The sequence below is a fragment of the Lytechinus pictus genome, chromosome 5 (genome assembly GCF_037042905.1).
Source record: "Lytechinus pictus isolate F3 Inbred chromosome 5, Lp3.0, whole genome shotgun sequence".
In the NCBI taxonomy this organism is placed as follows: domain Eukaryota; kingdom Metazoa; phylum Echinodermata; class Echinoidea; order Temnopleuroida; family Toxopneustidae; genus Lytechinus; species Lytechinus pictus.
In genome coordinates this window covers 6451031-6595209 of record NC_087249.1, presented here as the reverse complement: position 1 = coordinate 6595209, position 144179 = coordinate 6451031, and the positions used below count along the sequence as shown (strand labels likewise).

Here is a 144179-nt window from a genome sequence, read left to right as displayed (position 1 = left end):
GACCACCAGCTTTCCATAGCCTAGGTCATAGGTTGATGCCCTTGGTTCTTTTGGCATTGATCAGTCCCCCCTTGCATAAAAGATGCCATTATGACAACTTTTCCAACCAATGCTAACTTGCATGGAATCCTTGATTTTGATTGGCTGTTGATCAGCGTAACCATGGTAGTTAACATTGGATGGCAAAGTCATCATAATGGTAACTTTAATGCAATGGGGCCCTGGGAACTATAACATAAAGCTTGATCAATGGGCTGATTTCTATGATTGATTGCATGGATTTCTGTGTATGATCCATCATACGAAACAGTCCCATTATCAATTGTTTATGTCACAGGGCTCTGGAAGCCCAGAATGTTGGGCTTTTTGAAGTTAAGCTTTTTAAAATGTTCATTGATATGAAAAAAGGTGCAAAACGGTTGCTTTTGTGTGTTAAAATCCCAAATTGTATCCACTCGTATCTGTCAGTAACATTAAGCATTCTTGAAACCTTCCACAAAACCTATAATCCACTACCTCCTTTTAGACTTATCCTATATGCTTTTGACCAGCAATGTTGTTTAGAGGGTTCAAATGTCTATGCTCTTATGAAATTATGAGCCACTTAGCTTCTGCTAAATGTTGTCTTTCCCCTTATTTTCTTTTCAGAGCAACTGTTACACTCAAGAAGGAGTGGATGAATCTTACGAGTTTGGCCGTCTCAAACAGTCGATGGAGATGGTCGGGTTCTCCAAAGAGACCATGAAGAGGTAAGCCATGCTCTGAAAATTATGAAGAGATCTTAATGTTGACTTCTCAATATGTGACATGAAGAATGCAAAGTTGGGTTGTTAAAGAGATGGTGAAGTGTAAGATGGACTCTTAAGAATGTGATGAAGTGTAAGATGGGTTCTGTGAGGTGACGAAGGGATAGATGAAAAGTCTTCTTGAAATGCCTGCATGTAATTCACATACTATTGCTTGATATTGCATATGAAAAAGGAACGAAAATTAATTTAGAGGCATGTTTCATAAAACATCAGGATTTTTTTTCCACATCAGCATGTGTGCAGAATCAATGGTTCCTTTGCAAAATGGAGGCATCAGCATTGCAGCACCTGGCTGACCCTTGGGTTTAAATCTGGGACAGGTCCTGGCCAGATCTACGTAGGCCTTTTGTGATGGTCTGCAGAAGCAACAACCAATCAGCATGCTTTAAGATGTATACATTCTGTGTTCAGGTTGTGAAAACATCCTGCAATTACAGTTGTTCGAGGGTCCTGTTTGACGTTTCACAATTTAAGGGATAGAGCAACGTTGATCTGGCGCTGCTAAGTAGCTGCCACGCCCACATTGGGCAAAATTGATTTTCCGAGGATATCTATTTTTGATTTCCATTTCGAACAATAGATTTATGGATGTAATTCTTTAAATTTAAGTGGATTATTGAAAAATGTACATGTATTATATACCTCTTCTAAGTCAATTTCTTCTTATTTAAAGTTGAATAGATTTCTGTGGTCCCCAAAAATTGACTTCTGCAAAGATATGTTGATCATACTCCCCATATCCTGTTTGTATCCCTGCATTGTATTCGATAGAATATTCTCCGTTCTGTCTGCTGTTCTGCACATCGGCAACATCAACTTCCGCAAGGCCGGTGAGCAGGACTATGTAACGGTGAAGAACATCGCCATGGTCAAGGTGGTTTCGGACCTACTCAAAGTCAAGACAGAGACCCTGATGCTCGCCCTCACCAAGAGGAAATCGGTGGCCAGGGGTGAACAATTCTTTGTGCAATATAGGATGGCTGAGGTACGTGCAGAGAGCAGGGAAAGAAATTACTAGGGGATTTTGAATCAATTTCGCCCATGAAATGCTCAAAAGAGCACTGGAAAATAAGGGCACCAGAAATAAATCCCCATTACTGCTTTAAATATCCAATGTTGCAGATTTAGGCAGTAGATTATGAGAAATAGTCACAGGAAATAAAAATTAATTTTTAGGCTGGTAAAGGTAATTACCAGACAAAAACATCGGCTTCTGTATAAGAATATTTGGGTGTTTTTGCAGAATGAAAGATTTTACAAATACAGTAGATGTGTTTAAATTCTATTATTTTTTCATATGTTTGCCTTTTAAGAATTTGTGCTATTATAAATAGAATTTTCTGGGTTTTGAGAATTTGAAATACATGTCTTTTACATGGTATGAGACTTATGTAAAACTATTTACTTACCTTGCACATGAATACAATTATCATTTACTATTCAGGCCAATAAAAGATATCCGATGTGTTTAATTCGACTGAGTGTGAAAATTAATCTCAGAAATATGTTATATTATATATTTAATGTAAAGAAGTGAATAACTCGCTATTTATGTTTGTTTAACTTCATCTTCATTCTAGCATCAATGAATTGTTTTGATAATTTTCTTTTCTATTTCATTTTCAGGCCATAGCAACACGAAACGCCCTGGCAAAGGGTTTGTACTGTGCATTGTTTGAGTGGATTGTACTTCAGGTCAACTACGCCCTCTTATCTCGCTACGAGGTCAAAGGTGAACACCAGGTATGATTGCAACTCTGACTGGTTCTTAATCTTTGTGTTCCCCTCAGTGTCTATTTTAGATTTAAGCAGTATAAGTTTTATCTTTTCCTTTTTCTTTCTCCTCCTCCAACGACCCTGACAACTCGGCCACTGACAGTTTTGGCGAATCTAACTACTCTTCCGACATTGACTCTGTCTCTTCCTTCTCCTCTAACCTGTTTTATTCCTGCTATACTCTCTTAGTTGAAACACACACTCAATTTTGAATGTCTACTTAATTTTTGGATGCTCATTAGCGCCATTGAAATAAGAATAGTAAGGAATTATCTGCAGTATCAAAATTTCCTTTGTAAGGAGGACACTGAAGTAAACAAGTATTAAATGTTGGCCATTTCTTCTTTTTCAATGATGCTGTTTCATAATGTACCTGTAAGTAACATGCAGTGCAGTTTTGCACTGATACGTGTACATTTTCAATAATTTGGATATTCTATTTTACAAACCTTATAGTAAACATTATTGCAGTTCTGGTGTGGGCCATGAGGATACTTGTCAAATAATGAAGGCAGAAAAGTTTGACAGATGTTTGTTTTATTCATTTTTCTCACCGCCATCTGTACATTTCCATAATCACAGCAATATATTTTTTTTGTAAAATAAAGATTTTATATTTAATATGCTTCATAACTTACATTGATAGTGATGCATCTCTGTATTGATTTAGAAATTTGTGACTTTTGGCTTTCTTAATGACTTATAGTGGTGTGGTTGGTCATAACCATAGCAACACTTTGTTATCTGCATGAGGCCCTGTTTTTTTAATTGTTTTCACTGAAGCTGATCATGTTTATTATGATACCACTTGCAGGGTAACTCCATTGGTGTTCTAGATATCTTTGGCTTTGAGGACTTCCAGAGGAACAGTTTCGAGCAGTTCTGCATCAACTTTGCCAACGAGCATCTCCAGTATTACTTCAATCAGCATGTCTTCAAGTTAGAACAGGTGAGGAACGAATAACACAAACATTTTATGATGGAGTGCACGTACATGTATGATAGAACAATCCTGATTGGTTCGTGGTGACTCTTTTGGACAGAATTGTGTGCCACAATTATCATGATTGGCCTTTGTCATTTAGTGATTGATTGCAAATTTTTGTGTCATGGGGTCCGGTGCAGTGTACATTTTGCGTATGAAATGAATTCCAATGAACTTTAACATGAATAGTGAAAGAAATGAGATGAAACATAAACATTCCATGGAATGGATTATTCTTCTAATGCTGTCACATTTGCATATGAAAAGAAAGTTCTTTCTTTTCATATTGCACATTTTTTTTTAAATTCATTTCATATTTTCTAAAGAAAAGAAAGAAGAAAAATAAAAAAAACCCAGCTGAAATGGGTTTGTCTGACCATCTGTTTATAGCAGTCCCATACATGCATTTCTGTGTACAGTATATTGTGCCTATCATCAAAATTGTGACAATTAATTCTTTGTATTCCAATATCTCATATCAATCACATTATAATGAAATGAAATTTCCAAAATTTCTGTCACAACATTTCCCAAGATTTTAAAGTCATCATTTAACCCCATCTTCCGATTTTTTCTTTGATGTTTTGTTTTTCTTTGCAGGAGGAGTATAAGCGAGAAGGCATTGCATGGAAGGACATTGAGTTTATAGACAACACAGGATGTCTCTTGCTCATTGAGAAGAGACCTACAGGCATCATGCACATATTAGATGACGATTGCAAGTAAGTATCAACAAAAAAAGCTAGAAAGGTTCTTCTAAGAAAACTAACAAACTTATTGCAGTAGTTTTGGCCTTTATGTATCATGCCCATGTTGGATGTTGGCTGGAAGAAAGTGTGAACAAAAAATCTAGAAAAATATCAAGAAACCCAGTGCTATTATTCTAATATATTTTATTTTTGACTTGCAAATTTTTAATCTGAAATACTCGGCTGAGAACCGTGAGGTCTAACAATTGCTAGCTCCGTGGTTTCACGATTCCGTTGAGATTAGCAGAAATTAAGAGTCCACATGGGTTTGAATCTGGTTATTTCATCTGGCGAATTTGTCTGTGATATGAGACGTAAAATTTCTGCAGATGAAATTGCAAATCAATTGCTAGTCACAGTACTGTGCAGCCATCTGTACAATTTTTTTCATTACAAGAGTACATCCATTTAATATCAATCTGCTTTGCTTCTGCTTTTATAATGTTCATTATATCCTACATGACTTAAATCCTGTATGCTGATTGGTTTAAATAGCATGATGTGACCAAACATATTCCCACTATTTTGCGGTGCTGTTGAAAATGGAACGCCCACTGAAGAAAATTAACTATTCCGTGACGTCAGTGATGGAATAGTGCACTATTCCATCACTGACGTCACAGATCATGCAATCTCTCGCCTCTCAGGCGCACCGGTCAGCGCGGTGACTTTACTGGGCAAGTCCTTTGACGTGACGGCGCAGGCACAAATCCGTGTTCCACAGTGAGCGTGTGGCTTCAGGAAAAGTAGGTCAGTCAGTGCGATGCGTTGTCTAATTTTGGTTCAGATTAAAAAAGGATGAACTACGAGCACAAGAATTAGATTATCAAGATCTATTTTTCCACCTTATTAAATGTAGGATATACCAGGCCTTTATTTCGAAAGTATGGAGGGAATTAGTCATCCTCGGTTGTACTGGCAAAATTACTATTTTTCCTGAGAGACAAAGAATTCCCGCTATACTTACTCAAAGCCTGGTACATTTGTATACTATATCCTGGCATATCTTTTTGCCCAGTTTCCCAGCCAAAGACACCGATGGTAGCAACCTACTGAATAAGTTTGTGAAAGAGCATTCCGGCAATGAATACTTCCAACAAGTACCAATCCAGGAGCATGCTTTCATCATTCAACACTATGCTGGCAAGGTCAAATACAACATCAAGGTAGGTGCTGTGGTTCTACCCCATGTATCACAATTAATGGGTTTGGGGTTCATGTCCTAAGAGGTTTGTTATTCTTTATGGGTACACAAATTATTGCATGTAACAAAAATTCTTTAATGGTTTAGTGAAACTTAGTATTTCAAGCCAGGAAGTTCTATAAATGTGGATCTTGCTTTGGGAAGTGTCTTCAAAATATATCAATTGGAATCATTTCAAACAGGAATAGTTTGAAAAGATATAATTTCATTTGCAAACATTTTAAGTATGTGTGACCTATCATGAACAGGTAGTGAACTAATGAAGATATGTATGAATTCTAGAATTTTCCATTAGTATAATTGGATAATCGATGAAAGACCATTTTTTGGACACCGTGTAGGATAGGCAGTTACAATAGCAGGGTGGTATCTTGTAATGTTAGATGAATGTATTGTTAGTTTTATTCTTAATCATTAAAAGCAACTTTTTTTGCCATAGAATGTGCAAATTCTTCATTCTGCTTTTAATTCAATATAATTTCCAAACTGTCATATCCAGCTTAAAACCCTTGATTTCAATCAATATATCTGGTGTTACCTTTGATCTTTGACCTGTATAGGATTTCAGAGAAAAGAACACTGACCTGATGAGGATAGACATTGTGTCTGTGTTGAAGAACAGTAGACTGGCATTCGTTGGAGAACTTGTGGGCAAGAACCCAGTAGCTGTGTTCAGATGGGCCATCTTAAGAGCATTTTTCAGATCAGTGAGTGCGTTCAAGCTCGCAGGATCAAGTCTCAGTAAAGATGCAAGTGAGTCAATAATTATGGATCAGTTTAATAAACAAAATAGATCACATTCTTTCTGTTTATTGTGTATATTTCTGTATTTGATATGCACTTCTTTTGTGATAATCATAGAGTATGATGCGTTCTGCATAGAGAGCTTCAGTAAATATTCTGATCATTATTGTGTTTTGAAGTGTTTTAGACTGATATTCATTTCTTCTTAGCTCAACAGTTAGAAACTAGTGTCTTTATGAACACGTGATTGCATTAATTAACTTTTATTTAAAACTTGACTGTTCATACATGTATTTCCCCCAGAAATAATATAACACGATCAAGTTATCATTTTAGCAGATGTGATTTACTATTGTTTACCAATGCTCTTTAAACGGAATGCATTTACAATAACATGTCCATTGCTGAAGCACTGTAGACTCTTTCCAGGCAACTACTGTTTTTCTCATTTTTACTTGATTGACTTTTCACACCATTTTTGCTTTAATGCATGTTATTTTTTCAGGTTTAAAAGGGAAGAAGCGGCCACCAAACCTCAGTCTTAGCGTTGACGGAAGGGACGAAAACGTTCTCAGGTACTTTTATATGAAATATTAAATGCTTGTAATGAGGCAACATTCCATTATTCCTTTCAGAACCAAATTATGAATAGCAAGTATACTGTCTTTCTGTCTTATATGATTATAATCAATGTGATAGATTGGATTCAACAATAGAAAACCCTTTTGCCCCGGATGATACTGTTTGTATTTCAAAGATGATGTCATTAATACATGATTATGTAGGGGAAGGTCACTCTGCTACAAATTTGCTTTTATGAGAAGAAGGGAGAAGAACTTTGATATGAAATAAAAAAAAGTATAGTTTCTAGTTGTCATCAATAAGAATGAAAATACACTAGTTGAGCACAATTGGATTTCATGATTATAATAATATATTTTCCATAGACCCTAACCAGAGATATTTCTGGCATTGGGTTTAGCGTGTTAAAAAAGAATGTGACATTTTCAAAAGGTCTCCCCTCATATTCGATACCATAACTAGGCAAGACTTGATCACATAGATCAAGCAAATTTCAATGAAATAATATGAATTATGAAACTGCAAAAAAATAAAAAATCTTGTATTCGACCCTTTATGGAAGAATGCTTTTGATTGAGAATCCATTTCAAATTAATGAGAAATTTTAGAGAGGGCCTTACTCATTTTGCTACAGTGTTGATAAATTGATTCATCACAACTTAGTGAGTTTATCTTAATTGGAATTTGCTCATTTTCACCAAATAATTCACTATATTTTTATCTGAGCAATTTTGTTGTCAGAGTGGTCTCCCCCTTTAAGCCCCTATTATAATCTCCCCTTGTCAATTTGGATACATGTAATTTTGTTCATGAGATGTTATTTGAAATTTGTGATTATCCAAATTCCTTCCAAAAATTTATACAGCCCTTGGTTGAATATCAAACTATTATGGTTTCCCTGTTTTTGTCCTTTTGGGCTTGCTATAAACTGTAGATTGGTAGTGGTATATTTGTGATGAAATTATTGGATAAATCCATATTCTGTTAATATTGTTATGAAACTGTTCTTGTGTTCGTACTAATACTCTCGATGATATTGATTCCTGTCGGGTTAAGTGTATAATATGTGTGAATGTTGTTTCGATTCTCGTCTATTTCCTTTCTTTTCTCTCTCAACACGATGTGCTCAAATTAGGTTTTTAGAAATATGCTCCCTACACAATTTTTGAAAATGTCTTTCCTTTCCAATATGATTCGTTGACGTTCAATACCGTTTTTCCTCAAAACAACTCTGCGTAGATGTGAGACCAAATGCTGCCAAAATGTTGTCGTCCAGTCCATGTTGTCATTATTGATTTTTTTTTTTTTTTTAATGACCTCAGTGTCTTCAAAGTGACCTCCTTTATGACCCCCTTTGAAAATAAATTTTGTGAAACTCTTCTTTTTTTTATTATTTGAATCCCTCTGTTGATAGATGTCCGCACCATTGTGCTTCTATGTAAGTACTTCACAGACATCACTCATCGATCACCATGTTAACCGTGCACAACTGGAATCCAAAATGGCTTCATTCAAGATCAGTTGCAACTATCAATTTTCACCTACTTAGTCCCCTTAAAGACTTTTTGCAATCATAAACATATTAATATCAACTAAAAACGTCATTGATAATTGAAATCCTTTTGTATTTTGAATTCAGGTTGCTTAGAATAAAAACATTTGAATTTTTAATGGCGGTCTTTTAATCTATTGGGATTTTTTATGACGTGCCTAACAGCACATGATTATTAGTGATTAATTCTATTCTAAATTCAGAGTAAAATTGCCTATTTATAACCCCAAACATGAATAGTTTTTATGTGGTCAATTCATATAACATTGATAATATGTAATAATAACAGAGCACATGTACGTTTCTAGTCGCTGATAAAAAGAACATTCTTATGATGTTTATTGCTAATAACTGCTCTTAATTTGCTTTAATTTCACATACAAATAACTACACCTATAGATCTTTTTATATAAGGACATTATTGCTCTGATGGTGTGAAGACTACCACACATTGTACAATAGTTCCTACGGAAACAGAGAAAGATTGAACATCGCACGCTTTGAAGGCACTCATCGGTCTGCTTACATGTATATCCCCCCAAATTGATGATTTACATTGTAGACTCTAACCCCCAGTCACTTGTTTCTGTTTCCCAGAAACCTGTACACAGCCTCTAGGTGTTACCGCATAATGGCGCTCATCAAGTGAGTTGAGAAAGAGACTAGGCATGCACTCGATCCTACCCCTCACTCATTCCTTGTACATGTATATATATATCAACTTGTATATTCACAAACACCTCTCAGACATTTACTGCCCGTGTGTTGCTTGACAATGAATGTGCAAATATATCCTCCCTTATTATAAAAAAAACCCAGACAAACTATTAACCAGGATAAAATCTCCTAGATTGAGGAATTATGTAATTTGAAAGTGTAATTTCCAATTTCATGTTGTGAGATTGTTTAATGCCTTTGCCCAACCAGCATCCACTGATTTCTTTAATAATGTGTTTGATTTGCATCAATTTCCAGATTTTCGTTATGCTATGCAAGATATTGAGATTAGTCCCACATACTTGTTTTTGTGTTTTAAAGGAGTTTTATAACCCAATGAAATGAAGCAATTTATTTTGCATGGAAAGAGATCTTATGTATTTTCTAATTATTCCTGCTGCAGTGGATATCAAAAAAGGCATGTTTTATTACAGGAAAATTATGGCATGATTCTAAATATATATATATATATATTTTAAGGGTATTATGGTAAAATACAACTCATTGTAAATATCATATACTGAAAATCGTACCTGAAAATCACACAATCACAGACCATAGATAGGCCTATGCAACCCTGACGTAGTTATTGTATGTTTACAACCCCTTCACTATACACTTGCATAAATCAAATGAGGTCAGTCCCACACACTCATTTCCACGTACATCTGTATGTATCAGTCCTTATCCCTAAAGCATACATACATGTACATGTATACAAACATCGATATACAGCTACAGGTGTATGTACATGTATGTACATGTATATCCTGTGCTTTAACTTTCCTGTTCCTTTCTCTCTTGCATCTTTTCTGTGTATGGTTGTGTGAAAATGCTGATAATTTGTATATGTATCCAAGTATTTTGTAAGTCAATCACCTGATATATCAATGTCAGAAAGTAATTGTTATTCAATATATCGGTACATGTATATCTGTACATGGAAGGCAGGGTGCGTTACCTCTTCAAAATGCATGCTCAGCACAATCGGTTATTTTGTTTTTGTTTCCGACAATAAAATCATACCCGCTTGTCACAGTACATGCCTGAAATGTCTGCCTACAAAACACTGCACAGTTAGATAGCAAAGAAAATGAAATATCAAACGCAGCACCCAGTAAATACCACTGAGCAGCACTGGAATAGGCCGTGTATTTATGTATCATTATCAACGACGCACCCTGGCTTTACGTGTTTGAGTTGCATGACTGGCATGAAATGATATTGTTTCAAAACGTATATTTACCATCTCCCTCCCCCACCCCTCCCCCACCTTCTCTCTGTATCACCAACCCCACCCCCTCCTGCCACCCATTCCCCACCCCACCCCCTACTGGCTGCCTCATCGTCGTCACCATGCCTGCCTGCCATGCCCCCCCCCTCCGTCCCCCTGCGTTACCCCATCCCCACCCTCCTTATCATCTGCCTTGCAGCCTGACATCGCGTGGAGTATCCCCCCTACTAACCAGCCCAATGTTGCTAAGTCCTACATCTCGCCTGAGCCTGGGTTCGAAGCCAAGACTGCTCTACCAGGAGACATATCTAAGGGCCTCCAAAGTGGTCAAGTACGTCCTTCACTTCAGTCATTGGTATCTCTTACAACCCCCCCCCCCCCTGTCTGCTGTTCTGGGGGCAACAGTCTGGTGCACTTGGGGAAAGGTCTGGTACCCTTAAAGGAAAAGTTCTGGTGCACTTAAGGGGAAAGGTCTGGTAAACAAGGAGCGGGGGGGGGGGGGGGGGGTTAGTTCTCTAGGGGGATAGGTTTGGAATATAAGGGGAAAAAGGATTGAACACTAGGGGAAAAGGTTTGGTATACTGAAGGGTGAAGGTCTGCTGGACTAGGGGGAAATACATGTCATTCTTAAATAAACCAGCATGAAATCCTCAAATGAAGCTTAAGTAGGCAAACGCTTACTTCACCAAAGATATTTTTGTTTGTCTTTCAACAAAATATAGTATTGACAAGAATTTTTTTGCTACTCTTGCCAGTCTTATTAATTATAGAGCATGAAAATTAATTTACCTGTAAAAGCATGCCTTCATTCTTTTTCTCAAATAGATGAAATTACATTGGTGGTATTAAGTATAAAGGTTGAGAAAAAATAATCTGGAACTGGGTTATGAGCCTTTCAAAAATTTGTATCTTTACAAATATGGGAAATCTGTTACCAGTTTCGTATTGCATGAGTCAGCAATAGTTACACAAGTCACAGAGGTGTTATGATTTACCAATAAGGTTTACGGAGTAGGCAAATATTTGTTTTTATATCTGTTTCTGAGACAAAAGTCTTTCTACCACATTGAAATAAGCATGGCAATGAAAGAAAATTAAATCTTCCCAGCTTTCTTGTTCTCTCCTCCGACATAACTTGACTGCCCTTCATGTTGTGCATTTACATCAACATTATATCACCTTTACATACTTTTGGCTATAAAAATTTCACACAAAAAAATTGTACATTTGCCCATGGTTGAAACATTCCATTTCCATACTTGTTCAAAATATCCCATTTTCGTATATAATTTCATAATTGTTGAAAATAATGTATAACAAACATAACTTTAAAGGATTTTATTTTAACTTGTTCAAACATTTCAATAATTATCTCAAATGGGTTGTTTCAAAATATATCATTTTTCAGTATCTTTGATATTCAGTCAACTTAATCTTTTCATATACATTGTACATACTGTATACATGTATGTATATATTTTTATGGTTGTTTGATAGAGTCATGTTATGAAGAATTACAATTCTAATCCTTCTCCCTTGTCCAAAACGTGTTTGTAGAATGAAAATTGTTATATATCGTGTGATAGCATGCCAGAATTTTCCCCTCATATGAATACCTTGTTTGAAGAAATCATGAATATATTGAGTGGAATGACCCTGTGCCTGAAGTCCTGGAATGCAATGTACTGTAGTCTTGCAACCTACATTTACATGTACATGTCACACACAAGGTTGTAGATTACTGCATCTTGACTACAACCATAATGCATTTGAATACATGTAGCTGTTCCAAGTCATACAATATCAGTGCCATACCATTGTCCTGGTGGGGGAGTGTTTCACAAAAAGTGTGACTTCAAGTCACTCATACATGTACATTTCAAGTTGTGTTTGGCATTTTACACATCATATCATGGTCAAATCATGTTCACTCCTGTGTATCATTACCATTTAAGTATCACTTTAAGCCATTTAAAACTTTTTGTGAGACACACCCCTGATGTACCTTAGTCTTACCTATGCATTCATTCCCGACATGTAGGTGAAGAATTACACAAAGATTAATTTCAATGTTAGAATCATTAAAGATAAAGTTGAAAATTCGATTTCATTTTGGAGCTTTCACGTTTACATTTCCATGCACTTAGGGTTTAGAATTGAAAGCCATAACAAGCAGAGCTGATGATTCTTGCCACAAAGCCTGCACCTGATAAAGAACTAACTTCTTCTTTGCACCTGCCGCAGAAAATATTCGAATTTTTACCAAAAAGCTTTTTAACTTTATTTGCTGTTGCTCTGCTAATAAAATCTGAATATGATTTGAAATACACACTTTAAATTTTATCTCAATGATGTGTAGAAACTTTATCAGTCATTTGACAAAGTTTCCAATTTTTTAGGGATTCTCAATGTTTTGGGGTTGCTTGTTATTGGCCTTTAGACGATTAACAAGAATTTAAAGCCTAGAATTTTAAATACTGGTACAATATTAATAGTTACATATAAACACATTTTCTGGCTGCAACCTGCAGAAATACATGTGATTATTTTGGCATTACCATTTGGTATCCTTGAAAATTTAAGACAAGGAGAAAAACCCAAACAATTTTTTATTACAAAATATGCATGGGATTGCAAATTGAAAACCATTGCCATTATATGACCTCCAGTGAGTTATCTAAAAAAAAGACTCCCACAGATTTAAAAGTCTTTTTTTTTAAAATAAACTTATAAAGAGATCTGCTAAGGATAGTGGCACAATGATCTGTAATCAATGTGTACATGTATATGAAGACAAATAATTTGTCTGAATTGAAGCAATATTTTGATGAATTACTATGCACAATTTGTACTTGGTTATTCACTCTTTAATTACAATTTTTTTCCCAATGAGCAGAAGAAATCGATCATTCCGTGGAGCTCAAGTACAGCCCTCAAAGGTAAGCTAAATCAATTTAGCAATTAAGAAGGAATAATGATTGAGGGTGGATATTTTCAAAATATTAAGTTCATTTGTAGGATACATGTACCTTTAATATTCAGTTCATTTATATTACAGTTTTAACTAGCCAATAGAATAGATACATGTATGTAGGAATGTTGAATCAATTATTTTTTTTCCTATTCCATGTCCTATATTCTGGAATTCAAAATTCAAGTTTTCATATTTTACGTTCCAAATTCTAGAATTCATATTTGAATTTGGATTGCTTGTGTCTACTTTTGGATTTCTTATTTTCAGTTTCCAATTAAAATAATCTCTAAAAAGCCAAGAAATTTGAAAAAATCTAACATGCTGATAGAACATGGATAATTTCTGCCAGTGGTTTCAGCATTGTGTTTATATCTAGTGATAACTCTTTACTTAGAAATGCCCATCCTTTTTAAGAATCATTGACAATCCTATGAAACGCACTTTTACCAAAGTGCCCACCTCTCCCCAATTTTTGATATAATTCGACATCTCATTAGTAATTGAAAGGGAAATAGTCCAGGGGGTGTTTCATAAAGCTGTTCATAAGTTAAGAGTGACTTCAAGAACAACTGGTGATCCTTTTTGTGGTAAATGATACCATTAAATGTTCATTGGTGATTATTTAGTGCGTAAGAACGGATCACCAGTCGTTCTTAAAGTCATTTTTAACTTAGATGTACGAACAGCTTTAGGAAACCCCCACCAGGTAGAATGATCGTTCAAACATTAGTGTACTTGCTACATGATTCATTTATAAATGTAGTACCTTTGGGATTCATTGTGAATTGTTTAGTTGGATATTCAGATTTCCCTTTATGTCACTGTTCAAGGTCTAAGTCATCACTGTCTTCAAACAAAGACGATACCTATATTCTCAATTTCTTTTATGTGTGTTTCAATGATGGTCTATCACCCTTTATAGTTTAGAAAGGTTTCTTTTGTTGTTGTTTTTCTTCGATGCAGAGTCTAAGAGATCTGAAGTCAGTTAAGAAGATCGCTGGGCGATACTCTCCAAATCGTAGGAAATCCAAGAAACATCCACCGACAGTATGTGCACAGTTCCAGGTAAATTGAATTGATTTTTTTTTTATACAGAAGACTCTGTCAAAGTCAACCTTCCATTGAATTATCGCCTGTAGATGATGTATTTCATCAGACCAGGGCCCCGTCTTACAAAGAGTTGCGATAGATCCGATCAATCACAAGTATGGACGGCCAGTAACGTCAACATGTATTATGCATGTTTGGTCAAAATATTTTCTATCTATGATGCATTAATTGTTTTCTTAAAAATTCACTGTGCTTCTCTTTGTTTACAAAGAACATTGTGCAAATGTCCTGTAGAAAAATTTATGACACTGATGGATTTCCATAGAGATACAATTTATTGGATCAATCATAACTCTTTGTAAGACGGCCCCCTGAATATACAAGCATGTGTTATATACATCTTTAAGTCTAATTTTGCCTCAGTTGAATATAATTGTGTAAGTCCCCCCCTCCACCAAAAAAAAAAGTTTGACCTGGGCAGCTTCACCTTAATAGTCTCCAACCCAGTTGGCTCATTAGTGTAGATGTCTTGAATTCTGATGTTAAATTGTAGATTGTAGATTGAATTAACTAACAACCATAGTCATGGCATGATAATGATGTAACTCTGGTCTTTGAAATCAATATTAATTGTTCAAAATAGAAATTTGATATGGAAACACTTCGAAAATTCATTTTGCCCAGTGAATTTTGGGCCCGGCAGACACTGCGCAGCGCCAGATCGACGTTGCTCCATCCCTTAGATTGTTTAACTCCAAACAGTAGCAGCAACCCCAATAACGTCTTTTGATCTGATGTGGCCAAGGCTTGAAACGGACGCTCTACCAACTGAGCCAACTCACCAGTAATAGTATGTCTTTCACTAATAATTACCCTCCCATGAATATCTTCTCTCTCATCTCAGTCTTCGTTGAGTAAGTTGATGGATACGTTGAACCAAGCCAATCCCTTCTTTGTTCGGTGCATCAAGTCCAACTCCCAGAAAGAGCCATGTCGTCTGGACGAAGAGCTCATCATGAGGCAGCTACGCTACACCGGTATGCTGGAGACGGTCAGGATCAGGCAGTCCGGCTACAACGTCAGACTCAAATTTGAGGTACGTTCACTGTCTTTGAGCCTTCAAGAAAAAAACCCACTTAAGCAGCTATTTTAAAGCAAATAGTAACCAGGAGCCACCTCAAGTCCTCATATCTGGCCAGGTTCCTAACCCATAATGCATCATTCTCAGCAGTGTAGTGTTGGAAAGCAAACCCAATTAAATGGTAACGCAATAATTTAGTTCTCATGACATTCATACCGCAATAATTATGTTACCAAGTAACTCTAAACAAGTTCTTTCCTGTCGAGAAATTTGAGTGTTTCTTTAGAAATGAAATGATAGCCTGATTTATTCTTACAGTTATTAGTAATCATCTGTAATGTACATTTCAAGACTAACTCCCCCTTTTCGGAAAACTGGGCAGCGATGGCCTGTGGTAGTAGAGTAGGTGATGGTACAGATATCTGTGTTGTCGGGAACAAAAATCTATGTCGACATGTCGCTTAAAAATTGATCGCGACATCGACAATGTCGACATGAAAAGGGGACCATAATTTAGCCTAGCCCTAGCTCCTAACAATCATTCGATCGTAGCACATAACACTCTGTCAGTCAAATGTATTCACCTTGACATGAGTGATATCCCCACACTAGATCTAGATCTATACTACAGGCTCAGTTCAGGAAAACATATTTTGACTAAGCTAGAGTGAATTTACTTCCAAAATCACTGATTTAATCCACATTTATTCTGGAGATCCGATCCGGTCTCGAAAGCATTGCGCAATAACACTCGGAGCCTATTTCAGAATCACCAATTGCAACAGTGATCATTGCGTATTATGCGCTGGTACACATATGCTGCAAAGTAACGCAAGCTCCTCAAATTGACAATAAAAAATAATAAAAATCAATCGATAATTTCAGTACCACTTCTGCGGCGATCAATGCAACAATCTCCAAATGAAGGAAGGTAAGTTTTCTGTGACTTTGTGAAATGAAGTAAGCGCTCAATTACGGCGGTCACAACTTTGACAAAAACGTGTTCGCTGCTGCTCACGTCTATGTGAAAAGTTATACATCGAGGAGCAGCGTATTATCAAGCACGGTGAATAGAGATGGGTACGATACGGTGAATTCTACGCTCGCTAGCGCTATACCGCGCTAGAATGCATAGAGGTCTATCAAATGATCGTCGTGCTAGGGCCCCGCACTGACGTATTTCTGCTGCCGCGCAGCTCGCAGGCATTCTTTTTTAATTTAATGCACTGCTAAGCCAAATAAAACTTTTAATTGCGCCAATTAATGTGGATAAATGCTTCTAACTTTTCAGGTAAGCTTTACACTCGTGACTTTAGGCTAGACCCTTTTTATTTCATGTTTACATGTCGATGTGGGTGCGTGCATGTCGACATGTCAGAAACATTGAAAATCCTTTGTACAATGTATGTCGATATGAGGCCTATCGACAACAGCACTAGTTGTCACATTCATGTATTTAAATTTCAATAGGCTTATTATGGCATAAATTGCCTAATACCCATTAGACATCACAGTTATGCTCTCTTTGGCTTGACAGTTCATCTGCTTTGCTTTCATTGTTTTTTTTCTTCTTGTGTGTAGGAATTCTGTCATAAGTACAAAGTGTTGCTACCGAAGCAGATGAAGGCTTCAGCCAGAGAGATAAAGACATTCCTTGTATCGATGGACCTGGATGACACCAACTATCAGATTGGCAAATCAAAGGTTAGTATTCTCATCATCACCTCAGTATGGATGCCTCTAGGACAACATCCCCAGGGACTGGCGGAACTTCCCAGTGTAGACTAGACTTCCCCAAGGACTAGTGACAACTTTCCTGGGTGGACATCTTCCCTGATGCCTGGGGTAACTCCTCTTAGTAAACATCATTCCCAGTGACAGGGAGAACTTCCGGTGGTGGACCTCATTCCCCTTGACTGGGGTGCTCCCCACCCCCCCCCCCCCCCTGATGGACATCATCCCCAGGGACTTGGGGAACTTCCCTTGGTGGACATCATTCCCCTGGACTGGACAACTCCTGTGGGTTGGCATCATCTCTGAGGACTAGGGAATTTCCACTGGATGGACCTCATCCCCAGAGACTGGGGAATTATGACAATGAATATAATTATGATTATAATGGTGATGGTACATGTATGTACATGCAGTTAAATGATTAAATGAATTACAGTCATGTATTTTAACCTTATACAAATTGTGCATTCCTTGTGATACTGTGTAGGAAAGTACAGGACAGTTATTTGAATATGATCTTCTTCCTGGGAATAAGATTTTTATTGTAAAATCATACCTAGGACTTTTAGTCAAGTGAGGTTGTATTCTCAGATTCTGGAAATATGCAAACCTTCATACAGCTATGATCCCTCCCAAGTAATATCAGATTCATTTGTGAAGCCAATATCTAGTTCCTCACACTTTGTTTCATCTCCAGGTTTTCTTGAGAGAGAGTGAGAGAGTGAAGCTCCAGGAAGCGCTCCATGCCCATGTGCTCCAGCGGATATGCAAGATCCAGTGGTGGTACCGAGGGATCCTGGCCAGGAGACGTTACCTAGAGACGAGGGAATCCATTATCAAACTGCAGGTGAGGAGGAAGATAACACCTACCAGGTTTGGGTGTCATCAACTGAAATTGATGTTGAAATCAGTATTAGTTAATGATACACCATCAGGGACTACAGATTACATGTATGTCTCAAAGCTCACTTATTTCAGCAGATGTATAGTAATTAACTTAATTGGATGAGCTTGCGCCTTTGAATGTTTTTAACAGAAATGTGGCTCAATATTAATGGTGTGGATCGTCATCGTCGTCATCATCATCATCATCTTTATCAACATCATCATCATCATCATCATCTCCATTATCATCTCCATTATCAACATCATCATCATCATCATCATCACCATCATCATCATCTTTATCAACATCATCATCATCATCAATTTTATCAACATCATCATCATCATTATCACCATCATCATCAACATCATCACCACACACCGCACAACAAATGGAAAGTAAATCATCATCATTGCAAGCCAAACCTTTGTTTCATATTTAAACAATTTTCCTAAACTTGGTATCTCAGGATGTGCGAGACATGAAATAATAAACCTGTGAAATGATAACGCCACACATGTCGCGTAATTTCTAAAGTGCGTAGCCAGGTTTCAAAAATTTGGTCTCAAAAGTCATGTCAGACTTCAATGGAAGTAAAAAGTCAGCGAACGGTGTGGTAAAAAAAATAAATTTTACACTGCGGATTTATCACAAAAAAGGCCAGGGGGGTGAAAAGGACCCCCCCCCAGGTAAGTTTGGGTTAAAGACTGATTTTCTGGCTTCCTTTGAGCAGTCTTTATATACAAGTTTTGATGTATCTTCTTAATCTTTTAGGCACACTGGCGTGGTTATCTTGATAGAAGGATATACGACGAGCAGAGGAAGGCTGCAATCGTCATCCAAGCTTTCTGGAGGATGGCATTAGAACTGAGGAATTACCAGAAACTAAAGAGGGGCATCCTTCTGCTCCAGTCAAGGACAAGAGGCATGAGGGCAAGAAAGAGGTAAGTCCAAATCGATAGAACAAAGCAGTTTCCAGGAACTATAAAGGGGCACTCTTCTGCTGTGATCAAGGAAAAGGCATCAAGGCAAGAAAGAGGTTAATCCAAAATGATAGAACAGAGAAATTGTCAGAGACTATTAAGGAGGGGTATCCTTCTGCTCCAGTCAAGAACAAGAGACATCGAGGCAAGAAAGAGGCAAGTCCAACTAGCCAATGGATGGGTAAATATAGAGAATGACAAAAGGGGATAAGTCCAACCATGGAGGGGCATACATGTAAGAGGTCATTCTATTGATCGAGACACTGAAAGGGACAAGTCCATCGACGAAGGATGTAAAAAGGGACAAAGTGACAAGACCATCAATGTAGGAGCTAAAAGGGACCTGTCCAGTTTATCATCGAGGAAGCTAAAAACACCAACAAAGGAACTTAAAGGGAAAATTTGGTTGTCTGTAAGGGACAAGTACCCCAAAGAAACAGCAAAAGGGGACAAGTCCATCAATGAAGGAGCTAACAGGCAAAATTCAGTTCTTTAATAGGAGGGTTGAATTAGATAGTTAGATTGATGGAGATGAAAAAACAAAAATATTTCAAATTAGGAAAAAAAATTGCATGGCCCTCCAAGTTAATTTAGCTGAAGTCTTGTAAAGAGTTTGTACTGTATCAGTAAGAGAATCATTGTGGCAAAAAAAAAACAATTATGGTGGAACACACAAAAAACAAACAATGTAGCTCAAATTGTGACTGACTACCAAAGAAAACAAAATATATCAAATCTGAAACCAAGATGACAATAATTGTAGTTCTGAATGAGGTCAGAGAAACCTAGAACATGGAACCAGAGAAAAGGACAAGCAAGATGGATATTTTTTTTTTGCAGGAAGGATAAGTAGAGAATTGATCTGATATTTTACCTCTATTAGTGATCTTTACTGGCTTTAAAATAACTTGGTGGAATGGCCTGTCAAAAGGTGTTCATTTTCTTCTTGTCCATGCATCATAATGATTTTTTTTGTGTCCATTTATTGTAAAGGAAGCGAAAAATAAACCCCAGGAGAATACGACAATGTTCAGATAGGACTTCGTAAGTTTGCACATATGCAAAATTGCATGGGGTTTTGAAATGAAGCAATACAGAATATACAGTGTATATCAATTAAGGCATTGACGTGACAAATATTGAAAACTGTATCAGCGTTTATTTAAACAAATATTGTGTTTTGATTTACAGATTATGTTCTGTTTTTTTTTTTGGCTTTTCTTAAAAAGTGAAACAATTTTCATTTTCAAATATTAAAAAAAAAATCTAGCGTCAGTGCTTGGTTTATCATTTGATGTAGCAATAGAACAACCTTATTTCTTTCTTGAAATATTTGTTTGATGATTTATTATTATTATGATTATTTATTCAGCAATTTCAAAACAATTTAAAAGGAATTTAATACAACAGATAAGCAGTTAAAGCAGACATTAAATGTTAAATTATATTATAGCAACTTCCAGAATTAAAACCCTGGCTGCCTTGGAACAAGAGAGCATACTGATAATCTGAATGATCCTCCTTTCTGACATTATGAATTATTTGAAATTTTCCTGTATCTATTATCTGTCTCTGATGTCTTCAAACTTATTCATTTTTTCGTTGAGTTAATTTTACATATAATCTTAAGAATGGAAGCCATATTTGCTAATTACTGTGGTGTCATTTAAACAAAAAAAGTTAAAAAATTTTCATTCTTTGTTTACCTTTTAACCAATTTTGCTGTTGCAACATCAGGAAGAAATATGTATGGTACAAAAGGTATTACTGGTATAAAGAAATTTCAATTATTCAAAACATTTATCTTGCTGATTTCGAGTTACATGTATTAAAAGCATGATAACATGAGTTATTCAATATTCCTCGCTTCCTGTCTTTGTAAATCAATTTTATACTTCATTGGTTTCATCAGGTTGAACTGTATGGAGATGAGATACGTGCATTCATTTTTCAATCATTTATAATTTCTGCAAATTTGTTCTTAATCACAAATGAATTCTCTTTCGTTTTTTGACATTTGATTTTGATTTATTTTTGCTTCAGGTAATGCTCTCTCCATGTAAACAGAACTTTTAGTCAGAATTTTGCTGTTTTTCTTGAACATTTTTTGCAATAATTTGTGGAAATTAATCATAATTCATTATTAGATATTTTTTCCTTTATTTGTTGACACGTTCATATATGTTTTCACTTGATAAAACTTTCCTACTTACATAAAACTTTTTACATCATTTAGAAATCTTGTGCACGATTTTTCTGGTAATTATGTATATTTGTTTCAAGTATCGGTTAATTCTTTTACCGTTATATGATAAATTTTCATTTTTAGGGTAATTTCTAATAGACTGGTTAAATTGTCAATGATATCATTCTTTGCCTTTATTTGATGAATATTATTTTTCGGTCAGTTCTTTTAACTGATTAATTCCTCTATTAAATCCTTCACATTTTCATGTATTTGTTGAATTATTATTTTTTGGTTACTCACTGAAATTGATTAGGAAAAGATCAATCTCATTTTAGATGTTTCTTGGCCTTTGTTAGTTGACTCATTTGAATTTTTTGTTTTAAACACTTTTTGTCTTGCCTGAACGAAGTTCGGCAGAGACCTAGTACATGTACATGTACATGCACTTTTCCTGTTGTCTCGCCTGAACGAAGTTCGGCCGAGACCTAGTAATCACTTTTCCCGTTAGTCCATTGGTTTGTTCAAAATTTTTTGTTCAACTTGTTTTCATTTCTTTATTTGTGCACCAGTTATGTTCATACTTGGTACATATGATCCTTTGGTAATACCACATGTGACAGCATGAGAATGATGGGGTCAAAAGGTCAAATGATATGAGGTCATGTTCATCCCTTTTAAAAGTTCTTGTTCAACTTGCCCTCATTTATTTATTTCTGCATCAGTTTTTATCACACTTAGTCCAAAATATCCTTGGGCAATAGTGCATGTAGTGTTGTTGAGGATAATGGGGTCAAAGGTCATTTAAGGGTCAAAAGGTCAAGTTTTTGTTCATCTTGCACTCATTTCTTTATTTCTGCATCAATTATGTTCACATTTGGTACAAATGATCCTTGGGTAATATCACATCTGTGTTTATGAGGATGATGTGGTCAAAGGTGGGGGTCAAAAGGTGAAATGATATGAGGTCATGTCCATCCTTTTTCAAGTTTTGTTCAACTTGCTCTCATTACTTTTTATCTGCATTAATTGTTTTTATACTTGGTACAAATAATCATTGGGTAATACCACATGTGTGTTCTTGAGAGGATGATAAGGTCAAAGGTCATCTAGGGGTCAAAAGATCATATTCCATATTTTATTGATCGTGGAGTCAGGGGAGACTCGTGGTTCGTGAACCACCTTTTTTATTACAATTCATACAAGTTTATTTGAAATAACAATTCATTCCCTTTCCTCCTTTGTTTATTTTGTTTATTTATTTTCACTCTAATAAAATAAGTGTTTACCTCAGAGGGCACATTCTCCCATTTACACATCTATATATCACGCGACAAAGTTCTTTAGATTTAACCATATATCTTTTAAATCTTTTGTATTTATGTAATTAGCATGCAAGCAGGATTTCCTTCTAATACTTTTTGGCAAAATTTCCTATTGCTAAAATCTTGCAAATCATTAGGCTTTCTTTGTGGAAGAAATAAACTACATATAGTACATGTATCTTAAAAAATGAATAGCTACATGTACGTGTACATGTACCTGGTAGGATGTAAAATTCAATATTATATGCCTCGCTATTGATACTCTGGAATACTCCCCAAGGAGTGGAGAAAGTGTATTGGTTGAAAGTCGTTGAAAGTAACTCGGCTGCGCTTGTCGATTTCTTTTAATAGAGCACAGCCAACAATTTGAATGATAATAAGGGCAACTTTTCCTTGTTTAATTACAGATGCATATTGCTGAGGAAAGAGCAAAGCGTGAAGCCTGCAGCCGTGAAGGCACGGCTCAGAAGGGACAATGAGGAGTCAACATCGCAGGGGAAGAATCGTATCAGGAGGACGGACGATGTCCACTCCGCCATTAGCGACGAGGGAATCTTGACGACGGATGACATCGAGGATGACCTCTATGAGAGGAACAGGACAACGACGATGGAATCGGAAGAGTAAGGCTTAGCAGCTATGACTTTGATAGTCATTTACAATAAGTATAAACTTCTCTTGATGAAAGCAAACTCCACAATGGAGATGATCTCATGGAGGGGGCATATACATAATAATAATTATGATAATAATAGCATTATATTTACCCAGGGTAGCCACTTCAGTTCCTGTTCTCCTAGCAGGCCCTATTATTATTATTATGTGTCTATTATTAATGTACACAATTCTTGTATTGTAGGCTAGTTCTGATAAACCTTTATACAGAATATTTGAAAATAGAATGTGAAGATTATGGCTATGTGGTACATGTATAAGTGGGAGAAGGTTAGAAGGCATTTTGTCATTTTTGTGGGTATTTTATGTTGCAAAAAAAGTGAAGAGGGTGATTTTTTTTTATGTTAGTGGTTATGTATTTCAAGACAACATGACTAAACTGTTGTGTTCAAGGTAAGAAATCAGAACATGTATGAAAAACAAAGTATGTGTAGCCTGCCAAGTACACACCAATACGGGAATTGGTGGTATTTTGTTTCTATTACGTTGGAAGCTGTAAGAAAGATGAGAGGGATAATAGGAAAATATATAGGAAGTTATAAAAAGACTCTTGAACAAGAATTTTACTTTTGTTGTATGTGAGATGATTTTGAATGAAAAAAAGCATTTCTGTATTTTAGAAATCTGTGAGAAATGTGTTTCATGTACATGTAAGAACTTAATGATTTTTTCCTAGATCCAATTATGTATCATTATACATTGTGTTGCATGACTCTGTCAATAAATATCATTATCTAGTGTTTAGAGTAATTTCCTTTCACTTTTGCACAATCAAAATTGAAATGTAAACATTGGACACTATTCTGGGCACCTGTTCTTTGTGTATATTCCCAGAATTTTAATTTTTTCCGATGGTTATGCGTGGTCTTCATTATAGCAGTAATATCCTCCTGTTACCCTGTTACAGGAGCAGTGGAGTCCACGAGGGTTCGTTAGGATCCGACGAGCTCCTCCTCGATGAGCCTACCACCTCGTCCGGTCCCTCTCACCCCACTACCCTTGGCCTGCCCACCTCTCCTACAATCCCCGTACCCCCTAGTCCCAGTGCACTTCTGTCTCCTTCGTTCAACGACGGTGTCAACGTGGAAGTGGGCCCACCTATAAGCCCAATACCGGATGTTTCCCCTCTCCGGAGATCCCTGGCAAGGTAGACACCCCTTCTCTTTCTAGACTTTATATAATCGGTAGACAGAATTATTTCATCAGAAAGTTTGTTCGTTTCCTGACAGTGTGATTGTGTTTATTCCATAGGTATTTGTTTAGATATTTGCATTAATATTGTTGTAGTCATGTCAACCTCATTTTTAGTGAAGCAGCTATTCATAGATTTGATTTGTAGCTAATGAAATGTGTTAGATTCTTGATATATTGAAGAGAGAAAATAATATTCCACATATTAATATTGAATAGGTGTTTCTGTTGTGTTTAAGATGGTGAGACAGTTAAACATATGTTGATAATGTAAAAGCACAAGTACACCAGTGATACTTGACTGACTATGATACGTAAAAGCTGTGAGCCTCATCTGCAAGTTTTTGGTATGTTTTCATTCATTCTGACAGGCAAGGTAAGGTCAGGGACATGGCCCGTGAATACATGGCAAGGGCAAGCTCGCAGGATCGCTTCGGCTCACGGTCCTCGTCCCAAGATCGTAAGAGCGAGAGGGACTCCTCCACTGAGCGCCCCAGCCAACAAACATTATCCTCGGACTCTTCCGTAGAGAGCAATTCGAGTCAAAATAGAACTCCTAAAACCGTTGAAACCAAAAAGCTTGATTCCATAACACCTGCCCTCAAGAAGCCCATGCTAGGTGGTAGCGTTGTCTCAAGGACTTCCTCGATGCAGTTGACAGATCAGCTGGCTGATCTGCAGACCGTCATCGACTCGCTGGAAGAAACACCCTTTGGGAGAGACGAGGAGGAGGAGGAGCATGTAGCGGAGGAAGAGAATAAGGAGAAAACAGTGAAAGCAGCTGAGGTGAATGGAGAAGAGGTGATTGTCATAGCAACAGATGACATCATCTTAGAAGAAGATGATGCGGAGGAGTTGGAGATTGAGGACAGGGATAAGGTTCTACCCATCAGACCATCGCCACCACTTAGTCCAAAGGGAAAGGTGAGATATTTTCCCATGAATATCATTGCTCTCTAGCCAATTGAGGTGATGTACCTATATCTAGCGAAGTTTTTGGGATGCAACTTTAATTTAAGTAATATCAATAGTCGAGTCAAGCTCAGACTGAAGTAAGACTCACGCCATCCTAGTATAGCTCTATACTTGTTGTAGTTAGCTGTTAGATAGGCCAGAGTTTCTTGCTTTGTGATAATGGATGTCCTGCATTACTGTAATGACATCACATGTTGAACATACATGTATCTGTTGGTAGAAGACTGATGTATAATTGTAGGATTCATTTTATTTTGAAGGTTAAACATCCGAGTTTGAATGAACCTTTCTTTGTATGGTCAAAATGATTTAACCCATGTGTCCTTTCATGTAGGTTGATATTGTTGTTGGGAGGCCTTCATCCATCATCTCTGATTCGTCCACCACTGAAGATGAGGTCCCACCTAGCTCACCCAGATCCCCTCTCCTGTCAGACATGGACAGCAATCCTCGAACTCCAGAATCGCCCAACGCACCCACCAAGAATCTCTTCAAACGCTACAAGCACAACTTCAAGCGACGGTTTAGGCGGTCGCCGTCAGACCAGGCGCTGCTCATCGAGGAGCAGGGTAGCATCAAGAGTACTTCCAGCTCCAAGTCTGCTGCCCTCAACGACAAGACAAACGAGAAGCCGACGCCCGGAGGCGGGCGGACGTCCCCGCAGCAACGGAAACCTCCGACGGGGAGGAAAAACTCTGGAACAGTGAATTCACCCGTTCCGAAAAGAACTCGTACGAATCAGGGGAATATCAACTTTCATGGTATGTCCCAGTGGAGGTATCCTACGGATAAACTCATCAGTGATGCCCAGGCATTGGAACAAATGAATAACTTCATCCAAACAAAGGTGTGGCTCGTGTGCAGTTTATTTTTTTTTTTTTTACAGATGTATATGGATTACTGTAGATATGATTATTTATGTCAGGGACCTACCTTTTATGGCACAATGCAACCAAATGTAGATACTGCGCCCTGCTCCATGCGGTTACAAAATAGACAGGGCTATATACATTGTAAGGGTGAAGGGAGAAATTTCAAAGAAACGAAATGGAAACGATGTTTGAAGCGTGAGGTTTACTCAAGCATTAGACATTCATACCATGCAATATCTGTTTAAACTGTCAGCAATCCCCCAACTGGTCTTAAGTTTCCTCTTGTGTATTTGGTTGGATTCCACAACTTTACACAGGTTAAGAGGTGGATGGATGAATTATTTAAATGATTCAGTTGATTGTTTTAACCATATCTTTCATGAAAAATTTCATTGTAGGTCGACGAGATGGGCCAAACATACAGTCAGGTGGATGTAGTCTTCAAGAAAGCGCTCAAGAAATTCAAGGAAAACCTTATCAGTACATACTCAGTCACATTACATGTGAGTATACATCATTGTATGTACGGGTGGATCTAGCTGAATAAGACAATACCGACAGACCCACTACTGGGTGCAAACAAAGTACCCCATGAAATGGTATTGTATCTAACTCTTCCGGTGGGTGTTTCATAAAGCTGTTAAGAGCGACTTTAAGAATGACTGGTGAACCCTTCTTAGGAGCTCAATCGACATCAATGAAAATTTGGTTTATATCATTTACTACAAGAAACGATCACCAGTTATTCTTAAAGTCACTCTTAACTTCCGAACAGCTTCATGAAACGGCGCCCTGGACCCTGGAGTGCTACTGCATCATTTTCCTCCTTATTATCTTTTAAGTGGCATGCATAATGTAATTAAGAAAAAAATATCAATACCAATGGTACTCATCTCTTTTTCAAAGTTTGAAGGTGATTAGACTTTTCTCTGCATCTCTTGACCTCTTTGGCAAGAGATGATAATCTACATGTACATCAGCATAAACTGATCATCTTGTCAATCAAATCCTACAATTGGCTGGTTTCGAATATTTGTAGTATGTTTCCTATTGAACAAACTTCTTCTCTTTCAACCCCTTCTCTCTGTTCTTATCTTCATCTTCCTTTTTTGCCACCTCCTCCTCGCCCACCATCTTTTCATTTGTCTTCTCCACTTTCTCCTCTTCTGCATATTTCTGCCCCCTTCTCCATTTCCTTTCCCTCCTTTTCTTCTATCTCCTGCTCCTGCCCTCTTTCACCTCTTTTTTTCATCCTCCTCCTCCCTCCCTCTTTGCTCTCTTTTCCTTTATCCTCATCATAAACTTCCTTCTCCTCTTCACCTCCTCTCCTCTTTGTCCTCTTATTTTCATCCTCCTCGTCCTCTTGCTACTCTTCCTTCTCCTCCTGCCCCACTTCCTCCCCTCCTCTCCTCTGTCTTGTAATCTTTTTCTTCTTTCACCTCCTCCCCTCTATATTTATTATTTTCATCCTAAACTTCCTTCTTGTCCTCATCCTCCTCCTCCTCCCATCCCCTGCCTCTTCCACTCCTTGTGCGAATCATCCACCCTGTGTTTTTACTAGCATGTATATTGGGTAAACTAACCATTATCTGTTCTTTGTTTCATCATCTTCTCTACAGGATGGTAATGTCCATCTGCAGTACCGCCACCTGATGTCCAACTTTGAGCAGGTTCTTAGTATAGTAGCCAAGCAGTACGAAGATGCCAACAACACCACATTCCCCCTCACCCTTGGTATCAATGCGTTCCGGGGTTTCCTTGATGAATTCATGCATCAGTATAAACCATCGGATAACCGCAAAAAGGTATATTCACATTCTGATATCAACCCTTCCCCCTCTTAAATGATGATAATTACAATAATGTTAAGGATAATACTGTATCTGCAAAAAAGTAGGAAAGTGTATCATTGCCCCCCTCCTACATGTATATTCAGGGGGCTGTTTAGTAAAGACTTAGAACTATGGTACCTTTGCCATTGTTTTAATTACTATGGAACATTTCAGCGTGATTGGCTACCGAGTCCTTGTTACTATGGTAGTCGCTTTAATGACAAAGTTACCGTAGTTGTAATTCTTTATGAAACAGTCTTCTAATGAAAAAAAATGATGATAATGACGACAACGATGATGATGATGATGATGATGATATTAATAGAAGTAATAATGATGATGAATTATGATGATAATAATGATGGTGATGATGATGATGATGGTGATGATAGTGATCATAATGTTATAATAGTTATAGTAATGACAACATTCATAATCAATACCACCACCTACTTCACCAACAATAATATGATAATGATAATAATAATGCATATAGCATTTATGATGGGCTGATTATCTAGTTGCCTATTCAATGACACGCTATATATTACCCCGGCTGTAGCTCCAGCTGCTAAAGGCAATTGGCGCATTAAAGGAACTAATCCTGCCGGGTACCCATGCTAACGAAATTGGAGAAGTGGCATTGTTCTTGCTTTTGTGTCATTAAATGTTTGAATAAACTTACAATATTTACTATTCATGCTTTCATTATCTCGACAGGTGAAAGAACCAAAGAGAAAGAAGGAGAAGAAAGAAGAGGTCTTTGAACACGCTGGCCACAAGTTTCTTAGCGTTCAGTTGGGAATTCCCACTGCATGTGAAACGTGTACTAACTTCCTGTGGCTCATGGAAAAGGGCTATGTGTGTCAAGGTGAGACAATCAATGTTGTGAAGAATATTCACTCCTAACTGATCATGAACAACTGGCAGGTACATTGTATGTTTTTCCTGTGCCAAAACAAAATATGGCACCGAATTAGGCATCTTAGTGAAAGTCTGACAACCTCTCTGTAGGAATCCCTTAGCTCCTTTTCCTTTTTAATCATCTTATTTCAGCAAAGAGAGAACAATTTGGAATGCAGGATACTTGCTCTTAAAAAGTCACTGAGAGGGATTCCTGTTAAGATATCAGGCACAAGCTTTTCTTGAGGTGTTGTAGTGTGGTGTCCCGACAAAGAAAATACTCATAAGTTAGTTGATTTTCCCAAGGGTCATGGGTGATATTTTTGCGATCTGAAAGCGAATTGTGAGAACTGTTAAAAGATAGGTGCAAATTCATTTCTTTTGGAATTGTCAAGTGTTGGTATCTTGCTCAGGCAAGTGAAATACATGAAAGTATTTTGAGGGTTGAAAAAGTTACCATAAGTTTCATGTATTCTTTGTAGTATGTATGGATGGATGGATGGTTAGAGGAATGAAGGAATGAAAGGTTGGTTGATATGTTGGATGGTTGGATGGATGGATGAATGAATTGATGGATGGTTTGATGGACTCATAACTAGGTGTAGTATAGGTAATTATTTTATTGGTAATAATTGTAAGTTTAAATATTAAGTAATTCTGTAATTCACAAGTCTATTTTCTTTGTTTGTATTATATGTATTTTGTTTCCTTTATTGTAAAGCACATAGAGGAAACTTTCAGTTTATTATGCACTATATTAGAGAAGTGTTATTATTATTGTTATTTAGGGACGGGTGAATTTATGGATTGTTAGATGGCTGGATGGTTGGTTGGATAGATGGATGGATGTAATGAATGAATGGGTGGATGAATGGACGAAGGGGTGGATGGATGAATTGATGGATGGTTGGATGTATGAATGACATACTGAAAAAGTTCTATAGAATGAATGAATTATAGCACCAATATAATGAATGAAAACATGAAAGAATGAATGAACAATTGGATAATAATGAAACATTTCAAAGAAGAATATAATACATGGAAATGCAACCAAATGAAAAGGAGAACAGAAATAATGGAATACATCAAACTTATGTTTCTCTCTCATGTTTTACCCCTTCAGTCTGCAAGTACACCTGTCACAAGAAGTGTTGTTCAAAGTCCATTCAGGTCTGCCGTGGCAAGCCTCACGGGGTGAAAGGGATCGTGATCGGCGGCAGGTTAGAAGACTTAGTCAACGAGGAGATGCGTATCCCTGTCGTCCTTGAGCGCCTCATCACTACGGTGGAGGTCAATGGCCTCTATACAGAGGGTATTTACCGTAAACCTGGTCCTGCTGCAAAGGTCAAGGAACTAAAACACCTCATCAACAGTGAAGAAGGTAACTTTATAAACCAAACCTGGCTTCCATTATCTTGAGCCTATTCATAAAGCATTAATGCTTATGGTAACCTTACCAATTATGGCTACTACCGTGTAACAGGGCCAGGCAGCCAATGTCAATCAAGGTTTCCATTGTAGTTATTATTGTGGCAACTTTACCATGACGATAAATCTTAATAAAACGGGCCTCAGAGTAACAATTCATATAATTGTAATGCTTTTGGGGTTTCATAGTTTTGTAAAAGCAAGACAGAACAAAGAAAGTATGCATGAAAGAAATATAATGCTTATATTGCCAATTAGTGATGAGGGTGATGAGGATTATGATAGTGATGATGATGATGATGTGGAAGAGGTTCATCGTGGTGAAGGATTGAGTAGAAGAAATAACCAGTTGTCTCACGATGTATCAAACAATGATGATAGTGATGTTGGTGATAGTGATGATGATGATAGTGATGATGATGAAAATGATGATAATGATGCCTATTATGATGATGATGGTGAGGGTGATGATGATGATGATGGTGATGATGATGATGATGATGGTGATGATGATGATGATGATGATGATAATGATAATGATGCCTATTTAATATGATGATGATGGTGAGGGTGATGATGATAGTGATGATGATGATGATGGTGCTGCTGCTGCTGCTGCTGATGATGATAGTAATGGTGATGATGATGATGATAGTGATGATGGTGAGGGTGATGATGATGATGGTGATAATGATGATGATGATAGTGATAGTGATGATGATGATGGTGCTGCTGCTGCTGCTGATGATGATAATGATAGTGATGGTGATGATGATGATGATGATATGGTGGAGCGTTGTGGCCCAGTGGATTAGTCTTCGGACTTTGAAACAGAGGGTCGTGGGTTCGAATCCCAGCCATGGCGTAATTTCCTTCAGCAAGAAATTTATCCACACTGTGCTGCACTCAACCCAGGTGAGATGAATGGGTACCCGGTAGGAAGAAATTCCTTCAATGCTTTGAGCGCCTAGGTAGCCCAGCTAAAGCCGGGGTAATAATAATAGCAGGGCCCGCTGGGAGAACAGTTTTCGGAACTGAAGCGGCTTCCCTGGGTAAATATACCTGTATTATTATTATTATTATTATGATGATGAAAATGATAATGATGCCTATTATGATGATTATGATTATGGTGAGGGTGATGATGATGATGATGGTGATGGTGATGAAAATGATGATGGTGAGGATGATGATGGTGATGATGGTGATTATGATGATGATTATGGTGAGGGTGATGATGATGATGATGGTGATGGTGATGATGATGAAAATGATGATAATGATGCCTTTAATGGTGATTATTGTGAGGGTGATGATGATGATGATGATGGTGATGATGATGATGGTGATGATGATGATGACGACGATGATGATGATGATGACGATCACCATGAGAATACCAACCAACATCATTCATATCTTTTCCACATCCACAGAGGTTGATAACATAGACTTCAACAACTACAGTGTATTAGTGATTGCACAGGTCTTGAAGTCTTTCTTCAGGGAAATGCCAGAGCCTCTATTGACATATCAGCTCTATGAGGAGTTCCTGCGAGCCACAGAGATTGTTGATAAACATGAGAAGCTACAGTCATTACAGAGTAGTATAGAGAAACTGCCGCTAGAGAACCATGACGCTCTGGAGAGACTAATATTTCATCTTGCCAGGTGAGACACATATACATGTATTAATACAAGAAAACTGTTTGCCCTGATTAAAAATATAACTGAAGACTAAATTAAGAAAAAAAGTTTATATCACATACCTACCAACCAGTAAGATTTTATCAGATGTAGTATGATTTTTTTTTCACACAAAATGTCAGAATAAAGCAAATGTCAGATTTTTAAAAGTATGTAAACTACCCACTGCATTATTCATATAAGAGTAGGGGGAAACCCAGGTGTAGTGGTTCACCTGCATTCCCCCAATCAACCATATCGGGAGGAGAGACCTGCGGGTCACAGTGATTCATTTCGCTTTTCGCCTCCCAGGCACAGGTGACGCCAAAACAAAATAATAACAACAACAAAAATAATAATACTTCTAGTGTGTAATTGCCCAAAGTAAGATTTCAATTTCTTTCAATAGGACTGTTACATTTTGAAAAGTTGGTACATATAATATATCAAATTGCATATATCAGTAGTTGAGATAATGGATTGGTTAGTATAATAGGCATTCTTGGTTACTCACATTAGTTTATTGACTTTCCATTGTACTTAGTCTGAAAACATTTTATTCAATGATAAGGTCAAGGAGAAAAGCATATCTCTTTGTAGACTTAGTTTGGATGTTGTTGAAGAAAGATTTCACTCATTAAATGAAGAGGATGCTTTGAGTATGTTTACAATTCATGAATATTCACATAGCAACAAACTTGAACATACATGTATTTTTCTACAGAAATGCATCCATTTTATTCCTTCTTAGGGAAACAGGTAAGCATTTCCGAAAGTAATTATTGGAGATGGGAGGGGTACATAATCTAGCAAGTTAATGTCAGTGATTTCATCACAACTTCTTGATTCTTCCTCCTTCAGGATCGCGGAGAACGAGAACTCCAATAAGATGTCAGCCAGTAATCTTGCCATTGTCTTTGCTCCGTGCATCTTGAAGAGTAATAAAGCCAGCAACGCCTGGGAATCGTTGCAAGATGTAGAGAAACAAGCACAGTGAGTATCAATGCAAAGATCAAGTTTCCTCTCGGGCCCTGTTACTATAAAGTCACTTTGGTAACTGCCATGGAATCCTTGATTTTGATTGGCCGTTGAACATTGTTACCATGGTAGTTACCATTGGATGGCAAAACTACCATTTATAGTAAAAACTTTTAAGCAATAGTCCCTTGATGTGATTTTAAATAGTTGAAAAAATTGTTTCAAATTGACGTCCAAAGTTTGTTTATAACCGCACCTAAGAAATGGTTTTTGCTGTTAAGCAATTAAAATCCCCATATTAGTAAAAGATTGGCCAAATTTTTGCTAAGAATCATCTGCACTATACACACAAAATCATCCTAACCATTACAGCTTTTATTTGTAATAATATCATGATTGTGTGTGTATATGAGAGGGGAGAGGGTATTCAAAGATCGATAATAGGTGACAGCTAAACAGTTCAAATAGATTATTCACCAAATCGGTTGTTTTATCTCCAATATCAGAATAAATATATGTATGCCTCTGATTTGCTTTGTAGATGTCTTGAGATAATAATCCATGAGAAAATGTTGAAGATGAAAAGGGCTCTGCATGATATATCAACTCTAGAACGAGCATTCAACTCTGCTTCAATGCATCTAACAGATCTACGCAACTCACTACATGTAAGTATACACCATTCATACACTTTACAGTTACTCTGCCTTAATCCTCATTCACATGTGGTAAAACTATGTTCAGCAAAACATTTCAATGTTAAATATGTCAAGACATATCACCCCCCTTGTGTTAATGAAAAAAAATGCTTATTGTACACTTTTTAGAGGTAAGAATTTATAAATTATAAGTCTAGTGTGGAAAAGGTGGTGATATCACTGTAAATCAATTTCATAGTGTCATAGCATGTTTTATATGATTTCTTGATGAACTCATTAATTACATCATGAGCCACGTTGAATGATGTCATGAGTTTGACTCCACTACTCCGTACAGGCTATTTTCAGCCAACCCTTTTCCAAGAATCTGATTGGTTCCCAGTTTTTACCCCTAAAATGTGTGTTTTTTTACCCCTAAAATCGTGTTTTTAAAATCTCAATGACTTTTGTACATGAAATTGTTGCGGTGGTGTGTTGTTGATATTTTGTGCCTTGGGTGAATGAGACTTGATGATGGCCAAAAGGAAGCAAGTGCCAGTTTGAACACTGCTGTCTTGCCTGATATATCGCCTAGCAGGATGTCCTTCAGTGATATTTTGCAATGTCTGAGTGAGCCTATGCAATGGATAGAAGGAAGAAAGTGCCAGAAATGACTGTCCTTTAAACATGAAATACATCTGTCATTTACACAAACTTCAGTTGAACACCATGGTTTTCACATTTCATCATAGAGAAAACAATAAGCGGGAAAGCAGCTATGAAAAGATGCATAGCGCTTATTGTACGTAGCAGGATGCATTTGACAAGGTACTTATTATTGTCTTGATGACAGGAAATTGATAAATAATGACATCATTGATAACTTTGTTCATATCCCATGATGACACAGTGCTATTCATTTTCTGCATTGTTATGGGATACATACAATGTAATTATGTTGTGGTTAACTCAGAATTCCAAGAAATGCACTTTGATTACTGATTCTGAAACTCCCTCATATTGTAGTAATAGACAAGCACCATCTGATTGTTTTTATTTTGGGGGACCAACATGTGATTTGATGACTAATTTTGAGGTTAGATTTCATTTAATTTTCTGCTCGTACTTGAAACAGTGTTGTAAATATGGTACAATCAACTTTGTTTTCGAACTTTGGGAAAAAAGAAACTAACTTTGTGGTTGTACATGTATATTCGATTGCACCATGAGATCATCATTTTCTAAATTAGTTGATACTCATATCCTGGATTTAGGGTTGAAAATATGAATACCATTGTATTGTATTTCCTTTAAATCTTAACTTCTATTTCCAGAGATACTTTCGTGGCTTAGTAACTGGAATCTGGGAATATTTTGTTTCGAACAAATTGAATAACACTGGCTTTACACTATTTTATCACTAATTGCACCCAGTATGTCTATGAATATTTCATGGGTATTTGTTTGTTGTTATTCGCAAGATAATACATGTTTTACTCCCCATTCCTATTGCAGGAGAGGTTAAAATACTTTTTCTTCCACCAAATTTGTCACTTTCCAGCTCGGAAAATAATTGATAATTGTTTTAAACATTAGCATCCTCTTTTAAATGTAGATCAGGTCTCTGTAACATGGGAGGTTAGCAATCAATTGCTTTATGTACATGACAATAACCAAGATCCATGTTGTTGGCACATTTTGTTCAAAACACTGACTGATCAACAATGGGAAATGTTCTTGCATATTTGTGATCCATCCTCACAAACTTTTATTTTGTGGGGACTTTGGATTGTTGCGTAAAACTTCTTGGGCCCATTTCATTAAGGACTTGCAACTGTTGTAACTTTGCCATAATGGCAACTACCATGGTAACAGGGTTCAGCAGCCAATCACAATCAAGGTTACCATGGTAGTTGCCATAATGGCGAAGTTACAACAGTTGCAAGTCCTTTATGAAACGGGTCCCTTATCTTTCAATTTAGAGATTTGTTTCCAAGCCTTACTGAAATTCTGATATTTGATGTCCTGAGAGTAAATTAATCAATGTTGTTAATTTCCATGTTTGTTTTGAAAGTTAAGCTATCTACATGTAATAGCAAAATGGTCCTGATGGTCTGGGTGAATTAGAAAATTCTGCATTCTTTAGCATTTGAAAGTTTAAATACTTTGATATGATATGATATGGCAAAGTTCAGCAACATTTTCATGGTGTTTATACTGTATGCGGTGAGACAAATCGCACCATTTATTCTAATACATGTTGTATCATACCCTTCAAGTCTAATTTATTTCAATGGAAATTTTCATGACATCATGATAACATTATGGTCTTATGACTCATGTCACATGATGTCATAATGATTTCATTATTACATCATGAGTCATGTTGAATGATACCAGTAGTTACCCCACTCTGGATATAAAATTGTTTTGCATACTTAGTTTTATTTTTCATTATACTTTTTTTTTTAAACTTTGTTGTTCCACATTTTTGGTAGCCTTTGCATCAGGAGAAAAGGTTGTTAACTCTTGCATAATTTTTATTTATGTACTTCAGTCATGTATCTCATTGACTTTGTACACATTTTTAAAATAGCTTTGCTTGTTTTACCATGTCTAAAACAGCCTTAACCCTCACTTACATGTACCTGGGCTATTTTGAAAGCTTGAATTCTGGAGGGGGGGGGGGCATCAAGATCTCAGCTACGGAAGTAGAGAATGGCATAATCTATGCACTTGCATAGGTAAATTACACTAAAATCATATATTTTATTTAATGTGAATTAATTATACTAATTTATTTGTGAAAATAATACTTTTTTGCTCTAATTCAAGGAATAAACTCCTAGAAAGCTGAAGTGATCAAATAACTGTATTTAATGCAAAATCATGGACATTGCCTCTTGTAAAGTTCTTCAACATTTTGCCATTCGTTGATCAATATAGATACAGTAGTTTGGATCTATCAGATAAGAATGTTTTTCTTTCCTTTTCCTGGCTTTGTACTACCCATCCTGCTTGATACCAGCATATACATCTGATTTCTCCTGATAATTACTCAGGGTTTCATTTAGTTTGCAGAGTTGTGCCTATTTTCTGGGGATTATGTCATTAAAAAAATGGTCAATAATTTCCACTCTTAATTGCGATAAGCCCCCATCCCAACAACAACAACAAAAATGCCTAATTGCTCATGAAAGTTTTCATAAGTGATGTCCATGGATACGTGTGCATTCTCAGGCCTTGATTTGGCAATTGACTTTTCAAAAGAACTCAATTTTTTTTATTATTACATTGATTTGATTGAAATAATGTTATAAATGGGGGACATTTTAAAGGTATAAAAGGCAAATGAAAGAGGGAATTGAGGCCATTCAATACATGTTGGGCATCCATGGCCTTGAATATCTTTGGATGGTGGGGGAGTAACAAGGTCAAAATACAAAACATCAAGGTTATAGAGGTCAATTTCATTAAAACAATCCCATTCTCACACTGGTTCCATGACATTTGCTCCTGCAACAATTCGTCCATTGGAAAATCAAACATAAAACTTCACCTCCAAAACTAAATAAACCTTCATATTTATCTTTACATTATTCTGAACCAAAAGCTATGTTGTGTCACCCTCACACAACCTTCAGCAGCCAAAAAATTAATCAATTTACTCTTGGCTCGCATCATATAGGAGTGATGATAATCTAATCTGTTTAGTGTTTTGATTCATTTTGTCTTCAAAACTGTAATCTGAAAAGTTTGAGTAATATATTTTAGATTTGGCAATGGTGGAGGTATGTGTGATGTTAAGAAACTCTCTTTTGCCAGTCATTTCCCCTTTATGCATGCCCATTTATGGCAAGCCAGAGAGTTGCATGGGATACTTTGCATTTTTAAAGACATTACCATAAAAGTATAATTTCCGAACCAGACCTTGTATGTTTTCCGTATTTCTGAGGCCACATGTTTAATGACATTCCCAGGTAGTCAGGACAGCCATACTAGCTTCTACATTGGAATTAGATATGTTTTAGTTTCTGTTGTATACACATTCTATTTCCTTGAAATCAAGTAAATAATATCCCCGATTTCAAGGAACATAATTATGTTTTACCATCAATTCAAATGCGATATTGAATAAGTGCAGATACATAGCATCAAGTTAATTGTTGGTAATTCTAATTTCACATTTTTACTTTCAATACATCTTCTTTAAGAGAGAAAGCAAAAGCTGTTATGATATTTATTTCCTGATATTGCAATTAATTTGGCTGAAGATCTGAGAAGGGTGCATGTATCTATTATAATACTTGGGGGCTATTTCATAACACTGTCCATAAAGTTACATGCATGAATGACTTGAAGGAATGGAATATGAGGTGCCAAAATGGGAGCCCAAATGTTTTTTTTCTCAAGTTTAAGCAAAGTTTGAAAATATTTATGAGAATAATAATAATTCTTAATAGATGCATAACACCTACAGGTCTCTCTTCCTGAGGGAAATGGGAAATATGGTTATTGTAGATTTAATAATTAAACATTTATAAATACATTATAAACATCAAAGAATATCAAATCATAGATTAAAACTAACTTGGTTTATTTTGAAAGAGGTGGGTTTTTATAGCTGGGTAATTATTAGAATGTGATCTAAAATGTGGCAAATAATATACTGAACACAATAGTAATAAAGACGTCTGTGTATTTTTTTTTCTAAGTGCATTCATCAAATGTTAGATAATTTGATTGAAAGTGACCAATGCACCAACATGGCTTGCCATACACCAGCCAGTTGTAAAGTCATGCATAACCTGATGCCAACATCACATACATGTAGTATGGTTGCACAGATTATATTATCTGTGTTTTATAAAATGCTAACTTTGTACAGATACACTCCTTCTGAATATGGAGTTTGATCAACTTTGTATGGATTCATGCATGGGGGAGCATTTCATGAAAAGTCTTGTCCATGATTTACATGGACTTATCTTCTCTTAGCCAATCAGATGCAAAGATTTCAGTAGCTTATAACAATTTTCAGTGAGAATCACCAACAAATCTCTTCACCATGAAATGCTCTCCATGGGGACCATTTTCATGAATATTATCAGTGATTTTCACTTTATATATGAAAATTTGCTGTGAGCCAATCAGATGCAAGGATTTTGTCAGTGAAAATCTGAAAAATATCTGTTCATAAATTGCTTGATCCCACATGTCTAGCATTGGGCAGTGTCTGTCTAAAAAAAAAGAGAAAGCGGCCATTTCCTTGTTAGTACATCAACAATAGAAAGGGGCATAACAGGAAATGGTGGGGAATGTGAGACCAGCGAAAAGAACTCTGCAATGTACGTAATCTTATTATCCAAACTGGGACAGAAAGTATAAATTGAGGAAAACAACGAATAAGAAAAAGTGTTTAAGCTTTCATAAGGAATTTAACGTTAAGTTGTACAAACACTGACTATTTACATTTTAGTTGAATATAAAAGAAGGAGGATTGTGAAGAAGGGGGGAGATATTAGAATAAAAATGGATGTAGGGGGAGGTAGAAGGGTGAGTAGAAAGAGAAAGAAAACAAAAAATATGGAGAGAAAGAGAGAGAGAGGGGGATCAAGGGGTAGGGGGGAGGGAGAAAGAGAGTGGGTAGCAGGTGGGGGGGGGGGGGGTAAAGAGAAAGTGGTTTCAATTTTATTTTGTATTGTAGTTGTTAGTTATGAATAAGAATGATGCATTGTGTGTGTGTGTGTAAGGGTGTTTGTGTGCTGGTGGTGGAGGGGGGAGGAGGGGGGCATGCCATCATCCTTGTAATTTGGTGTACTCCCCAAGAACGCATGAATTCAATCCAGAGGACTACTGTACCTTGTACGTAGGTGTGTTTAATACCGTTACCAGTCGATGCAACGACAACAGGAAGAGGATGTGTGCGCTATCACAATGCGATATAGGCCTGCCTAACCATCATCAGATCTAGAGAAAATGTGCAAATAATAGTCCGGTCATGTGACCTTCACTTTAGGAAGGATGTGTTGTGCCGAAGAGAGGAAATATTATCTGGTAGTACTAGTAGGACAAGGTATTAAGCGAGGCGGCATTTTATATGATTCAGTGTTTCATCGTTGGTGATGGTCTAAGCACTCAGTGGTAGTAATCGAGTGTGGGTGGCTGACTGGCTGATCATCAGTTTAGACCTCTTGTGCATGTCATGTGGGAGAATACTGTATGGAAGGTCGTTGGTTTACTGCTGGAAGACTTCCAAAGAATTACATCTATCATGTAGAGGATTGTGTCACATGCCAGGAGCTTTTGCTTGTTCGACGCAAGCTTATTCTGAATCTATCTGTTTCTATTTGAGCTAGCCTCGTGATGGAGTCATTGTTATAACTCTTTCTATGAGATTGATGATCTTGGAATATCATTATATCCATCAATGCTTATGAAGTTGCATTCTGAGGATAAAGGACATATTTGGAATTCGTACAACTGGTTTTGCCGCTTTCACTTCGCAAAAGATTCTTTATGTAGAGTGTGTAATGGAGTTGGGGAAATAATTAATCAAGACGTTCCCCCAACAATGTGATTTTTTTTATGAGGAAAAATAATCAGAAAAGCATTGTGTAATATCACTGTGTGGTCATTGAGTGCAATATACAGAGAGTGGATTAAACAGTAACCATGGGTTCTTCTGGCAGTAAACACAAAAAACCTAAGAAGTCGAGTTCAAAGGTCAATGGGGAGGTCGGCAATCAGGCCAACGGCAAGGTTGAAGAGACGGCCAACGAGAATGTCAACAACTCCGAGGAGATCTGTCTGACAGACGACGAGAGCACGGACCATAAGGTCCTCAAGAAAGCCCCGAACAAAAGCGGCAATCGGAAATTGAACAAAGGCAATAAGTTGAAACAACGTCAACAGACTAAACATCACGGTTCTACGCATTCTATTCCTCCCCCCTCCCCTGAAATGCAGATCAAAGTTGTTGTGGACCCGTCAGCGGACTCGGGTCACCCGCCCTCGACGGGCTCGGTAGGGGCTGAGAGTATCAACTCGTCGGAAGGAGGCCATGAACTGGAGAACGTGCTCACGGAACAGATGATGACATTACAGAGGGAAAAGTGAGTTCTTTCTTATTTTTGCAGTGCTCTTGCTTTATTTTAGGGGCTATGTGTTGTTCTAAACCTTTGGAATGATGAAACTTGTTCCATCTTTAACAAACCATGATTACTGTCAGCCTACCCTTAGGTGCTCATTGAATAACTTTTACCTAAAAGGCAAAAAGAAGCTGCTGAAAACTGCTTATCTAATAAAAGAGAGCCAATGGAGTAAATTATAAAGTCAAAAAGGGGCCTAAGCTTTCGATCCTAGCAGAATCTTCGTCGGAGGCAAAATGACAAACATATAAAGTGCATTTTTTTACATTCCTGACATTTGACTTGCATGACTGAAAAAAAAAAATCATTGGATGAAATAATGAGTGCTGCTACAGTTTTACACCAGCTTGAAAATAATGTGACTTGAACACTGGACAACACCTTTTTATTCCCCTTTTGCTTTAGTAAGCAAAGTTTAGAAAAGTTTGTAACAAAATAAATTTTCTAAGGTTGACTGTAGTTGTGGTTTATGTCAAAAATTATGTTTTAAAGGTTTCCATTTTTCTACATTTAACCCCCTATTAAACCCATTTGCTATTGCTAACATATTTTGCATGTTGTTTGTTTGAAGGTACATGTATTGTAAAATACACAAAATGAACATTACTTTTTTTGCTTTTAATTATTGATTTGCTAAACATTTCTGTCTGCAATGTTAACATGAATTTAACAACCATGCACTGATCTCATTCACTTAAAGGACAAGTGCACCCCTACAACAAGTTGATTTGAATAAAAAGAGAAAAATCCAACAAGCATAATGCTGAAAATTTCATCAAAATTGGATGTAAAATAAGAAAGTTATGACATTTTAAAATTTTGCTTAATTTCCCAAAACAAATATATGCACATCCCGGTCGGTATGCAAATAAGGGATCTGATGACATCACACACTCAATATTTTCTTTTGTACTGTATTATATGAAATATTCTAATTTTCTCCCCATTGTCATGTGAAACAAAGTTTCATTTCTCCCTGAACATGTGGAATTAGCATTGTTTACATATTATGGTTTAGTAAGTTGCTTCTTATTGTCAAATCTGTAAAAAGTGACATTTTTGTACAATTCAAACAATAAAAAACAAAGGAAATAGTGAGTGAGGGACATTGATTCTCTCAGTTGCATATGATTAAATTGTGCATATCTATTTTGTGAAAAATAAGCGAAACTTTAAGTGTCATAACTTTCTTATTTTACATCCGATTTTTAAGGAAATTTTCAGCATTATGCTTGTCAGATTTTTCTCTGTTGATTCAAATCAACATTTTTCTGAGGTGGACTTGACCTCTAAGTAATTTATTGAACATGTTGTATGTAGGTTGTGATCTGTAAAAATCAACGGTCTGTTCACTTTTGGTGTGACCGCAAATAGGACTGCTACCATATTTAAATTAAAAGCACAGAAATTGTAACTCATATGTTTCGGAGTATAATTTATAGGGTGTTCCCACTTTTGACAGCAATAGTAATGGGCCATCCAAGTCAGCTGTTTTAGTGAGATTACCAAGAGATGTGTTATCTCTCTGGATGGCACCGATAATGAAGAGGATGTTTGTCAAATCTGTGTCATTTGGATCTCCATCTGGAAGTGACCCATAGTGGCTGTACTTTCATAGTGGAAACATTAGGTGGTTTCAAACCGCCTTGATCGCAAGAATCCCCCTTGAATTACGAGAACTTTTTCAGGCTCTCGAAAATACTCAATACTAGTAATTATTTTGCATTCACACCGCCCTGAAACGTACCCTTTGGGGAACGTTCTGAAAGTTCCCATAGGCGCAAGGTTTAAAATTGCAATCTAAGCAGCCACCCGCGGTGCCCGTGTCAAACTACATGCTGGGCTAAGCAAGTTTAAAACCCTTTCACACTGCCAAAATACCTGCAACCTTGGAAATATCCCTGTAAAAGTTCTTGTAATTTTGACTAGTTCCTATTTTCTTGGGGGATATTACGCGTAATTTGCTTTCACACTGCCAAAATTACCTAGTACTTTCTGATCAGGGTGAACTTGATCAGGGCGAAATTCCCTATAAAAAAATACCTGGAACTTATGAACTTCGAGGCGGTCTGTAACCACCTATTATCAAAGTTCAGATAAATACACCTTGATATATAATGGCTACTTTAATGGAATTCTCAACTTCTGTGATTTTCGAAACCCATGCTAAATGATGGGTCCTTTTTATTTTTTGAGCAAAGTTTGAAACAAACAAATTGAGTCAAGGTTTTAGAAATAATAACCCAAAGTTGCAGAAAGTCCTGACACAATCATGATGGATTGCCATTCGAGAATTTCTGTTTTTTAAAGGAGCAAGTCCACAACAAAGCAATTGTAAAAATAGAGAAAAATCAAACAAACATAAGGCTCTAAATTTCATTGACATTTTAATGTGAAATAAGAAAGTTGTGACATTTTCAAAGTTGTGCTCCATTTCTCCAAACATGTATATGCACATCCTTGTTGGTATGCAAATGAGGGAATTCCAACCGATGACATTGCCTACTCACAATTTCTGTTTCTATTTTACTTCATGAAATATCTTAATTACCTGTACTTCCTCTTGAATTGGAGCAAGATTTGATTCCTCTTTGAATAAGCAGGATTTCTGTTGTTGCAACTGACTGTGGTTCAATAAATATAGATCCTTCCTTGTCCAATCTGTACAAATTTTTATAAAATATGTATTTGATATGATAATATGCAAAAGAAATAGTGAGTTTACAACATTTCCATATTACCCAAGGATGTTTTGCATAAAGCTGTTGTGTGAAAATAAGCATAACTTTATTATGGCATAGCTTTCTTAATTTATGTCTGATTTTGGTGAAATATTCACATTACGCTTCTTAAAAAAACACTTTCATATATTTAATAAAATCATTTTTTTGTTGGAGTGTACTTAAAGGGCAGGGCAAGTACATTCATATCTGAATACTCTTAATAAATATCTCCAGTTTCAAACCTGTGCTATTAATAACCAATTAGTCTTATTGTGAAATGTATGCTGGGTTCACAAATAAGATGATTATAATTTTTACCGTGTGTTGTTGTCTTTATATTGACTTAGCTCATTAAGCTGGATGCAACAATGGTAACTTTTTTCACTCTTCCACTGATTTGAAATTTAAAGGGGAAAAAACACATCTATTGCTCAAACGATATGAGTAGTTTTGTCAAGTACATGTTGTGTAGCTGTATTACAAAGTCATATCATATACTTAATGTACAATGCTTGCATGATAAATATGTTCATTCTTTGAGGAAACAAACAAAATTTGTGGTAAAGCATTATATTTCTACTTGGAGTGGTTTACGCTGTGCATGTTTGTTGGGAAAAATAGATTTATAATGAACTTTCACTTTTCTTTTTGTTTATGGCTTTACACTGACCTCATTTGATTTTTTTCCTCAGTCATGTGGGTATTGCATGTACATGTAGATACAAGTTTCAGTCTGTGAAGTATTGGGTAAATACAAAAACATTTCCCATTGGCCGACTTACCGCCTTTTCTGAATTTGTTTGAAAGAAATTGAATTTTAACCAGTCTGAGCTTTTGATTGAATGATTTTCCTACATTTTCAAAAATTACTTTTTACTGCATGCTCCATGTTGAAAAGTTGGGGAAATTTTGCATTGGCATTGTGTACAGGGATAGCCCCCCCCCCCCCCCCATGATTTAGTAAAAACTTACATAAAAAAGAGGAAAGAAGAAGAAGAAAGAAAAGATTTTTTTTTAAAAGGGAGGAAAAAAAAGAAGGAAGAAGAAATTAAAAAAAATTAGCATGAGACATGTTCAGTAGCTCTATAATACAGGAGAGTCCATAAATCGATCAAGAAAAAGAAGTGACATCATTTTTAGATTGTCTTGCTTCCCTTATAAAAAAAAATAGATGGTGCTGTCCCTGATTGTAATACATATACGGTTTGGTGGAGGTATAACTTTTCACACGTTTTTCAGAATAAAGAGAGATTCATTTCAGAGTTTGTGTTATTATTTCATTCAAGAGATTATAAAAGTTGATATCTTAAATAGCTTATTTTAAAAGGGCTTTGGAAGTATAATAATATATGTATATATTATGCAGAAAATGGCATGGATAGAAAACTATATGTATGTCTATGCTGTGGATTATTTTGGATCTTTTCATTGGTATACACTTTATTGGAATTTTCATAAGGGGAGGGATGGGAGTGGGATGGAGTACAAAGATCTTTTTTGATTTCATAAATCCCCATGGAAATTCTCTATTACTGTCGAAGGACTTTGCTATTTCAAATTTTCATCATTTTTGTCAGTATATCCATGCCATTCCATTTCATTTTAAGTGAAAAATATTACATTCCCATGTACATGTGGTATGTTGTATTTCTTCTTTCATTATTACAATGTATCTTAGATCTGAGACCTTTTTCATGAAAACTATTGTAAGTTTGGCATTATTTTAACTTCCATGGAAATATTGATCGTGATTGGCTGTTGAGCTGTGTTACCATAGTTACCATAGCTGTATCTCTTTATGAAACAGGCCCCAGAATGACTTTGCTAGACATTCCAGTTGTTATTCTTGAAGATCTCTGAAAATAATCACTGTTCCTGATTTTGAATTTCTCTTAAATTGCTTTGCTAGATTTCATACTTGTGATATATGATAGTGTGTAAAAGATGTTTCTTTCCATATTCATGTTGAATACATGTTATTATATTTAATCCTGCAAACAATTAGAACCAAGTTGTCTTTAAATCCCTCTACAAAGCTTATGTGAATTCCAGATTTCAGTAATCACAGGTTACAGACCAAAGGTAGGTCAATTGCAAATCAATTGTATAACAGAAAGACAGATCCTTTCCATGCCTGTTTATCATAAATTTCCTTTTTAAAACAAATATCTGTTCTCTCTCTCTCTTCTAGGCGTGATCTGACGGCTGACCTTTCAACTCTGAACGTTGGTCCTATAGCCAGTGAGGATGATAACTTCAGTGCGGACGATCTGGACGCATCCAGCGTTGATGACTTGGACTCCGGCATCCATCATGATCGGGTGTCCTTCGACACGGTTGCCTCCCCTTCCAAGCTGAGTCATCTGAACAAGAACCGTGCACCGAAGCAGAAGAAGCGTCCCCCGGCCCGCTACTCCATGCTCCTGGGACAGGACGAGGTGGAAGCAGCACCCGCTCCCTCCTCCTCCTCTGCGGCATCGGAAAGCAAGGAGAAGCAACCAGAGGCACCGCCTCCCCAGGAGAAGATAAAAAAGAAACGAGGATCCAAGGAAAAGAAACAGAAGAAAAAGGGGAAATACAACAAGAAAACTGACGCCAAACTGGACGATTCGGTGGTTGAAGTTTGAGGGATGGTTTGTGAGGTCTTGATGATTCAAGATACTATGTAAAGAAGCTTCCCCTAGACCTTGCGGATTGATTGATTGAGTGTGTGAACAAATATGTGCGAGGACAGATCTGAGATATTATATGCCCATCGTATTTGACAGTCCTTTCTAATTTCCTGATGATTTGTGTATATCTCATCTTACTGCAACTCATTTATCCTCAAGCCAAATACATGTCTTTGTTTGTCTCCAGATTTGATCCCACATCTCCAGAAGAAAGATTTTTGACTTTTGAAGCGAACCTTTCCCTTCTTCTTCTTCGAGAAGTGACATGTGAAATATACAGTATTCCAACTCAGATGAAAATCATGTATACCCATGCTGTATCAGTATTATTGGAGACACCAACAGATATTCTTATTTTTAAAGAAAGCATAATTTTATGAATGATACTTACTACATGTATGTTGCTAATTAATGCTTACGGTACTTGGTTTACTTAGTTGTTTAAGCTTGAATCATACAACTGTAACCCTTTGGCCCATATTCTGAAGTCGGGTTTAAAGTTGTGGTTTAAGTATGGATAGCCAATTGTTACATAAATCACTAACAGTAGAGATATCATATTTCAGCTCATTTGGCTCTCAAATCATTCATAATTGTCTAGGAAGTATAAATAGATGATTGTCTTCACCATCGATGAATCAGGAAAGAGCACAGTAAACATAAGAAACATACAACTTAATACAAATTTTGATACTTTTGGCTTCCCATAATTTTAGCACAGAGTTAGACCATGGTTAAACCTGACTTCAGAATACAGGCCTTTGAACTTGAATTTCATTTTTTTTTTTATTCATGCTTCATCTAAGATTAATACAATACCAAGGTGATTCAATATTAAGCTTTCTTTCAAGCTTGTATCTTTTATATTGAAAAACTCAAAATTGAATGGGCATGGATAGAAAGTGAATTCACATGGACATGTGTTTTGAAAACAAAGGTCCTTTGTAATCTAACAAAGTGACACATGTATATTTTGATAACATAATAGCCAGATGTATGAAATTGTATGTGGACTAAGCTTCAACATACATTTTTCATAAACATAAAAATCAATTGAACCCCATTTTGAATTTCAATAGAGCATTCCAGTTTGGAGTCATTGAACCTATAGAGTATGATGTCATCAATTTCCTTTTTTTGCATTTCAGCATTATAAATAACATTTTGGTAGAGCATTAAAAAAAATCTCCAAAACTCCAAATTGAGGGGAATTGGTCGATGGGGGCCCAAGATATGACCACACGAAAAGATAATTAGCCCCATTAAAATCAAGTTAGTATTGGTCTTGTTCGAAGTGCTATGAACCAAGCTAATAATACAGGGGGCTAATTGTATTTATGAAGTCGTATGTTGGGCCCCTTTGGACCGATTCCCCCCGAATTTGGGTCATTGTATTTTTTCGTAATGCTTCTCCCTGGTATGGTGTAAAAACTGCTGAAATGCAAAAAAAAAAAAAAAAGATTTTTTGTTGTTGTGATCATCACTTCATTAAGTGTTAAAACCCACTTCAATCATGCACATTTGTGAATTCTATATATATTCTGTTCTCAAACGTTTGCACTGTTATGCCTTTATCATATACAAGGTATAATTTTCTTTACAAAAATCAGTGAGAGAAGGGTGTTCCATTGTTACCAAGAATATGCCTTTAATTTGTGCACGGTATGGATATAGTTTTATCTTAAGAAAACATTTCAGTTGATCTTATTTTAGGTTTTTTTACCCCCTCCTTTTTTTGTTTTTTATTTTCTAAGATTGTCTTTTCCTCATATTCCCCCAAATTAGACCACTGCAAGCAAAATGCTCTTGGAAAAGTATGTAGTGCGCCGATCAAACACACAGGCATATATTCACATTTCTTTTCGTCAACACTTCCCAGAGATTTACATGTACATGTGCTGTATGTTGGCAATAGTAGCCCTCTTTGCATGGGTTTCTTTAAGCAGGTATTATAGATTATATGCAAAATACAAGAACAAATTGTTGTAGACAATGAATTGATGGTCAGATAGCATTGTTGTACTTGTGTACAGATGTGCTGGACGCTCTTCTCATTTTCGTATGATTTCTCTTGCCAAAATGAACTTGTAATTTCTTTACATGTATATTTGTATTATTTATCACATTTTCAAGTGACAATACTCTATCTTTATTGTGGAGAGTGATTGTATGGTAAGGGAGTGGGGGGGGGGGGGGGGCTTCGCTTGATGTACTCGCAGTTTCTAGCAATTTGTGTGTAGGAATATGCAGATGTTTGTTTCGGTTACACAATAATGTCACTCATGCCTGCAAATATTTCAAGTAAAAAGAAGTGTCAAGACTCAGTGCGGATGTTTAAAAAAACATCAGTGGATTGACACTTTATGTTTGGTTTTAGGGAAGTAATCTGTATTGTACTTTGTATTGTATTTATTTAATCATGGTAAAACTTACATTCAGGCATAACAGACTGCTTTTCAGCAAGTCCGTGAACATTAAAAAATAAAGAACATTAAATTATAAAGATGTCCTTCATAATTTTCAGATAAGAAAAAAAATATTTGCAGTGTCATGTAATAGATTTTCTTGGAATGAATTATCCGTTCAGAGGTCAATAGATAAAAGAAAACTTTCTAGTTTTTAATCCAAAGCATCTATTTTTTGATGGAATTTTCTGTCAACCTCCTTAATCCAACTCTGAACAGTTGATAGAAGCAATGGGAACTATTTGAACCCCTCCGTGTGTCTCGTCTTCCTGGAGCTTTGCTCACTAAATGATAACCATTTGCCAAACTAGTGCATTTGAAGTAGAGCTAAAAATCAACTCTTTTATCTTTAAAGGTGGCAGCATGAAATTTTGTGGTTTTTTTTAAGAGGTTCTATGCTGATGGTGTAATAGCATAATGTGTATGGGTTGATAAAACCTTGTATCTTAACAAATTTGAAGGCAGCTTAGAAAAGGCTGTATGTTTAAAATATAGCAATGATGGCAGTCTCATACTGTCTGATACCTGTCAAGGACTCTTTCTAAGGCAAAATAAGGCTGCTACCCATGTTATCATTCTAAAATCAAGCTTATTCTGAACTGTCTTCCAAATATTTTAAGTTTGAGATACAAGGCTCTAACAGAGACAAGGTAACTTCTCAAAAGTCTGTGCCATGTCTTTTAGCAGTAATCCTGTCACAAGGATGCAATGTGTCTTTTCATTGCAGCTTTCCTGAAGTCTCTATCGCTTTGTCTTTGGTGACCATGTCATGATGATTTGTAATTGAAAGCTGCTTGCAAGGATTCCTGCAGGAAAGGTGCGGTCTTGACTTGTGTCAAGTGCCTAACTGAAAGAAAACCCTTCAATAAGTTGTGTTTTTCAATACATGTATAATCTTGTTTACTTTAAAGTAAAGAGGTTTTGTGACTCCGTCTTAGATGCAAACTTATGAAGTGCCAGTTAGAACTGCAGTTATGTTTTGATGCTCACAAATTTATCAACTCTTAAAAAAGGTTCATATGTTATTATTAGGAGCAAGAATTGTATATTTCATATGGACAGCTCAATGGCCAGATGCAAGAAATCAAGATTTTACAATATTTTAATCATCATCATCCTAACTACATGTATTATCATTTGCATAGCCCTTTTCTGGTCCATCATTTTCACCTTTATCATGACCACCACCACCATCATCAATCGGGACTTTTCGTATTTTCTACAGGGAAACTCTAAAACACACCAATTCCTTTGAAAATGCAATTAAAATCACAATGGAGAGCTGAGAGGCTTTTGTCGAAAGTTGGTGGACCAGGACAGCATCGGAATCTCTTGACTCTGGACAACAACATATTTGCAATTGTTTATCCAGTGCCAATCTTTGGATGATCTGCTGTCCCAGTCCACCATCTTTCGACAAAAGCCTCTCAGCTCTCCATTGTGATTTTAATTGCATTTTAAAGGAAGCGATGGGTTGTAGAGTTTTTCCCGTAGTAAATGCAAAAAGTCGATATTATCACCACCACCGTCACCATCATCACCATCATCACCATCATCACCATCATCATAATCAGCATCATCATCATCACCACCACCAAACACCATCATTGTCTAGTAGTTCTCGACCTGATCAAGAAAGAAAGCTGCCCCTATATAAAGGGAATATGTGCAATCTCAATAAAATTACAAATCAACCTAAATTTTTGTAGTACAACTTCTAGTCACAACTCTAATTTTCACCTTACAAATACAGAATACTGTAGTATATAGTATGATATTCTAGAATTATCAATATGAATGTAGTACTGCATTAAGTTCTCTTTACAACAAAATTAATGTATATGGAGTCATCAGAATAGTGTGTTATAACAATAGCAAGAGATTGAGTCAATATTTGTGATCTGATTAGAACTTCTTGTATGGATATCCATGAACATCAGCCCTGTAAAGTTGATTGTTCCTGTTCTGAAACCTGCCCCAGAAAGGTTTACAATTTCCATTTGGGCAGACCTGGGCCCACTTTGCATGAAACTTCATGAACTTTGGCATTTATGATATCTGAATTTTAAATGTTGGTTTGGATTGGTTGTTGGGCATTGTTTAGGTAGTTACATTCCATAAATAAAAATGACAAGTTAGAGTAATTGTATGCAATGGGACCCTATTGGGTCACTTTGTAAAAAAAAAAAATTTGCAATTTCAAAGGCTTTGGTGTAGTACTACACCTTTGAAGGAGATGGGATTCAGAAAGGTGTTGGTTGATGTTTAACACCTGATAATTTTACACACATTTCAATGCTCTGCACACTGCAAACAAATTAAAGTTAAAATTGCTGCTATCATGAGCTGCACTGAAATATAGCAAGAATAACATTTAAGATAAAATGAGATTATGCATGTTATATTGCCCGGACAATGTGAATTGAACGCTGGCCCTGAGTTCTGTATTAAGCGTCTAAAATATGTATGCAAAAGAGAGTAGAAGTGTAATATTTTTTTAATTATAATTATTATCGTTGTACCTATTAGCATTGCAGACACTTAATTGTGTTTTAGAGATGGATACCAAGCTTACATTGGACAAATCTTGTGTTTGTATAGTTTTGGAGAAATCACAGGATAGCCATTTTTTCAGTACTGCATACTGTGTACAAGCATATCATGGCTCGTGAAGAAATATTTGAGTGAATGAAAATATGATATCTTTTATTAATATATATATTTACATGTACATGTATATGATATGTCCTCAATTATTCTTATCCATTTTGATTGGTTTTCCTTCTATCTCTTGTAAAAAAAAAATGAGATGTATATTTATAATAATGAATGGAAACATTGTATGGATATAATAGTATATGTATATAGGAAATGGATAAAAATAATTGACAAACATGAATTGTTTCAACATTTATTAAACTTAATCATGTAGATCACTTGAGGAAATTGAAATGAATGTAAATTGTAACAAACTGTACAGACTGTAAATTCAGTTATATTTTATTGAACGTCCTGCAAATGGATTTTGCATTCATTTTTTTTAATGCATATTAAGCGAAATAATATTTAGTCTTACCAACCGATTACTATAGCCGCAGTGAATTATATTTGAACAAAGAATGACGATGGCTGTTTGAAAAAGGAATTGAGCAATAAAGATGAGAGGGATATACATGTATGTACGGATAGGAAGGTAGAATGTTATGATTATTCATTGCGCTTTCATTGAGCTAAAATATTTGAAGATTACGTGATTATTTACAACTGTACGTTCCTGATTAAAATCCTCAGAACCAGAAGATGAATTAAGATGAATTCATTGCCTTATCATTTCGGCTGCCTACATGTAGTTTACGCCCCCACTTTTTCCCAACCAATGCCTTTGTGTATGCGGTTTGTGCAAAACAAGATATATTACTGAAAATAATTCATACACCCATCATATTATAGTAGTCTTATTTGTGTAACACATGATTATGAAGGAAGAAAGGACATTTTTTTTAATTATTGTCAATATGCTGTGACGGTTCCATGACATTTGCTCCGGCAACATTTTCTCCACTCTAAATTCCACATACTAAATCGAATGACTAACTTCAACCCTATACCCTACCCTAAACCTAACGTAAAACCTAATTGCAACCCTAACCCTACCTGTACATCTTAGACGAAATTAAGTCCGGAGCAATTGTCGCAGGAGCAAATGTCGTGTCACTGCTGTGACTATTGCAGTGCATCACCCGACTCCTTCCAAATTGGATCTCGTTTGTCTTCATACCAAGATCTATGCTCATACGCACTGGGTGAAAAGTGAGGAAGTAGTTCAATCCACAAGATTCGCGACAGGCTGACCGACCACCCAGCCATACACCATCCTACAATCATGTATTCTTAAAACCTCATTCAAACTTTATTTGGTAGGTGTGGTTATGATCATAGATCTACTTCTTGTAGACCCAAGGTATACGCAACAAGTGGTCATATGAGCGATAGGGAAAGCAGGAAAGGACGAGGGTCAGATAGATAGAAAGGATTGGGGAAGGAGAGAGAGAGAGGAGGGGGTGGAGTATTTAAGAAAGAAGTAAAAGCCACCAAGTATTTAATCAATTTCTCTTTTTCTCAGATAATTGCAACATCTGGGGCCCGTTTCATAAAGAGTTACAACTGTTGTAACTTTGCCATTATGGCAACTACCATGGCAACCTTGATTCTGATTGGCTGCTGAGCCTTGTTACCATGGTAGTTGTCATAATGACAATTTTACAACAGTTGCAAGTCCTTTATGAAACGGGCCCCTGGTTTTACTTCCCTTGTCTTTTCTCTTACTCTCTCCTTACATGTACACAGTCTCTCTTGCTCTAAACTCAATCCTACATGTATCTCTACACCCATCTTTCTCTCCTTACATGTACATGCTATCTCACTTTCTTTACTCACACATATACAGTACAATGTCAATGGGTGACTTTTATTTCTTTTTTTTCTGCAGAGTTTGCGATATAATACACTCAAAATTTTGAATTCAATCTACTTGGGTTCCCTTCCTAAAAATTCCTACAAACCCTCTGCAAAGGTGACCAGGGGGGTGTTTCACAAAGATTTCAGTATGACTTCTTAAGTCGCACTTAAATGCCGATGCGTTCATGATATGCAACGCGCAATCTTATTGATCATTGCGCAGTAGTGCACGTCCTCTTGGCATGTTCTGACCAATGCGGTCATGCCTTCTATACCGCACGCAACTAGACATTTAAGTGCGGCTCTATTAAAGTCATACTTCAATCTTTGTGAAACACCCCCAGATGTCCCCGATTTCAAGGGACAGTCCCGTATTTCAGCAATTTTATTCCGTGTCCCCTATGGCCCTACCCGGGACGTTTTGTCCCATTTTTCACTATCTTGAACACTTTTACATGAGAATATTCAAACATTACATTTTTTGTAAAGATGAAATATGATAAGAATTATGATTGTCTAAATAATAAGTCAAATTTGTTTTTTTTAATGCGAAATTATACTTTTATATTTAAAAGGCCAAAATTTGTGCTCGCTCGCTCACAGCTTTTTAGAAATTTCCCCTCTCAACATGTTTGGCTCATTACACCACTGATCTGACATAAAAAAGTCATGAATTTCGACTGTCTAAATCTGGTCACCCTGCCTCTGCATACATGTAATACAATTGGTGTTAAACTGGCCAAAATATAAATGTATAAATCGTGCATTGACTACATTTAACTGGTCTAAAGTGTGATGATAATTCAAGTGTGGCATGGACATGGTTATCTTGGGGGATGTCCTCAGTTGGTGGGTAAAAAGTAAGAAAATGTCCCCAGAAGTAGGTCATTCCTCACACCCACAAGTACCCTACACCCTCACTCCTTCTCCCTTCACACTGGCAGAATTCAAGTTTGATTGGTAAACATTGTCTTCCCTGGCCCCAAAATTCAATTTGAGCTTTATACAATGTAGATCTAAATCCCGGGGGGGGGGGGCACTCACATAATTTATATTGGTGGTACGGGGACGTGCCGCTTTGATGACCCCCTTTTTCAGTTCTCTAGATACTCCGAATGACAAAAAAATCCATTCAGAAGCTGCCCTGCCCCACTCGCAAGACCCCCGTTATGAAACATCTGTTCTCAAGCCCTGCCAAAATTTTCCAGCGCAAGCACCGCATTCGAAAGCTGCACGCACGGCTTCACCACTCCCTCCACTTGTAGCTCTATGCACTGCTAGCGCCAACATATACATGCACAGCGTGCATTGTACCCACTTGTACCACAATCCCGTTCCGTAGACCCAGTTTTTCACAACGCCCGGTATTTAGTTCCTAAGACCCCGTATTTTACCCTTGTGGTCAGTTCCTTAGACCCCAATCCAGGGTTTCGTGAGGCACACCCCCATCAAAATATCATTTGAGTGCTCCCCCCTGGCCCCCGGGATCTATATCACAATATTGATAGCTCTGTACCTTCAGGACCAGTGTTATTTTATTAAATTTTGGAGCTGAGCTGGTGTAAAAATCGATCCATCACCAATACCAAAAGGTCAACACTACTTGAAATCACCAATTTTTTCTTCCTCACTGTGTCCCTCTCACTCACTTTTTCTCTTTCTCCATCAAACGCAATCTCTTTTTTATCCTATTTCTCCCTCAGACAAAATCTCTCTCCTCACTCTATTCATATCCCCTCTACTATCTCTCTGTCTGTTTTATTTTCATTCTCAAACTTTCTTATACCTTTCTCCATTCTATATTCATATCATGGCTGGGCTGATAAAACCTTGTAGCTCAAAATCAAATGAAAAATATATGGCAATGGTGGCAGTCTCATATTCCTGAAAACAGCCTCCTGATTCCTGTGAGGAACTCTTTCGAGGCAAAAGAAGGTTGCTACCCAAGTTACAACTTTATATCTAGCTTCTGAGCTGCCATCAAAATATTTAAATTTTGAGATAACGAGGTATTATCACCCCACCTGCAGCAATATGCAGTTCTGAAGGAGCATACATAAACAATCTGTGCAAATATAAATTTGACTTGTCAGTTTATTATAAAACAATATACAAAGATCTTTTTACATTCTCTTCGGTACAAATTGCATATTAAAACATATGTTCATGTATAAAACAAAAATAACTGCATAGTACTTGTTACAAACAAGACTTTCATGGAATATGTAAACATGTACTCTTATGATACGAATAACCACTTATCATTTATCATTATGAAAGCCCAAAGAAACCCTGTTTCATTGCAATCCTGTATATCTTAAAGACAAACACATAACAATTGGTTTTGGTTGCACAGAAACGTTGCTAGCGGAAACAGAGCACTAACAGTAGGCCCACGTACACCTTCCAGGGATTGCGATGTCAAACATTGATCTAAGATGTAAACAACGCGTAGTAGTGACAGTGCCATATTGGGCATCACTGTGACATTACTACAGTGTAGTTGTGACCGAGGTCTCTGTAAGCCCATTTATAGCGCTAACAATGTTTCTGTGCAGCCGGCACTGCTTGATTTCAGAGTGGCATTATCTGAAGAGTGGAGATAGCAGATTGGTCTTTTTTTCGTAAAGTGTAGAGTATTTCCCTCCATTGGTTATAAATGTACATGTACAGAGAATCTCCTCCAAATCCACATTATTGCCCTTTGATGGCAGACAAAGCTTTAAACCAGGGTTGGCAATTTCCCAAGAAATTTAGGTACATGTACATCTCACCCAGGTTAGAAAAACTTGTAAATGCTGGGAAGCACTTCAGATGCACAGGAGGGGGGGGGGGGGGGATACAGGGAAATGCTAGAATATGCTTGAGAAATACCTGAAAATATTCCACAAGTATATTTTGTAGAACTTCCCTTTTTCCTAAAGAATTATCATGGCAGTATTTAACAGTATTTATCACCAGTATTTTCACACTATGTCCAACCCTGCTTTAAACTAGTGCATGAAAACCGTAAACATGTGACACTGATTCACTACAATATAAACCTACTGTTCTCAAATTGAAATGCTGCCCTCTATTGTCAAACATTGTAAAGGTGATGGAATTGATTATCAGCACAAAGTGGCTAAAATTCAACATGTAGAATTTGTTTGCAGATACAACTAAAACTTCTTTTTTTTAAAACAAATTCCTCCTTCAATTAATGCATATACAGTATAATAAAAATAGAATGAACTTGGATGTCTAAATCATAATAAACCCTATGGCCCGTATTCACAAAAGAAGTTTAAACCCCCTGGGTTTAATCCCCCTCCTGGTTTTTTGAAACCATAGTTTAAACCCCCTGGGGTTTAAGCCCCCTCTCTGATTCACAAACGATGGTTTCTTTAAACCATGGTTTAAACCATGGGTTTTTTCCTACTGAGCATGCTCAGTAGATCAGATGCTGTCTGCTACATCCAAAATGGAGGAGGCTAGGTGTGTTGTAGCTGGAAGGGAGAGAGCAAAGGGAAACTGGCAAAACGCCGAAAGAAACCTCCAACTAATCACAGAGCGAAGGGAAGTTCTTCTATGTAGGAAGACTGATTATCATAGTAATTTGAAAAAAACAGCTGCATGGGATGAGTTGGCAAATAAATTCCACTCAAAATACGGTAATAAATGGAGCACGCATCAAATAAAAGACCAGTGGAAGAGGATGAGGCTCAATGCCAAGAAAGAACATTCAAATTTGTACCTGTATATCAAATTTAACCAGGAAAGGCTGTTCAAACTTTATCTTTTAACCATTTACAGTGATTAATTTTAACCTGATATTTCAAACATGTAAGGTTAAATACTTACAAACATTCTTTGGTTATTCCACCTACTTTTGAATTCAACCAATTGTATCTCTAGTTAAGAGCCATGAAACTGGTAGGATGTACAATGATAACCTTTGTCTTTTCAGATGTTTAGCTCTCTTTTAAGGTGCAAATTCTCAAGCTCTTGAAACTACAGTGAGAACGTTGCTAAAACAGTATGCGCCTCATATCAACATGTCAGATTTTGAAGGGATAGATCTAAGCAAGTTAGACAAAATTGAAGAGTTCTTTAACAACCTGTACAATGTAGGGATGATAACATTACAGAGGGGAATAAGAACGAGTGGGTGGACGGTCAAAATGTAACAGTTGCTGCTAAACTTGTTCGCCGTGGATTAGATAAGTTTCCAAATCCAATGTATGTAATTAATCTGTATGAAAACCATTTCAGTTTCATTTCCGATATTGCCAAAACTATTAATGCCGTACATGTACATGTGACAAGCTATGGAATAAATCACATCATCGACATGAGAAAATATGCACTTCAACAGCCACCTAAGCATATTTTCCCCACAGGAAGGGCTACATTTCATAACCCTTTGACCATATGGGAAGAGCTGGCTGAGGAAGGCATCTCTGTCGAAGAAAGACGCTTCTTTCCATACTTTGCTTCATTTGACATGCAGTCGTACTTAGAAAAGATGGATAATGACAAAGATTCCAATGATACTTCAACTGACAAACTCATGTTTACATCACGCCACATTCCAATGAGCATGAGCATCAATTCAAATGTTCCTGGTCACACAGAACCCTACTGTAAAGTGTCTGATGGAGACTGTCAGAAATTGATTGATGATTCAATATTGTACCTCCTAGAGGTACATGTAAGTAAGCACTCCTTCTCCCTCTCAGAATCCTCTTACGAGGATGTGATAAAAAAAAATTGGATGAAAAAATACAATACGAGAGCTGGCAGAAGGCAAATAACGAGTCGCCTCAAAAAGCGACACATCTTCAAATATTGAAGGAGCGTTTCACGAACCACATCACAGAACTACCTGTGGTTGGCTTCAATTCCGGGAGGTATGATATCAAGACCATTACCTCCCCATCACTTTTACAGCATGATTCTGTTGATTATGTCATCAAGCGGAACCAGAATCACATGGCTCTGAAATCACATCACCTTCAGTTTCTGGATATTTCTAACTTTCTTGACTGCAAGCAAATGAAAGCGTTCTTTCCTCATGAGTGGGTAGATTGCCTTGACAGTTAAATAAGGGTTAACAACACTACCATGTTCGGCGAGCCCAAAGAATCAAATTTCATTTAAGGTAATATTTCACAACCTCTAAATTCTATTTAAGGTTATATTTCATAACCTCAGCAATGGCAGAACTTGAAACATGTTCATTTTCTGGTGGGGTTCACATACTTTTTGAACCACTGTAAATGCTAAACTCCATTTGAAAGAATGTCCTTAATGGAATCCTTTTATGGGAACTGAATGAAGTTGTTTTGCACCATTGATCAAGACAAGAGTATTCCTGATTCATTTGTTTGCTTCTGTTGTCCGAACATGAATCTATAGCATAATTCATTTTTCCTAATCTACAGTGTCTATTATATATGTATTTTATGAATAATTAAATTTAGTTTCTGTAATTAAATTTGTAGAGGCGAAGAATTTGAATCCATCTCAAAATCTTTTTCATTTACACAGCCCACTGCAGACCGAGATCCATTATCTTTGCTGGGAGACGGGCTACCCTTCAGTCGAGAGAGGTCCTGCAGGGTGGTTAACGCATGCTGTGTGCTATACAACCTTGCAAAGAATTTCAGAGAACCTGATGAGGAGATTGAAGTACTGATGGATGATAATGTAGAGCAACAAGAGAGAGCAGTCACCCAAAGATTAGACCTAGCTCCAGTATTGTATAGACTTTGTTTGAAATGATATCTTATCATCTGATTTTACCATATGTGAATAAGGAATGAATTATTAAGTGGTTGTTATAGACTTTGGTTTGTTATATTTTATTGAAGATACATGTATGTGACAGAATATTATTATGTAATACCAATTTATATTTCTTTGAATAATCATATAATTGATTTAGGAATTGTCAGTGTTATATTCTGTCCACGTTATTGATATATTAAATAGTATTATGATGTTTATTCTGTATGAATATAGTTATATTATTGTGTTCACGATTGATAATTTAGATATTACAAAATGTGTTGTTATACATGTATATGTTATTGTTTTTATTTTATTTACCTCTCTGTGCAGGGGCTGTTCTTGATTTTGACATAAATAAATGTTCCTTCAGACCTACAAGTACGATTTCATGTTTCGTCATTTTGAGCCCTCAACAACAACAATACTGATAGCTAGATTTTAATTCGTCATGCGGACGAATTAGGTGGTCTGTCGTAGATAGATAAATAGATAAACATACCAAATTATTTAAAGAAATTAGTAGATATTAGATTGAAAGATAAATAGACAGACAGATAGACATACATATTAAAACATATAGTATAAGAAAGATAGATCAATATAGATATATATATATAAACAGATAAATAGGTATTAGATATAGATAGATAATGATTGATGTCATAAATGACGATGATGATGAGGATGGTGATGATAATGATTGGTGACGAATATGATTGTGATAACGATGAGTATGATATTATAATTTATTTACACATATATTCATTGACAGGTAGATACATACACAGATAGACAGATAGATAAATAGATAGAAAGACAGACAGACGGAAAAAAAATTGATATGTTAATAGAGACAAATAAACAGACTTAATTATTTAAACAGATCAATAGATATTATGTGAAAGATAAAAGATAGACATACAGATAGACCTAGATGTTTAAACAGATAGATATAAGATATATAGATCTATCTATCTATCTACATATGAATATAGAATATCTATCTTCTATTAATCTATCTACCTATCATTTATCTCTCCGTCCATCTATCTATTTTCTATCTTTCTTATGTGTATATGTTTAAATATGTATGTCTATCTGTCTGTCTATTTTTCTTTCAATGTAATATCTATTTATTTGTTTGAAATGAATAATTATGTCTGTTTAATATCTTTTTATCTATCTACGACAGACCACCTAATTCGTTTGATGACGAATTAAAATCTAGTTGTTGTTTTTTAGTTGTTTGAGTTTGTTGATGTTTGTTTTGGGATCGAATTTTTGAGTGCGATGTGTATGTTAGACGATACTTTAATGGGTATCTATGCCCCAAGCGAAGCATGCAGCTATAGCTAGCAGTAGCATACCTTGCTTGGTGAATTGGCAGAACACACTGGTTGCAGGTGAAGTGCGATACACGTGTGTGATTTATCTCGTAATTGCTTTATTCTCCTTGATTTCGAACGTTGGAATTGTGAAAATGGGTTTGCTGAAATTATACTTCAGAAGTTTGAGTTAAGGACGTTCCACAGTTATGTTTGTGCGCATTATGATCTGCGCATAGTTTACACTCTGCGCGCTGACGTCACAATGGATGAACAGGTGATTAATTAGCTGCGGGTATGAGCTGATTTTTCTCATCTTCTGCACTTTAACTGCAGATCCGATGTGTTATTTCATGAAGCTATAAAGTGGAATTATTCCATGGACCATTCAAAAAAACATTCTCTACAATTTCAAAATACTTTACTCTGCAGTGCTGCCAAGAATCACAAATATTACCCCGAGTTTGAATAAATGGTAGAGTGGTTTTGATTTTTTCTTCACATAGATACAAAGCATTCGGCGCATTTTTTGTGTTTTAAAAAGCACATTTGCTCTAATAAAAATGCTGATAGTTTAAAAACAAGCACATGAACCCCTATTTTTTAATGTTTGTACCGCTTAGGTATACCTTATTCTACAACTCTGCAAATTTTGGTGAAAATGACATGGATTTTGAATAAAGTGCAGCATTTATTGTACGTTTGTAGTTTGTAACTGAAATTTCACATTTTTTAGATTGGGATTTTGTTATCTTTTATGCAATTTTTTAGAAATGGCAGTGCTGTTTAACTAAAAATTGCAAACAAATAGCACTATAAATAGATTCTCCATTCTAACGATACAATTATTAACTCTCTTGCGAAATTTGATGACTTTTTCATGTATTTTGACTGAGTAATAGAGGTTTAAACTCATTGTAGTAATCTTGGGTGGTCTAAAAATGCCAAATTCTTTTGAATGCGCAATTTTTAAGAACATCAATTTGGGTGAACTTTGAAGCTCTATAGCAAAAAATCAAGCACATGGACCTATGTTAATTTTTGCATATTTCGAATATTAAGGTTCTAAAGTATCTATGTGCAAAGTTTGGTGAAAATGACATGGATTTAACTTTAACTGTGGAACGTCCTTAAGGAACAAAAGGGACATGGAATTCTGTAGAGGAGGCATGTATGAGCCGACACTTGGCTGTGTGGACACGTACGTTGAAATTGGGGGAGATGTGATGTCGAAGGCGATTAAAGTTGAGGAAAAGCCATTCTTTATGGCTGAATGTAGTATTGCTACACATGAGGGAATCAAAAGTCTTCAACTTCGAGAGAAAGCTAAGGTAGGGCCAGGGGTCTAATGCTTGTTATCTTGTTATTTTAATTTGGTATTTATGGAGAAAATAATATTCTAGGCTATTTTATACCCAGAGCCAGGCCTAGCCGAGATCTAGATATAGATTGTATGTTATGTTTGTTGAGAATGAAATTGAAGCTGGGTTTTAATAGAATTAGATGAAACGTAGACATGGTAGAGTCTATGCTTAGTAAGTTTTATTTCTAATCAGTACTTATTGTGGTTTGGAAAATGTGAAAAATTTATGATAATGGGGTGGAATAAGATAGTTAATTATATCTCTTTGACTTGTAATTATTTGTAATTTGGGTGGTTGTCTAATGTATTAATTTTGATTTAGAAAATATGTGATGTGATTTAATGTAATTGTTGGAATTATATTGAATTTATGTAGGCGTAATATTAGTGAAATGAATTAATTTTTTTTTTTTCTTAAAAGATATTTGTGAAAGGATCAAGGTTTACTATTGATGCGTATACATGTCCTGAGCTTTCTACAATTGAAGAAGTAAAGACCTCTCCTGTCAAAGAAGAGGGTGTCGATAGAAGGCGTGTTGTCATCGGTGAGTTTTCTTTTTTAGGATTGTCCTATTTGAAATAAAATATATAATTGTTTTGTACAGCAACAATGGGTAATAGTAATAAGATGAACCTCTCTGTTCAGGGGATGTTCTTTTTTTTGACAAAAATAAATGTTCCTTCAGACCTACAGCAAGTACGATTTCATGTTTCGTCATTTTGAGCCCTCAACAACAACAACGATGATAATAATTAACACTAGATCTAACAAATAGAAAAAAGAACCTGCCTCTCTTATCCATGCAGCTATGCCTAACATCCTACAAGATGACAGATATCTACATCTTGCAAAGATGTTGCAAAGAGATCCTTGTCAACACAAACATCAACATTTTTACTCAAATATGTGGTGTCATTTTGTAATTTTTCAAAATATGTACATTAATTTGTTTTTAATTTCTGCATTTTCTCTTTACTTCAGCTTGTTACAACCATCATCTGAAGAGCAAGGGCATGGATGGAGAGGAGCTAACGAAGAAGACCAAGAAGCTAAATGCAATCATTTCTGAAAAGATCCAAGATTTCAACAGGTCATAGCAGGCTTCAAGGAAAGTCCATTAAAACAAATACAGTAGTTGAGTTGAATAAAAAAAGGAGAAAAATGAGCATAATGCCCAAATTTCCTAAAATTTGGATGTAAATTAAGAAAGTTACGACATGCTATAGATTTGTTTTATTTCGACCAGATTCCCGTTGGTATGCAAAGGTGGGAACCAACGGCATTACCCATTCACTATTCTTTTGTCAGGTGAACTGACTATAGACTATGGGCAGTTCAAAGGAAATGACTGTCGAACAATGTCTTGCTATGCGCGTCACCACTATGAAGTCTAAAAATCGGTACAGAGAGCAGTACGCACAGATGAAGGATGCATTGAAGCAACCACATGTTCTGGACAAGGCAGAGAAGGCATACATGACAGGGAGTGTACGGTTTAAAGCTCGAAGGGGATGCTGAACTTATAAAGCATACGCCAGTTAAAGGAGGTAGGTGGTCTGACTCCACCGAGAACTGGAACATCAACTTTGAACCATCGCCAACAGGAGGGGAGCTGCACAATGAACTCGAAGTTCCTGTTCCCAACTTCAAGCGGGGTGCAGTGGCTGTATTTGCATGCCTTGACCAAGACTCTTGAAGAACTAGATGACGAAATCACTCAAGGATTGGCTTCGTGTGGATTGGGACATGACGATGATCCCCTCATTTTGAATATCCTGCTTTCTAGTCAGCTGTACTCCCCCAAAGTGTATACACCCTTGAGATCCTTGAAGCATCAGTATCGGATACACAGTACATTCTTGACGATGATGTCAGAGATGGATGATCAATTGGACAGATAATATTGTCTCTAACTACCCAGCAGGTATCCTTCGTTTCACTGCCTCCCCATTGAAAAACACAGTACCTATCTACAATTTGCACAAGTTGAGATATTAACATTTTATGGGTTTTTTATCATTGTTCATTCTCAACAGTATTTATGTGACTGGGAAAGATGATTTATTTGAATTTTCAAATAAGGAATCAATGCAATTGATTTCAAGGTGACTGTAGGATTGAATCCTGCCAGACTGGAAAAAAAAGTTTTTAAGGAAAATATGACATTGGATGACACAGGGTGAAACCTGCAATGTAATTAATGGATTGTTTGATTTTCTTAATTTTTTCAGGAATTAGCGCCGATTGGATTGCATTATGTTAAATTAGCTCTGTCTATGGTTTGTGTACTAGTATTCACATAAGGCCGCTGAAACTCGAAGTTGAGTTTCCCGTCGCCCGCCCGCGTTATGAAATTTGGCCCGCGTTCGAAAATCAAATTCTGAAAATAAGTCATTATTTTACTTTTTTGATATAGATCTAAATTCAAAATTGATATAAAATATTTATATAAGCTTTTCACTCACACAATTACTTGTATATCTTGTAAATACCTGTAAATCTTTTCTTTCTTTTTTTTTCTTGTGAATGGAATGACGCTGCATGCTCAACCATAGTCAAACTCGTAGAATCAACCCAGCCATGGCCATGCAACAATGCGCCCCTGCCGCGCTCCAGCAAGTAAGCACAAAGATTTACATGGTCAGTGTTTTGAACAAATCACGCATGTATTGAGTGTATTGCAGAAAATGTCCAAATTAACAAATAAAAGTGCGTTAAAAGGGTACAAAAGGTCAAACTTTCATCTTCTGGAAAATAATGAATAATGAAATTGGTTCCTCATTATGAGCTGGAAAAAATGGGACGGGAAACTCAACATCGAGTTTCATTGGCCTAATAAGCTGCCAAGATGAAGTCTCTGTTTGCAGGCTATGCATACCGGTATGTTACAGATTGTGAATGAACGATACAAGGTAAATTTCACTCATACACACTACCGGTAAGTGTCATGTTCAGAGGAAACTGAATTTTATAGTTGTTCGAGTTTTGTGTTTGCTAATTTTGCTGTATATGTCTGCATTTTCTTCAATCATTGACAAACTGACTAGTTTGAGTAGTTAGAAGATTGTAGTGGTTACAGATGATATATGTTATTGAGATATTTTTTATTTTGTGTTTTACTTTAAAACTTTTGAATTGATATCTGTCCGTTTTTTTTATTTGCAATACAAGTGGATGATACAAGTGCAACAGGAAAAAATAAGGGCGGTGGGAACATGATCTAATGGCAAAGAAATCAGGCTTCACAATGTTTCTTTACTCCATTCAGGAAAAAAATGTTAAGGGCTAAATTGGCCAGATTTTGTTTCTCAAATTGGCCACAGCAATATATCTACTTTCTGGACTTTATGAAACAGTGTTATCTTTTTTTAAAAGTGGTATTAAAGTAACAGACCGCGGGCTGAGGTGCTTTTTTCTTTCGTTTCATGCCTTAAACTATGTATCTAGCTATAGCAATTATTGATATGTGTAAAAAATCATTTTAAAATCATATGTCGAACAAAACTTGCATGTTTTCTGAAAAAAAAAGAAAAAAAAAAAACCATTCAAAAGTGCCGAGATTTTCTAAATTCATCTGTGAAAACAACCAATCACAATACCGTACTCATAGTGTGATCTGCGGACTGACTAGCTAATAACCAATCATGCTCTTTGTTTCATACGCAAGTACCTCCGGGCCCTGTGCGCCGCTCGCATATAGCTGTTCGCAGGCTAAAATCATGGCAACCTCGTCTGACACTGATTCAAGTGCTCGAGTCCACGGAATCCATTTTTTGTTCCATTCATGTAACAAACATTAGGAGTGAATTGTTATCATTTAGGGATAAAAGTAATCAGAAATGTACAGAGTGTGCGGCTAAGTGGATCAGCCTGGGAGTGAAGAGAGCAAAGTTGCCAAGAAGTTTCTTGACCACTTACACAGAAGTGAAGGCATGGGACAGGTCATCTCTGTCTGTAATGGCATGGTCATCGAGGAAAGTTGGTTTACTAATGGTATGCATGGTGACGTTATACCCCACGCGACACTAGCAACTGTAACAAACTCGGGCAAGCCAGAGCACGATCACAATTTTGTCTTTGCCAGCTCACGTGTATTGTCTATGACGTTTACTTGCTGCGGATAATCAACAATTTATTCTTTGCTCGTATCTTGTTTGTGATGGTGTCAACCTCGAGTTCAAACCAAAGTTAAAGCAAGGCAATGAAGGATTGGAAAATTAAGGGATTAATTGAGTATTGTGGGACAGAGGTGTAAGCACAAGCGGCTAAAACAAGGAGAAACTTGCGACTGCCGTATCCGATTTGGCTTTGACTGTCGATCCAGACCTCTCCCGACACTGGGCGATCACTGCAGGAGAAGCTTGCTTGAGCAGGGTGCTCGTTCTGAGATCAGACCAAGCTCACCAGCTTTACCAGTAACTTAAAAAATATCCAAGACTTTGGTCTATTTGACATCTTCAATTATCTCATCCTCAACCGGACTGACTATGATAGGGAAAAGCTTAAGGGATACAAGTCATTTGATGACTACCATTTTGTATGTGTTTGTAACATTGACCAAATGTTGAGCAGTCGCATGTATTTGACATGTAAAATTATTCATTTCTTGCCTGATTATGCTTACAATTATGAAAAATTAAACGTAGAGAGAGTCAATCTGACAAAGATTCACTTTAAAAGATTTACTTAACATCCAATCCAAATATAGTAATGTGATAAACCTTTTCATTTTCTCTTTATTATTCTCTAGGCTGACCTTAGAATTCTACGACACAATACCGCAGCAAGATGAAACGGCATCATTCCAGTATGATAATCACATGATGTCTAGGCAGGTGGCAACCATTACCGGTGCTTCGGACAAAGTGCTTACGCCATCAGAAATTGCGAAGAGCATGGTTTTGACCGAGGAGGAAGTAAACGATATAGAGGAGCATACGAGAGGACAGGCCGGGAATCAAATGTGGCATGACCTGCGCAAGTGCAGACTGATGGCTTCAAACTTCAAAGCAATAGTGTCATCAGAAATTGCAAAGAGCATGGTTTTGACCAAGGAGGAGGCAGACGATATAGAGGAGCATATGAGAGGACAGGCCGGTAATAAAATGTGGCATGACCTGCGCAAGTGCAGACTGATGGCTTCAACCTTCAAAGCAATAGTGTCATCGAAGAAAGAGGATGGTGGGTCACTCGCCGCCAGGCTTGTGGAGGGAGGTGCCCTGGAGTTTGAGCCGGCAGCTATCGAATGGGGGCGGAAGATCAAAAGAGAAGGTGGCGGTTGAGTACTATTCACGGGTAATGAGACGGTCACATCGACAACACAAGGTGAGGCAGAGTGGTCTGTGTCTGCTTCCTCAGAAAGCGTACATTGGAGCATCACCGGAGGAGTGTCAACATGCAGATTTGCATCGCGTCCGGACAAAAAGCCGGTTGAAGTAAAATGCCCATACAGTGAGCGAGATACTCATCCAAAGGATGCAGCGAGGAAACAGTGGATGCAGTGTTGATCCAGATGGGGAGCTGTCAATGAACTCTTCATGCCAGTACTTTGCCCTGATTGAATAGCAATTTCCATCTGGGTAATTTGATATTCAGTAGGGCTTAGACAATATGGTATTTCTGTGCCGATTACAATGGCGATACAATTTTACCGATTTTTTTTTCAGTAGGAGCCATTGGTTTACCCGACCCACTACATCTGCAGCGCATCATTGAGTGAATCACACCATATTCTATAAGACTATAAAAGTTCTTGACTTTCGTTTGTACTTGCCTGTAGAAAAACTGAGAGTTACTGCATGAGTAGCAAAAATGGGCCGTCAAAACAGTCTTATTTTTAAGGGCTTTACCAATAATCTGATCGGACACGCAATACTTTGTGCATGTGCCAATGTGTTACCAATTCACAGTACAACTTAATTGTTATGTGTAAACTCCTGAAAACATTGGGCAAGAAAGCCCAATCAAAGCAGAATTCCAACAGAATCTAAAATAACAATGTCATACATGTAGTTGCCTTCCTTCTATAAGTTATTCATATATGTCTTGTAAATTTTTCATTGTAGGTGAGAAAGTCTGACAATTATAGAAAATGCATGCATGAAAGTTACAGTGCATGTAGGCTGCCATGTTTTTGAGTTTGGTGGAAAATAAGAGCCTGGAAATGGTGAGTATATTGGTGCCACTTTGAAAATTGTGTTTTTGTGGTGTGTCTACACCAATGCTTTATGATGTCAATGTTGTATTATAATATTTGAAATAATAAGTTTCTGGGAATCAGTGTTTTTGTGGAGTATGTACATCAATGGAAATTGCTTTACGATGTCAATGTTGCACAGAACTTGAGTTTGGTTTCTGGGAAGCGGTGTTTCTGTGGTTTACATACTACACTAATGTAAACTGCTTTACAAAGCTAATGTTGTGAAGAAGAACTTGAAGTTTGGTTTCTGGAAATTATCTCACATATCAATATACAGTCACTGCAGGAAAATATCTCACATTAGAAATTGTTCTACAGTAAAATCATTCATTTTAATTTGAGAATAATTGACACATACATGTATTCTAATAATAGCATCCAAACATGAAAAAGTTCCCTACCACTTTTAGCCATTTAGAAAATACTTCCTCAAAAAAGAAGAAGAAGCAAATCCATTCAAATCTTTGGTCCAACATTGTACCAATGCTTCCTGGCTATCCGAGTAATTATCTCTGTGATCTTTGACCCCCAAATCTTTTCGATCATTGTCACTTCAATATGCATACTTGGGCCATTTTGGAAATTGCTGACTCAAATGTATTTTATGAGAAAAATGATCTGTGACTTTGACCTTGATACCCCCAACTAATGAGACCTTTTTCACTCCATCACTCCAATATCTATATTTTGTAGTTGTTTATATGTATAACATATTTACATCCAAAGGAACTGTTGTTGCGCTAGCGCCATGAGCGTATCTGGACGGTGTGTGCACTCAATAAATAAGATCACTATTATTATTATGCATACTGACCCATATTCTAAGATGTCCTGTCAAATGGTTACTTAAAGCAGGATGACAATGATGACAGAAACAGGGTATATGGATCAAGTGATTGCTGACCCAAGGCACCACCTATAATGGACATGCATTATGAAAGAGATCATCTGTGAAAGACATCTGAAAGGGGCATATTTTGCCCCAGCATAAGGCATTGGAAGGGTTAATATTTCAGCCCTAGTTGGAGACATTGCAAGGAGGCACTGTTTTATTTTTGGATTTTTTTCAGGAAGGAACTCTACTGAAAGATACTCCCATTCTACAGCACACATTATTGTATCATGTTCAAGAGATTAACGACAGATCTCTTTATTTCCATTTTACCCATTTGCACTCTTTGTCCCGCTGGGAGGTTGACAGTAATCATCGTAGCACGCACCCTACTCATCTTCATCAGACACAGTGACATTCTGAAGTTCTTTGCGTAATTTCCTGAGACTCTTGCCTTCATAGCAGTGCTTGTATCCTCTTGGCAGACTTCGACAAGATGTGAGATTGATAGATTCTAAGGCGGTGCACCGTCTCATGATGGATCTAATATAACATTTAAAAAAAAGAAACAAAAATATATATTTTAATATACAGTGGTGCTAAAAACCCACTAGAAAATGAACATCTTTAAAAGTGTTAAAATTTTTCCATCTTTTAGATATTTATTTGCGAAGTTAGTTGATAGAATATTACATTCAATGTATTTTGCTTCTCTGGGCTCGCCGGACGTTGTAGCATTGTTGTCTACGTTCAACACTCAGCATGAAGGAGTGCATTTTCTGGTGGGGTTCACTAACTTTTTAGCACCAATGTATATGCCCGATAATAAGAGTCTTGACAACCCCATCCGATTGCTGGGATTTCAACATGTACTTCCATACAGCTTTTCTGCAATTTATAAACAGAGATGGTGGAGGGGGATGCTGGCTGAATCAGCTGCTACACTTCAGATCATTTTTTAATTTCAACGTGACACATGCACTATTCTTCTAGCTTATGCTTCCATTGACTCCATTTTTGGCAGAGCATTTCTGGCCCCATTTTTGGCACAATAATTTTGTGCTCAAATCAAATAAAACGTCCATCGACTCTTCCTCCCCCTTCCATCCCTCTATCCCCTTGTAATATATTTATATAATATTGACTGGCCTTGAGGGGAACATCAAATATATTGCACGCAATAGAATCATAATGGCCCTGAGTCTTTAATATATATTTTGCATTATTGTTCTTTTAAGGGCAATATATTTGATGTTTCCTGAAAGAAGAGCTAGTCAATACTTTTATCATCATCGAAATCAGACATCTAGAGCAAAATCAAGAAAATCTAAATATTTGAGCCTTTCAGAATATGATTCTATTTTATTCATGTTGAGCAGGCTGTGTCTGTGCTGCGCAGATCAATATGACACATATCTCTTTCTCAGATACCCGGATGTGAGACCAGCGAATAAAGACCAAGGAAAATACAAATAATACACCTATGCCTTCCCGATATCTATAAAATCTAGGGCAATACGATTTTGTAAATTACCAGCTCAGATGTCTGATAGAGTAATAATGGCAAATATTGGATCTCCCACCGAAGAATGTTTACCTGAGGCCACTGATGGTTACGCTGGTTCCACTGAGGTTCAGGGTTGTGAGCTGATGGCAGGACGATACGGCAAGCATGACTTCATCCTGGTCACGTTCTACATAGTTTGTCCAAGACATGTCCAGCTCGATAAGACTATGGTTCCACTGAACAGATCAAACATCACAGAATGATATCACAATCAAATAGTCAATGGTCACTCATTGAGCGAAACAATGCTATATACTGTACTTTAGCTATGTAATTTTACTTTGTAATGAGATTGTAAATTGGCCCTTTCTGCTCTGCTGCTGGCCAATGTTTATGTGTATATAACAACAAATAATAATAGTAGTAGTAATAATAATATTAATAATGGATGTTCTCTTTCAGGTTTCAGAAAAAATTAGCCAGAAAGTTCCTTGTATCTCAAGGTAATTTATATTTTATATTTTGGGATCGATCTTTTAAAGTCTTGCAACAGATTAAAATCAAGTTAAAAATAAATTCAAGTAAAAGTTGATCTTAAAAAATGTAATAAAGAGATATAAATTGAGATCAACTCTAATTTAGAGTTTGAATTGAAACTCTCGCAAGTCTGTGTAAAATAGAGCCCTGGACAGTTAAAAATGGGTCACTCATACCTTTGACGAAAAAAAATTGAATCTGAATTTGCAATATAGTAAAAAAAAATATATAAAAAAAACAATGAAATACAAATAACAAATTATCTAAATATCATCTCATATCTGATGATATGTCTAATGCCCTTTTGTGAGTGTAAATTGGTTTTATATTAGACAAGGACAGGACTATGCAATGTTGATGAAAATAAATGAGAAATAATACAAAATGAAAGCAAGTTAATACATTTTTTATCTGTCCAATGTACATAAATAGAAGCAGCTTACCTTGGGCAAGATCCCAGTACCAAATCCTTCAGAATTCGTCAGGGAACATCGAGATATATACAAGTGCTCAAGGTTTTCAACAATGAGGTTCTGTAATGAAAAAAAAAAACAAGAATAGGAAATGGGGACAAATTCAAAATGGAGGATTGGACTCCCCTCTTGCCTCCTCTCCCAACATACAATACAGAAAAATTCAAAAATCAACCAAGATCCTAGGGGTAAATTGCCAAGTCGTCTACTGCCAATTCGTCCACTCACCACATGGTCTACTTTCACTTAGTCTAATACCATTCCGTCCATCAACATTTCGTCTAACAACCATTTGGTCCAATCATCACTTCGTCTAATCACCATTTTGTCTATGACCATTTCATTTCATAACCAGTTGGTCTAATATCCAATTCATTTTCATTCATTTTGCACAATTTAACACTTAGTCCAATTAGACCAAATGGTATATGGACTTAATGGCTATTGGACCAACTGGTTATTATTAGACGGAATGGCATTAGACTAAATGAAGGTAGACAATGTGGTGAATGGACGAACTGATGGTAGACCAAATGAAAGTAGAAGAGTTGGCATTAGACAAATTGGAAATAAACCGATCCTGAGTACCCATCTGAAAAATTTTGGCCATCAAGTAAAATATTATCTATTCAACATGAAAGCTGGCAACATTATCTCTTTGCCTCCCCATCCCCGCCTAACCCCCAAACCCTGACAAAATATATAGACATTCTACCTGTAATGTTTGAAGTCTGATCAAGGCACAACCTCGGAGGTCGAGTAACTTGAGGTTTGGGGAGTTATTCAGAACTCTACGAAGGAACTCATCCCCTGGACCTAGGTTGGTAGGCAATACCACCTGACATGCTACGTTATCGGCTACTGCTAAACTCAGCTCTCTAAGTTTGATGAATCCTTCTGCTTCTCTCTGTATTAAAAAGAAAACATCATGATTACCTATGGGCCAAAGGAAGAACCAATCACATATAAAGTTATCATGAAGACGTGCATAAAACTGTTTTCACAAAATATTGCTAAACTTTAAAAATTCTATAACTTTGTTATTTCTTATCAGATTTTGATGAAATTTTCAGCATTTTACTCAATGATTTTTACTCTATTTATATTAGTTATAACGATTTTAAGCCCGGAGTACTGCTTTAATTATGGTCATGACAGTGAAAATGAAAGTGAAGTGAGGGCGGTGATGATGATGATGATATCAATGATGCTGATAACATTAAAAGTGCTAATAACAGTGTTGCTACTGATAATGATTATATACCTGTGCTTTAGCCGATGCATTAGCGGGTTGAACTCTCACCCCTGCCAATCTCAAGATCTCCAGGAGTGGACAACCTTTCTGCATCTCTTCAACTGGTAGCGTCAAACACTCAATGGTCACAACACAATTTGATAGGTCCAGCAGACAGAGATTGTGGCAATATGACTAGACAGAGAGGAAAACAGTGATTAATATCATCTTTTTAAATCGAATGTCTTGAATTCAGAAGAAGCACATTGTGTTCACGAGCAATTTTTGTTTACATTCAGTAAATCCAAGAAAAATGCCATAGATTTCGTGATTGATGGTAAATTTGACATTATTGTAAAATTGACATTGACATATTTCAATGGAAACCTTAACTTTGATTGACTGCCATGCTCTCTTACATGTACCATACCTTATGGTTACTGTAATTGGGAATCTTTTAAAAGGTGTTCAGATCACAAATGCAATCTCTGACTATACAGCTCTGATCTTTTATCTATGTCTAGTTCTTGAGGACGAGCTGTGACATAGACCAAGACCCTGTAACATAAAACATACAATTGATTGTAAATTATGAGCAACTGTAAGCATATAGCAAATCATGTTACTGCCGGGCATGATGGCATTCCGAAATCCTGCCAGATTCAATCGCTCTAATGCTGCAGTCACATTTCCCCTATGGCGGCCGGACGGCGATTAAAAAACAGCAGTTTTATTCATTTTCATTCAAATCACCTATATGAAGCTGTTACAAAAAATGTCAAAACAGCTTTTTTCGACTCGCCATATGCCCAGCATGGGAAAATGTGACTGCACCATAAATCTCCAGATCAAAAAGCAAAAATAAATGTCAATTCATAGTTTCGTCTGCTTACCTTAATTGAGGCCATTAATTGTGATGAACTAATGATAGAACAACCAGCTAATTGAAATTCTTCTAATGTGCTTCCTTTCTCCTTTAATAAATCCCTCAGACTAGGAGACGAAGCCAAGGAGCTCTGAAAAAAATGATACCCAATAAATATTGTCTTAATTTCTAGATATCAGTCAGCATCATCAACATTTTTTCATTATTGAAGTCTGCAATGGGTTAATTATAATTCTAGTCTGTAATATTGTTGGATACAATTTTAATAGGACACAATTTCTTTGAAACAGCTGTTTAGGTAGCTTAAAGATGTTGTTGATGATTGAAAAATGAAAATCATCAATAATGACAATTATTTCTGTTAGCCCAAGTAAGAGACAATACCAAGGGAAGTTAAAAAAAATAGAAGGGGGGAGGGGGAATCAGGTTACGGGATATGGCTGCTAAATGGAATAGTCTAGGAAAGTGATTGAGCCTATGTGACATTGATGACACAAAATTGTACACACAATTTGTTTCATTCAAACTCTCTACATTCACATTGCTCTGTGATCACTACCTTGGGCACATTGCATAAAACTTTTGCCATAAAAAACTCTACAATGCAACGAGCCCCTTATTTTGTATTGAAATAATATCATCACATTACTTGTCACATGAAAATGATAAGCCTTACCCCGGTAAAACCAAGATCCAGTTCTTTGAGGTTAGAACAGTGATCCTTGATGGCACATAGTGAACGATTGGTCAGTTTGGCACACCATTGAATGCTGATGTTCTGGACGTCTGAACATGCTTCCATTAAGGCCTATATGTCAAAGGTCAAAATGAAGAACAGACAGCTGTAGTAGATGTTTATGATTCATCAATGTGCTAATAAAAAACATTTTCTTCAATGCAGCTAAACCTTGGTGGTCTGTTCTTAAATTATTCTTAAATTACACAGGACTTGGGTTTAGATGTTCAAGGCCATGCCCTTTGATGACCAATTGATTGGCCTCAATGCCTCTCTCATTTGCCTTGGATATTCTTTAGCACCTTTTGACCCCCCCCCCCCCCCATTTTGGATGTACTGTAAGAATGAAAAGTGGCCTTGCCCTATGAATACTGAAATTTAAGACCTGGGCCCCGTTGAATAAAAGTAACCATTACCATAACTTAGCCATCAAACGGTAATTACTACGGAATCATTGATTCTGATTGGCTGTTGATCAGCGTTACCATGACTTAACAGATAAATAGGCAGCCTGCGCTGTTATGTGCCAAAGTCTGGGTAAAATTAACCCTTAAATATGAACAAAGTCTGACTACATTTCATAAGATTTCAATACTGGTAAATACGTAGGCAACAGGTAGGGGGATTAAATTGTTTAAAAAAAAGAGTTTTGGATTGCCGTTTCTAAGTTTTATACTTTTATAATTCATAAGGAGAGCCTTTCCTCACTTGTATAATAATGTAACAATTGGTAGAGTAATAAAGCCCAGTTAAGTGTTAGATTAGATGGTAAACTTAACATTATCAGCCGAACTTAGAATCTTACCTCAATCATAACCTGTTTTTACCTTATGTCTTCCAAAAAAAAAAGACACAGGAGCAAATGATTGGTTACCATAATTTCTTCATCCAAAAGAAGGACTGAAAGAAAATTTTTGCTCACCACAAAACTCCTGTCTGTTAATTTTGTCCATGAATTGAGGTTGATTGTTTTGAGCTGCAGTGGGATTCTGTTGGCAGTCAACCATTCTAGTGTGGTATCGGTAGCTTTCACCCGCCCGTTGTCAAGGGCAACGTGATGCCACAAACAGGATGCCTGGGATGCTTCTCTCCACAAACGACACACCCTGGATACTCTGAAAGACAAAGGTCAAAGGTAACACGTATGTTAATAATTCTATTTGAGAAAAGGTCAAAGCCCAAATGTCACACTAACGTTGATAATATTTCTTTGATAGCAAGTGCATCCCTTTGTTTTATTAGAAAAGATATAAAATCCTTCTTTTCATAAACAGTACTTACCTCATGGACTTCATGTAACAGATTTAGGGACAGTGATTTTCCGCAATCGCGGAAAATGGACAGAATTCACGGAAATGGCCTTTTGAACAGAAAGTGGCATTTAAAACGGAAAATCACAGAAAACATGTTTTTCCTCAGAATACACAGAACAGCAACAGAAATTACTCCAAAATCTCAACAAAATATGAATATTAAATGGCCACAAAACACGATCTCACTTCACTACAATCATGACAATCCACACATCGTGACTGCTCTTGACTCCATCACACTCGATCGTACCCAAGGGCCGGCGGCGGGGTCGGCCGTATCGAAAACATTCACATGCACACATCGTACAAAACGGTCGTGTTGCTGCCCTCTACGTTTGAAGATGTAACAGCACGATATTCCGGTCTTAAAATCCAAAATGGCGGATAGGCCAAAGCCGTTGACTGCTCAAAACGATGTCCAAAAACCCCCAAAATTATCGATAAAATTTCATTCAACCGTAAAATAATGCTAATAATGTGAAAGATGAGGATGTATTCATGTTAAATGTGTTTTTCAAAATATATTGTGTACCCCCTGCCGCATAGATCCGATTAGAGCGGATTCTACTGAGTTGTTGGTACAGTGGCAGATACAAATTTTGACCAGCGCGAGTGTTGTGATATTGCTACTGAATGGGTAAACGGAATTGTCACTTTTTCATGTACACAAAGTCTATGGGGAAACGGAATTTCTGTTTTCTGACATGCTGAAATGGAATTTAAGATTTTCTGAAACGGAAAGGCAATTTTTTAAACGGATAATCACTTTCCCTACAGATATTTGCACTTGGAGATGAGGCAATTGAAGCAACCAAGTACGCTGGAATCAATAGTATTGCTGATTGCAAGGTTTGACAAGTTCAATTAAATCGGGAGAGTCTTCCATGAAGGTAATCACACATAGGTTGGTATGCCAAGTGCCCCTTCATACTTATATGACATGATAGTTGACTCGATGGGGTTTAGGCATACAAGTGAACATTTATTCTAGGCACCATCAATATACATGTATACAAGCCTGAATTTAAAGGTCAAGTCCAGCCCAGAAAAATGTTGATTTGAATTAAAAGAGAAAAATCAAACCAGCACAATGCTGAAAATTTCATCAAAATAGGATGTAAAATAAGAAAATTATGACATTTTAAAGTTTCGCTATTAAAAAAAACAACAGTGATATGCACAACTCAGTGACATCAAATGAGACAGTCGATGATGTCCCTCACTCACTATTTCTTTTGTGTTTTATTGTTTGAATTATACAATATTTCATTTTTTTACAGATTTGACAATAAGGACCAACTTGACTGATCCATATAGTATTACACAATGCTAATTCCACATGTTCAGGGAGGAATTAATCGTTGTTTCACTTGACAATGAGAAAATTTGAATATTTTATATTTCATATAATAAAATACAAAAGAAATAGTGAGTGGATGACGTCATCAGTCTCATTTGCATACCGACCAGGATAACTGTTTTGTGAAATTAAGCGAAACTTTAAAATGTCATAACTTCCTTAGTTTAAATCCGATTTTGATGAAATTTTCAGTGTTATGCTTGTTGGATTTTCCTCTTTTTATTCAAATCAACTTTTTGTTGGGGTGGACTTGTCCTTTAGTAACAGGATAATTTCTCCAGGTGATATTTATGACACATGGTAAACAAGATCATGGACATACATGTACTTGAACTTATTGGGTGTTGTTGGACATGTGCAAGGGTAGCTGTCAACCTGAATCTAAACATTATCCATCATCTTGAGGTCAGATAATTAAATACAGAAGAGCCAAACAGCAAAACACAATATGTACTGTTTGAGAGTTACTAAGGACTTTACATAACTAGTGACCTATTCTTGGGGTGACACGATATTTTCTCCCGTGATAATTGCTCTGGTCTTAATATCTCAGAGGGCATAGCGTTAGAGTAAGGGATAAAATAAGAGTCTCTGGTTCAGAATAGTGTAAAGGTAAGGATAAAGACATTTAGCTTTGGAGGTAAGGTTTTATGTTTGACTTAACCTGCATAGGAGCAATTGTAACAAGAGCATATGTCATAGAACCAGGTTGGTATGCCAAGTGCCCATTCATACTGGTTGATAATTTACTAACAACTTTACATATAACTGGTGACATGTTCTAGGGTAATAAATCAGATTGTCAATCATTTCAATTCTCATCAACAAGTAGCCCATGAAATAAAAGAAATACCCCCCATTCAGTAATCACCCCCACTGTAAAAAGAACATCCCGACCCTAAATTTGAATAAAAAACAAAAACTAACACTACTTCCTACCCTGCTAGTGCTAGCTACAGAACTTACAAGGTGTTACCCTCAGCATTTACTTACCGGCAAAGAAGTGGAACAACGCCTGTCTCCCGAACAGCAAACAACAGTATCTTCTCCAAAACAATCACAGGAAGTCTCTGACCCCACATGTCATCTCCTTCCCCAATGGTAGTATCCCCAGCGGGTCCCAGATCTGTTCTTCTCTTGACTGTCTTCCCAACACACGTTTCTCTTTCTGATGGTGAACGGGATTTAGCTGTCCTTTTGCTTTTCTTCCTCTTTGTTTTCTCTTTCCCTTTCATAGAATTTCTAGAAGACTTTGCTATCTTTGGTTCCTCTCGCTTTGTTCTCATATTGCCTTTGGGTGTCTTTGATTTTTGCTTACGTTTCCTGGATGATGTCCCTTCTTCCGTTGTGTCACTGCCACTGCCATTGTCAAAAGAGAAGTGGGATAATTAAAATTATAACTTGAATGATTCACAGTTAACAATGGATTACAATCATTGAACTGACATGTCATGGTCCCAACACTATACACCAATCATACTTGTAGATGCTAAAACTGTCTGATAAAATGCTGACAGGATCATGGAATGAAAACCAATCCTTCCGTCAACTGGTAAAACTGAAATCATGATGAAGATCATTTGCTAAATCATTAAAATACTGACAGAGTCAACGTTGTTGAAATTTTCTCTGTTGTGCCTAGATTCCACTTTGCTCTGTCCTGTTCATGTTACCTACGGTTCAATTTACATTTTGAAAGATTACTCTCTCCATTGGTATAAAGCATAACATGAATTACCCTGTAAAATGTAAATTACCATTTATCACTCTAAAAACAACTTTAATTGCCAGGTAAACAAATCAAAGGCACAAGTTTTCATTTCATTTCCATCAAAATTAGATATTCACTATCAAAGATAGAGACAGCGAGAAAATTGAAAGATCTTTATGAAGAGCTGTCTAGTCTTGTCTTTCTGTTAATGCCCACAATCACCATATTGATTGTTATGGCATATGAACGTCAATATTGACTTGACTTGAATCTTGCCGGGGACCGGCAAATGCAATACACCAAGTGAACACCCTACTCTTTGATGAATAGTGTATTGGTTTTAACGTGCATAGGGAAGGTGCATACATGTAGCTGCAATATGGCAATAATAGTATAGATCTAGTGATAATAAAATATCAAAATGGATGTGAGATTATGACATAACAAATTAACATTAAAATTAATTAATGTTGATTTATACAATGTACAATGTCATTTCAGTCCTTTAGTTACGGATGGTTTACCAATTTGGCTTTAAAACCACTGTGTGGCACGTACTATACAAAGTCTAGCAATTAAAGGGACTTACTCAACATTTATTATATAAATCAGGGGCTGCGGAAGGGGGGGGGGGCTGGGTTTGCTTCAGCCCCCCCCCAACTTTTTTCCAAAACCGTGTACAAAAACGTAAAAATTACCATAGGATTGTGACTTTTTGCATGGTCAGTCCCCCACTTTGAAAACCGTTCCGCGGCCCCTGTAAACCATGTGCATTTCACTGTTGGATAAAAATGTGGAGTTTAATAGACTACATAATCACCTATCAGAGCTTCTGGGCATGTCCTCTACCATTGGGATGAGATCTTGTCCTGGCTCGTAGTCCGAGTCATCAGCGTCATCGTCCTCCTCATCAGGCCATTCATCGCCCTTACGAGGGGTGAAGGAAAAGAGCATGTTCCTACTTGGTAGACCCAAGATCCCTTTCGGCATCCGCTTCTTTGGCATCCTGGAAGAGAGTGTTTATTCTACAGGAAGGTGAAAAAAAAAATGAAAGAAAAGAACAGATTGAATGCATGAAACAATTTGTTTTTAGAAATTATCAAATTTAAATGTTAAAGAGAAATTCCAGTTTTGGTAACGATCTAAAAATGACTTTTTACAGAATCTAATATAATGACCACCCAAGTGTCTGTTTGTATGAATAAAAAATATGTGCCAAAGGATTCTGGAAGAAATTGTGTAATTGCTGAGAAATAAGCAAAATAAGCGCGGATTCGGTCACTTCCGTCGGGTCTTTATTTTAGCAATAATAATACACTGTCCCACGTGTGCCTGTCTGTGTTGGTGATCTTCAGTGTGAACATTTTTCAGCGTAGATTTCAAGATTTCACAAAGTTCAGTTTATGTAACTGTACCAGATCGAGATCCTCGATGATATACTGACAATTAAGCCTTGTTTTACAGACTTTCTCATGAAATCAGTGTTTACTGCAAATACTGGAATTTCTCTTTAACTGTTAAAATATAATTCTCCTCAAAGGCTAAAACTCAAGACAAAACATCACATCAGAGAGTTCAGACATCGACAAAACAGACAAGAATTTTTACAATCTGACAATCAGATGTGCAGACATAGGTCTAGATCTATCTAGATTCTACTACTAGGCCTACCCTAGCATGCCTAGATCCACAATATTATTAGATCTGGCCTATCTCGTACTAGACAGATGGCAACCGTCTGTTTCGAGGAGTTTTTTAACATTTTAATTTTTTTTTATTTCTCCACATACACAGACGGCTCGTGATCGTGCAGCCGCCATTAGGGGGTTGACAATGCAAATGTTTTGGTGCATTTCAGGCCAAAACAGAATACGGTAATAATCTTCATTTTGGTAGTTCTTTTTATATATTTTTTAATGAAATAGACAAAAATCAATGAGCCCCGTTGGGGGGACTTTGCATTGTCAACCCCCTAATAATGGTGGCTGCACGATAGCGAGCCGTCTGTGTACGAGGAGAAATATAATAAAATTGAAAAATGTTTTTAAAAACTCCTTGAAATAGACGGCTGCCGGCCCGGCTGTCTACCCTGTACAGATTGAGTTAGAACTTCGGTCTCTGTAAATTGGTGAGAGGAGCCAACGAGTTCAGCAGAACAAATATCAGAGACCAAAGTTTTTGGTCTAATGACTAATCTCGTACAGGCTTGTAATTTTTGTATGTCCCAAAGCACTTCCTGTTTGGACAAATCAAAATGGCAAAAGTAAACCAAAACCAGAGGTCACAAGTTCAAGCTCTTCACAGGACGATCCCGGTTGGAACTTAGGAGCAAATTTTTTAGTCAAAGAGTAATTTCTGACTGGAACAAACTGCCTACAGAAGTAGTGGAAGCAAAATCAGTGGAAATGTTTAAACATCGTTTGGATAAATTTTGGTGGGGGGAAAGATTTAAAACCTCCATTTCTCAACGCACGTAAAGTCTCACAAGTTTAAACTGTCTAGATAATCGTCAATTACTGGAAGTTAAGATCGGAAAACCTACAGGAGAAGTCCTTCATTTCCGTACCTGATGTGATGTGATGTGATGTGATGTACCTTTCTCCTGGCCCAGAGCAGAGGCAGTGCAGTCGGGAGTGCAGTGTTGTTCTCCTCTCGGCTCCCAACAGCCCAAGGGCAAGGCCAAATATCTCTGATTCAGTATTGTCTGATGACTTGCTAAGTTGCTAGTGCTACGACGTCTAACGACTTAACGTAATACTATTACTAGTCTGGATCTGGATCTGGATGTACTATCACTGCTGCTGGACCAATTAATATTTAGACTCAGAGATCTAATTTGAGCTTGGTCTTGATTGAATCCATCCATCAATCTTATTCTTAATCAGAGCTTGCTAGACAATGTCCATTTGCTGTGAGAATCTATGGAGAAAGCGAGTAAATTTACGTTAATAAATGCATAATTGCAGCTTGTGGTGCAATCTCTGTATCCGCCGGCCGCCGATCAGTAGTCCAGTACAGTGACAGTGTAGATATCTAACGTTAGCTTATAGACGGATGCATATGCATGCGCCACGCGGCGTCTACGCTATACCGGTACTAGCCGCGCCAAAAACCATACCACATTCTCATTCGCATGGTCAATTAAGAGTTTTATGGAAAGCAGCGCGTTTCACCTGTATTTATTTGAATTAATATTATTTCATTTTTACTTGGGTATAATGATTTGGAAGAATTATAATTAAAAATATTATTCAAAGTTAAAGGTGTACAATGATTTTGTTTCTTTGTAAGCCTTTTTCAGTATTATTATTAAATTTTACCTCATTATGTTATGATTCCAAAGTAGCGTTCCATAAAGCAAGATCTCCGAATTTAGGGAAATTCCCGAAATTTAATGGATAATAAATCAATTTCAATTGAGGAAAAGTCCAGCTAAATTTTGTAAAAAGAGCAGTTCATGCGCCAGCCTCCAACTCCAGCAGTAACAAATCATATCTAGCTAGTTTGTGGGATTTTGTCTGCAGAACACGTCAACAACAATCCTCAACTTGATCGCTGAGCTGAGCCAAATAAGTGCATTCAATTTCAATACCGGTAATAATAATACTACTAGTGACGTGTCCATAACTTTTGCACAGCCACGGCGCAGCCACAGCTCAGGCGCAGGCCAGCCTGCTGCAGAAGCCAGAAGCTCAATTACTTAGGAATCAGTGTCGGTGTTTATCTTTTATGTCATGTGTCGTCGACAAAGCTCTAGCTCTCCCATATCCTCATGGATGCCATCTCACTGTTGAGAACTTAATTAAAATTCTAAACTAAGTAAGATTAAGAACAAGTGAAAGTCAAAATGGGGGAGATTGATACACAATTACAAACGAGTGTAGTGGAGCTTGTGAAAAGTGATGTTCTTGCAGCAGATTTGAGATGGAGCTTATTTATTGGAGCATTGGACAGCTACCGGCATGACAGTGTTCTGAGGCCATATCCACCGGGCCCTCATCTACTTACACCAGACGGGGAAAAGGATTTCAATGCATTGGTAATATTAAACTTAAAAAAGCCTCAAAATATATACTTATCTGCATCTTTAGACTTTATCTTTGATTCAGCAAAATATTAGGATTGGCACATCATGTGTAATCTTTGAAGTTGGAGAGCACGCTACGCTTGGTCCTGTGGAGTGGCTCAAAGTATTGATTTAAATTTGATTCGCTTTTTAAAGAGTCCAAGGATAATGAATTTACTGTTCTACAATTATGAGGATAATTTTAAAAATGAATATGGATTATACAATGCTCCCCACTAACTTTTTTTTCTTGGTGGCCTGATCAGTCCACAAAAACCATAAAAAAAGCAAATATGGTGGCCCTTGAACAATAGAAAACATTACAATTTATCAAAACTTTCGTAGCCCAACCATGCTACCAAGTGTGGGCTTTTACAGATTTTTTTGTTGTTGCTCCAGACCACCGGGGCCACTGCTAATGTTGAGTCCTGGATAATGCCCTGATTTGTAATTTACTCTTTGCTTGATTGAGTTGTGTACCATGATTGATGCAGAATCTTGTTATTGATGTTCAATCAAATATCATTCCAAAAATTGAGTAATTATATATATATATATATATATATATCACAGTAATAGTACAAAATATCAATGAAATAAACATTCAATTTACTCAAATAAGAGTATATATATATGTAAATCAACTTACTTCTCTATACTTCAAAATCAAACTTTCTTCTGCAGGTACAAGTATCCTTATCCAACAACAAACAGAAGGAATGCCCTTGCTACTGCCAGTGTCATGAGTCACTGGACTCTCTCCCAAGCTAACAATAAAAGTGGAATGGTGCACATCAAATTACAAAAGAATCCCTAAAGGGGGTACATGAATTGGCATTAGTGCTACCCCTAAAAAGGCGGGAAAGAATTAGCTAATTAGCAGAGAGGGAAAGAGCAAAGGCAAAGTTGGTAGATATAATGTGAAACATAGATTCATTATATACATTATATTAAAATGCTACATGTACTGAAATGAAATGTAGTATCCTTTTAACTAGATATTTTTTAAAGAAAAATTATTCAAGAAAAAAAAAAACAATTTACAACATCAGCTGCCGTCCATTTCACCATAAAATAATCTGCAGAATAGTAACTACCAAGAGAAGTTGGCTTAGCAGACAATATCCCAGAAAGTTTTAAAATTTAATAGGCCTATACATTATAATTGATCACTTTGATGTCAACCAAATGAAATTCCCTAATTGGTATAAATTCAAGTTCATTGTTGAGTTTTAAATAGGATCTGGATAACTAAAATTGTTTAAACTATTTTCGTTACTTCTGTTCTGGTATTCTTTCTTAGAAATCTGTTGCTGGGCGGATCCCTAACATGAAGATGATATTAGAGGGAAGAGGATTGAGTGGTATGCAGCAAGAGGAATGGGACCTTCTAAAGTGGGTCCTGGAACCAAATATCTTCTCTGTGAAATCAGTAGATGTAGAGAAAAAGGTGAGGATATCTACTATGTGTACCATTCAAGTTCAAGATCAAGTTTTTATTTTCATTCCTATCAATAACATTACAAATACAAATCAGACATACATCATAATATATATAAACAAATACAAATGAAATATGGTTATAAATGATTACAAATCAACTACAATTTCCAAAATAGCTTTAACAAAATCTTGTATGGAAATGAGGGGATCCACTAAAAAGCATTGCTTGTAGAGCGTGGCTCCCCTAAAATAACATATCAAACAATAGAAAATTGGGGACTCATTCACATGCGTAGGCGTAAGAAAATATCATTATTTTCATAATAAATATTTGAATTAAAAATTATTTGATTTATGCACCAATTAACAAACAGATTAGCTTTGAAAGTATATTCTGTCATTGGCCAGCAACGTTGTTAATCTTTGAATATACAGTATGTTCATTTCATTCACTGTCCAATAGTGCAATTATCTAATTTCATTTTTTTTAGGGGGGGAGGGCAGTTGTATCTTTTGAGCAGTATTTTTTGACGGATTGAATGATTGACTGTGAAGTTGATGAAGTATCAAATAAATGAACAAATTCAGAAATGTAATGGAATATGGTGGTGCCAACATTGAGGCCTGTATTTTCACTTTCTATCTCTTTCTATCATGTAATATCAAGTTGACAGTAAACCTATTCAATCAACTAATTCAAATGATATCTGTTGATATCAAATGATATCTAAACCTATTGTGATTAGGTCATTTATTTCAAACATGAATAGTTTGATAAATACAACTGAAATGCGAGGGTTGGTTTAGTATTGGTTTAATAACTATCATTTAAAATTTTCATTACTTTTTATCATCATCACTACTATTATTAAAACTATAAGTATCATTAGTGTTGTTTTTGTTATTGTTATTATGATTATTATCATTGTTATCATTATTATCATTATTTTTATTATTATTATTATTAATATTCTCATCATCATTATTACTGGTAGTGGTAGTAGTAGAAGTAGTAGTAGTAGTAGTAGTAATAGTAGTAGAAGTAGTAGTAGTAGTACTGGTAGTAATATAGTAATAGTAGTAGTAGGAGTTAGTAGTAATAGTAGTAGTAGTAGTAGTAGTAGTAGTAGTAGTAGTTAGTAGTAGTAGTAGTAGTAGTAATAATAATAGTAGTAGTAGTAGTAGTAGTAGTAGTAGTAGTAGTAATAGTAGTAGTAGTTAGTGATAGTAGTAGTAGTATTACTACTACTACTAGTAGCAATTTAGTAGTGGTAGTGGTGGTGGTGGTAGTAGTAGTAGTAGTAGTAGTAGTAGTAGTAGTAGTAGTAGTAGTAGTAGTACTACTACTACTACTACTACTACTACTACTACTACTACTACTACTACTACTACTACTACTACTACTTCTACTACTACTACTACTACTACTACTACTACAACTACTACAACTAGTACCACTAATACTACTACTACTACTATTAGTACTAGTAGCAATTTAGTAGTGGTAGTGGTAGTAGTAGTAGTAGTAGTACTAGTAGCAATTTAGTAGTGGTTGTAGTAGTAGTAGTAGTAGTAATAGTAGTAGTAATAGAAATAGTAGTACTAGTAGTAGAAATAGTAGTAGTAGTACTACTACTACTAGAAGCATTGCTTCTAGTAGTAGTACTACTACTACTACTATTAGTACTAGAAGCAATTTAGTAGTGGTAGTGGTAGTAGTAGTAGTAGTAGTAGTACTAGTAGCAATTTAGTAGTGGTTGTAGTAGTAGTAGTAGTAATAGTAGTAGTAATAGAAATAGTAGTACTAGTAGTAGAAATAGTAGTAGTAGTACTACTACTACTAGAAGCAATTTAGTAGTGGTAGTGGTAGTAGTAGTAGTAGTAGTAGTAGTAGTAGTAGTAGTAGTAGTAGTAGTAGTACTAGTAGCAATTTAGTAGTGGTAGTGGTGGTAGTACTACTACTATTACTTCTACTACTACTACTTCTACTACTTCTACTACTACTACTACTACTACTACCACTACTACTACTACTATTAGTACTAGTAGCAATTTAGTAGTGGTAGTGGTAGTAGTATTAGTAGTACAGTAGTATAGTACTAGTAGCAATTTAGTAGTGGTAGTAGTAGTAGTAGTAGTAGTAGTAGTAGTAGTAGTAGTAGTAGTAGTAGTAGTAGTAGTAGTAGTAATAGTAGTAGTAGAAATAGTAGTAGTAGTAGTAGTACTACTACTACTACTAGTAGCAATTTAGTAGTGGTAGTGGTGGTAGTAGTAGTAGTAGTAGTAGTAGTAGTAGTAGTAGTAGTAGTAGTAGTAGTAGTAGTAGTAGTAGTAGTAGTAGTAGTAGTAGTAGTACTTCTACTACTACTATTAGTAGTAGCAATTTAGTAGTGGTAGTACATGTAGTAAGAGGAGGATAAATTGATGTTCTTGATGATCTTGGTAGAGGTCTTCAAGTAAAAAAAAAAAGTTTTAATGAGATAATTAAAATAAAGTGTAATAATTCATCTCCGTAAAACATTGCTTCAGTACCGTGCTATTCAAGATTTGACCGGTGCAGCAAGCTACGAGGTGAAACCAAGCTTTATCTTTGAAGTGGAGTACCATTCTGCTGCAGGTGACAGGTTCAAGACCCTGAGTGAAGAGTACGATGTACTCTATGCCTACCATGGCAGTAGATGGGATAACTTTCATTCCATCACAAGCAATGGCCTTCATGCACATATGAGCAAGGTGAGATAGATATGCTCCTGAAAAGCCTTTGTCACTGGCGTAAATACAAGTGGCGAACCTATTGTTTCGGTGGGGGGGGGGGAGATGATCTATTGTTTCATTCCCCCACTTGAAAAGTATGATGTCATGGATTTACGCCAATGGCTTTTGTCAAAGTGTCATTACAGGGGCATAGGTACTAGGGTGGGGGCTTCTGTTTAACACTCCTCATTTTTCATTTTTATTTTTTTCTCCTCTATTTGAAATGTGAAAATGAAGAATGAGGAGTGTCAAACAGACGGGTATTTACCCCTGTTATTTAAATGAGAGAAAAAAGTGCCCCTTTTTTAGTTCATTGCTTTGCCTTATCAAATTACTCTGGCATCGACCTTAATCATATTACACTAATTATTACATTCCATTATAGGTATCTGGTACTTAAATTAATTTATCCCTTATAGTGTTTATTCATGCTGCTTTCTATTAAAAGTAATAGATTCATTGGCCAGGATCTTTCATGAGAATAACATGACTCTTCTCATTTCAGAACACTCTGTATGGTGAGGGCACCTATTTATCCAGTGACCTGGCAGTATCCTTACCGTACAGCCCAGCAGGAAGGGGCTGGTCCCGGAGTCTAATCGGTAGCACTCTTAGCTGTGTTGCTGTATGTGCAATGCTGGATCATCCCGGTGTCAAATGCCAGGTCAAAGGTTAGTGAAATGAGAATTACATCTGATAAATTCTTCATCAAACTCTAGCTGCTTAATTCTAATTTCATAAAATTTTGGCTGTTTATAGCAGGTTGAAAGAGAACAAAAATAAATGTTTCATGTTCTGGAGTTGAAAACTTCCAAATTGGTGTTTCAAACTAGGTTTTAATGTTTAAAGAAAAGTGCAGTGATTAAATCCTTTTTATCATTTGTTGATTAAATTTTCCTTTTTATTAACAGATACCCAGAGCAATCCGTCCCCTTCAAGATCTCACGCTCCAGACAGTTTAGGCGGAGCTGTGCCTGAGAGATATTACGTAGTGACAAATAGTGAAACAGTCCAAATCAAGTACTTACTGATCTTTGCTGACAAAAAGGTGTCTCAAGGGTAAGTTATTTGCTATATAAGCAAAGGCAGCAATGCTTGGGAATTGCTCAGTATCTTCAGAAAGTTATCTCAAACAACTTTAGTATTATTGTATCCCCCGAACATAGTTCGGATCGTCGCGCCGCCGCGTCCGCCGCAGAGATTTCCTTGTGAGCGCTCTATCAGCTGCATTTCTTCTCCGATCATTTTCAAATTTAGCATGAAGGTAGAGTATGGTATAGCAAAGCCGTGTCTTGATTTTGGTGTGGGCGGAGACTTTGTTGCCATGGTAACAAGAGTTTTTGCGGAAATAGCAGAGATGTTTTTGTGAACGCTCTACTAGCTGCATTTCTTTTCCGATCATCTTCAAATTTGTCATGAAGGTCCATTATGGTAAAGCAAAGCCGCCTAATGATTTTGGAGTGGGTGGAGACATGGTTGCCATGGTAACAAGAGTTTTTGTGGAAATAGCAGAGATTTCCTTGTGAGTGCTCTACTGGCTGCATTTCTTCTCCAATTATCTTCAAATTTGTCATGAAGGTCCATTATGGTAAAGCAAAGCCGCCTAATGATTTTGGAGTGGGTGGAGACATGGTTGCCATAGTAACCATATTTTTGTGGAGAATTTGGTAAAACCTGTAACTTCTGCTTTTTTTCAGTTTGTCATAACAGTTGGCACACAGAAGCAATATTAGAAGGTGAAGCGAAGATGCCTATCATTTTTGGTGGGGGGTCTTAGGGTTAGGTTTACCAAATATATCCAGATTACTCTATAATTGTATTCCCCAACAGGTGATACTGGACAATACTTTAGGTTCTGCAGAGTCACGCTGCTGTGTCATATTATTGTCATCAAATTTCGTACCCAAAGGCAAAATGTGGGCAGGGTCATTGTCGCCATGATAATTGTATTAATTTGTCAAATTTCTGTGTGAGCTCTATATATCGCAATGACGGATGACGTTGTGGGTTCGGGGGATACATGTGCTCGGCCGCACGACCCGCCGAGCATCTCTAGTTATTATTTGTCAATAGAGATGACCCAAATTATTCTTTCTTTTTTTAGCAGTGCGATGAATCATCAGTTGTCCTAAATTATGTATTTTGGCAAAGATATTTCTACAAATTATTTTGAATTTTTGGCACAAAAGGTATTTTTGCTGATTTATATATTTACATTTACGGAAAAATCACACGGATTGTATATCTCCTTCATTTTGGTGACCAATCTTGTTTTAATATGAGGTACCTGTACACCATACTTTTACAAAAATTGTTGACATTTTCTAATCCTTTCATTATGTTGGTTAGAATATAAAGCAAATTTTGCCTAACACCTCGTTTATTTGACTTTTATTATTTCATTTTGCTAGTACAATGTATTCTCTAATTTTGGATTTTTTTAAATTTCTTTTTATTTGTTGCTTTGCTAGTACAGAAGTCTTCATTATTGGACAAGGACCTAAAATATCTTTATCTACTTTATCTGCTATGGAATTAATGATTTAGAGAAAATTTCAATTTTGGGGCTCACCTGCTTAACTCACAATTTTCCTTGAAATTTGTGAATCTACATTAAATAGAAGGGCTTTGTGGTTTTGCATTATTTCTTCTTTGATCTTCTTTTTATTTTCACTTACTTAGGTCATCTACAAGAGTGTCGCATCGTCAGAGATGGATACGAGAACACCTTTTCTCTCTACTCCTAGTTGGATACATTATAGTGCTTGTCTTAGTTAGTTTTGTTAACTCCAGATCGTTTCAAAGTATGTGGCGACGATATGTTAATTCTTGATGAAGGCCTATGTGTATAGCTTCGGACAGATTAAAAAAAACCTACATGCACATTGCACATAGAGATAAAGAGAGGTCATAACAAGTGAAAAAAAGAGCTTTTACTGTGGCCCCAGTAGTGACCCTTAGACAAATTGGGTCTTTAGCACCAAAATTGGAGCTGTTATTCTTATGGGCACAAGATTTTTACTGCAGCTGGCCGGGCCTGTGGCAGGAAGAATTGTCCCAAGTCAGTCTCAAATTAAATTGTAACTTGACTATTTTTGAGCGGCACATTAGGGACTCGCGTACAACTTGTGTGGTCGTATTTATACACAACTCCTTTTGTGACAAATCTAATGAGGGTGTTTGAAGATAGGAATTGACTGATAAGTTATCAGGCAAAGACTGAATTGTCCAATATTTACCATAGTAATTGCGGTGGTTGGAAACATGAATGAAGATCAAATTATTGAGTGTGACTTGTATTGTTGAGGTTAAGATGTGTAGAGGCTGCAGAAATTGTAATCTTCCATACTCATTGTTGAAACCCATTTTTTCTTGATATATTTTTTCATGCATAGCATAATAAAGTTGAATGGTATTTTCGTTGTGAAATGCACAGGAAACAGGTGAGATTAGAATATAAAGAAAACATTTTGATTAGTTTGATTGCAATTGAAAAATAAACATTGTCATTTTTATCTAAAATAATTTTAGCCTTGCCTTTGTTTGACCTGTACACTGAAATCCTGAATATGTGCCTTTTATTTTTCCCCTCATTGTTTTATTTTGAATTTGTTCTAATTAGAAGAAAAAGAAGAATCAATGCTATTAAATAAATCATTTCCTGAAGTCATTTTCTTTTCCTTTTTGATCAATTACATGTTAGTGTTTTAGGAAATTATTTTTTATAGCTTAGTCACATTTTTCTTTAAAAAACATTAGTAATTAATACAAATTAGAAATATTCAGCATATACTGAGTGTACAGTTTATAATTTTCAAATTATATATAGGTAACTGATTTAATTTTCTAATTTTCAGATGTTTCTTTGAAATCTATAGTAACTAATCTATGAATTTATTTTTTATTTTTTTCTAGTTTTGATTTTTTCATATAATTAGAATTAGTTATTGTTATTTTTCTTTTGTAAACAAAAGCTATTCCAACCAATGTAGATCTTTATATTTTGTTATTTTTACCTGTTGTCATGTTGAGCAGGATTGCAAATTGCCAAGTAATTTCAAATCACAATATATTGTGCTGTTTTGATATATGATGGGCTTTTTTAATTCTTAAATCACTATCATATTGTAGAATAAAAAAAATGAAAATGGGTAGAAAAAATGTGCGCATTTATGAAAAATAAAGCTTTTATATTTCTATGGTTGGAAAATACAAAAGTGTACGGTCTGAATTTAATGCATGCCAGTATATATTGGGTAACCTATAAAGGGGATTTATTTTCCTTTCTTTTCTTGCATGGCACTTGTTCCAACTCTAAAAATTGATTACCCAAAACAAATCTGAACCCACATCCCCCAAAGATCGAACAATAGAGGGATGTAATTGACCCAATAAAAATCTGAAAAAAGAAGAAATGGTTATTTTAGAAAAGGATGGGGGCCTGTTGCCCCCATTCCCCCTGGATCCACATCAGTACTGTAATTGTCGAAAAGTTATTTGCCAGTCAAACTTGCTTATTTCAAGTCTTCTGGGCATAAAGAAATACATGTAGCTTGGACTGTGCGTGTTCAAAATATAGTGTTGATGTACACAATAGGAAAAAAAGAGTAGATGTTCAACTAGTGGACACTATAGACAACGATTGTATTATCTTGTTAAGGTCAAGTCCACCCAGAAAAAAGTTGATTTAAATAAATAGAGAAAAATCAAACATGAATAGCGCTGAAAACTTCATCAAAATCGGATGTAATATAAGAAAGTTATGACATTTTAAAGTTTCGCTTATTTTTCACAAAACAGATCTATGCTCAACTCAGTGATATGCAAATAAGAGAGTTGATGATGTCACTCACTCACTATTTCTTTTGTGTTTTATTGTTTGAATTATACAATATTTCAATTTTACGAATTTGAAAATTAGGACCCCCTTGCTTGAACCACAAAATGTTAAAATAATGGAATTCCACGTGTTCAGGGAGGAATGAAACTTGTTTCATATGACAATGACAAATATTTCATTTCATATTTCATATAATAAAATACAAAAGAAATAGTGAGTGGGTGATGTCATCGGTCCCCTCATTTGCATACCGAACAGGATGTGCATAACTGTTTTGAGAAATTAGGCAAAACTCAAAATTGTTTATAACTTTCTTATTTTACATCTGATTTTGATGAAATTTTCAGTGTTATGCTTGTTTGATTTTTCTCTTTCTATTAAATTAAGCTCTTTGTTGGGGGTGGACTTGTCCTTTAATTAACAATATTTATTAACATTGAGTGATTGTACATGTAGACCAAATTTATGAAGTTGTATTTTTAAAAAATTATGAAATTTTATGTATTTGAATATTATTTGTCTTCCACTATTTAAAAGAAATACCTGTACTAACAATAAAATGTTTGAAGTTTAATAGTTGTCTTTCATTTGAAGTTTGTGCATCATTAACATGTATCAGAAGATGTGAGAAGGAATCACTGTACTCTCTCTTCCATCCTTTGCCTTCTCTTTCTTTCTCTCCCTTCCTGCCCCTTTCCTCTATCTTCCCTTCTTTACGCCCACCCCAATCTCTCCTTCAGTCAACTATCTCCCTCTCCCCTCATTCACCCCTCTCTTCTCTTCTTCCCCCCTACACCCTTTCTTTTCCCTCCTTTACCCATCTCTGCCCCCTCCAACTCTTTTCTCTCCTTTACCCCCACCCTCTACTCTCATTACCTCTTCCCTGCTCTAATTTCCCCCTCCCCTCTCCCTTGTTTACCTACATGTAACCCCCTACCCTCATTACATCCCCTCTCTCATTCCCCCTTCCCTAACTCGCTCTTCCCTCCTTTACCCCTCTCTGTATGTCCCCATCTTTCACTCCCCCTCCTGTCTGACCCCCTTTTAATAGCTCACACTCTCTTTTCTTCCATATCTTGGAAAACCTCACACTTCCCCTTCATTCTTTCAATTTTGTGTTATAAATCACATTGATCTATTCTGCATTGCTTCAAAGCATTTCATAATCATTTGTACACACCACCATGAGCTTATTAATCATTAAAAAAAATATGAGCAAAAGAAAATTAAAATCTAGAAGATAATGGCAGGTTTCTCACATTTTTATAAATCAAAATTTATTTGAATTATTGCAAAATCATATATAAAAGATGCAACAACAAACTTTCACTCCACATATACACCAATAAATATATTTACAATACATATATTTTTTTAACTTGCAGCACACGTATGTGCACAGATTTAACCCTATTTAGGCCGGGGTATTTTGGGAGTTCATATGGCCGGGGGGGGGGGGGGGGGGCCTCCCAAGCCCCCCTTAAGATCTCGGCCGTCGACTGCGCCGAAAATTGGCACGCGGGTTGTCTGGGACATAATCTACAAAATTGTATAGTAATTTATTTCATGCGAATTGCTATTAAATGATTATGCTAATTTATGCGTATTTAGTATGCGAAATCATACTTTTTCCTCTAACTCCCTGAATAAAGCTCCAAATGTTCTAATATTTTGGTATAGAACTCTTTGTGGTGTTCTTAGCAAGTGTACATGAACAAAATTGCGATATCAAATCATTTTCTTATGTATTATATTGTTTTTTGCAATTTCTTATGTATTTCTTTGTTTTTTACCTTTCGTTTTTCATTGTTTTTTCAATAAAATATGTTGGGGACTCTTCCGAGATAAAAAAAAGCATAAAATAAATACATTTAAACCAGCAAAACTAAAAATAATCATACATTTATGATTTTTGGTTGAAAACACAATTTGCATTGACTTTGTACACAAAATCACGTTTTTGAGCAATTTTGGGTCTGACATGCACTTACATAATTTCGGAACCACGAACCCGGGTGACGCATAATTGGTCTCAAAAGTTGCGCAAGACTTGAAAGTAAAAAGTCAGCAAGCGGCGCGGTCAAAAAAATTCGTGTGGCGAAAATATTGCGCGAATCGTTGAGGGGGGGCCTCCGAGCCCCCCCCCCAGCCTAGATAGGGTTAAGTGGAATGATAATAGTAATATTTTGCTTTTATATGTAAACAATTTTTTGTAACCCACACAAATTTGCCAATCTCTCTTATAAGGTCAGGGGTTTGAATTCCCCCATGGCACTTGCGTCCATTGGAAAGGCCTTTGTTTACCACTCTCCATCGAAGTGTAGTAAATGGCTAACCAATAGGAAGGATATCCTTGAATGCTCAAGCACCTGATCAGGGTAGCCCTGCTAAAGCCAGGGTAACAGTTTACAGTGCTTAGAGACATTGTATTAAGAATTATTCATATGTTGCATATTATTAGGATTTTCTAATTGGTTAATGGGTTCTTTTCTCCCTTCCAAAGCTCTCGTAATTCCACCTTGAGGTGTAGGTCTCTGAGGGCAGCCTTAGCATCGTCTGGGCAGTGCTTCTCCGCATCTCTTAGAAGACTCTCAATTCCTAGCCGTATAAATGGATCCTTGTGCTCTGGTGTCCTGGCGACTAGGTTCCGCACCGCCCTGCAAGCTTGGTTCTGTAGGATGAATTAAAAAAATGTTATAAAATCATGAAGTAATATATCAATACATTGTATTATACAGCGGTGCTCGAAGTTAGTGAACCCCTCCAGAAAATGAACATATTTAAAGTGTTCAAGTGCTGTCATGCTTTAGATATTTAATTGTGAAGTCAGGTGATAAAATATTACATTCAATAAAGTTTGTATCTCTGGGCTCGCCGATCATTGTAGAATTGTAGTCTGTATTCATCAAGCACAATGAAAAAGTGCATATTGTGGTGAGGTTCAGTAACTTTTGAGCACGACTGTACTAATACAGGTAAACTTGCATTAGTAGAACATTGCTCGAATCAAGGGAGCTCTTGTTTTATAATTTAATTAGTTTCTGATACTTCATTTTCATTATTTCACATACAACTATTCATTCATTTTTAGATGCTAAAACACTTCCACCCTGAAGCCTAATCTTCTGACCTTGAAAAGTCAATATCTTGATTTAAAATATGGGCATTTTAAGACTAATCATTATTATATGTTTGGCATCATTTGTGCCTTTTAGGCAAAAAGCGACCTGAATCACTATGACCCACAGGTCTCTCCACCCAATATAACTGATTGGGGGTGCAGCTGGACCGCTACACCGGGGTTTCCCCCTAACTGACTGACTCTTACATTACTCATCATCGGAAAATTAATAACAGGATGTGAAATGTACAGTCCCCTGGGATGTCTAAGGCATGTTATTAAACAATATCATACTTTGGTATAATAGATGGACTCTCCCCTTGATGGTGTCTATTGTTCCAAATTTACACTATTTCAGACAAACATACACACTACAGGTATAAATAACGATCAATCAGGCAAAATGCCCACTTCAGACAGGTACTAGTGATCTGTTAATAACAGGAAGTTAGAGGCCCTTTCTCTAGCTGGGATGGCTGAAACGTGTTAACAATAAAACTTTGGTATAATAGACTATCACAATGATGGTGGTCTATTGGTCCAATTTCACACTCTATCAGACAAAATACCCTCTTAGGACAGGTATTACGGCAACCGCACACCTTACGATTGGTCTGCGACCCGATTTCAGAATAAAATGTAGTAGAATTTGATGCTAATATTGATACATGGAATATCTTTCTGTGTAATGTTCTAAATCATCGTACGAATACCTATGTTCAAATCTGTGACTATGCTATCATCCTTCTTAGAATAAAAGCAAATTTAATATCTAGTCGTAATGACGTCATAGCAGTCGTACGGTTGGCTACGATTTGAAACTAATTTGGCCTTTACTCCAAAATAAAAGCTTGCAATCTTTCAAAATGGTTATATTATTATTCTTTCAATTGATTTTAACCTCAAATAAAATATGTTCCATTCACATTTTCAGAAAATGAGCAAAATGCGATTTGTTCCAAAATCGGATTGCGAACAGTCGTAAGGTGTGCGGTGGCCTTTAGTAATCTGATTAAAAACAGGAAGTTAGAGACCTTTCCACTAGCTGAGATGGCTGAAACAGGATAACAATAAAACTTTGGTATAATAGACAGACTTTTGCCTTCAAGGTGGTCTATTGTTTGAATTTCACACTCTATCAGACTAAAATACCAACTTAGGACAGGTATTAATAATCTGATTAATAGGATGTCAAAGAGACACTTCCTCTCGCTGGGATGGCTGCATAATGTGTCGCTATAGTAGACAGATTATCCCCTTAAAGGTGGTCTATTGTTCACACCCAGAAGAGGAAAATAGTATTCTGATTAATAACAAATGTCTTCTCTTGTTTTATGAGCCAAAACCCACTTCTTGCACATCAAGTCTACATGCACATTAACTCTCACGGAAGTGTACCAGTTGGTAAATATTATATAGTGTACAGCATATGGCCTTCACTCCAGCCTCACAACAAATATATTGACAAGATGCACACTGAATATTCATTCTTTTTTACACAATCACGAAAATTTACCCGTTTCCGTTGGGCTGCATCAGCTACATGGATAGCGCCAGCTACAACAGTTTGGCGACGCTTGTAGGCTAGCAAGCGAAAGCCTAGACAAAAACATGTAAATTTTTGTGATTGTGTAAAAAAAGAACAAATATTCATGTCTACACACCAATCAGATGAACCTCTTCAGTGATGTAAGATGCACACTGTAAAACAATTATTACATTAGGCAATTTTCCTTTCACAGCATCAACAGTGGAAAGGGAATACCCTAAATTGGAATCAGTTCAGTTCTTTAACTATTTTCATGTGTGAATGTTTTGAGATGAAGTTCTTGGCAGCACATAAATCTGTTTAAATTGGGAAAATTGAAACTAAGAAGAGCAAGACTACATGATTTGCACAATCTGGTCTGAAAATTGCTTCCACTAGGCAATGATCAGAAAAAGTAAATACTCAAGTTACAGGGCATAATATAAACAAATCATTAACATTTACAAAATATTATGGATTTCAAAAAGACTGAAAATAATTATGAAACACAATAACAGTTGTAAACATAATATGATTAATTAAATGAGAGAGAAAGAAAAAAGAAAACAAAAACTAGACTACAATCAAGGGTGTTGTACAATATTACCTGTACTGCTGCTTCATCCTTATGTATTGTCAGGATTTGAACCAGAAGTTTAGCACCCTCAGCTTCCATTACCGCCAGGCAGTTGGCTGGTTTACGAAGAACTATGGCTGCTACAGCTGCGCATCCTACTTGACATACCTATTGCACAACCAGCAAAAAATAAAAAAGAAATAGGTCAAGTACATCCAATGAAAGAGAAGTTCATGAAAATGGAATGAAACAAAAAGGAAACCCATATTTTATTGTTAGAAATAGAAACATTCTGAACATTTGTTTTGCCCAATTGATCGTGGGAACGGCAGCTACTGAACAGCGCCAGACCGAGGAGGATCCCTCCCTTAAATGTTGAGCGCGAAACAAAGTAGCAGCAACACTTTTTTACGTCTTTTGATGGAATTTGTCAGTACACTTGGTGCACAATGCATTCACAGCTGTCTGCGAATAATAAATGAAATATTTTTCTTCACCATTAAAATGAATGAAAGAATACAGTGAAAATAAATAAATAAACAATGTAAACAAACTTTTGACATTTTTTGTCTTCCCATAGTCTTTCATAGTCAACCTTTAATTCAAAACATTTGCAAGTATATTTGGATATCTGGATGAGGCTTAACAAGTATTATGAAATGAGAGGCAGGCGTGTTCCTTACTCACCTGAGGAATGCGTATATATCTTGACATGGCACCTAAGATCGTTGGGATACCTCCAGCATTCACTATAGCAATCTTGACCTCATCGTTTCCAGCTATTGCTTTGAGAAGATCAAGGAGTTGTCTTACTACTACCTACGGAAGAAACAGATTGTGAATAGAGATGTCATTATTTAGTTCAATACAATTATTCATGATTTTTCTGCAAACGTGGACAATATAGAGAATTCATGGAAATGCTAGACGTAAAACATACTGTACCAATGCATACATTAAATACCAGGTAAGCAACTTGCCGTTTTGTAGCCATTCTGAAAAACGGCTAGAAAATGGCAAATTGTGTCAACATAAATTTCTCGAGAATCGTTGTTTAACAGGAGATAAAATTTTGTAGATTTTGCAAGCTTAGCTCACTGCAAATTACTCATAAAAATCACACTGCCTACATGTATTTATCCACTTCATGAAGGCATCAGCTTTGATTTGGATTACAGAGCAAAAACAGCATTTTGTATTATTAAGTACTATGGCACAAGTCTAAGCCACTTTTCACAGCAGTTTTTATGCAGGAATGAAGTTCACATTTTTTTTAAAAATTTCCATCAGTTTATAAAGGAGGTGGATAAAGTTGTTTTGAAATTAGAAAAATTTTCCATGACAAGCATAAAATTTCAATATTTTCAGGGAAAGACAAACTTTTTACAGGGCCCGTTTTCATATTACGGCAAATAGAAAAAATCTAGAAAGGAAACAAAATATATCCCAGGCCAATGAGAGGCACTGAGGCCAATCAATAGGATAACCTTGGATTGATTTAAGCCTGGCTAAGGTACCCAATCTTACCCACCTGACTAGCTAGATCATCACCCAACACCTTCAAGACCGACTTCAGACCTCCTAGATTGACGATCTCTTGACAGAACTCGTTCCTGACTGACAGACGGCCTAAGGTTGCACTGAGGTCACCTACAGCGGCCTGATCATGCATGCAACCTGCAAGAAGCAATGTTTAATATTAAGATACATGTTTGCTTGTGCTCTTCATAATAATGATGGATTAATCCATCTTTATTATGAGTCTGAAGAGCCAAAAGCAAGGAAAGTGTCATGTTATAATAAAGGTCATGATAATGGCATTCAGAAAATTCAACTTTTTTTAAAAACACATTTTACTTTATAGGTAAAGGGATCAAGATTTACTAGTTACAGTATGGAGTTTTTTTATAACAGACTTTTTTTATACATACATTAAACAAAGTAAACATTGATAATATAAAAAAAATCACAATTGTTTGCAGAATCATGTCAAAGTGTATTGTATTTTCAACTCCCAATCTGCATAAGTCATTTTTTCATGCTCATTTACAATCAAATCAAGTGGATATGGTGTACAGTACTCACTCTGCATGACTTCAAGAAGAATCTTCAATGCCCCACTTTCAACGATAAGCTTAGCATGGTCATGGGCTTTCCCAAAGGGTACCCTGACATCATCATCGACGACAAGAGCCCGGAAGGTGGCATCGACTTCTCGTACTACCTTCACATCACCCTTCGCATTTCCTAAGACACTGATGAGTGTTTTGATAAGATTCTTCTTCACATATGCTTGCCTGTTCGTCTCATGTTTGATGCAACTAAATCTAATGGCTTTGATGAGGAGGGCAACGCTTGAAGGATGACTATCCCCTTCAGAACTTGCTACAGTCCTCACTGATTCAAGCAGGAAGTCCATGCCAGCTCCTGTCATCAGATCAGGTTGTCCATTTAGCAGAGAGCACAGGCCCTCTAGAGCTCTGCATTGGAATTGTTCATCTGCCTTTGCTAGTCGGCTTTGGGTCAGAAGAAGTAAGGTTGGGAATGCCTCGTTGCTGGCAGCTTGCATGCGATGCGCTAGATCCTTGTCGCACTCTGTCTTGAAAGCTTGAAGATGTGTTATGATATCCTCTGCTCCATCACCCCCAGAAGCTATGGTTTTGATCCCTTCTGTCAAGCCATGCAGAGCAACCACTACAGGATGCTTGGTTGGTTCACCAGATTCACCTCCTGTATCAGATGATCAGTGGACGTAACAAGGGTAAAGGCACATTGAGAATTAGATTAATATTCAGTTACAATGTAAATGTGTCAAAGTATACCCTTCATTCCTGTTGAAATAAAATGTATCCATATCAATAAAATGCTTATTCAAAGACATGTGCATAAATTATACATGAAATAATGCCCACATCTTTTAAATATTACAATGGTGTCTCCATTTTGCAAAATGTCACTTGCATTCTTCTTTAACTAACCTTACATTATCCTGCAACTTCCAAATTTATTAACACTTTGATTTTTGGCATCAGAAGGAACTTAAATTCCTTAAATTATACAAAACGATCAATTACTCCAATATGATAATCTAAGAAATCACTGTCGCTTTATAAATCTACTGCAGTTGCATGACTGGATATGAATAAAAAAATATGAGGATTTACAATTCAGAATTAAATAAAAACTCCTAAAAACTGGCAGATTCTGTCATCTATGGATGACCTACATACCAACATGAGCTTCTTTGATGATGTTAGCAAGGTTAATGCCCTGAGACTCAAACTGTTGAATGGCATCAGCTACAGCCTCTTCTGCACCAAGCTCAAAGTCTTCCATGTTCTCCTTCACCACGGCATCAAAAGTTTCCTGGGTTATCCGTTTGGAAGCCATGACTCAAAATGACAACAACACTGTGTCCAGATACACTGTAGTAGCAAAGTGATAAATGATATAAAGAATTGATAAGAATTAAAGATAAAAGAATCGTTTCTTAATAAAACTCTTGGAATACCCATGGCAGTCTTGTCTGCATCAAACGGCTTTCTATACTTTAATACGACTGAATGTTTGGTGTAGGCCTACAACTCTCATGTACAGAGTAAATTCTGGTCTTCTTTCTTTCAAACCTGCATACAGTTTTACAGAGAAGACAAACATAGGAAATGCTTATTTCTTCTCATGAAAAGCTATGGTTTGTCCATTTTCAATGAGAATTTAAAATCATGAAATACCTCATAGATATGCTAATCTATTCTAGTTCAAGCCTGGACAAGGATATTAAACATTTATTGCCAAATAAATAACATTTTTTTGTCATGTTTGTAGGGGTCCATTGTTTGACTATTTTACACAAACAAGTGGAACACCTCTGGCATCTCGCCCACATTACACAATTTAATATAGCAGGAGCTCTGACTTAGAATTATTCACAAAAACACCAGTCATATGAGAAGATACTATGTTCATTGACCCTAAAGGACCTTTGACCTTGATCATGTGACCTTAGACTCATGCAAAACGATCAGTGATACTTGATTACTGTTAGGTCCATGTTTCATGAACTAGGTCTATACACTTTCAAAGTTATGATGGCAATACAACTACCCCTAACATGGCCAAAGTTCATTGACCCTAAATGACCTTTGACCTTGGTCATGTCACCTGAGACTCTCACAGGATGTTCAGTGATACTTGATTACTCTTATGTCTAGGTTTCATGAACTCCTGAACTAGATCCATATGCTTTCAAAGTTATGATGGCAATTCTACAAATACTCCTAACATGGCCAGTGTATTGACCGTAAATATGACCTTTATTGACCTTGAAACTCACAAAGGATGTTTAGTGATACTTGATTGCTTTTATGTCCAAGTTGCATTATATACAAGATAAATACATTTCAAAGTTATGACGATTTTATACAACTATATATTTTTTTGTAGAGGTCTAATTGGTCTAATATGGTAGATTTATATTTCATGCAGATGATTGTGAACTCATATTGCTAGTCTTCAGACTTTTTTATTGGTATATTTCAACAAAACCAAATTGAATTTGAACTAACACTTTGTACATGGCCAAAGTTTGTTGACCCTATTGAACTTGGTCATCACATGTGACCTAAAATGCAGGATGTTCAGTAGTTCTCAAGACTATGTCAAAGTTTCATGAACCTGGTCCATATATTTTTCAGTTATGACATTTCAACTTTTTCAAGCACTTAACCTTTGGTTAAGTGTTCAATGTTGATAATGCTGCTGTCATCGGAAAAGCGGCGCCTATAATCCCACTCTGCTAATTGCTATGAAGGTGAGAGTCCACGAGACCATGCAATTGATTTTTTAACATAAAATTTGTGATTTTTCCATATTTTGAACTCAGGAAAACATAAAATATTTGGGACCCAATTATTCATGTACTTGTTGGTGGTTACCAAGTTAGATGCCCCAAGGAATCTTAGACTCTACACTACACTTAATCAAGTTTGATAATAGGCAGTGAAAAGGCCTTTGATTCAGTTTGAAAATGATTTAAAATGACATCAAGATGGTCAAAATCTGACCAATGGTTGCCGATTTATAGATAAAAATTATTTTTTAACAATTTCTTAAATGATAATTTTATAAGTCGGCAACAGTATTATTTAATAATAAAATTTGAAACTTGATTATAAATAATTATTATACAATAATAATTATTCATAATCAAATTAATAAAATTTGAAACTTTGAAACTTGATTATAAATAATTATTGTATAATAATAATTATTCATAATCAAATTAATAAAATTTGAAACTTGATTATAAATAATTATCATATAATAATAATTATTTATAATCAAGTTATAAATTTTATCATCTGTTAAATAATAATTTTTATCTATAAGTCAGCAACAATATTATCTAACAAATAATGAAATTTGAAACTTGATTATAAATAATTATTATATAATAATAATTATTCATAATCAAATTAATAAAATTTGAAACTTGATTATAAATAATTATTATATAATAATAATCATTCATAAACAAGTTATAAATTTTATTATTTGTTAAATAATAATTTTTATCTATAAATTGATCTTCAAAACGGCATTTTGTAACATCGCTTATCGAAGCTAAGTCATAACAAAGTGGTTCAAGGGTCAAGCCTATTGTATTTGCGGTGTTTACGAATGGATCGAGGGATCTACACAAGATCGGTCTGGTAAGAAACCTCTCGTTTTTTATATTTATATACTAAAATAATTTTAATCCCTTCATACGCATTAGGCGTATGAAACTTGAAGGTTCACTAAAGTTAGATGATACTAGTCTACTAGATAAATAAAATCAAGAGAAATGAATCGAGAGGCACAAACTGGACCCTCAAAAAAAGGAAAAGTTGGCCTCTGTCGCGTTCGTTCTCGGTATCAATCGGCCATTTTGTATTCAATTTTGACAGGAGAACGAACGAGACAGAACTTTTCCTTTTTTTGAGGGTCCATGCAGTTTGTGCCTCGATGTCAGGATTTCTGTGTCACGATAGACTTTCATCCATATAATCGAGGTAAGTGCATAATTTATTTTTTCCCCTTTTATTTGGAGTGCTATTATTCATTTATTGCGACCCCAATGCAATCTACCCCATTTTGGAGAGTATAGCTATATAGGCCTAGGGGGCTAGGGTCTATGTCTGCCTCGTAAAGAGTCGTATATATCGTATTACACGGACGAGTCCTGGGCTCCAGCCCGCTTTGCAGGCCGGAGCTCCCTGGGTTAAAAAAAAGGGCGACACGAAAGACGGTCCATCAGTAGAGGCGCACGGCCAATATTGGAGACTGTCTCCAATGTGGGAGATTATCTCCAATATCAGAGACTTTTGTAAAGAATTTGGGTACCCAATTTCAGAGACAGTCTCCAGTTTTGGAGACCAATTTCCTTTTGTTCACATTTGCTGCAAAAGGATTACCTTGGCGGCAAATAAAAATGTAATAAGCAGATTCCTCATGAAAAATTCCCCCTTTTCACGGTCTACTTTAAAAATTCACCGTCTACTTTTGTTTTGATAAGGATTTTTGTTGTCAATCACACACAAAACAAATGGGCTTCTGACCTCATAAGGTGGTTTCAGACCGCCTCGAAGTTCGTCAGTTCCAGGTATTCTCTGATCTGGAAATTTACCCCGATCAGAAAATACCCGCTAAATAGTAGGTACTTGGCGAAATTACGAGAACTTTCGCGGGGATTTTTCCAAGGTCGCAGGTATTTTGGCAATGTGAAAGCAATTTACGGGAACTTTTAGCCTAGCGTGTCGTTGGGCGCGGGCGCCGTGGGTGGCTGCTGGGCTAGTGGTTTTGAATCTCGCGCCTTGCCTGCTTATATTAGACCATACTGCGCATGCTCCTAACTTCAGGAATTTATCCTGAAGGATATGTTTCGGGGCGGTGTGAATGCAGGAATAATTAATGGGTATTTTTTAGCCTAAACATGTTCTCGTATTTTCAATTTAACGCCTTGTGATCGAGGCGGTTTGAAACCACCTAGTGAGACAAAATTTTGGGTGGAAAAAATCATGCTTTTGTTGGTGTTGTTTCTTTTGTCCTTTTGCAAAGCAAGTCTCCAATGTGGGAGATTGTCTCCCCTATTGGAGAGTCTCCCATATTGGCCGTGCGCCTCTAACGTTACTGGTCCATGGAAATACCCTTTAGTGCAATCGGCCCTCGCCTCGGTCGCCGTGGAGCTGGAGTGGGTACGGTACCGGTGGTACCGTTACCGTAGCCAAGGCCCAACCACCGGCGCGGCGGGTAGCAACGGCAGGTAGCAGGCAATCACAGGCCACAGCCCAGGTCAGGCGGGCGCCCTGGCCCAGCGGCGCTACGCTACGCGAGCTCAGACATCTAAAGCAATAAATGAATACAATTGATGAGTAAAAATGAATGTGGATTTGCAAAGCAACTTAAACATGTGCTAAAAGATCAAACACGAACATTTATCTTTCAGCAAATCAAGGATTATTTTACCGAATATTCTCCACCACCTTCTGCTTGTAAATGTAAGACTTGACGAAAATGTATCGTTGAGGGCGTCAACATTTTAGAGCAGGCGCCCTGTTTTGCCCTATTTTTGTGATATATATGTTTTTAAGAAATAAAATCTTTATTTAGATTTCTGTTTCCTTTTTATTCTAAGAATAAACGTAGGGATTACATGTTATTCTGTCTTCACGCAATTCTATAAACACGCCATGTGAAGCCATTTTTAAAACTGGTATATCATCTTCTCTCGATCTAAATAACATTTCTTATATATCTGTTTTACTTTTAAAAAAATGTCTTTTGTTGTGGTATACACTTAGAGCCTACATCACACGCAAAAATATATTTGAAATTCAGGTTTTTTTTTGTATTCATGGGTTATGAAAATATTTGTCCATAATTGTACAAAAAAATTATGAGGCAATGTACATTATTTTCTTCTTTTGTTATATTGAAGAACACTTTTCAGTTATTATACAAGTATTCCCTGATCAAGGAATCAAATTTAACGTTAATTCAGAAATAGAAAATAATTATCATTCATAGGCATTTATATATAGCGTCATCTATCAAGAAATAATCTATTCCAAGGCGCATTGTTATTATTATTTAGCTCGAGCTGCCTTGATCCAGCGCCCCGGGGGGGGGGGGGGGGGCACTTCCATTGACGAGTGGATACATGCGCGACCACAGGGTCTTGAAAAGCACCCTAAATACGTATTTTCCATATTCTGAAAATGCACCCCATAACAAGTATTGTCATCCCCGCATATTTGACCCTAAACACGTATATATTTTTCCGAGCGAAATAGATACCCTTTTTTCAATATTTTTGTGTTTTTGACACCCTTATCACGTTACGTACGTAACGTGCCCTATCTTGAAAAAGACATCTTTTTACGTGTTTTTTTGGTCGCGCATGATATCCACTCGTCAATGTAAGTCACTATCAGCCAAACAAATTTAATAATTTCAGTAGCTTAGTGTGACAACTTCTATGAAATGGGCCCCTGATCAATCAGAATCACTATTCAAAGTAAACCATCTTATATATAAAAATATAATGTACAACAAAGAATCAAAAGGAGGACAATATAGATTTTAATCTCATAATTTATTTTAAAAACTTTTCGTCATAAAAATATATAATTTTCCATTATGCAACATTATTTATACTCCAATATGAATATGTTTCATAAGATTTATATTTTTCTCACAAAGATGAAATTGTCGCATATGTGACCAGCCACCCCAAAACCAACAAAAAGTTGCCCCAAATGAATTTTGAGATTTTTATTGAGTTTAAAAAGCACATCCTAAGCATTCAATTGAAACATAACTTGTTAAAATCAATTAACAATAACAATACAAGAACTTTATTGAATGGAGAAAAAAAAACAAGGCAAGAGCTTCAAAAATAAGGAGAAAACAACGTTTGAAATATGGGATCTCAAGCATGAGATGTGCACACTGCAATGTCAGTGAAACTTCCAAGCATTCTGCAAAACTTTGTGTAAAAGAAACTCTTATGTAACGATTTATTTTCATTTTTTGTCATTTGAATTATATGAAAATACGAATCATACTTTCTTAACCTATTTATATCCATTTGATAGTCTTTTTTTTTTTTAGCTTTTCCCTCTTCCCCTATTTTTTCTTTATTTTTGAAGAAGTTGATGAGTAGAAGAAAAAATGCAAAGATCATTTCAGCTAGCAAATGCAAATGTGCAATCATGAATGGGACTTGAGAGGTAAATATATCTGTTTTTGTACAGTAATTTTGTTTTAATCGTAACAGATAAGCTTGCGACATATGTAACAGTTGTGAAATTTATCAATTATACACATCTGCGTTGCATTTCAAATCAACTTTTTACCTTGCATCAAAGATTAAAATGGAAAAATAATGATTCCATCCCATTTCCCAACAATACATCAAAATATTTAGGTAAAATGCATAAAGAGACTTTACAAACTTAAATTCAATAATTCCTGAAATGAACATTTCACATACTAGTATAAAAAATCCAAGTCATAATGGAACAAGACAGATTATATTCTTTTGAGGAATAACATGAAAGTAAAAAACATGCTTCCCGATAAAATTAATGAAGACATTTACTTACAACAATCTTATCAGTAACTATTTATAAATGTAGACGTATTATTACAATACAGGTGATGATAATTTGAAAACTTTCATTTTCATTTCAGAAATTTCAATTCATTCATTAATAGTAAGTAAAGTTGGTGGCTGTATCAATTCACTGACTGTCAAGTGTTTAATAAATACATGCTTGTTAGAGAATTTAACTACCAAAAGATGGACAGTTTTGAAGTATCATTTCCAAGGGACCAGGGTCATGTACAATCAATACTTGCAATCAGTTGCAAAATAGCATTATTCACTATGCATTTTTGTCAATAAGAGTGGACTAATCAGAACAGGGTTTTTTTTTTATTGATTGATTGATCACAAACCCGTTATTACCTCAAGCGATGTTCGTGTCAAACAAATCGCGATTGCATGCGATGTTTTAAAATCGGCCATGAATAATAAGTGTGAGGAAGAAGATACTGGCCCAAAATCACCAATTTTGAGGATAACCGGAGGATGGACACGGAGTGAAATACGGGTGTAGAGTAAGATATTAAGTTATTCATCTTTCTCGTTATATTTTTTTTCTTTAATTTTTACGATAAACATGATTTCCATCCCACATTTGTGACTCGGTATATCCGAACTGGTTCACCATCTCAATGTTCGGGTAGGTGGAGCGTAGTGTAGCGGTAGTGAAGTGGAGCCTGCACGAACATCGCTCGAGGTAACCCGTTATAGACCACTGTGTTAAGACCACCTTGGCCCCATCATATTAAATTGAGTTAAAATTGATCCGATCAACCACAACTATGGAAAGCCAGCAACACCAACATGTAAAATGCACATGTCTATTAAACACGTTTTCTAAGTATGATGTATATATATTCATGCATGCATCATTGTCTTGACAATTCACTTTGCTCCTCTTTATTTACAAAGGGACATTTTAGCAATTTCCTGTATAAAAATTTTCGACATTGATGGATTTCCACAGCGGAGGTTGATCAGATCAGTCATAACTCAAATGAAGACTATAACAAAATGGTTCCAGCACACATGATTTAATTTAGTGCTCCACCCTGCAAAATAAGTGTCTTCCTCCGGAGGATAATAACTACAATGTCTCCTCCATCAAGCACAAATAACATAAAGTTGATGGAATGATTTGAAATAACAAGATGAAGATGACTAACAGAATACTATTAAGTCTGCAAACTATGTCCTTGGTGATCTACTATTTCATTTTCTCATCAATGCTACATGCTATTTCTCTGAGGGAAATGGAAAAGAATTCAGAGGCAAACAGTGGCAAGATAATAATTTCGGAATCAAGTGAACAGATGAACAAGTTAGAATTTAAGAAAGAAGAGAAAAAATCAATGATCCTAATTTATAAAAAAAAAAAAAATCAGGGGGTCTTAAAAATGAAACAACTATACATATTACAGTTGCTCACAATACAGTAGCTTTCACAATCACCGCAGGTCAACAATTGAAATTCTTGGAAGTCATACAATTAACAACTGTTACCGTATGAATAGCTGAATCTCTTCACCAACAGAAGATAATGTGCAATAACCTTAAAGGAAATATCTTATTCATCTCCTATCTCCAGGCTGTTGAGTACTCCATTTTGCAATTCCTTCTAACATTTTTTTTATTTTCTCTGCATTTTTCTCTCATTGACTCATTCGAAGTAAAGGGAAGAATAAGTGATCCTCATTCCAAAAACGTTTTAAATAAAGGGTGTGGTCGAACTCATTTTAAACGTACGAAAATAAACACAAATTAACATACATTGACCATGCACACACTTAAAAACATTTATACCTCATTAATCCAGAAGCAGGTTTAAATCCTGGTTTCGAAAGAACTTCTTTTATGCCAGATTCAGGCCATCATAGTGAATAATGGAAAAGACAATGATTTGTCAAGGAACTAGATTCCTTCAACGTCTTTATTATCCTGAAAACTACTGGTGTTTAATAATGAATCCTTTTTTAAAACTATCCTTTGAACTGTTAACTTTTTGAAGATAAATTAACTTGTTGAAAGCTGAATGTTTTTCATTCTAATTGGATCACTTCAGAAATTGTCCAGATCCAGATGGCTACATGTATGTTAAGCAATGGCAAAGATTTGAAATTTTAGCATGTTTATGAATTGTCATATATTTCAAATTTTAAAATAATCATAGTTCAATCAATCAATCAAACTTTTTTTAAGTGCTACAATGACCATGGTTAAAAGTGGAAATTTACAGCAAAAACTAGCATGTTCACCAAAGCCAAACCATCACAACATATTAAATTTAATACAGCATCAGTAATTTTCACAATCACTGCTGGTCAACAATAATTGTAAGTCCCTTTGATACTAGAATTTCTTGGAAGGCTGCTGTCACATGCATTCAAAGAAATTGTTATTGAACACCATTTGAATTGCTGAGCCTCATCTTAATAAAGAGAGAGAGAGAGATAGATGAGCAATCACCTTGGAACATATTGCATACACCTTCATTCTCCTAGATATTTGTACCCATCTCTCGCAATTAAGCTCCTTACAACATTTATTTCATTTCTCTGCATTTTCCCACCACCATCACTGACTGCCATCAGGTAATCATCAATTGCAATCTGATCTTTATATATTTTGACAATTCTGAAAGCCAAATACATTTTATGGATGCTCATTGCTTCATGCTGATTTCGCGCCATCAGTAGGACCCTGTTGTGGAAGCTCCTCATAACTTGGAAGACACTTTTGCCACTTCGGCAACCCCATTATCGCACATCTCCTTCACCTCATCTTTGCTGTATCCAGCCTCTAACAGAACTGACAGTGTGTCTTGGCCGACAGCTGGGAGAGCCATCGAGTTAGGCCGAGCAGGGGTGCGCGACAGGATCGGAGCAGGGGCGGGTTCGCGCCCCCCTTTGGTATTCGTCAAGAAGTGTCCCATGGCTTTGTTATGGGGATGCTGGGATGCCTCGTCTCTAGTCAGGACAGGAGTGACGCAGGCATCGCTGTTCTCAAAGATCTGGGTCCACTCTGACTGGGTCTTGGTGGCGAAGATACTGGCAAATGTTTGCTTCATACTGGGCCAGTCCTCCCTGCTCAACTGTGGAGGTAGATCATCGTCATCAGCGAGTCCAATACCTGCAATGAAAAATTATTATCCAATATTGTATATCAATTATCATATAGTAATAAAGGTAATACATTTTGAATATACTGTAATTTATTCATTTATTGATTACTCTTTTGTTTCACAATTCCTGTCATCAAGTAATAAGCAGAAAATTGAGTGCTTAGAAATATTTACATCGTTCGTTCGTTCGTTCGTTCGTTTGTTCATTCATTCATTCATGTTCTTTATTTTTCTAGAGGGGGGGGGAGGATGGGTTCAACTGTGCCCCCATCAATATGCCAATGATCTTCACCCTCTCTTCTTTCTAAACCTACATCCCCTTCCCCCTCTTCCCGCATACTGTCATTTTTCCTATTCTTCCATCCCACCCTTTGGCCTCATCTGTGCCTGGGAGACGAAAAGCCAACTGAATCACTTTGACCAGCAGGTCTCTTCTCCCGATATAACTGATTGGGAGAGTGTAGGTGGACCACTAAACCAGGGTTTCCCTATATACATATGAATATTACAATATTATTATAAAGATTTCTCATCCTCACCCTCTAATTCCCACATACTATCATTTTTCCTACTGTTCCTCTCATCCCTGCTTTCTGTAACCCTAACCCCTTCCTCCTCATTCTCTTCAAATGCTGATCTTTTCTCATTAAACGTGACACAACGCTTATCGCCAAACAAGAATGCAAGTCTGATTTGCATGCAAAAGAGTTTTGAGCATGCTCAAAACTTGTTTGCGTGTGAGTTGCAGGTGATTGCCCGCAACCAACCCGCAAGGCTTGCACGGAACGATATGACAAAGCCTCCAATATCAAATGAATTACCATTATGACAACATATTACAATAAAGGGCTCACCTTCCAAGAACTTAGCATAGAACTGGGGTTCCAGGGCGCCCACTGCCATATACTTTGCATCTAGAGTACGATATGTATCGTAGCATGGAGCTCCCGAATCAAGAAGATTCTTTCCTCTACTGGCATCATCTCCAAAAAGACCCATATCACGATTCGCCCATAAAAATGAGCTAACATAGGCTGCTCCATTAACCTGAAAATAAAACAGGGAAGGAAGTAATTTTTGTTTTTCATAGAAATTCTTTTTTTCCCCTCATTGGGGCTATTTCTTTCATTTTAAGGGTCACTATTTAGGGGTAACAAGCAAAATGATGTTAAAGGAAATATCATTATTCTGCCATAGTTAGAATATTGATTTTCTAAGTAATCTTGCATATTGTAACTTGTGACAGATCTTGGGTGACTCTAGAAAAAATAGTCACCCCAAAGCATGCATTTTGGGAGTATTTTAGGGGTGATTTGGGCTGTCATGAGGGCAAAATCACCTATCGCCCTCATGTATTTCGTACACTGAAATAAAACAATATAAATCAATCACTGGAGATATAAAATTTACACATGCTACGTGAGAGTCATCAGGTTATTAATCTATAATGACAAAGTGACCATATGGTTATATTGAAGTTTGGTCCAATTACTTATAATAATACAAAACACATAAGGGTCAAAATTCATACCAGCTGTGCCTCATTTCTGTTCCCTCAATATTTTTGATGATCTAAGACAAAATAAACATTACAATCCCTCACTGGAAGTCACCGTTCTTCTGTATCTATGAAAGTAGGAGAACTTCACACTATACAACAAACATGTATTCTTTTTTTGTTTTAGGTACATAAAACTTGGAACAAAAATGCATTCTAGAAGTTGAAAAAGTTGAAACATTTCTGTTGACAATTTTCAAAGTAACACCTCATCAAAGGATGAAGTTATGGTCTTAAAAGGGAATTGAATGTCATATTTCATCACCTGACTTATATCTAAAACACGGCAGAACTTGAACACTTTAAATATGTTCATTTTCTGTTGGGGTTCACTAAATTTTCAGCACCACTATATATCCAATTTGATTACTTTATTCATACTCACCATATTTGCATCAATGACTTGGCCAAGTCCAGATCTTGTTCTTTCAAACAGAGACATGACGATGCCCATGGCACACATCAGACCCCCTCCGGCAAAGTCTGCCAGCAAGTTGACAGGAAAGGTGGGCTTCTCTCCTGTTCGCCCAAGTGCAGACAGAACCCCTGAAATAATTAGACAAATGAAAATATTATAAAAGCCTATACTTGTTCTCATGTTAAAATATTGGGTGATGTACGTTCTGATATATGGCCATGGTTTAGTTAAACCTGGGTTCATTTAGACCACACTTTTATGGAATGCCAGTTGTCAACCCATTCACCAAATAAAAAAAATCAATCTTATCCTGCTGCAAAAAGTTGTCAAAAAAATCAATTGAGTCATGAAATGTGAGAGAATTTGAAAATACAAAAATATTATGAATTTTAACTGATTAATTGGTACATTAAAATTGCCACCGATATGGAAAAAATTGAAGCCAGCATTCCACAGAAGCATGGTTCATGATTCTAGTTTAGACTAGGATTAAACCTAGGTTTAAACCTAGGTTTAATTATTAGAATACAACCCATTGTGTTTATGAAAGGTGTATACTTCGTTGAATAAAATGTTAGTTTGTTAATTTCGAATCATAATTGTGTTATTGTTAATGCATTACTAAGTTTAATACTGACAGAAGACCAAATTACATAAGTGCATTGAGATTCTGTTGAATATTACCCGGTATGCACAATAAAAGCATCTAATATTTTTACAAATTATTGTCTGTTTGCTGTTATTTCAATCAATTTCTTCCAAGAAAGTCATACATTTCTCTACTTTTTCTGAGAGTTTTGGTACACTTGCACATAAGAATATATAAGGAACATTATGAACTGAAAATTTTCATAGAATTTAAATATATTTTTGTTTAATCTTAAGTCAAATTTTCAGGTGCGCAGACATGGGGCTCTCCTTAAAATAATGAGTGCCTGACATCTGATCAGGCAACATTTGCTCTGGGCTCCGTAACACAAAGATTAGCGATCAATCGCTAAATGAACTGACCAATCAAGATCAATGCTACAAGCGCATTTGGCGCAAAATACTGACCAGAAACCAATCAGAAGTGTTCTTTCATATTTTCTTACCATCGCTAAGCTTTGAGTTACGGGGCCCAAGTCTTAATATCTTAGAGGCCAGAGGGCATAGGGTTAGAGTTAGGATTGTAATATAGTTTTTGGTTCAGAATAATATAAAGATAAGGGTACTTGTCTTAGGTTTTATTTAATTTTGTAAGTCAGGATTTATTTATCTTTTTTTCCATCAGAGTAACTGTATGATAGCCACAGCAAATTTCATGGAACCTTGAAACTTACCGGCGGTGGCAATATAATTGATGTCATGACCCGCCATTTGCTTCATAGGACCTTCCTGTCCAAACCCACTTAGCCTTGCATAGATTAATCCAGGATTGTCTTTCATCAAAGCAGATGGACCCAGACCCATCCTCTCCATGGTTCCTATTGAGAAGTTTGATCAAAGACAGAAAGGTAATATTATTATTATTATTTATTTCCCTCAGCAAGAAATTTTTCCACATTGTGCTGCACTCAACCCAGGTGAGGTGAATGGGTACCCGGTAGGAAGAAATTCCTTGAATGCTTGAGCGCCTTGGCAGCCCAGCTAAAGCCGGGGTTATAAAAATAGCAGGGCCCACTGGGAGAACAGTTTACAGAACTGAAGTGGTTTCCATAAATATACCTATATTATTATTATTATTTGACCAATATAAAAAAGTACATATACATTACATCAGAAAACAATTACAGTATACATGAACAAACATGCAAAGAAATATATGTGAGTGGCAAGTGGGTCAGGAGGCACAAAAGTGAAATTCAGCACTGTTGCCCGGAGGCATGTCCCCCTGCTCCCCCTCCAAACACAAGCCACTCCCATGACATAAATGAAAAATATAAATTCTTTTACACAAAATATTACACATTGATAAATGGGAATGAAGAGGAAGGGGGGCAAAAAAAATGTCAAAGGAGATAGAGATATGTACATATTTGGAATAAAAAAAATAGTGCTGCAAGATATAAGAAATATACTTAAGTAAATAAAAATAGAAACAGCATCTCGGCACTGAACAGTAATATATTGAGAGCATAGGAAATACATTACAACTTTATTTTAATGGCGGAAGCGAAATGTACAGATTAGTGAATTGGTGTGTTATCATTCGAATGGGCCTGTATTACAAAACTATACTGCTCAGAATGTTGCAATATTGGCTAAGTTATGGAAAGGCCTGCTTTTTGATGAGGTTAAGGCCTACTGTATTGTTTGTCCTCTGTGTTTGCATCCTTAAAAAAAAATCACAATTTATTTCTTAAATGTGTTTTAAAAATATATAACTTTTAAAAGTTTTTTTTTAAAGTATAATTTCTTCAATGAATTTTCTTTTTTCTTTTTGATTACCTTTAATTTTTTTTGGAAAGTATACACTTCTCATTGCACATGATCTTAATTGTCTATTCTTTACGTGAGACAAGTTGTCTCATACAATTACATGTCTGAGAACTATAAATCATGCTGAGCATTTTTGTTGCTCACATGATTGAGATTTACAGGGTAGTTCTTTTTTTTTAAAGAGTTCCATATGCACCCCCCACCAAAACTAACAAAAGATTGTTGAGAATTCCGGTTCGCTCACTTCAGAATTTTCTATCATTTTTTACTGCTGCTTACCTTAGTGAGGACTTGAACTCACCTCATTTTATCTGCAGTCAAGACCTCTTCCCGCTATGCTAGCGAGAAGCGTTGATACCGAAAGGGGCATTTTAATGATTATCAGCCAATAGTTTGACTAGTCTAGACTCACAGACCCTTTACTGACTGAATAAACTGATGTTTATGGACAGTTACACGCACTAGATCCTGCTCGAAATATGAATCCCCCATCATATATGTTTCATACTAGGGCTAGATATATCATTCTGAACCTTATCCATGTTTTTATTTTAAATTTTAGTGGGGTGCATATGGAACTCTTGCCGTTTTTTTTTCATACCAGGTCTAAAGGGTTCAATCAGAACATCAGCATCGCTGCTTACTCTCTTGAATGCTTCAACTCCCTTTGGCGACTTCAGGTTGAGGGCGACAGACAGCTTGCCACGGCTAAGTTTGTCACTCATCTGAGCAAGTCGGTCCACCCTGATGACCCTGGCACCGAAGTCTGCAAGGATCAGTCCTGCATGGGGGACTGGTGCTAGACCAGCAATCTCAATGACCTTCAACCCAGCAAGAGCCATTATCTGCAAGTAATATCAAGAAACACTAATTAATTCACAATCTAGACTTAGTAAGTTCTAGTCTAGTTCTAGTTTTACAAGGGTCCATACTACTATTATAAAAGTCTAAAGATTCTGCGCCTAAGTTTTAGCGGTCGTATTTATTTATTCTTTATTTAGATCTATTTAATTTTTTTCAATATTCATTTTTTTTTTTCAGTAGGGTGGCTCCATCAGTAATTGGCATACTGTTTTCCTTGGACTGGTGAGTGACTGGCCCTAAAAGATTAAGTCAGATTCTAAGAATACAAACATTACAAAAAAGCATACAATGTGAAGTTAAACAAACTGTAATACTAATATGTCAATAACATAAAACCATTGAAAACAATTAACACAAAGGGCCAGTATAGAATAAGGCCATCTATAATGCCAAAATAAAAGACTAAGTTAGAAATAAGGATTCCGTCTGAATTGAGTGATTCAACATAAAAAGTTGAATCATCAACTATCATTTATCAAGACTTTAAATTATTAAGAATAAGAGTCTAACTTGAAGAGTCTAACTCTAAGACTAAGACAAGACAAGTCTTCATTAAGTTGTAGGCCTAGATCTAGATAATTAACGTTAGAAGTCCATTCAAGACATTGGAAGGAAAAAAAACCCAGGCTAAGGCCAACTGACTCATTTTGTTAACACTTAGTTAACGTTAACGTTATAAAAAATCAAAATCGAACGGGGTCATGTCAGCAGCAGTCAATACGAGTATGACCACGCCCACGCCGCTCGGCAGTTCCGTACCGTACCACATTACCGACCAAGTGCGGTAGCGCCTGCATGCGACAGCGTTCGTGTGTGGTGGTTACCACAATTTCATTGCCGTTTCATTTGAAAATCCAAATCGATTATTGGAATATGTAATGATTAAACAAACAAACTATCTCATTTATTGACCACTTGCCTTTACCAGCTTCAGCTTGGTTTTGGCACAAGTAAAAGCTTCGAAGAAGTGTCCTGATTGAGAAAAATTGGACAGGTTAAAGACAATTGTTTGTAAGCTTGGTTGTGGCTTGTTGTAGTGCAGTCAGTTTATGAAGTGCCAAGTGATACCGGTATATGCCAGGGTGATTTTATTTTTTAATATGCCTCGTCTTTTCCTATGAGTAACTAATTTGATTTGTGTTAAGAGCTGATCGAGCATACGGACTCATGACGGTCACTGAGCTGAGGTTTTTTTTAATTTTATTTATTTATTTTATTATTATTATTATTATTATTTTTTTTTTTTTTTTTTTGGGGGGGGGGGGGGGTGAGCTTCATAAGAACAATGAAAAAGCTTTTAATGTTATAAGTTGCATGTTTTTTTTCTCTCTTTTTTCGTCAGTCACGGGCGCCAGGTGGAGGGCGGGGGGGGGGAGTTTGATTCTCCGCCCCAAAATACTGGGGAGGAGAAATAAAGGTGGAGGAGATAAAAAAAATCTATTGATTTCGGGGCGAAATATTTTATCTCCTTTATCATTCACCCAGGACCAAAATCCAGTTGAAACCAATTAGAGCAAAACCAATTGAAACCAGTTGGCCAACTGGTTTCAATAGGGAAATTTGAACAGCTGGTTCCAATTGAAACCAGTTGCCAATTGGTTCCAGTTGAAACCGATTGGGCAACTTGAACAAGTTGGCAATGGTTTCAATTGGTTCCAGTTGAAACCAATTAGGCAACTGCATCCAGTTGGTTCCAGAGTGTTCTAATTTCCATATAACCAGTATTTGGAGGCAACTGGTTTCAATTGGTTCCAGTTGAAACCAATTAGTTTCAACTGGATCCAATCTGAACTTCCAGTTGGAATGAACTTGAGTAGTTAATTAATTACAATTTGTACTAACCATTGCTCATGCCAACACAGAAGCATCGTTATATGTCAATTAATACCAATGTAGAGGGCATTGATAAAACATAGACTCTCATACAAATATATTTATATGGAGGAGCTTCGAATATGTATTTGTATTTGATGTAATTTGGTATAACAGTTAGTGGTGTACTAATCATCTTTCAATCTGTTGTAATTATCAGTGGCGGATCCAGGGGGGTGGCGCAGGGGGCGCGCGCCCCCCCTAATATTTGAGCGGCGCCGAAGGCGCCGCTCAAAAAAAAAAGTAAAAGAAAGAAAAGGCGCTGCTTGAAAAAATAAAAATAAAGGAAAGAAAAGGCGCCGCTAAAAAAAATTATACACTGATATAATATTAGCAACAGTAAGGAAAGACTTTCCCCCAGCAAAGCACAATCATATCTTCCTTATCTTTTCTTTTAACTACCCTTTTCCCAACAACTTCGCCGGTTAAAAATAATCAGCAGTGCGCTGCCTGTATATAACTGGCGCCAATCAAGAATAATCAGCCCCACCTTAATCTAAATCGGCGCCGGACAAGAATAATCAGCGCCATTTGGTTATAAATCGGCGCCAGTCGAGAAAAATCGGCACTGCCAGAGTCTTAACGGGCGGCGATCAAGGATAATCTGCGCCACCTAAATCTAAATCGGCACCAGATAAAAATAATCGGCGCCATCTGGTTATAAATCGGCGCCGGTACAGAAAAATCGACCCTGCCTGAGTTCTTAACCGGCGCCGATCAAGGATAATCAGCGCCACCTAAATCTAAATCGGGGCCACGGACAAGAATAATCAGCGCCATCTGGTTATAAATCGGCGCTGCCAGAGTCTTAACCGGCGCCGATCAAGAATAATCAGCTCCACCTAAATCTAAATCGGCGCCGGGCAAGAATAAACGGCGCCATCTGGTTATAAATCGGCGCCGGTTAAAAAAAATCGGCGCTGCCTGAGTTCGTAACCGGCGCCGATCAAGGATAATCAGCGCCACCTATATCTAAATCGGGGCTGGTCAAGAATAATCAGCGCCATCTGGTTATAAATCGGCGCTGCCTGAGTCTTAACCGGCGCCGATCAAGAATAATCAGCTCCACCTAAATCTAAATCGGCGCCGGACAAGAATAATCAGTACCACCTGGTTAAAAATCGGCGCCAGTCAAGAATAATCGGCGCCTCCTGGTTCTAAATCGGCGCCAGTCAATTATGAATTGCTGCTGCCTGAATCTTACGTGACGTCGGTAAAAATAATCATCACTACTTGTTCTAAATCGGCGCCGGTCAAGAATAATCAGCGTCCCCTGGTTCCAATAAATAGGCGCCGGTAGAATAATGAAGAAGGGCCTATTGCCAACCAAATCTAGATCGGCGCCGGTCAAGAATGATCAACGGCACCTAGCTGGTTATACATTTTATTGTTGAATGGTCATAAAAAAGCTTATCGCATGCCCTTACAGAGTGGACTGGGGCGGGGCAGTTGCCCACAGAATGACAGATGTCATGAAATCTTTAATTTATTTAAAAAAAACCAGAATCATACAAAAGCGTAGTGCAAATCTTTTAATTTTGATCTTATTTTCCAATGCTTAAATAAAAAGAAGGTCAGTCACTTTTCTTCTTTACACATTCCACATGCCACCTCTATGGCCTTTAGTTTAAGACAGCTTCTATATAGTGTTTTATGAAGATGATTCGATATTTTAGCCCAAAACTTTGCTAAAACCCGTTGCTAGTATCGGGAGTGTATAATCATGCAACCAGTCGTATATTGAAATTGAGCTACACAACTCGTTCTTTATTTAAAATCGTGCTTAAATTATCCGCTTCTCAGATTGGAATATGCAATTTTTTCAGCTCGCGCTTGCATCATTTCTGTAGCAAAACCCCATACTTTTAATGATTAAATAGATGAATAGAATGTCCCTTTTTCAGGACTAAACGTCAAAAGAACTCCCGCTTCGATTTGCAATAATCTTTTGCTGGATATAATTTTGTCCTTTATTACAAACATCCATTAAACTGTCATTTTTTTCAGATCGAAATATCAAAATTTTAAGCTCGCGCTTCGCGCTCGCATCTATTTTTTTTTTAGATACCCATCTTAATCATTGTTACCAAAAATGCCTAGAATATCAAGCTTTCTGGTCAGAATATAAAGAAATTTCAGCTCGCCCTCGGCACTCGCATTATCTGCATGTGTAGTGAGATATGTATCCTCCTCATGACCTCATGAGTTACTACAAACAGTCCTAAACAGGCACCTTTTTCCTGTTTTCAGGTCAGTATACAAAAAAATTTCAGCTCGCGCTTCGCGCTCGCATTAATTTGTTGGTGAGATATGTGTTTCCATCTCATGAGTCATATAAATAAAGATATATATATATATATATGCATATGTGTGTGTGTGTTTGTGTGAGTTTGTTTGTTTTGTGTGATATCGAGCGCCTTTGGAAAGTTAAAGAAAAATGTGCAAATGTGAGATGTGCACCAAATTTTCGAGTCTTGCCCCCCCGGAAATATTATCTGCGTGTGGTCATGCAAAATGGCATGACTGGAAATCCTACATTTTGAAAAGAGCATTTGACAGGGTCAGACTTTACCCCTTTTTTAACATTTTCTTTTATGGCGCCGGTGAAGTGCAAAAATATGTGCGCCGCTCGGTAGTGCGCCCCCCCTTTCGCCAAAAGCTGGATCCGCCTATGATTATAATCTATTTATGAACATGGTTTTCACTGCTAAGTATTCTGAACATTTATCTTAAACAAGTGTGGCACTTGAGAATGAAAAGAAATGAATAAATACATTGTAAATTGGATCCAGTTAGGTAACTGGAAAAATTTCCTAATGGAAACCAATTTGAAATCATTTCCAGTTACCCAACTGGATCCAGTTAGGATTTCCAGTTATATCCAACTGGTTCCACTTAGAAGTCATTTCCAGTTACCCAACTTTCCAGTTACTTTCATTTCCAGTTACCGAACGGGTTTCAGTTAGGATGTCCATTTACCCAACTGGTTCCAGTTAGAAGTCATTTCCAGTTGGAAGACATTTCCAGTAACCCAACTGTTTCAGTTACCTATAACTGGTTCCAGTTAGGATTTCCAGTTGCCCGACTGGTTTCAATTGGTTTCAATTGGTTTCAACTGGTTTCAATTGTTTTTAACTGGAATATAACATTTTCCAATTGAAACCAATTGAAACCAGTCGGGCATCAGTTGGATTTCCAACTGATTTCAATTGGTTTCAATTGGTTTCAACTGGTTTCAATTGTTTTTAACTGGAATATAACATTTTCCAATTGAAACCAATTGAAATCAGTTGGAAATCCAACTGATTTCAATCGGATTTTGGCCCTGGGCAACATGCAGCGTTTTATTTAGCATTAGAGTTTAAAAAAAATGCTTTTAATGTTTTTTCTGCAGTCTTTTATCACCCATAATAGTCCATATACCTTATAAGATATGGACATTCATAATATGATTCAATGTCCAAAATGATAATCAGCTCACGTCTTATAATATGAGTGATAAAGACTGCAGAAAAAACATTAAAAGCATTAATTGTGCTATATATGGCATGGAACAATGGCGTTAATCCCCGTAAATCTGGTTCGAGTAGGGCTGCAGGGCTAGGGGCGCTTCACAACGGCATACCCCCCCCCCGGTCCCCCTATAAATCTTATAAACGTGTAGTGTTTCTCGATCAATATTTTTATCGAGTTGATGACCCATGTCAGTATGCGAAAGTGCAACTTTTTAGGGGCACCGGCCCGGATTGCGTACGGTCTGAGACTGAAAGTTGCCAGCGATCATAGGCGAGCCTTTAAAAAAGGTGACATAGCCAACGTAGTTTGGCGGTCATCTCGTGATACGGAGACTGATGCTTTTGGATATGTAAGGAGGTGAGGGGATCATATATAAGCAGATATGCCTATACAAATTATATACAGATTTAAAATAAATCCAAGTAGACTGTATATATGGACCAATGATAGTTTTCAAATCAGTTCAATATCCATCGAGCAGTGGCGTATATACCGTGGGTCACGGCATGGGGGGGGGGGGGGGCACCATCAACATTTTTGAGTCACTTATACCGTGTTTACACTTAATCGGCAATTGGTTCTGAACCAAATGCCGATGCAGAATCGGCATTTAGATTGCGTTTACACGTTGTTACAGCTCGCGGTTCAGAACCTACTACTTTGGTGGTGCAAATTGCCGGTTCTGAACCGCGAGCCGATTCAAGTTGCTCGCGTTTACACGCTATGAAAAAGCCGATGCTGAATCGGCTCGCGGTTCAGAACCGCGAGCCGATTCAAATGCCGATTAAGTGTAAACACGGTATTAGTGAGCCCGCAAAGCGCGCTCATGCAGTTGCCAGGTATACTGACCTATATAGAGACAATTTGAGGACAGTGTCATTAAACGGATCCGGGAAACGGATATATGTATCTCACTGAAATTTGTTTTATCTTCAGACCTAAAAATAGACATTATAAGCAAATTTTTGTTATCGTGGATACGTACCTGGCGCTAAACAAACAATGCGAGCGCGAGCTGATTTTTTGTTATATAATGACCCCAAATAGGGACATTTTTAGGAATCCATTAAAGGAGAATGAAACTCTTGGAGCAAGTTAGCTTTTGTGAAAGCAGAAAAATCAAAAAATAAGATCAACAAAAGTTTGAGTAAAATAGGACTAGCAATAAAAGAGTTATGAGCATTTGAATGTCGAGATCACTAATGCTATGGAGATCCTCCCATTGGCAATGCGACCAAGATCTGTGATGTCACACACGTACAACTCTCCCATTTGGACACTGAAAATATACCCCAAAACATTTCTTTTTGCTCATTCTAATCATATGACAAACGATTCATCAATGATATAATGTTGTGAAACCTCTGTACTTGTCATCTCATAAAGAGAACACCTCACCTTGTGATAGACTCTATAAAAGTGAGAATATAAGTGAAATAAGTACTAAAGTAATGAGGGAGTTGTACGTGTGTGATATCACAGATCTTGGTCGCATTGCCGATGGGAGGATCTACATGGCACTAGTGATCTCAATATTCAAATGCTCATAACTTTCTTATTATTCATTCAATCTTCCTCAAACTTTCAACAATGTGTTCCTTTGATTTTTCTCTTTGATATGGATTCAGCTGGTTTCAAGGGTTTCATTCTCCTTTAAGTGTATACATATTTCACCATATTCATCTCATGCGAGTGCCAAGCGCTTGCTGATTTTGTTAGAAATACATCTAAACACATAAAGCACTTTTTGTAGTCATTGTAATGATGATTATCATACGCATCTCACTAATAAAATATTGCGAGCGCGAAGAGCGAGCTGAAAATTTAGGAAATTCAGACCTGAATTAAGAGGGGCATTCTAAGGCTTGTTTGCAGGAATTCACTAAGGCCAAACGTATTTCACTAACCAAATGATGCGAGTGCAAAGCGAGCTGAAAATCGTAGATATTCAGATCAGAAAAAGGGACATTTTAAGGACTGATTTTAGGAGTGAAGAGCAGACATATTTCACCAATCCACTGATGCGAACGTAAGCATGGACAGGAAATGTTTTATATTAAGAACTTTAAATGGGGCAATCACTTTAAGTGGTCATGAAAAAGAAGCATATGTCACTATATAAAACAATTACTCGAAGTGCGAGGAAATATATTTGGTGTATATTGACTTGAAAACGGGAGGTTTTAGTACAACAGGATTATATATCTCGTTAAACAGACAATGCGAGCACCAGAAACAAGACAGGCCCTGAGCAAATTATGTTTCATAAAGGTATGAAAAAATGTTTCTTATGTAATATTAACATATCACAATTAATAATATAACATTAAAATGAACAATGATTTCTTTTTTCCCACTACGTTTCTCTTCCTTTCTCCCTCTTTTTCTCCCGTTGCTCCTATTTTTTTTTTTTTTTTTTGGGGGGGGGGAGTGCCTCCATGCCCCCAGTAGTTACGCCACTGCCCTCGATATTTAAAATATATGTTGGTTATCCTTTTTCTGTTCAGTTCTACCTTGGGCTATAAATCTTCAGCATCCAGTAGGGGGAGTCCGTCGATCGTCACGTACATCTGGTCTCTCCATCTAGAAGGGGGGGGGGCGTCCTATTGGTCTCCGGTATATTTCAAACTATTATTCAGATATTCCTTCTCCCTTCCCCTTTCTTTCCTTTTCTACTGTTTTTCTTGGTCGTGAAAAGTTTGGGGTTCCATACTATGCCCCGAAGCCCCCATCTCTTTGCCAGTGGATTTATACATACCTCTACCTGGATCGCCGGCTCGTCCCCTTTCTCTCCCCATCTTCTACATTAGTCATGTTTTAAGAATTGAAATTTTAATCTAAAGTTCATGTAAACATTATTGCGACACATTAATTGTTTTGAGTGAGAAGAAGATAATTAGCTGGACACCTGCAGCTGGATATGGGAGACAGAACAGCTGTTCATTACAGGAATCGGTTTTATCATTTTTGGTATGACATGAGTAAATTTACAAAGTATATAAAATTTCCCTTCTAGTTATGATCATTGTACATAACTTGCAACGTGGACATGAAAGAAGGCTTTATGTGAAATTAAAGAACGACATGTATCAGGTGATGTTCTTCACATAGGAATTATATTATCAGGGGATGTCCGCCCTTCGATATAGCTTTAATGATTGGCATTTTAAGAAGAGGGGAAAGGACAAGAGAATAAAAAGAAGACAACTATTGGTTATGATGACGATGACGACGATCATGGGCGGAAATCCCAGGGGGGACAGGGGGAACCTTAGGGGGGGGACCCGTCCCCCCTAAATTTGAGGTGGGGGGGACGATCCCCCCTAAATTTTTAGTTGATAACTTTTTTTTTTTTTTTTTGCTTGTCAATTTTGTTTCCCGCGTGGACCCCCAAATTTTTTTTGATGGTCCCCCCCTAAAATTTGGTTGATAACCTTTTTTTTCTTCTTTTTTTTGGCTTGTCAAAAAATTTGGGTGGTCCCCCCTACATTTTTTGGCTTCCGCCGCCAATGGGGGGTACGTGTTCCCCTACCCAAAATAGTAGGGGGGACACAATATCAAATGTCCCCCCACTATTTTTGGTCTTTTATGATGGAAAGAAATACATCATTCAAAATCGAAATAAAACCTGTATTTTGAACGAGGTGACCTTACTTTTTGGGTGATAACCCTTCCCCCCTTTTTTTTGCTTGTTAAATATATTTTGGTCGAAATGACCTTACATTTAGAGTTATAACTTTTTTTTGCTTGTCAAATTTTCCAGCCCCCGGTCCGCCAACCTTTTGTGAGAGATTTTCGCCCTTGACGACGATGGTGATTATGATGATGATGATAACACTGCTTATGCATACTACTATAATATAGCAGTGCTAATTAACATAATTCTTAATTCTTATTATCCTGACCGGGTGCTCAGCATTTAAGGAGTATTCATTTAATACGTAGGTATACCTGGTGCATGGACATTGGCAAATGTAAATTAATTTCCAGTTGACGCGAGTTCAGTGGTGGGATTTGAACCCCGGACCTTGTGGTTTAAAGTCCTGTTACTTATCCACTGAGCCACAGCACCAGTCCTTTATTACTCCCTCCTCTAGTTATTTTGCTCATCATAATTATATACCCTGTCGCCGCCATTGATCATCGTATATATTTCATAATCAACACTTAATCATTGAGTTTTTGATCAGTAAACTAATCTGCTGTCGGAAATAAGCCAATCTATTCATGAACATGACTTTAACTCGTGTCAATCACTTTAAAGTATTGAGAAAAAAACAAATTACGATTTGAACATGTAACCAAAAATAATCACTCTCTCCGCTCGATCATTCAAATCGATCGCTTCTATCAAGCCCTTGTTTTTATATGTTAAGCCTGTCGTTATCGACTGAACTGTTTTAGTATAAGAATGGGTGCCTGGCTATGTTAATTTCATTCTTCGAGTCGCCATCACCAAGAATAGAAGGTATCATGGCTTTCAAGAATATCTTTGTGGTTCTTTTCGTTGGTACCATCATCCAGTTTGTGGCCGATGCCCAGGAGTGTAGCTTGAGAGAATCTGTTGGGGCACTTCTTGAAAGTTGTAGTGCGTGTAAGTTTTAGTCTGACTTGATCTTGATTGCAGTAAACTGAAACTAGGTCTGAAAATTCACTTTTCATCTATCAGCATATATTCATCCAAAATAAATCCGTCATTGTTCAAACTATATCCCTTTCCGGCATGTCCATAACTATGCAGAATTTTGTTCTCGGGAGGGGGGGGGGGGGAGGGTGAGAATCGAAAGTGAGTGAGCGAAGCGACCGAGCTTAAATAGGGGCTATTTTCTAACAAAATGTATAGCTGTCAAAATTTCTGGGAATAGGTGAAGGGGGGGGGGCAACTACTTCCTGTCCTCCAATATGTCTTCCAGTTATTTTTTAATCGTATATCGGACGTTATACGCCTACCTTAATTTTAGCTTACTGTAAAAGCCAGTGATAAAATCTATTCAGGCCGAATTTCTATGAGGGGGGGGGTGTAACACGGAAAACAGTGACAATTTAGAAATTAAGCATGATTTTATCATTAAAAAAAAAAAATTTCGATTTTTTTTTATGATGATGATGATTCATCTAAAAGGTTACATAAAAATTTCAAAATATGAGTAGGTAGGCCTACTCAGGGATGCGTATTCTTCCACCCATTAATGTTAAAATTTTGACTTTTGCACATAGGTGATATCAATTGAAATTTCAGATCATGACTTTCGAGGATGCCAGAATCTTATAGACATAGCCTAAATGTAAATATCAACAATTTTACTTAGATCATGTCGATGGCAACTCTACTTGTGCAGAAGGAACATTCGTTTAAAGCATAAATATTGTCAGTAATTGACAGCTGGTACAGTAACATTATACTCTTTCCTATCAAAAAGTTAACCATTCATATTAATAATGAATTCACAATAACCGTCTGAGTGGGCTCTCCTTCGTGATAAATTCGAAAAAAGTGATAAAAAAGAAATTGTCCTAATTATGAATGGTTTGTTGTACGTATTGTATACAGTGACAGCAACGCAATGTCCAGATGGCTGGGAACGGTCTAAGAAGACCGGTTCCTGTTACTACTATCTCCAAGAAGAAATGTCGTGGAACAATGCTAGAACAGACTGCAGGAATATGGGAGGAGAGTTGGCTAGTCTGACTAACAGGGAAGAGATTGGCTTTGTTCAAGACTACATTCTATCTATCATTGGTTCAGCTTCCTGGAAGAACGTCTGGATAGGTGAGCATTTGAAATATATCCATGTAAATACCTCTTTTAATAAAGGGCAGAGACCATTATTTTTCCCCTAAAATAATTTTCAACATTCCCGTCGATATTTGGCTTAGTTGAACTTAATTTGAAATGTTATATGGTCAATTTAAATGGGGGACTAAATATATTAAAGAATCGAATGATGATGGCCTATAGTGCCCCCTCGCTTTGATCTCTCAAAGATCTTTAAAAAATGTATGCTCTAAACTATCCATAACAAAGTTTATAGCCCCCTTAGAGAAAATAACAAACAAATTAAAGGTCAAGTCCACCCCAGAAAAATGTTGATTTGAAAAAATAGAGAATAATCAAACCAGCAAAATGCTGAAAATTTCATCAAAATCGGATATAAAATAAGAAAATTATGACACTTTAAACTTTTGCTTATTTTTCACAAAAATGTGATATGCACAGCTTAAATGAGAAAGTTGATGATGTCCCTCATTCACTATTTCTTTTGTTTTTTATTGTTTGAATTATACAATATTTCATTTTTTATCATAGATTTGACAATAAGAACCAACTTGACTGAATCATATGATATTATAAACAATGCTCATTCCACATGTTCAGGGAGGAATTAATCGCTGTTTCACTTGACTATGAGGAGAAAAATAGAATATTCCCTATTTCATATAATGAAATACAAAAAAATAGTGAGTGGATGACGTCATCAGTCTCCTCATTTGCATACCCACCAGGATGCGCATATAACTGTTTTGTGAAATTAAGCAAAACTTTAAAATGTCATAACTTTCTTATTTTACATCCGATTTTGATGAAAGTTTCAGTGTTATGTTTGTTGGATTTTTCTCTTTTTATTCAAATCAACTTTTTGTTGGGGTGGACTTGTCCTTTAAAAGTTAAAGTATGTAACAGCTAGGAGGTTGATGAAATCGTTGGTACTTTTCAGATACTCCACTATCTACACCTTCCGTGTCTATAATAAAGCAAACAAATAAGGGCCCGGGTTTTGTACGAATTATTATTTTGTTCAAACTATAATCATCGAAAGTGGGCCTATGCGATCAAGCCCCCCAACTCAACATAAAACAATGAAATTATGTTAGTTTCATCATGTAGAAATCAAAGGACATAATGTTTTTTCATGAGTAGATTTTGGAGGGCTTACGAACCTAACCCAACCCCTCAAAAATCAAACAAAATGATAAAATGACACACACACCGTCCACCCCCCCCCCAATAAAAACCAACAAGCATGGAAGTATGGAATCCTTTTTATTGTTGCCAATTATCTCGATCGCAAGGACTCCAATTATTTCCAAATATACGTTTCATCATTATCATTTTTTTATAGGAGCGGACAAAGTAAAAATTAAAACCTATAGGCCTGCATGCCTATCCTGTATTTTTATAACAAGTAACAAACATGATTACAGAAGTAGCTTGTAACATATATGATACCTGCACTAGACGCCCCCCCCCCAACAAAAAAAAAGGGGGGGGGGAATTGTATGTTTTGATCACCAATCTCTTCTCATCATGTATGTTTTCGGAATTGCAGGGATCATGCGGGACGGTAACAAATGGCGATGGTTGGATGGAAGTGAGCTCGCCATACCCGCCAAAGCATTTTGGTATCCCGGCGAACCAAACAACGCGAGCGGTGGAGAAAACATCGGGGAGTTGTATGCCTCCGGGCTCATCAACGACGAATCTCAAACAAGTAAAACACGACCCGCTATCTGCGAGATGACGATGTAAACAACAACATCATCAACCAGGCATGGCATCAACAACAACATCATCAACAAAAACACGTGATCACAATATCGTCGTATTTCATTCCAAGAATCCAGGGTTCGACCAATAAAAGGCAGCATGTCATTCTGTGTGGCATCCCAAATATATTGTCCTTCGTGTTTATGTTTAATAGTTTGGGGAAATCATGGTGAAATTAAATCAAATCGTTAATGCGTCTTTGAATCCTTAATCCGTTGCTAAGGCATATATGCCAGGCTAGTTGTGAAATGAATATGATACCTGGCAAAAGATAAGTGGTTAAATAAAAGCTGTTGAGTTCGATGTATCAACTTTTACTTAGTAAACAATGGACAAAAATAAATTTCAAAATGTTAGAACCTCTATGTAAAAAGCTGTTAATCCAGCTCATTATAATTTCTCTCCTAAATGTTCTTCAGCTGTAATTTTATATCTATTTCATTCAGCAGTTGATCATAATGACCCTCAACATGTATTCTCAGATAGGCATATCATTTAATTTTGCAATAGTTGAATAAAATCATAGACCATAGATCATAGACTTTGTTTCCCTTTTTACTGTTTTAGGAATTGCGTTCTTCATAGTATACAGGCTATCGTTTTCAAGTAAGAAACCCAGTAATCAGTGAGAATTAAAAAAAAAATGATTTGACGCAGGTGCATGTATTTTTCTTTCTTTCTTCTTTGGCAGTTTAGTTGTTGTTGCCTTGTTTTGGAGTATATGTGCTTAAAAGAAAGGTTGAAAATATGTATCTTCAGAATCAGAATTAAAACTAAATCAATATTTCAGTCAATCACAAACCATAATGGTCTGCACACTGGCGGATTCAGGGGGGGGGGGGGCAAAGCCGGCCTGTGCCCCCCTTTTGAGAGGCACAGTTAAAATTTGTAATGTAAAAATGCCGTTAAAACTTTAGTGTGCCCCCCTTGGAAGTGAAGACTTTTTTTTGCTTGCTTGTCCAATTGTTTCGTGGACGAAATATCCTTAATTTTTTTATTATTATTTTTTGCTTGTCAAAGTTTCCTCGGAAAAAAATAAAATGTGCCCCCGGCCCTTTTGGAAAATCCTGGATCCGCCCCTGGGTCTGGATGACTTTAGATCCATGGATTTAAGAGTGTAACAAAATTGATATTTTTGAAACAAAATGAGACCTTTATATAAATAAGATCTTTAAATGATCAATGATGTAACACCATATAATAGTTTCATGATTATGTTTACACAAAATTAAACTTACTCCTCAAAGGAAGAGGAAAGAGAGGGAGAGAGGGGTAAATTATGCAAAAGTGAAGGGAATTATAAGCTTTACACGAGAGCGTGTATACCCATCAAGTTAACATCGCAAGGTAAATTATCTTACAATCTCGCCAATCGATTGTATAGGCATACTTCCGTAATATATACACATATACGAATTTTTAAGGAAATCTAAATAGAACTCTACCAATTGCAAGACGCAAGAAAGTATACACTGTAAAAATGAAGTGCTAAGTCAGCACTTACAGTGCTTGTATAGTGACTGCACTACGAGTGCTAGTGCAGTCACTATACAAGCACTGTAAGTGCTAAATTAGCACTTCATTTTTAAAGTATATATAGACAACTACTCTCCCTCTCACTTATATGTCTCTCTCATATATTCTCTCCCACTCACGGCTATGAGGAAAGTCTGCGTTCGCGGAGTGGCCGCATCCTTTCGAGACAACCAGGCGGGCGGGGGATCGAATAGGGTGTTTTAGTCGTTTTTTTTAACCAGACATTTCTCTGAAATTTATATATGAAATTATCATAACAACAGTATTATTGTAATATTGAAATGAGAAAGGAAGAGAAAAGTTAATTGCATGTCCTGTTGGTTTAACTTGAATAAATTTGCATAATCAAAGAAGTTCAGAATTCTAGAAACTCCACAAACTTACACAAGCCACACAAATAAATGGGACAAGAGCCTACGTACGTAGATCAGCCTTTCGTGACACCCCCCTCGAAAGGGTATGTTAATTTGACATCCCTCCTCTATCTCCCCTTTTGAAACAACCCACCCCCCCCCCAGTTGTCTCCATCCCCGCTCCGCGAACGCACGTCTTTCGTCAAAAGCCCCGACTCACCCACTCCCCCATTTTCGTCTTCAATCCTCTTTTCTATCAATCACTCTTCTCTCTGTTATGCCTCGTCTCCCTCCTTTCTTCCTCACTATACGTACTCCTACTCCCCTGTCCCTGGTCCTTTTCTATTACCACCCTCCCACTTTCTAGGTCTCTTTTGCTCTTTCTCTCTTCCCACCAACCACATTTTTTTAAAAATGCTGTCCTATCCCACTACCCTCCACTTCTCCTTCCCACTCTCCACTCCCATCTCTCTCTCTCTCTCTCCTACCCCCTTCCCCCTTCTATATACATGAACAATGACAAACCATTAAGGGAGACATACAAAATCGTGCTCGTGTTGAAGTTTCATGTATTCATATTAATCATATCGCCCTCTCAATCTGAGCATTAGTTTCCTGATTACACATTAAAGGATATATATACAAGCATAGCCCTAATATAATTTGAGTGAATGCAAATTCATCCTCACAATTGATAACATGCATCTGCTCATGATTGGCCACGCTGCAGAGTGGATTTGGCGCATTATAAATCCCATCTATTATTATTATCACTAACATCAAAACATACTAAAATGGTACTTTGATATCTCTGGTAAACATATTTATATGTATCATGTAGTAATTACATGTACCAGAAGTCAAGATAACTTTCTCACAAGGCCTACTCCCTTGATTCAAGATTGCATGCATTTACAAAACGAAATTATTGCATATATCAAAGTTACATAAAAACAATGTTGATAATTGCATTAATAAATGAAAAAAAATTAAAGTTGAACGATTTTCCAGACCATGCATAAATCGCTGTAAACCGAACATTCCACATAAGATCTTCTTCTTCTCATATTAATGCAACACAAAATTAGTTGTTTTTTTAATACACATATACAAAAAATCAACATGCATTTCAATTACATCTTAATTACTTGGTCCTTTCTAGAAATTGTATTGCACTCGAATATTTCAAAATATCTTCTATTGAGAAGCACAATCTAAAAAATAGTGTGACATGAAGTACAATATGAAAGGGGAAGTTCAACCTGACAAAAGAGTTTAATGTAATAATACTGAAAACAAAATAAAAAACTATGTTGAAGGTTGGAAAATTCATTAGATAAAAAAATTAGAATTTCTACAATATGTGACGTTATATGTGAGCAGCTTCCCAACACATGTATCATGCAGTAATTCATCAATGAAATGCCATTTTCTCAAAAAATTTGAAAATAGTTTTCATTTTACTTTCAGTACATCAAAAAATCATTTACCTTAGAATAAAAAGGTCTTCATGAACCATTGAATAATTGAAAGTAAGGCATAAATCGCATAACATACGGGGCAGCTGCTAGTATATCGCTGGTGGGCTGATAAAACCTCATATCTCAAAATTAAACAATTTTGAGGTCAGCTTAGAAAAGACTGTATTTTAAAATTATAGCAACCACTGGTGGATCCAGGGGGGGGGGGGCACTGCTGGCCCGTGCCCCCTCCCTTTGAGAGCCATAATCAAAATTTGTTATGTAAATATACGACTTTTACCCAAGTGTGCCCCCCCCCCTTGAAAGTGAGGACCTCATTTTGTCTGAAAATAGTCTCTTGATAACTGAAGAACTCTTTTGAGGTAAAAGAAGGTTTCTACCCACTTTATAACTCTAAAATCTAGCTAATTCTGAGCTGTAATGATGTAATCAAATTATTGAAATTTTGAGATACAAGGCTTTATCAGCCCAACAGCGAAATGTCACAAATTTAGAAAAAAACATTCTAATAACTTTCTTAAGCTTAAGATTGATTTTTCCTTTTATTCCTTTTATCTGGTATGTTTTACAAGCTTGTCTTCAGTGTAAAATTCCCCTTTTAGTGTTTCATGTGAATCAAACACAGGCAATAATTACTGGACGTAAAACAAAGGTGAGAGTCTGTGTGAAATACAAGATGAGATGGTGGAAATGAGATGTAAAAAAAAAAAGAAATCTTCAATTAATGTAAATTTGTAGTTAAAATACTTGTAAGACACAACACAATCAAAAAAGTGAACTGCCATGGAGTTGTTTAAAAAGTATCTACAATGCTTTTCAATGGGCCATCCAAACAGTCATTGGTAGAACATGCAGCAGCAATCAGTATAGAATTGACATGAGAATGAATTAAGAAAACAGAATTTACAAATATACAGGAAGAAAGAGAGAGGAAGAGGATGGGATGGACAGGATGAAAAGAGAGAGAGAGGGGGAGGAGAGGGAGGAAGAATGAGAGAGTCACTAAAGTTTCACTAGTCCTTTTTGAAGCACTATATTTGTTTTATGTCCATCGTCTTTGGTAAAAACATACTGTAAACTGTAGACAAGTTACAGGTAAATCAAACATCTTAGGTATGCTGCAGAAAAACTGTGTGACATAAGTGCTATACATGATGGCCCGCGTCCCCTGCATGGAAATGACTGGGTCAGCTCTTGTGTGTGGTCTCATGTCCTATACAAGCTGAATTGTGTTGACCTAAGATTCACAGATGGTGACATCAGTATTTTATTGCAAGATGCCCTTTGAACAAATCAATAAGGCTGATTATTTTTATGATGGCTATATTTGATTACATACTTTGAGATGTTACAGTGAGATTTTTAATGTACTGGTAGTCTGGTACAGTAAATATACATGGGGCGGGCTTGGGGGCAAAAAAAAAAGACTCTCTTTTTTAAGCCTACATTTGTCTTTGGTAAATCCCAAATGCGTCTATCACTATTCCATTCATTACTAGATTATATGTATACATGTATGAATGTGTATGCCCCAAAGCCAACACAGTTACGATATGGAGTATACGACAGGAAAATTTCGTTACAGGATTTTCTGTTTTTATACTTCTTGAATGCAAATTAATGGAAGGAAGTGACCCTAGTGAGAAAAAAGATGTCAATAGAAGCAATAAGAATCAGTTGGGAAATGACAATAATGACTTTTGAATTAACAAGATACTTCCTATAACAATCCTGAATCCATGCATTGCTTAAAAATGAAAAAGCTTTCATGGAAATCTCAATTAGTTTGAACATAAAATTGAATGGACTGTTTCTACAGATTCTGCCCATCTCTTTGTATACACAAAACTTGTTCCAAATACTTCTTCTTCTGGTGTTTCGCTAACTTAGAGACCATTTGTTCAACATGATCATACCCAGAATGGGATTTCTCTGAATCCCTGCCTTGTTTTTGCTCTTTAGCTTTGTTTATCCTATGGTCAGACTCCACAACACTTATTGGAAAGGCAAGATCAGGAGATTCCTCTTTAATATGGATGTGACAGACCTGACTCTCACATCGTTGTGTCTCTGTATTTTCATCCCCTCTCTGCTCTTCGTAAGTCGCATCTGCTTTCCCGTTCTGTTGTGATTCTTCAAGCTTACGCCATTCCATTTCATCGGGAAGGGCAAAATCAGGAGTTTCTTCTTTAACGTGGATAACATGATAGACCTCATACTCTGGGTGTGTCTCTGTATTCTCATGCATACTCTGCTCAAGGAAGGTTGCATCCATATCTTCGTTTTGATCTTGATCTTTAGATTCAGATATTTCTTTCCTGTATTCAGACTCTGCATCGTTTCCCAAGGCAAGACCAGATTCCACTTTATCATGGCAAACTTCAGTCTCCTTTCTCATCTCTCTATTTCGATTCTGCCTTTTCTTTTTATACTTTTCTCTTTCCTTTTCTTTAATAGCCTGCTGCTTATCTATTGAAATTGAAGCTCTCCACTTTCTTCGATATTCTCTGAAGTAAGCTTTTCGAGATCCGGGATCCAGCTTTTTCGCTTGCACAACTTGTTTATTTCCTTGGCTTGATACTCCTTGCTCTTTGAGCTTTTGTCGCCTCCTCTGCTGCCGGATTCGTGCAGCTTCTCTCTCCATCTCCTTCTTAACTTTAGCTGCCTCACTATCATCTTTTCTAAGAGCATCTCTTCTTTGTTTCTGTCGCCTTCGGTCATACTCCTGATAATTTGTGGACCGTTTCCGCATTGAACCCTGAACTAGAGATTCTGGGGGAGCAGAAAGCCGCAAAGTCCCCTTGGCTGTTCTTGACATTTCCAGGCTTGTTTCTTTCAGATGACTGAAATAAAACAAGCATGCATACATTAACCTCTCCCTCTCACGTCCCTGCACGAACGTCATTCAGTTTTTCATATTTTACAATATCATGAATTCATTAAAATTACACATGTAATAATGAGTTTAATATTCACAGAATGGTTCTTTTCAAACAGTTAACACAATAATGAACTGTTTTTTTTTTTTTGGTGGAATTAAAAAAAATAAATTCTTTGAGATTCTCTCCTCCCATTCATGTTGTACGTACCCCTGTGCGTACTGTTGTAGAATTCATCACCACACATGCAAACATTAACCTACATGTACATCATGTAGGTAGCTTGTTTGCTAGCATTGGGTGCACTTATGAACTCTACCATCATAAAGCAATTACATGCACATGTATATCGATGATTGAAATTATTGACCACAGATCTTTAGTCAAGAAATCAATGTTCATTTGAAAGTAATTGACAAGAAAAGAAGGACATACTGTAACTGACTCCAACTAGTTATGATGCATTAATAATGAATTATACATGTAGTGTGATGATTTTGCAATCATAATAATAATCCCCTTCCCTTTTCTCACACTGCTAGATACATGTATAACTGGGTTCCAGTATCAGTTAATAAATGTAGCAGCTAGCTTTATCTTAATTCACTTTTACCCTTAATATAGTTCACTGAACACAACAAAACCTGCCTATAACAATTGATTTGGTTTACTGATTCTATAAAGATATTCAGTGTACATGCATGAAATATAGAGAACTAGTACCATACTTGTACATATCATACCATTCAAAAAGAATTCACAGCTTCTTATCTTTCTGAGTTTGAATGCTATGGCCTTGGCTGAATGTGCTTGTCACCATCTTCTTGATGTACAAGATGACATAGATGAACAGGTATGATACGAAGTACCAGATAAAGTACGCAATGGACAGAAACGCAGCAATAGAAGCCAACAGGTATCCAGCCTTGTAAAAGGATCGAGTGTAGATGCAGGTCGCAACCACAGCTACGAACAGTACCAGAGGAAGTCCGTTGTTGACGAGCGTGATGAAGAAAGAAGTCTGGACGTTCTCGTTGAACTTGTTACGCTTCATCGCCTGTTGGACTGCCTCATCATGAGAGAGGGTATGCCTAGGTCTGAATCTCATTGCTATGGATGCCTTGGAGTCTGTTTGGCTGAAAAACTTCCAACGTCCTTAGTAAGAATCAGTCTCTGGAGGACATCCAAAACTTGGCTAATATCTTATTTTCATCAGACAAGAACAGCATACGTCTACGAGAAATGATGAACGTAGAGTAGAGAGCATCGACTTTCTTGCTATAATCCAATGGTCACTTCAAGACAAAAGTGAAAATTTCCCTGGTCCTCAGCTTGTTAACCCATCTCATGCCTTGGAAGATCTAAAATCAAAGAATAATATGAAATTAAAAAAAGTGCAATAAGAACTGAATTATACACTTCATTCTTTGTGCTTGCAACTCGCTTATAGAGTATCTTATCTACCAGGGGGCAGATGGGGGGGGTCAAAATGGGCCATTTTTTTTTTTTGGGGGGGGGCAATTCCTCTTCTACTCTTCTACAAGTAATGTACAAAGGGCATGAATCAATCCAAGGCTATCGAAGGCCATAGCCATTGGCCCTATTGACTGTCCCTGATGAGGCCCCTCCCATTGGCCTTGGAGATTTGTTGTGTCCCTTTTTTGTGTGTTTCCCATTAGTGCTGAGATACAATTTGCCCAATGGAAAATTGGCCTTGACCTAAACATATAAAAAAAATTAAGGCCAGCCTAAATGTACATGTACCAACCCCCCCAAAGACTCTTATGATCCTCGCTAATTTTGGACTCCAATAGACCGATGAACAAAAAAAATATTGTAGGGGGCCTAAGGGGGAAGTGATTTTCACCGAAAATATTGCCGCAGAGATGACACATGTTTGATTTGATCTATCGCAAAAAAATCTGCAATGGTTGCTGTGAGGTTTCACCATAGCGGGAAATTTGACACCCTTCCAAATATGGCACTCTCCCAAATATCGAACATCTCGGCTGAATGAATTGGAAATGCGTGCTCGCTTTACAGAATGGAGGTGTGCGAAGCTGAGCGAGGATGTCCGAGTTTGGGGTTTTGAGTGCGATTTTAAATCGCCGAAATTGATCGCAGCACCCAACTTTACGTACTGATATTTGGCAAAAAACAAGCTTCTGGTAGTATGGCAAGTTCCCCCATGTCTGCGCAGACGCGTATCTGCGCAATTCTAGTATAAGAAGATACGCAACAAACACAAACTTAACACATGCAATACATCATAGACAGATATTCATCCAAAAATCTGATTCAAAATGTTGGACAAATAATGAATTTTGGGCATTTCTTGTGACGGCCTCAAAATACAGCCTTTAGTTTCTCATATCAAAATCCCCGAATCGAGGTGCAAAGTGAATGCGTGTGCAGACATGGGGCACCATTTTTTTGTCCAATCTGAAAATGACTGCCCAAGGTTTTTTTTCCAAGAAAATCATATAGGCCCTATAATATTAGACTATTTCTTTCAAATTTTTATGAGATATTTGACACACTAACTCATAATAATAATAATAAACAGTTCTTGTATAGCGCATATCACGATTATGAATAATGTCTCTATGCGCTTCCAAAGGACTTGGATATCATCATTATTATTGGATTGATGTAAGGAACATTATCAACTGAAAGATTTTGTGAAATAAAAAGAAATTCAGGTTAAATCTTAACTCAAAGCGTTAGGTGCAGACTTGGGGACCACCATCATAAGAAAATAATTTCTTAATTTTAGGTCTAGATCTAGAAGTCTAGATGTAGGCCTAATGTTAATAAGTTAATTGTAACTTAGGCCTACCATATTTTTTTCTCAATGTTTTTTATACGATTCAATGACTATGACATTCAGGGTGACCAGACGTCCCGTATTTCCCGGGAATCGTCCTGACAAACGCTTCCCAGGACGCCTGTTTGTCCCGTATTTCAAAATATTGAACAAAATATAATTAATAAATATAAAAGTGAAGAATTTTCATCTAATAACCAACAGATGACAAAGCAGAGAAAACAATAAAATCGTAACTGTAAACTTTTGCAAGTTCTGCGGTGAATTTCTTGATACCCAATACATTGCAAACGAATAGAGCTCTAGAACTTTATATTTTCTTTGATCCACACACAAACACACCCACATGGGAAGTCATCATGTGCTGCAGTACTGGCTGCTATATGCTGCATGCACGTGGCCTGCACTGGCCTCCTGCCTGTGTGTGACAGGCTAGGCAAAGGATCAGAGCAGACTCTCAACGGTGCAAACAATCTTACATGATAAACAGTTTTTCCACCAAAATAATTACAAAATAGACAGGAAATTTTTATAATATATCAGACCTGAATTATGTTATGGATTCTCAGATTATTGATTTGGTGATGTAATCGAAGGAGCAAGTTTTTTAGTTTTCATAACTAGATCTAGAAGTTGTTTCAGCTTTCGTTTCGAGTCTTGTTGTGATCGGTGCAACTTGTAATGGGATGAGAGATGCCGCGATGTTTCATCTAATTTCAACTCAAGTTTGACAATGTTTCACTTTCACTTTGAAATTTTACTAATTTCTAAAACATTTTAGTTGTTTTAATCTTTGAAATATATCAAAAAAATACTAAGATATTTGTTTGATTGGATTTTTTTGGTTTCCATATTAAAAAGTTTGAACTTTGTTCATTTTTCTTCCTTTTCTAGCCCTTTCTTCATCCTTCTATCCATGCTTGCCCTTTTTTTTGTTCCATCTATCTTTATTTCCAATCTTTCCTATAGATATAGCTTTCTTCCCTGATCCTTTCTCTGTTCATTTTTGTTTCTTTCCTTCTTTTTAAAATTTCTTTCCTTCATTCTCTCTTTACTTAAACTTTTCTTTGCCCCGGTTCTTTGCTTCCTTCTCCCTTCCTCTCCTTTTTGTTCTTTCTCTCCTTCCAGTATTTTATTTCTTTTTTCATTCTCTTCTCTCATTCTTTCTTTCATTCATTAGCCTTCTAATTCTTTCCCTTCCTTCCTCCTTTCATGTTTTTCTTCTTTCTTTCTTTTTCAAAGAATGAAGGAAACATTTTCTTTCCTCCTCCTTTTTTCTTATTTTTTTAATGCATTCTCTCCTTTATTTCTCTTTCACACATTTATTCATCTTCCCTTCCTTTCTTTATGTATTTTTTCACAAGTCTAACATTGTGTAGCCTTCATTGTTATTTATTTTTTATTAAGACCTGGCTCGGTCGATCCGCTCGTGTAGCGTGCTTTGAGTTTGACTTGTCGATTGTCCTGTAAGGCTGTATTTCATTTTGTGAAATCTGGTCACCCTGATCTGGAACCCAGGAAGCTCCCGCCCGCGCAGCGGGCGGGATCCCAGGAGCTTACCGTGTATTTGACCATAGTCACCGGACTAGGGTGATTTATGGTCTAAATATTTCTCCAAATGAATTGTGAAAACAGAAAGTATACAATTACCACGATTAGGCCTAGGGCCTATATGGATGCAGGTCTAACGAGTGGCAGTTTCCTGACATCTGGGCACAGACTGGAACCTCAAAAAAACGAAAAGTTCTCTCCTCTACCCCGGTCTCGATCGGCCATTTTGTTACGATTTTCAACAACAAGTGGAATGCCTCTGGCCGTCTCACCTGCATCACGCGATTCAATATAGCAGCAGTGCTGATTTTGAAAACTACTACATGTATAACTCGCACAAGATGTTCAGTGATACTTGGTTACTCTTATTTCCACGTTTTATGAACTAGACCAATACACTTATAGAGATATGATGGCAATTCAACAAATACCCCCAACGTGGCCAAAGTTCTTTGACCTTACATGACCTTTGACCTTGATCATGTGACCTGAAACTCGCACAGGATGTTCAGTGATACTTGATTACTATTATGTCCAAGTTTTATGAACTAGACCAACACACTTTCAAATTTATGGCTGTAATTCAACAAATACCCCAATTTGGCCAAAGTTCATTGACCCTAAATGACCTTTGACCTTGATCATGTGACCTGAAACTTGCACAGGATGTTCAGTAATACTTGATTACTATTATGTCCAAGTTTCATGAACTAGGTCCATATATTTTCTAAGTTATGATGACATTTCAAAAACTTAACCTTAGGTTAAGATTTTGATGTTGATTCCCCCAACATGGTCTAAGTTCATTGACCCTAAATGACCTTTGACCTTAGTCATGTGACATGAAACTCAGGCAGGATGTTCAGTAATACTTGATTAACCTTATGGCCAAGTTTCATGAACTAGGTCCATATACTTTCTAAGTTATGCTGTCATTTCAAAAACTTAACCTCAGGTTAAGATTTGGTGTTGACGCCGCCGTCGCCGCCGCCGTCGGAAAAGCGGCGCCTATAGTCTCACTCTGCTATGCAGGTGAGACAAAAATGGCCGATCGAGACGGGGGTAGAAGGAGAGAACTTTTTGTTTTTTTGAGGTTCCAGTTTGTGCCCAGATGTCAGGAAACTGCCACTCGTTAGACCTTCATCCATATAATCGTGGTAATTGTATACTTTCTGCTTTCACAATTCATTTGGAGAAATATTTAGACCATAAATCACCCTAGTCCGGTGACTATGGAGTATGGTCAAATACACGGTAAGCTCCTGGCCCTGCCGCCCCTGGGCCTGGCGTGGGCTCCCTGATCTGAGTGATGACATTAGTCATTGTCAATTATTGTATATCAGTAGAGGCGCACGGCCAATATGGGAGACTCTCTCCAATAGGGGAGACAATCTCCCACATTGGAGACTTGCTTTGCAAAAGGACAAAAGAAACAACACCAACAAAAGCATGATTTTTTCCACCCAAAATTTTGTCTCACTGAGGTCAGAAGCCCATTTGTTTTGTGTGTGATTGACAACAAAAATCCTTATCAAAACAAAAGTAGACGGTGAATATTTAAAGTAGACGGTGAAAAGGGGTAATTTTTCATGAGGAATCTGCTTATCACATTTTTATTTGCCGCCAAGGTAATCCTTTTGCAGCAAATGTAAACAAAGGAAATTGGACTCCAAAACTGGAGACTGTCTCTGAAATTGGATACCCAAATTCTTTACAAAAGTCTCTGATATTGGAGATAATCTCCCACATTGGAGACAGTCTCCAAATATTGGCCGTGCGCCTCTGTATATTTGCTTCTTTTTGTTATTTTGGGCATTGTTATTAGTTATAGTTGTCCCTTATTATGCCTTAGTCAAGTTTTGTGTTCTCTTCATTTTATCACCAGTCCAACAGTGATTGCGCTATGCACCACGCGGGGATTTAACTCCCGTGTAATTCCAACATCTTTATCACGAAAACGTGATAACCTGATTCGACAAGCGTGCATAAGAATCACACGCGCGGGTATGCAGTATTGTTACGAGAATATGCCCGTCACTGGTCTCCAGTCCTGCTTTTTTAGTTTTATGACCTCAAAGTCAAAACCACAAAATCGAACAGAAATCAGTAATAATACTAGTTGCTTACCTATAAACTATACAAACTTGACGTTCTATCTATAAGGGTAAATCTGGCAAGAGTCAAAGTTTCAATGAAGAAGTGGGAACATGCATGCAAATGGCGGGGGAAAGAAAAGGAAATAAAAACCTGTGATATGATAAGATCTCTCTGGGTACCGGTAGTCTGTGGGTACTTACATTGGAACGCCAGACCCGGGGGGCGTTTCATGAAAGGACTTGTCGGACGTTTTATCCGACAAGTCCTGTTTTATCCGACAGTTACTATAGTAAACAGTGCTTCTCAACCAATCAGAATCCAGGAAAGTTGTCAGATTTGACAACTTGTCGGACGAAAATATTGATGAAACGCCCCCCAGTATCCCCCTTCAGTGGCGTAACTACGGGGGGGGGGGCACGTGCCCCCCATCGGCTGGCCCCCCCAAAAAAAACGGGGAAAAGGAGAAAAAAAAGAGAGAAAGGAAGAGAAACGTAGTTCGAAAGAAGAAATTATTGTTTATTATAATTATGTTATGTATAAATACACATTTTTTTAAAATGAAGCATAATTTCCTCAGGGCCTATGCCAATGTCTTCATTGTTCCTGGTGCTCGCATTGTCTGTTTAACTAAATATAATAGATCAAATATTATTTTTCGGAACACTATCAAGTATATTTGAGATCGAGACCTGACGTTGTCAAATCAATTAAGTCAATATAACAGGGGCGGATCCAGCCTTCGCCAATAGGGGGGGGGGGCCGGATTTTTTTTCAGCCATATTTTCCCCGATCGGCCGCTCGAAGATTTTTTCCCGGGATTTTTGGTTTCTTTGAAGGGGTCGTCCTCTTCTTTTAGCTTTATTCTCATATGAATAAAAATAAATACCATAAGCCTTGTTTATATATAATGCAATGGTAGGTATGTAACTAATACGTTTTGACAATCAGACCTGAAGAGGGATATTTTCAAAACTTTATGGAGTACACGAAAAGCTGATACATCAAAATTTGCGAGCGCGCAGCACGAGCAGAAAATGTTAATATTCAGACCATAAAACTGACAATTTTACAGAGCACTTTTTAAAAACAATTTGTTATAATCACACAAAATAAGGAAGTTTCGATTTCCGAGGTGAAATATGTTTTGTATATTGACTTCCAAACTTGATATTTAACTGAACTCCAGATTGAACAAGATATGAAAATTACCTAGCAGGCAATGCGAGCGCGAAGCACGAGCGAATTTTTTTTTATGACATGAAAGATTCTTTTTATTTTCCAAGTCTTCCCCTCATCTTATTTTATTCATTCGTCTTCCTCCTCTTCTTTTTCTCCTCTCTTTTCCCTCCTTTTCCCCTTTTTTTCTTTCTTTCCTTTTTTTCTTTTTTTTGCTCCGCCAATAGGGGGGGGGGGGGGGGGCGGGGGGGCGAGAGGCCCGGGCCCCCCTGGATCCGCCTATGATATAATAACCTTTGACCTGAAACTCGGTCATGTGACCTGAAACTCGCACAATATACACCAAATATATATTTCTGTTGTATGCAGTGGCATATGCTTCTTTTTCATGACTACTTAATTGAAGTGATTGCCCCATTTTAAGGTCTTAATATGAACATTTCCTGTCCGTGCTTACTGGATTGGTGATATGCCTGCTCTTCATGAATTCCTAAAATCATGTCCCCATTTTCTGATCTGAATATCAACAATTTTCAGCTCGCACTTCGCGCTCGCATCATTATTTTGGTGAGTGAAATCATGGGCGGAAATCCCAGGGGGGACAGGGGGGACACGTCCCCCCTACCCAAAATAGTAGGGGGGACATCATATCAAATGTCCCCCCTACTATTTGTGGTCTTGGCATGATGGGAAAAAAATACATCATTAAAAATCGAAATAGCACATGTAGGATCCTATCCTTGAATTTCGAAATATATCAATACATTTTATTGTTAAGAACTTGGGAGGAAAACAAAACGTATACCGATTACCGGTACGAATAATTTCGAACTAATCAAGCGCGCTATCGCTTTATACTATGATGCCAGCCAGCGCCAAAGCTAGCTATAAGACAATCCGAGTGATCGCCAAATACCGGGTACCATACCGTACACACGGTACCGGTACGTTCGCATCTACCATAGACTGCACTTGTGCTATGCGCTATATATGGTCATTAGCACAAGGCGCATTAACCGGTAACGTACCGGCACATGCGCTATTCGCATTGCCATTGGCATTGCACTTGCACTGACTGCAGGGGCGGAAATCTCTCCCAAAAGGTAGGGGGGACACAGGGGCGGATCCAGCCTTCGCCAATAGGGGGGTGGGCGGAAATTTGTTTCAGCCATATTTTCCCCGATCGGCAGCTCGAAGATGATTTGTGTTTGTTTCTTTGAAGGGGTAGTCCTCATTAGTCACTTCTTAGCTTTGTTCTTTTAAATTCATATATAATATCATAATCCTTATTTATATGATGCGAGCGCAAAGAGCAAGCTAATTTTTTGGAAATTTTAAGTATTTTTTCCTAAAATTTGAACATTCTGGGCAATGTTTGTTATCCTGAAAAAAATTGTATGCAACTTCAGAAGCGGATCTAGAGGGGTGGTTGGGGGGGGGGGGTTGCAACCCCCCCAAAAAAAAAAATCCGGGGACCTTTTTTAAAATCTTATCTTTTATAGATGCAAGAAAACGCCATTTTCACACACAGATTTTCAAAAATTTTCCCTACTGTGGGAGGGGGGACACCCCCCTCCCACACCCTCGCTCGCTCCGCTCGCTTGGACTCGGTCGCTACGCTCCCTCGCATACCACCCCAACCCCCCCTTTATAAAAAGCTGGATCCGCCCCTGAACTTAATAATTACAACGAACGCAAAGCGCGAGCAGAAATGAACTGATGGAAAAGATACCTGTTAAAGACTGCGTGCAGCTAGCATTTAACAATCAAATAATGCGCGAGCTGATTTTTGTTGTTGACATTTTCACCTAAAGAATGGAAATTCTAAGCACTTTTTGTAACTCAAGCAGAATAAGTATATAAGTAGACAATTGATGCAAGCGCGAAGCGCGAGCGGAAAATTTCGAGATTTAGTCCTATAATATTTACTGAACGAGACACTCTATTCAGTTTGTAAATCATGAAAAGGATGAGTATTAATAATTCGAGCGCAAAGCGCGAGCAGAAAATGTTTATATACGTTTTGAACTGGTACCTGTTAAGGACTGCTTGCACTTAGCCATGAAGGCGTTACATATTTCAACAATAAAAACATGCGAGCGCGAGCTGAAAAATTTTGAAAATTTCTAAAGATAGAATGGAAAATTTTAATCAATTTTTGTAATCGTGAAAAGGATAGCTATATAATTCAACAATTGATGCGAGCGCGAGCAGAAAAAAAATCGAGATTTAGACCTAAAAATGGGCCACTCTGTTCATGTTTTGTAAACAGCCATAGGCTGATCGAGGGATTTTTACCATGTTTAAATAAAACTAGATTTTAATTCGTCATGCGGACGAATTAGGTGGTCTGTCCTTATTCTCGCAATCATGATCACTTTTACCATGTTCAAGCAGATCAATATGATCTTCATGATGACAACGGAATGTTCATTATGGATGGAATACTTGTGAAAGACGGGAGATGATAAAGCACAGTGAAAAGTGTCTCTTTGATATATGAAAATACATGT

At 36.8% G+C, this 144179-nt stretch overlaps 7 protein-coding genes across 13 annotated transcripts in view; 3 read left to right on the top strand and 4 right to left on the bottom strand.

Annotated features, from left to right (window-relative positions):
• The window catches only part of LOC129262497 (unconventional myosin-IXAa-like), a 64579-nt gene extending 17498 nt beyond the window's left edge, over positions 1–47081 (top strand). Inside the window, exons 5-33 of one of the 2 annotated variants that reach the window (XM_064099708.1) lie at positions 649–749; positions 1581–1794; positions 2436–2552; positions 3400–3534; positions 4171–4292; positions 5338–5485; positions 6084–6276; positions 6773–6842; positions 8264–8287; positions 8999–9046; positions 13249–13291; positions 14290–14391; positions 15281–15472; positions 17039–17161; positions 17889–18038; positions 18852–19021; positions 22978–23193; positions 24153–24392; positions 24808–25360; positions 25746–26258; positions 26682–26786; positions 27903–28088; positions 28836–28986; positions 30145–30402; positions 31886–32120; positions 32997–33128; positions 33655–33781; positions 40721–40866; positions 45817–47081. In XM_064099708.1, the coding sequence (XP_063955778.1) occupies positions 649–749; positions 1581–1794; positions 2436–2552; positions 3400–3534; positions 4171–4292; positions 5338–5485; positions 6084–6276; positions 6773–6842; positions 8264–8287; positions 8999–9046; positions 13249–13291; positions 14290–14391; positions 15281–15472; positions 17039–17161; positions 17889–18038; positions 18852–19021; positions 22978–23193; positions 24153–24392; positions 24808–25360; positions 25746–26258; positions 26682–26786; positions 27903–28088; positions 28836–28986; positions 30145–30402; positions 31886–32120; positions 32997–33128; positions 33655–33781; positions 40721–40866; positions 45817–46252 (5250 nt within the window). In that variant the 3' untranslated portion in view covers positions 46253–47081. Of the gene's footprint in view, positions 1–648; positions 750–1580; positions 1795–2435; positions 2553–3399; positions 3535–4170; positions 4293–5337; positions 5486–6083; positions 6277–6772; positions 6843–8263; positions 8288–8998; positions 9047–10551; positions 10684–13248; positions 13292–14289; positions 14392–15280; positions 15473–17038; positions 17162–17888; positions 18039–18851; positions 19022–22977; positions 23194–24152; positions 24393–24807; positions 25361–25745; positions 26259–26681; positions 26787–27902; positions 28089–28835; positions 28987–30144; positions 30403–31885; positions 32121–32996; positions 33129–33654; positions 33782–40720; positions 40867–45816 lie in introns of both variants that reach the window. The other variant, XM_064099707.1, reaches the window with a different exon arrangement.
• A 17125-nt stretch (positions 47082–64206) lies between these two features.
• Positions 64207–81597, bottom strand: LOC129262498 (F-box/LRR-repeat protein 6-like). 2 transcript variants are annotated; one of them, XM_064099704.1, is made up of 11 exons: positions 81039–81597; positions 79293–79497; positions 77755–78120; positions 75011–75203; positions 74029–74160; positions 73360–73482; positions 72497–72661; positions 71948–72139; positions 71203–71292; positions 70313–70458; positions 64207–69258 (listed from the first exon to the last, which is right to left on the bottom strand). In XM_064099704.1, exons 2-11 carry the CDS (start codon positions 79475–79477, stop codon positions 69105–69107), a joined length of 1746 nt encoding a protein of 581 aa, XP_063955774.1. In that variant the 5' UTR covers positions 79478–79497; positions 81039–81597; the 3' UTR covers positions 64207–69104. The 2 variants fall into 2 exon arrangements, with proteins under 2 accessions (XP_063955774.1, XP_063955775.1); XM_064099705.1 differs by having other exon boundaries at positions 81068–81532.
• Positions 81495–92149, top strand: LOC129262499 (protein mono-ADP-ribosyltransferase PARP16-like). Its single transcript, XM_054900626.2, has 6 exons — positions 81495–82511; positions 83842–83988; positions 86511–86714; positions 87241–87406; positions 87647–87794; positions 89418–92149. The coding sequence occupies exons 1-6, from the start codon at positions 82320–82322 to the stop codon at positions 89566–89568; spliced, it is 1008 nt and encodes a 335-aa protein (XP_054756601.2). The 5' UTR covers positions 81495–82319; the 3' UTR covers positions 89569–92149.
• A 670-nt stretch (positions 92150–92819) lies between these two features.
• On the bottom strand, positions 92820–104386 carry LOC129262500 (armadillo repeat-containing protein 6-like). 3 transcript variants are annotated; one of them, XR_010293603.1, is made up of 8 exons: positions 104308–104386; positions 100032–100226; positions 98887–99531; positions 98333–98478; positions 97489–97620; positions 96832–96969; positions 93726–94246; positions 92820–92985 (listed from the first exon to the last, which is right to left on the bottom strand). XR_010293603.1 is itself a non-coding variant. In XM_054900627.2 (7 exons), the coding sequence occupies exons 2-7, from the start codon at positions 100189–100191 to the stop codon at positions 94043–94045; spliced, it is 1425 nt and encodes a 474-aa protein (XP_054756602.2). In that variant the 5' UTR covers positions 100192–100226; positions 104308–104386; the 3' UTR covers positions 92820–94042. The 3 variants fall into 3 exon arrangements, 2 of the variants coding, with proteins under 2 accessions (XP_054756602.2, XP_063955776.1); XM_054900627.2 differs by having other exon boundaries at positions 92820–94246; XM_064099706.1 differs by having other exon boundaries at positions 92820–94246; positions 104275–104359.
• Positions 104387–105421: 1035 nt separating this feature from the next.
• Positions 105422–115898, bottom strand: LOC129262501 (alpha-methylacyl-CoA racemase-like). Of its 2 annotated transcripts, none has more exons than XM_064099702.1 (6): positions 115752–115898; positions 114570–114813; positions 112870–113013; positions 111515–111675; positions 110426–110618; positions 105422–109579 (listed from the first exon to the last, which is right to left on the bottom strand). In XM_064099702.1, the coding sequence occupies exons 2-6, from the start codon at positions 114808–114810 to the stop codon at positions 109167–109169; spliced, it is 1152 nt and encodes a 383-aa protein (XP_063955772.1). In that variant the 5' UTR covers positions 114811–114813; positions 115752–115898; the 3' UTR covers positions 105422–109166. The 2 variants fall into 2 exon arrangements, with proteins under 2 accessions (XP_063955772.1, XP_063955773.1); XM_064099703.1 differs by having other exon boundaries at positions 115758–115891.
• An 8714-nt stretch (positions 115899–124612) lies between these two features.
• LOC129260571 (perlucin-like protein) lies at positions 124613–128961 on the top strand. Its single transcript, XM_054898537.2, has 3 exons — positions 124613–124814; positions 125772–125990; positions 127549–128961. Exons 1-3 carry the CDS (start codon positions 124646–124648, stop codon positions 127746–127748), a joined length of 588 nt encoding a protein of 195 aa, XP_054754512.2. The 5' UTR covers positions 124613–124645; the 3' UTR covers positions 127749–128961.
• A 1246-nt stretch (positions 128962–130207) lies between these two features.
• On the bottom strand, positions 130208–140700 carry LOC129262503 (trichohyalin-like). 2 transcript variants are annotated; one of them, XM_054900629.2, is made up of 3 exons: positions 140521–140698; positions 134759–135376; positions 130208–133979 (listed from the first exon to the last, which is right to left on the bottom strand). In XM_054900629.2, the coding sequence occupies exon 3, from the start codon at positions 133952–133954 to the stop codon at positions 132950–132952; it is 1005 nt and encodes a 334-aa protein (XP_054756604.2). In that variant the 5' UTR covers positions 133955–133979; positions 134759–135376; positions 140521–140698; the 3' UTR covers positions 130208–132949. The 2 variants fall into 2 exon arrangements, with proteins under 2 accessions (XP_054756604.2, XP_063955771.1); XM_064099701.1 differs by having other exon boundaries at positions 130208–135376; positions 140521–140700.
• Between the last annotated feature and the right edge of the window lie 3479 nt (positions 140701–144179).

What these genes read in the sequence shown, in the direction of transcription:
- LOC129262498 (XM_064099704.1), bottom strand. Translation starts at nt 79,477, where the DNA reads ATGCCAAAGAAGCGGATGCCGAAAGGGATCTTGGGTCTACCAAGTAGG. An exon ending in ATGCCCAGAAGCTCTGATAG is followed by an intron (nt 78,121 to 79,292) that starts GTGATTATGTAG and finishes TGACAATGGCAG; the next exon opens with TGGCAGTGACACAACGGAAG. An exon ending in AATTAATGGCCTCAATTAAG is followed by an intron (nt 72,662 to 73,359) that starts GTAAGCAGACGA and finishes CTCTCTGTCTAG; the next exon opens with TCATATTGCCACAATCTCTG.
- LOC129262499 (XM_054900626.2), top strand. Translation starts at nt 82,320, where the DNA reads ATGGGGGAGATTGATACACAATTACAAACGAGTGTAGTGGAGCTTGTG. An exon ending in CAGTAGATGTAGAGAAAAAG is followed by an intron (nt 83,989 to 86,510) that starts GTGAGGATATCT and finishes ACATTGCTTCAG; the next exon opens with TACCGTGCTATTCAAGATTT. An exon ending in TTCATGCACATATGAGCAAG is followed by an intron (nt 86,715 to 87,240) that starts GTGAGATAGATA and finishes TTCTCATTTCAG; the next exon opens with AACACTCTGTATGGTGAGGG.
- LOC129262500 (XM_054900627.2), bottom strand. Translation starts at nt 100,191, where the DNA reads ATGGCTTCCAAACGGATAACCCAGGAAACTTTTGATGCCGTGGTGAAG. An exon ending in TCTTCTTGAAGTCATGCAGA is followed by an intron (nt 98,479 to 98,886) that starts GTGAGTACTGTA and finishes TGCTTCTTGCAG; the next exon opens with GTTGCATGCATGATCAGGCC. An exon ending in GTGATGATCTAGCTAGTCAG is followed by an intron (nt 97,621 to 98,332) that starts GTGGGTAAGATT and finishes TTTCTTCCGTAG; the next exon opens with GTAGTAGTAAGACAACTCCT.
- LOC129262501 (XM_064099702.1), bottom strand. Translation starts at nt 114,810, where the DNA reads ATGGCTCTTGCTGGGTTGAAGGTCATTGAGATTGCTGGTCTAGCACCA. An exon ending in CAATTATATTGCCACCGCCG is followed by an intron (nt 111,676 to 112,869) that starts GTAAGTTTCAAG and finishes TAATTATTTCAG; the next exon opens with GGGTTCTGTCTGCACTTGGG. An exon ending in CTATGCTAAGTTCTTGGAAG is followed by an intron (nt 109,580 to 110,425) that starts GTGAGCCCTTTA and finishes TTTTCATTGCAG; the next exon opens with GTATTGGACTCGCTGATGAC.
- LOC129260571 (XM_054898537.2), top strand. Translation starts at nt 124,646, where the DNA reads ATGTTAATTTCATTCTTCGAGTCGCCATCACCAAGAATAGAAGGTATC. An exon ending in TCTTGAAAGTTGTAGTGCGT is followed by an intron (nt 124,815 to 125,771) that starts GTAAGTTTTAGT and finishes TATTGTATACAG; the next exon opens with TGACAGCAACGCAATGTCCA. An exon ending in CTGGAAGAACGTCTGGATAG is followed by an intron (nt 125,991 to 127,548) that starts GTGAGCATTTGA and finishes TCGGAATTGCAG; the next exon opens with GGATCATGCGGGACGGTAAC.
- LOC129262503 (XM_064099701.1), bottom strand. Translation starts at nt 134,041, where the DNA reads ATGACGTTCGTGCAGGGACGTGAGAGGGAGAGGTTAATGTATGCATGC.